The following is a 127379-nucleotide window of genomic DNA, read 5'->3' as shown; positions in this document are numbered from 1 at the left end:
AAAAATGCGTTCATGGAAAGCAAAATTCAATGTTAGGCATAAGCACGTGTTAAGAAAATAAGCAGCTTGTGGTTTATATAACGTGTTAGAAACGTTACTGTATACTGACATCCACCTACTCTTTCCTTATAGCAGGGAATCAAGGCAGTTATTCAGTTGCTAAGTCGTGCCCAACTCTGTGACCGCATGGACTGCAGCATGCCAGGTTTCCCTGTCCTCCGCCATCTCCTGGAATTTGCTCAGGCTCATGTATATTGAGTCGGTGATGCCATCCAACCATCTCATTTTCTCTTTTTGTCCCCCTCTTCTCTTTTTGCCCTCAGTCTTTCCAAGTATTGGAACCTCATTGGGTCTTTTCCAGTGAGTCAGTTCTTCGTATCAGGTGGCCAGAGTATTGGAGCTTCAGCATCTGTCCTTCCAATGAATATTCAGGAATCAAGGCAGTAGTTTTTCATAAATAAGGTTAACTTACATTAGAGCAAAAGAAATTCATCAGAAAGTTTGTTCTGGGTGTTGGATAACTTGGGTGAGAGCGTAGGGGAAGATGAACTTCTGATCTGAACCCATCACCCATTGTTTTCCTTTCTCTTTAAATGGCCTGGAAAGATGACCTCTAAGGTCCTTATGGTCTCTCAAAGTGAATGGTTCCAGTTCTGGTTTCTTTATCATTGATTCCTTATATAAATTAACAATTTTTAGGGAATACATCAAAATATCCTGGAGTTCCCTGGTTAAACTGTCAGATGATATAACTTTTTATTGTAGGAAGCTATATTGAGAGGCCCAGATACACTGTGTCATCTGCATAAGTCAGAAGGAAGACCAGACACGTAAGAAATGTCCTAATTTGACCAAGTAGTAATCTTATGAAAAGATAGAATCATTTTAATAGGATGAGTTCTATTTTGAATGGTTCTGACTGTGCTTTTAGAATCATTTTAAAAAATATTTTTATCTTTTTCTACAGACTTTCAGCCCACATGTTTCAGAATATCCTATTGATGGAGTTATTTCACTCAGTGTATATTTTAGAAAAAGAACAGAGTGGTCTCGTATGTCTTTCTGATAGTCATTTATGGATAACACTCCTGACCCCCACTCCCTACCAATACCCAAGTGCCATGTAGGAATTCTTCCATATGTTGTAAATATCTCAGCATTTTGCTGATTGGAAAAGCAGTATTTTTATACATAGCTTGCAGGTAAACCACGGAGCCTTGTGCATTTGATGCGTGTTAAAATTTATGGAGCATTAAGATAGAGCATGTGTAGCACATAAATAATGTTAATCGTGTCCCTTGAGAGTGAACAAGTCAAGATTAGATCTTGCCATTCACAGATTTTGAAAATACTCATGTTTAGCCAAAATCAGTTCGTTTAATTGGACACTGTTTTTCAATGAAATAGTACCTGTTCAATTTCCTTGTATGTCTCAGAGTCAGAAGAAATGAGGCTTTCTCTCAACTCTAGAACATTCAGACTTCCTTTTATTCCTTTGATCAGCCTTTTAAACAAGCATTACAATAAGTTACTTAATTCTCTTGTTGTGAGATACCTTGGAATATATATGTATTGATTGCAATTTAAGAAAATAAAGCTTGCAAGCAGACCTTTTTCTCTTTCGAAACACCATTGCTTTCTGGAGGCAGAAATTTTACTTTCGAACTGGAAGATTATAGATCCAGGCAGTTTTATACCCGCAGTGTATGCAAGTTACATATAGCTTGCCTCTACAGATAATCATGTTTTATTTTTGTGTGAATTTTAGAAACTGTTTTCAGGGTACAAAGATTGGCAAGGAAAATACAGTAAGTCTGATTTACATATATTATCTTTCAAAATCTTGTGGATTTTTTTGAGGCGTGAAGAACAGGCAGTGATGAGTTTTATTCTGAATGCCTTGATTCTAAACTCATTCTCAACTCAGATTTTACCAATTAGTTATTGCTCATTTGTCACCTAAAAAATAGAAGGTAATGACTTTTTGTTTGCTGCTGTCTCTGTAAGCTTCTTGAGGCAGGGACCATGTTTATTTTTCTTATATTCCCTTTAACACCTCTCCTGGTGCCTCACCATATAGAAAGTACCTGATAAATATTTATTGGTTGAGTGACTGGAGAACACTTCTTAAAACTCTAAATCTGTCCAGAACGTCAAAGATATAGGTGGGGTGGGGGAAAGTGTCCCTGCCAGGTGATCTCAGGTGTATTTAGGTATGTGGAGCTGATGCTGAGATTGGGTCTGCACCTTCCTTGGGAGAAATTTGGACCTCACCTGGAAGGTGACAACAGAATGCCCAAGGCAGCTCCCTCTTCTGTTGTCCATTTCCAATTTTGCCTTCTTTGAACCAGAGCAAACCATGTAGGGAAGTAGGTGGTCTCTATAAGTCCTGTTGTGTCCCTTTTGTCCCCCTAACTTCGTGAACACTAACCCAGTGGCCTCTGATGCCTTGATAGGGGACTCTCCAACCTGGAAGCTGACCCTGCCTTGACCAGCTTGGGCCCAGACTATGCACTACTCTTCCCCTGTGACCCTCAGATAGTCCTGCTCTCCCTGTCTTTTTTTCTCTCCTAAGAGGTAGGAAGCTTCCTCTAGTAGAACGTTGTCAGGAAAGGCATTCCTCTGGGGAGTATAGAGCAAAATCCCTCAGGATGCTCTTAGGGCTGTTTTTGTCTTGAAGATTTGATGCATTTATCTAAATGTTTATTCCAGCTTCTAGAAACAGTTGTGTTGTCTTGATTTGTAGCTGCCAGTCCATCAGGGCCCAGGAGGCTTGAGGTGTTGAGCTGAACAGCTTAATTGCTGTAGGCATAGAAGAGTCAACTAATTAGACTTAGGGTAGGGTATTTGTATTTAACAATCAAATGATTTTCAAATCATTAATAGAATTATCGAAGAGTAGTAAATTATGTGACTGAATTTATTCGACTAAGCCTCAAAATGATATTAAACCTATGTATTAGGTGAGAACTATTATGTCCTTTTCAATTATTAAAATATGATTCCTTTATGGTCAGTATAGCACAGAGGAAAGAACAAAATTTTGGCCTGGTCACAGGACATTTGTTGTCCGTTGAAACTTTAGGTAAGCTAATCTGAGTTGGTTTGTCATCTATGAAATGGGTATCATAGATCTGCCTACTTAAATAACACCTGATAAAATGTCAGACAGTAATAAGCATCCAAGAAATAACTGTTATTCACTGCTTGATTTCAATCTTCTTTCCATGTAATTCGGGCTTCCCTGGTGGCTCAGAGGGTTAATCGTCTGACTGTAATGTGAGAGACCTGGGTTCAATCCCTGGGTCGGGAAGATCCCCTGGAGAAGGAAATGGCAACCCACTCCAGTACTCTTGCCTGGAAAATTCCATGGGCAGAAGAGCCCAGTAGGCTACCATGTAATTCACAGTCTTGATAGCTTCTGAAATACCAGGTTTTTAGGCGAAATGAGGTTAAAAGGAACCTCAAGAGGAGCCCTAAAGAAGTTATACATAAAATACTACTTTCCTCAATAATTGAGTGCCTGCTTTGTGCCGGACAGTTCTAGGTGCTGACATTCAGCAGTGAACAGACAAAACCCTTTACCTGATGGAGTGGACATTACAGTTGAGAGAAACAATATAAGTAAAATACATAGAATATTTGTGATAACTACTGAGGAAAAACAGAGGAAGGGTAATGATTTGATGTTTTTCGGGTTAAAAGAGTGATACAGATTAATAGTACTATGCGTGTGCTAAGTTGCTTCAGTCGTGTCTATTGTGTGACCCTGTGAACTGTAGCCCACCAGGTTCCTCTGTCCATGAGATTCTCCAGGCAATAGTACTATAAAATATTACCATTAAAAGAACATCACAAATGAGCAATAGATGAACTAATAAAGATGCATAATGACAAAACTAATCATATTCTGCCATATCATTTCACTCTCTCCTCCCTTGTAGCAGCCTGATATATCTGTCTTTATCCTTTAATCACACAGATATGTATACCCAAATATTACAGGGTGTTGTCTTTTTCTGCAGCTTTCTAAAATGTGATGTGTATTGTGAGCCCCTTACAAGTCTGGACATATATACATCTCTTTTAAATTCCTTAATATACATACACAGTTTTATATAAATGAGATTTTTTAGTGTGTCACTTTGCTTTAAATGGGATTGTGTATATCCTCAGCATCTTTTCTCATTCAGTAATGGATGATGAAAATCCCTCCAGGTGTGTCTTTCAGCTCTTACTCTTTTTAATGCTGCGTAATACTGTATGATGATGAAGACATTATTAAACCTCTTCCACATTGATTGGCATTTACTTTGTGAGCAGATTTTAGCTGTTACGGTCATTGTGCCTGCGTGCATATTCATGACCGTGATATTTCACTTCTATGGAATAGATTCCCTGGAGTAGAATTGCTGGGCCAAGGGAATATGTAGATTTAAAATTTTAAAATAGATATTGACAGGTTGTTTCCCAAAATGCCTGGACAGTTTATATTTCCATAAGTAAATGTATGAAAATACTCTTACCCTTTATACCCATTAGCAATTTTTTTTAAAAAGGAAAAATAAAAGCCTGGTGGTGGGTATAGTGATTTCTCAGTGTTATTTTATTTGCATTTTCAATACTACTGTAAATCTGGACAATTTTCCATATGTTCTTTGGTCATTTGGATTTCACTCATAATTAAATGACCTATTATACTGCTGCATAACAAATTACCACAAATCTAGCAGCTTAAAACAGCACCCACTGATTATCTCACATTTCTGTGGGTTTGAACTTCTTTCAAAGCAGGCTTTGATTGGGCTCTCTATTTAGTTCTCAATAAGGCTGAAATAAAGGTTTGTGCCAGTCTGGGCTTCTAACTAAAGGCTCTGGGGGAGAATACATTTCCAAGCTCATTGATGTTGGCGGAATTCCATTCTTTGGAGTTGTAGTATGGTGTGGGATGGAGGTCAAGTGTTGTTATCAGCTCCTAGAAGCTTCCCTCCAGCCCTTGCACATAGTCCCCTCCGTCTTCAAAGCTTGCAGGCATTCATCAAATCCTCCTGCTTTGACTCTCTTTGTTTTCTGCTACCAGTCATAGAAGACACCTCTTTTAAAGGACTCATGTGACTAAGTTAGGTCCACCCAGAAAATGTATATTAAAAAATATATATATAATATATATTTAAAATCTATGTTAAAATGACCTTTCTGTATGTTAAGTTCAACTTGTTAGTATCCTTAGTTATATCTGCCAAGTCTCTTTGCCCTGTAAATGTAGCATTATCATAGGAGTAACACCAGGGGCAGAGATCATGGGGACCAGCTAAGAATTCTGCCTACCATAAGGATGTATATGTATATTTTATTTATAACTTTCTATTCATTTTAATTTTTATTCATATTTTTGCTTATGGTTCTATTGTGTTTAGCTTTTCATATATTAAACCTTCCTATTCTTGGTTGCAAACATTTTTTCCTAACTCTTATTAGCTGTCTGTTAACCACATTAAAAAGTACTTTTTCCATAGAAAATTTAGCCATTTGGATTTCATTCTTAAGGTGAATTGTGTATTTGTATTTTTAAATTCACATTTAAAATTTTAACTCATTTTTTTCATTTTTAGCATTTTGCCCATATTTTCATTGTCTTTTTTTAGAAAAATTGTAAGTGCTGTTTATTATATATAAACTCTTATTTGCAAATTTTCTCCAGATCTATAATTTTTCTGTTGACCATGTTTATAATATTTTTCCCATTCAAAATTTTATATTAGTATATATCCAAAATATTATTTTAGTTTTCAAAATATAAGCACTTGTGAATATATTTATAAACATTTTGAAGTATTCTGTATTGTTTAAGGTCTTCACCCCTGGATGGGTTGTGTAGTCTCCTGGAATGACTTGTGCATTTTATTTTTGGTTTTTGTTGTTAATGTTTTTTGTGTTTGTCTTTGCTCCATTTGGAATTTATTTCTGTATAGAATGCAAGCTATAAGTACAACTTTCTTCCAAGTGAGTTGCCAGTTGTCCCAGCACCTGTTATTAAACTATCTTTTCCCAATGAATTGAAACACTAATTTTGTCATATATTAAATTTTCACATATGATAAGATTTATTTCTCAATATGCCATTCTGTTTCACTTCTAGTTCTCTTTACATATAGCAATAGCATATGGATTCAGTCACAGTGGCTTCTATTCTATTTGTGAACAATGGTTTTATAAAATGATCAGGCAGAGCATTCTCCCATCCATGCTCTGCCTACTGTTCTTTGTCTACGTTTCTTGGCCATTTGAAGTTTGTGATCATTTTAAATGATTAGGAGTAAAATAACATTAAATTTTCAGATTAATTTTGGGAAATTTGACATATGATATTGTCTAAGAACTAATCATTTTCTGTTTGCTCAGATCTTGTCTATATCTGTAGTAAGATTTGAAGTTCTCTTCATTTAAATCTTGTGTCATTTTTATTAAATATTCTTGTTTGTTAGCGTTTTGGTCATTACTGTGAATGGTCATGTAAATGGATTTTTTACTCCATTTCCTTTCTAAAGGAGCATTATAAATAAAGAGGCTTGTTTTTTTTTTTTTTCCTGTGTACTTATCTGGTATATAACAAATTTATTATATATACTTAGGAAATTTTCTCATTAATTTCAGCAATTTTCACGAGAGTCTCTTGGATTTTTAGAAATATAATGACACTCACAAAAATAATACAACTTGTTTTTTGTGATGTTTGACAGATTATTTTCTAGAATCTTTATTGTCTAGAAATTCCATCATAATGTTGAGTGATACTGGTGACAGACAGACATCTCTGTCATTGTTTTTAGTTGAAATAGTTTGAGTCTTTAATTATTTAGAATATTTGTGTTGCTACTTATAATAAATAATCTTTATCTTATTTAAATATATTATTTCCTGTTTTATCAAGAGATTTTCTTAGGTATGACTGCTAAGTTTATCCAATGCCTTTTTAGCATCTTTTGATGTGATCATGTGTTACTTTCCTTCAGTCTGTTGACTAGATGGATTATGCGTGGAGTTGCTGATATTAAACCACTCTTGTCTCCTTGTAATAAAGCCTGCTTGGTCATAATGTGGTATTCTTTTCTTATAAATCACTATTCTAGTTGCTAATCTTGTATTTTAGAACTTTAGCATGAATATTCATAAGTGTGGTTGTCTATAGATTTCTTTAGTGGATTATTTTATTAGATGTAAAAAATTATACAGATTGACAAAATATGGGAGTAATCAGAAGGTTTACTCACTGCTGGTAAGAATTCAAATTTATTCAAATACAGTTTCCAATTAGAAAACCATTTGGCAGAATCTACTGAAGTGGAAATAATTCCTACCATGGAATCTAGTAATTGTGTTTCTAGGCATACACCCAATAAAATGCATATATGCAAAGGTATGTTTTAGAATGTTTATAGCAACGGTATTAGTAATAGCCTCAAACCTGAAACTACCTAAAAGATCATCCACCTGTAGAATGGGTAAATGCATTTTTGTGTATTCATACAATGGTATATGAGACAGTGAGAACAGTTTGTAACTATGTGCAACATATGGATGAATTTCAGAAGCAGCATGATCAGCCTAAAAAGCCAGATATAAAAGAATGCTATATGCTCTCCTTCATATAAAGTTCAAAAACAGGCAAAACTAATCTATGCTGTTAGAAGTCAGGAAAGTGGTTATCCTCAGTGGGAGGTAGGTAAGAGAGGAGACACTGTGAGAAGGGAAGTCTGAGGGTGACTTAGCATGCCAGAAATGTTTTGTTTCTGCTTCTGGATGCCTGTTTATGGTGGATTGTTTAGTTAATGAAAATTCATCTAACACGCTTACATGTACGTTTTTCTGTATGTGTGTGTTTTTTGTATATATACTTTAGAATAATACTATTTCATAAAATGAATTGGGGAGTTTTCACCTTTTTCTATAGTTTAGAATCATTTAAATAAGAGGTCACTAAAATTGCCTGTTAAAGATCAGATGGAACTTGACAGAAATCCCAAGGCCTTTTTTTTTATTGTGTAGGACTGTCTCATGTCTTTTGCCTCCCTAGCCCTTGGCTGTATACACAGATATTAAGGTTTATTGCTCACCCCTATTTCCTTCAGCTTTCTTTATTTCTCTTTAGATTGAAGTCTCTGTCCTAATTAGTATCTTGTTTAGTTTTTAGTCTTTTCCTCAGGTGGGGTAATTTAATCTCTGAATGTCTGATAAGCCACAAATCTTTTTTCATCCTAATAGGTAAGTGATGTCTTGATTAGGTGTAGTACTTGGGATTGTAGATCTCTTTGTCCAGTGGCCTAAAAAACATCGTATTCTTAGTGTTGCAGTTGAGACGTTTGATGCTAGCCAGGATCTTTTTGCTTCAGATGTCACTTGCTCTTTTTGTCTGGAAGTGATTTTTTTAAAGTTCTGGTTAAGGAATTATTTTTGACCTATGACTTGAGATATTTTTCCACTTTCAGGCCTCTAATTCACGTCTCACACATGCCCCTTTTCCTTTCCTTTTGTTTCTTAAGTTTTCAGAACTATCCTGTGTGTGTTTGCTGTCATTAAATCTACTTACATGGACCTCATTATTTTTTCAAGTTGCCCACAGTCCTATTTCATGGAAAACTTTCTCTGATTGTTCTGTTGGTTTTCTCACCATCTTTGATAATCTGGCTTCTTGTATGTTACTGTTTGTTCATAGGGGCCAGCTGCTAAAAATTGTGTGTTCCAGAACTGGTGGGATACATGGCAATCTCTGGTCTGAGGACTGGTTGTTTGGAAGCAGATGCGCTGTCAGTGTTCTCTGAAAGCTGGGGAAGTCTCTCTGTGCCTAAGTTTCCTCATAGCTCTTCGTGCTTTGGAGACATATAGAGGACTCACTTCATCTCTTAGCTTTTTCCCAGCCCTTTGGGGATTAGGATGATTAGTTATGCTTGGGCATAACTGGGCAATGTCAGTTGCCATGTGAATCACAAATTGTTAAGCTGCCCTACATATATATATATATAATATTAATATTATATATTAATATATGAAAGGCTGAGTTTCAGGTCAAGCAGAAGTTACAACAAAGATGATAGCCTGTTTGCTGTTGGGCTCTATGATTATAAATGGTGAACGGGTCAAACAAAAGAAGTACTCATTTTTCATACTGAATTCCCCATGGCAAGTTGAAGGATGAGGAAGAGAAACTTAAGGTGGGTCAAAAATTTTCTCAGACTCTCATCTGAAGACTCCTGAATCAGTAACTGAGGGGGTGCATTACGCTGTTTCTCCATTTCTCTTACTTTTGAAGAGTGAAGGACACCAGTTCTTTTACCCCCGCTTTCCTTGATTCTCATTGCCTTACCCAAACCTCTCCTTTCCATGCTGTATGGAAGAGTTTGCAAAGTATTGATACTTTGGTTTCTGATACTATAGTCAGTGGACAAGTTCTGAAGAAACCTTACCAAGAATTTGAAAACTCTTCTTAGGTACAAATATTTAAAACAAATGGCAAAGAGTAATCTGGAATGGTCATGGATACTAGCCACCTTGTCTGTCTTATTCCAAGAGTGTTTCATCATTATTACTGAACCATTTGTTTTCAATATTCAGACAAGGTGCATTTGTTTACTTTCAGTTTTGGCAAAGACCGGAATTAGCCTTGTCAACTAAAACAGATGCACAGCTTGAGAGTTGCAGGTTGAGTTTTATTTGGGGCAAAATGAGGACTGCAGCCCAGGAGACAGAACCTCAGATAGCTCTGAGACACTGCTCCAAAGAGGCAGTCAGGGAAGATCAATATATAAGACTTTGATGAAGGGGGAGTTCCATGCAATCAAGTGTTTACTTTACAAAAGGTTTTTTGCTAGTCATGAGGAGCTGATGTCAGCAAGAAGGGATTTAGTGATTTTTCTAGAAGAGATGTAAGGATTGGGATCTTGAAATCAGTTCCTGAAAATAACTAAAGACCAGGTCTACCAGATCCCCTGAAGCACAGAATGCCTCATTCCAACCTGAACTCCTTCAGAGGGTGTTGAAGGTCAACACCTGCAACAGCATAGGATTCAATCTTTGGAGTGGATTGCCATTCCTCCCAAAGGATCTTCATGACTTCAGGGATCAAACCTGTGTCTCCTGCATTGCAGGTGGATTCTTTGCCACTGAGCCGCCTGGAAAGCCCAACCTCCACAGAGGCAAATGCCCTTCTTGTTGCTGTTCAGTTGCTGGGAGATGCTTTTGGCAACTGGCAGTTTGTAGATGACAGCCTTCATGTTTAAGAAAACCAAATAACTAAAAATTAGAGGCTATTCCTCCTGTGTAATAAGTGTAGAGTAAGGAGGTTATTGGCATTGGTTATACCTGTTCACAATGTCGAGGAAGACCCAGGCTCTTTTTATGTCTTTAGTGTCATTCTTAGAGTTGATGTTCAGTTGCTTAGTTGTGTCTGACTCTTTGACACCCCACGGACTGCAGCACACCAGGCTTCCCTATTCTTCACTATTGCCGGAGTTTGTTCAAACTCAGGTCCGTTGAGTCGATGATGCCATCCAAACGTCTCATCCTCTGTCACCCCCTTCTCCTGCCTCAATCTTTCTCAGCATCAGGGTCTTTTCCCGTGTGTCAGTTCTTCGCATCAGGTGGCCAAAGTACTGGAGCTGCAGCTTCAGCATCAGTCCTTCCAGTGCATATTCAGGGTTGATTTCCTTTAGGATTGACTGTTTTTGTTTCGTTTTGTTTTGTTTTAGGATTGACTAGTTTGATCTCCTTGCAGTCCAAGGGACTCTCAAGTCTTCTCCAGCACCACAGTTTGAAAGCATCAATTCTTCAGCACTCAGCCTTTATGGTTCAGCTCTCACATCCTTAAAATTCTTAAAGTAATTTCATCTATTGTTTGGCTTCAGGCTCTCACAATGCCAGTCATGTTATCCAAGTTCAAGACAAGGAGAAGTTTGCTAAAAGAGGGAAAGGCAGTACTAATTGGGGCTTTGCTTATGATAGTAAAGAAGTCTTCCTAGAGGCAATCCCATTAGCAGATTTCCCCCATGTATCCACTGTTCAGAACATTGTCTCCCTACATTTAATGCATGTTGATTTTCAGCTTTGCTGGTAGGAGATGGCAACTGAGAAGTCAATTTCAAATTGCTGTTGGATTAAACAACAAACCTTTGTCTGGAAGATTATCTTTAGATAACCTTAGAAGGAAATCTCCTTGATCACTTATTTCTATTTTGCATTTTCCTTTATCTTTCCTCTCTTACCCTGATTATGAAAGGTGATGTATGTAATTTGTAGACACTGAGTCCTCATTTCCTGACTCTTGAAAACGGTGCCTCAAATCACTTCCCAGATTGGACATTTGTTTGCTCCAGGGGATGTGACAGAATGACATCCTATGACAGAATGACCTCTGTTCATTTCCAAGGCAAACCATTCAATATTGCAGTAATCCAAGTCCATGCCCCAACCAATAATGCTGAAGAAGCTGAAGTTGAATGGTTCTATGAAGACCTATAAGACTTCTAGAACTAAAACACACAAAAAGATGTCCTTTTCCTCATAGGGGACTGGGATGCGAAAATAGGAAGTCAAGAACTGGAGTATCTTTTACCAAGGCAAATTTGGCCTTGGAGTAAAAAATAAAACAGGGCAAAGGCTAACAGTTTTCCCTAGAGAACGCACTGGTGACAGCCAACACCCTATTTCAACAACACAGGAGAAGATGCTACACATGGACATCACCAGATGGTCAATATTGAAATCAGATTGATTATATTCTTTGCAGCCAAAGATGGAGAAGCTCTATACAGTCAGCAAAAACAAGACTGGGAGCTGACTGTGGCTCAGATCAAGAACTTGTTGCCAAATTCAGACTTAATTGAAGAAAGTGGGGAAAACCACTAGACTATCCAGGTATGACCTAAATCAAATTCCTTACAATTATACAGTGGAAGTGACAAAAAGATTCAAGGGATTAGATCTCACAGAGTGCCTGAAGAACTGTAGAGAGAGGTTTGTGACATTGTATAGAAGGCAGTGATCAAGACTACCCCCAAGAAAAATGAGAAGGCAAAATGGTTGTCCATAAGGCCTTACAAATAGCTGAGAAGAGAAGTGAAAGGCAAAGGAGAAGAGGAAAGATATACCCATTTGAATGCAGAGTTCCAAAGAACAGCAAGGAGAGAGAAGAAAGCCTTCCTCAGTAATCAGTGCAAAGAAATAGAGGAAAACTATAGGATGGGAAGGACTAGAGATCTCGTCAAGAAAATTAGAGATACCAAGGGATCATTTCATGCAAAGATAGGTACAGTAAAGGTCAGAAATGGTATGGACCTAACAGAAACAGAAGATATTAAGAAGAGGTGGCAAGAATACACACAAGAACTATACAAAAAGATCTTAATGACCCAGATAACCATGATGGTGTGATCACTCCCCTAGAGCCAGACATCCTGGAATGTGAAGTCAAGTGGGCCTTAGGAAGCGTCACTGTGAACAAAGCTAGTGGAGGTGATAGAATTCCAGTTGAGCTATTTCAAATCCTAAAAGATGATACTGTGAAAGTGCTGTGCTCAATATTCCAGCAAGTTTAGAAAACTCAACAGTGGCCACAGGACTGGAAAAGGTCAGTTTTCATTCCAGTCCCAAAGAAGGGCAATGCCAAAGAATCTTCAAACTTACCACACAATTACGTTCATCTCACATGCTAGTAAAGTAATGCTTAAAATTCTCCAAGCCAGGCTTCAATAGTATGTGAACCATGAACTTCCAGATGTTCAAGCTGGATTTAAAAAAGAGGAACCAGAGATCAAATTGCCAACATCTGTTGGATCATCAAAAAAGATAATTCCAGAAAAACATCAACTTCATTGACTACATTAAAGCCTTTAGCCCACAACAAACTGTGGAAAATTCTTCAAGAGATGGGAATACCAGAGTACCTTACCTGCCTCCTGAGAAATCTGTATACAGGTCATTAAGCAACAGTTAGAAGTGGCATGGAACAACAGACTGGTTCAAAATAGGGAAAGGAGTACGTCAAGGCTGTATATTGCTACCCTGCTTATTTATTTTTTATGCAGAGTACATCATGTGAAATGCCAGACTGGGATGAAGCACAAGCTGGAATCAAGATTGCTGGGAGAAATATCAATAACCTAAGATATACAGATGATACCACCATCATGAGAGAAAGTAAAGAGGGACTGAAGAGCCCCTTGGTGAAAGAAGATAGTGAAAAAGCTGGCTTAAAACTCAATATTCAGGAAACTAAGATCATGGCATCTGGTCCCATCACTTCATAGCAAATAGATGGGGAAACAATGGAAACAGACTCTTTTTTTGGGGGGGGGGCTCCAAAATCACTGCAGATGGTGACTGCTGCCATGAAATTAAAAGACACTTACTCCTTGGAAAAAAAGTTATGACCAACCTGGAAAGCATATTAAAAAGCAGAGACATTACTTTGCCGACAAAGGCCCATCTGGTCAAAACTGTGGTTTTTCCAGGAGTCATGTTTGGATGTGAGAGTTGGACCATAAAGAAAGCTGACTACCAAAGAATTGATGCTTTTGAATTGTGGTGCTGGGGAAGACTCTTGAGAATCCCTTAGACAGCAAGGAGCTCAACCCAGTCAGTCCTAAAGGAAATCAATCCTGAATATTCATTGGAAGGACTGATGCTGAAGCTGAAACTCCAATACTTTGGTCACCTGATGGAAAGACCTGACTCATTGGAAAAGACCCTGATGCTGGGAATAATTGAAGGCAGGAAGAGAAGGGGACAACAGAGGATGAGATGGTTGGATGGCATCACCAACTCGATGAACATGAGTTACATGAGCAACATCTGGGAGTTGGTGATGGACAGTGAAGCCTAGCGTGCTGCAGTCCAAGGGGTCACATAGAGTTGGACATGACTGAGTGACATTGTACAGGAGACAGAGATCAAGACCATCCCCATGGAAAAGAAATGCAAAAAACAAAATGGCTGTCTGGGGAGGCCTTACAAATAGCTGTGAAAAGAAGAGAAGCAAAAAGCAAAGGAGAAAAGGAAAGATATAAGCATCTGAATGCAGAGTTCCAAAGAACAGCAAGAAGAGATAAGAAAGCCTTCTTCAGCAATCAATGCAAAGAAATAGAGGAAAACAACAGAATGGGAAAGACTAGAGATCTCTTCAAGAAAATTAGAGAAACCAAGGGAACGTTTCAGGCAAAGATGGGCTTGATAAAGAACAGAAACGGTATGGACCTAACAGAAGCAGAAGATATTAAGAAGAAGTGGCAAGAATACACAGAAGAACTGTACAGAAAAGATCTTCACAACCAAGATAATCACGATGGTGTGATCACTCACCTAGAGCCAGACATCTTGGAATGTGAAGTCAAGTGGGCCTTAGAAAGCATCACTACGAACAAAGCTAGTGGAGGTGATGGAATTCCAGTTGAGCTATTTCAAATCCTGGAAGATGATGTTGTGAAAGCGCTGCACTCAATATGCCAGCACATTTGGAAAACTCAGCAGTGGCCCCAGGACAGGAAAAGGTCAGTTTTCATTCCAATCCCAAAGAAAGGCAATGCCAAAGAATGCTCAAACTACCGCACAATTGCACTCATCTCACACGTAATGCTCAAATTCTCCAAGCCAGACTTCAGCAATATGTGAACCGTGAACTTCCAGATGTTCAAGCTGGTTTTAGAAAAGGCAGAGGAACCAGAGATCAAATAGCCAAAATCCGCTGGATCATGGAAAAAGCAAGAGAGTTCCAGAAAAACACCTATTTCGGCTTTCTCGACTATGCCGAAGCCTTTGACTGTGTGGATCACAATAAACTGTGGAGAATTCTGAAAGAGATGGGAATACCTGACCACCTGACCTACCTCTTGAGAAACCTATATGCAGGTCAGGGAGCAAAAGTTAGAAGTGAACATGGAACAACAAACTGGTTCCAAATAGGAAAAGGAGTCCGTCAAGGCTGTATATTGTCACCCTGCTTATTTAACTTCTATGCAGAGTACATCATGAGAAACGCTGGACTGGACGCTGGACTGGAAGAAGCACAAGCTGGAATCAAGATTGCCGGGAGAAATATCAATAACCTCAGATATGCAGATGACACCACCCTTATGGCAGAAAGTGAAGAGGAACTAGAAAGCCTCTTGATGAAAGTGAAAGAGGAGAGTGAAAAAGTTGGCTTAAAGCTCAACATTCAGAAGACGAAGATCATGGCATCTGGTCCCATCACTGCATGGGAAATAGATGGGGAAACAGTGGAAACAGTGTCAGACTTTATTTTTTGGGGCTCCAAAATCACTGCAGATGGTGATTGCAGCCATGAAATTAAAAGACGCTTACTCCTTGGAAGAAAAGTTATGACCAACCTAGATAGTATATTCAAAAGCAGAGACATTACTTTGCCAACTAAGGTCTGTCTAGTCAAGGCTATGGTTTTTCCAGTGGTCATGTATGGATGTGAGAGTTGGACTGTGAAGATGGCTGAGTGCTTTAGATGCTTTTGAACTGTGGTGTTGGAGAAGACTCTTGAGAGTCCCTTGGACTGCAAGGAGATCCAACCAGTCCATTCTAAAGGAGATCAGCCCTGGGTGTTCTTTGGAAGGAATGATGCTGAAGCTGAAACTCCAGTACTTTGGCCACCTCATGCGAAGAGTTGACCCATTGGAAAAGACTCTGATGCTGGGAGAGATTAGGGATAGGAGGAAAAGGGGATGACAGAGGATGAGATGGCTGGATGGCATCAAGGACTCGATGGACGTGAGTCTGAGTGAACTCCAGGAGATGATGATGGACAGGGAGGCCTTGGGTGCTGCAGTCATGGGGTCTCAAAGAGTCGGATATGACTGAGCGACTGGACTGAGCAACTGAACTGAGCTAGGATGTCCCAATGATTCTAATCTTCCCTGATTTGAATTCATTCACTCCATGAAGAGTGATCAAGCATCAGAGCTTGGTAAGTAGGCTTCCTTTCACACAAATCCTAAAGAAATCTATCATAGATAGAGCCTTGAGGTTGTCCCTAAGGTTATGTTTAAGTTTGATGTGTGACTCTTCCATTTTATCTACCCCAAAGGATTATCTTTTATCCCTTAGAGGAGGTTGTTTTCCTGAAGATGGTAAAACAAACAAAAAGCACACCTTAAGAGATGCCTTAGAAAATAAACATCTTTACTCTTAAAATACTTTGGGCCAACCAATTTGAAAAATGCCTAAAACTTTATAACCTTCTGATATAAAAAGTGGACTTCCTTTGCTCTTTAAAATTAGACCAAATCATTCTCCTGACTAAGACAGAGCAACAGAGACCAGATTTTCACAACTTTTAAAAATAGAGAAAACAACACAACAGTCTTCTGGTATTGAACAGTAGCACAAGACAGCAATCCTTGAGAGAGAGGAAAACAGATTGTTGCCCCAGCTTACTGCCTAGACAGGGTGTCCATGATGCAGTTGGGCAGGCCCGGTAGAGCCTAGACGTCTCTGAGTTGAATAGACAGAGTTGAGAGTTCTGCAAGTCCAAGGCAGCTAGAGTTTGCAAGGTGAAGTACTGGAGATCTCAATGGGTCCTCGCCAAGTCTTCAGCCAAGTACTTGTAAGTATAAGCATGTGAGGAACATATCAGAGGCTGAGGAGTCACCCAAAAGATATAGACAGAATAATCCTCTTATGAGATTATTATCTGATGTTGGGAATAGGGTCAGGAATAGCACATGTTTCCACCTGGCATAGTGGAAATACAAAATTTGAGGCAGTAGGACTTCTGAAGGTTATTGTTGCTTCATTACTGTGAAAAAACAGCCCTAGGCTAAAAGTTGTTTTGTTTCTGCCTTAAAGCTCAAAAGTAAGACATGAAAGGATCAAATCATTTTCAAGTAACTGTGACTCAGAACAAAGTTCATACATGTGTATAAGTATATGTTTGTGTATATACATACTTGTGTACCTATTAATATTTAAATATATAAGACTACCTAACACTCAACAAAGTAATATTTATAATATTTGGGATCCAGTGATCAGGTATGCAAAGTAAGAAGAAAACACAACCCAAAATGAAGAGAAAATTTAATATATTGAAAATGACCCAGAATTAACACATAAGATAGAATTTGTAAACAAGGACAATTAAATGTTCTAACTATACTGATATGTCTGAACACAGTGGAACACCTTTAAAATACTGAAAAGAAAAAGATCCTGTCAACTTGAAATTCTATACCCAGTAAAATTATATTTCAAAAACAGACTTATAAAAGCCAAAAGTATTCATGACTATTTGGATATATTAAAGCAAGTACTCAGGCAGAAGGAAATTGATACCAGATGATAATAGAAAAAAAATTACTTCTTTTTAAATCATTTAAAATGATAATTGCAGTTTAAAACAAAAATTAATATACGGGGGTTGTAAAATAAATATATAAGTAAAATTTATGAGAACAATAACACACAAACTAGAAGAGGGTAAATACAAGTATACCCCCTTAAGGTTATGGTACTGTATGCGAAGTAGCATAATATTACTTGAAGATAGGCTGTGATAAATTATAGATGTATACTGTTGAACCTGAAGCAACCACTTTAAAAAGACATAGGTAATAAACTGATAAAGGAGGCAATAGACAATAAATATCCAGTTAATTCAAAAGAAGACAGAAGAAGGAAAAGGGGCACAAAGGACAGATATGACACATTGAAAACAAGTAACCAGATGGTAGATTTAATTCCACCTGTAGAACTAATCACTTTAAATGTAGACCATTAAATGTAAATGGTCTAAATGTCATAATTAAAGACAAGATTGACAGATACATGATATCTGTCATAGATGTCTGTCATCTGCTGCATACAAGATACCCACTTTAAATAAAAAGACTCAAATAGGTTAAAGGTAGCATAAAAGGATAGAAGAAGATATGCATTGCCAAAAAAAATCTTCAGTGACCAAGTCAGACAATAGATTTCGAGGAAAAGAATATTGTCAGGGATAAAAAGTTCATATCAAAATGATTAAGAGGTCATTCATCAAGAGAACACAATTCCTGAGAGTTTATATCCCTAGTAAAAAAGCTTCAAAATAAATGGAGCAAAATCTGATAGAAAGAAGGGAAGAATAGACAAATCAACAAGTTTGGTTGGTGATTTCAACACTCCTCTCTCAGTAATTGATAGAACAAGGAGTTGGAAAATCAAGATATAGAGGACAGGTAGCACTACCTACCACCTTGACCTAGTTGATACTTATAGAACATTCCATCCATCAAGAGCAGAATATACTTTTTCCCCAAGGGCCAAGAACATTTACCAAGATAGATCATATTCTGGACCATAAAACAAGTCTCAATAAATTTTAAAGGATTCAAATCACACAAAGTATGTTCATAGACCACAGTGAAATTAAATTAGCAGCCAATAAAAGAAAGATGTCTGGAAAATTCCCAAGTATTTGGAAACTGAATAACAAGTCTAAATAACCAAAGGGTAAAAGGAAAATTAAAAGTATTTAGACTGGCAAGGATGTGGAAAAACAGGAACATTCATTTACTGCTGGTGAGAATGTGAATGGTACAGCCACTTTGGAAGACAGTTTGGCAGTTTCTTATAAAACTAACACCATACACAAAAATAAACTCAAAATGGATTAAAGATCTAAACATAAGACCAGAAACTATAAAACTCCTAGAGGAGAACATAGGCAAAACACTCTCCGACATAAATCACAGCAGGATCCTCTATGATCCACCTCCCAGAATACTGGAAATAAAAGCAAAAATAAACAAATGGGATCTAATTAAAAGCTTCTGCACAACAAAGGAAACTATAAGCAAGTTGAAAAGACAGCCTTCTGAATGGGAGAAAATAATAGCAAATGAGGCAACTGACCACTAATCTCAAAAATATACAAGCAACTTATGCAGCTCAATTCCAGAAAAATAAATGACAATCAAAAAATGGGCCAAAGAGCTAAACAGACATTTCTCCAAAGAAGACATACAGATGGCTAACAAACACATGAAAAATTGTTCAACATCACTCATTATCAGAGAAATGCAAATCAAGACCACAATGAGGTACCATTTCACACCAGTCAGAATGGCTGCGATTCAAAAGTCTACAAGCAATAAATGCTGGAGAGGGTGTGGAGAAAAGGGAACCTTCTTACACTGTTGGTGGGAATGCAAACTAGTACAGCCACTATGGAGAACAGTGTGGAGATTCCTTAAAAAATTGCAAATAGAGCTGCCTTATGACCCAGCAATCCCACTGCTGGGCATACACACCAAGGAAACCAGAATTGAAAGAGACACGTGTCCCAATGTTCATCGCAGCACTGTTTATAATAGCCAGGACATGGAAACAACCTATATGTCCATCAGCAGATGAATGGATAAGAAAGCTGTGGTACATATACACAATGGAGTATTACTCAGCCATTAAAAAGAATACATTTGAATCCATTCTAATGAGGTGAATGAAACTGGAGCCTATTATACAGTGTGAAGTAAGCCAGAAAGAAAAACACCAATACAATATACTAACACATATATATGGAATTTAGAATGATGGTAATGATAACCCTGTATGCGAGACAGCAAAAGAGACACAGATGTACAGAACGGACTTTTGGACTCTGTGGGAGAGGGAGAGGCTGGGATGATTTGGGAGAATGACATTGAAACATGTATACTATCATATAAGAAACGAATCGCCAGTCTAGGTTCGATGCAGGATACAGGATGCTTGGGGCTGGTGCACGGGGATGACCCAGAGAGATGGTATGGGGTGGGAGGTGGGAGGGGGATTCAGGATTGGGAACTCATGTACACCCATGGCAGATTCATGTCAGTGTATGGCAAAACCAATACAGTATTGTAAAGCAAAATAAAGTAAAAATTAAAAAAAAAAACTAAACTTACTCTTAGCATATGATCCAGAAATCATGCTCCTTGGTATTTACCCAACTGAGCTGAAAGCTTATAACCACACAAAAACCTACACAAGGATGTTTGTAGAAACTTTATTCATAATTGCCAAAAACGTGGAAGCAACCAACATATGTGTTTCAGTAGGTAGATGTGGTTCCAGACAATGGAATATTATTCAGCACTAAAGAAATGAGCTGTCAAGTCATGAAAAGACCTGGTGGAAACTTAAATTCATATTACTAAGTGAAAGAAGCCAATCTGAAAAGACTCTATACTGTATGCTTTCAGAAACTCTAGAGACAGTAACAAGATCAGTGGTTTCTAGGCACTGGGGTGAAGGGAGGGATGAATAAGCACAGCACAGAGGATTTTTAGGACAGTGAAACTATTTGTGTGATATTGTAATGGTAGATACTTGTCATACATTTGTCAAAACCCACAGAATGTAGAATACCAAGAGTGAACCTATGTGTAAACTATGAACTTTGGGTAATAAGGATGTGTTAATGTAGGTGCATCTATTTTAATAAATGTACCACTCTGGTGGGGGATGTTGGTGGAGGGAGTCTGTGTTTGTGGAGGGGAGACTAGGGATATAGAGGAAATCTTTGTACTTTTTGTTCAGTTTTGTTGTGAACCTGAAACTTCTCTAAAAATGTCTTTTAAAATATTGGGGAAAAATTATTTTGAACTGAATGAAAATGAAAACCTACTAAAATTGGTAGGATGCAACTAAAGAGTGCTTAAAGGGAAGTTTTTATGGCACTGAACTCCTATATGTGAAAAGAAGAAAGCTCTCAATTTGATGAGCTCAGCTTTCACGTTAAGAAAGAAGACAAAGAAAGTGAAGTAAACCCAGAGAAGAACAAAGGGAAAGATAAAAATAAGAGCAGAAATCAATAAAATATAAAGCAGAAAAACACAAGAGAAAGCCAGTGGTGGAAACAGCTGATTTTCTTGAGAAGACGAATAAAAGGAACGTTTTTCTGGCTGATTCTCCAGACAAACTCCTGCCCAAATGGATCAAGGAACGGACTTGCAACACCACTTCTCACCCAGGAAAAATGACGAGAGAGCTCTCTGGGTAATGAGAAAATATCTGTACTCCTATGTGCTAATAATCAGTTTCCAAAATCCAGTAAGACCCAATGTGTTCTTCCGTGAGGAAAAAGCACAGGATTTCTTTGTTTCCCCAGAGAAGTTGTTTTGAACTGGTCATTTGAAAAGTTTACATATATACTGTATTTAAAGTTTCTAAAACAGTATTCTGTTTTAATTCTGTACTTGCAGCTTCACAATATACATATCCTTCTTCCATTTTCAACCCCCGTTATTCAGAATTTATAAATTTGAACCTTCTTCATAGGTTCACTTTTGGGGGGGGGGTTGGGGGGAAGGAATAGACCATTTACCATGTTTATTCTTGCTTGAACAGAGAATCTAAATTGATCATCAGTGAATAGGATAAACATTCAGGAACAAATATGTCTATTCTCTTAATCCTGACATTTGAAGAAAATTTATGAAGAACATTTATATAAAATAAGTTTCAGATGTTCAATAAAGGCAGTATAATTCAGGAATCTAAGGTCATGATGAATATCCCAAGCCAATGAAGTAATGTTTTTCAGTCAAATCAATATTTAATCATTTAGCTTCTAAAAACAGCACCATCAAGCAGATGATCCAAATTGTCACTGGAGAGTACTCGGAATGTAAAAAGACGAGTAAGTCATGGACTCTGTTCCATACAGTTTTCTATTTTTTTCCATACTCCTCTTTCCTTACATGAAAGGTAGCATGGTTTATTCTCTTTTGCACTTTGCTTGCTTCTTTAATTCATAGCTTCACTTAAATTTATTCCCTGGCTTATTTCTGTTTTCTTCTATGAGGAGCAAACCTTAAATGATTTGTTGTTTCCCCAAAAATATTGCTGCATGATTTTATTGCATTTACTGAAATCATACTCTATTTACTTAAATCTTTTTTTTTTTTCCTGAGAAAACTTGGATTTAAACCTGCCATTTATCCAGATGTGTAACTCTGGGACAAGTCACATCTCTGAGTCTATTTTTCCCTCTGAAAATGGTGCCTTTACATCTATTATTCCAATTAAGTCCTTCAGAGATAGTGCCAGGCACATGAACGACCCTCAGGAAAGCCAGCTTCTCCACTCCCTTCCTCATTCCCACCCTGCCAATCTCGGGCAACTGCAAATAGGGCCTGGCCCACAGGGAGAAACTTCACTGTGGAGAGTTCTGGACCTGTTAACCAAAAGCAACACATTACAAAGACCTCTTGTTTTTAGAAACCTTCATAATCTGAATGTTTCCAGGTGATTTATTTAGAAACCGCCTTAGAAAAGGAGTCAAACTAAAGTAAAACTAATTTTCCCCATTCCTAATTTTTTCCAGAAAATAGATTTACTGAAGAGAATTTATAGGCAAAGCTATATTCAGGAGGAAAAAAAAGTTAAGAAAGCTCCCTTTTAGTTCCCCAAGTATGCTTTGTCAAGGTGCAGCCTTGCTCCTTCAACCACAGAGAGGGGTGAACCCCAGCTGCTGTAGCCAACACCGCCCCATTTCTCTCCCATGACACACAGCAAGAATCAATTTCAGTATTGCTTTCTCTAATGGCCTTGACCTCAGGCTTTTTCTGCATAGGGTTCTTCAGGCAGTGACTCCTACCTGATCTGCCCAGGCAACACCTATGCACTACCCCTGCCCAAAGGATGCCAGGGCACCAGTACACGTGTGGCATAGGTCCAAAGAGGGAATTCTTTTTTCTGCTCTTTACTCCTTAATAAAGAGTTCCCCAATCACTGGCAGGTCATCTCAGCTGGGACAGGTGACAGGGTTAGGACTTGGCATTTCTGTGGATGTGTGGGATGAGGGGCATTCAGAAATCTCGTGGAGGTCAGTGCTATGGTATGGAGGGCTTCCCAGGGCATTGGGGAAAAGTAGATGCTGTAAAGTGGCCAGGCAGTCCCCAAGCAACAGGGGTCACTGCCATGATGAGGGGGCAATAAGTTTGGCAGGTAAGGACACAAAGGACCCAAGTGGATTAGGTTGGTTTACTCCACAGTCAGCCCCCTTGTCCCAAGGACAGCATCAGAGCAAAAGGGCCTGGATGACAGGCAACATGAGTCGTTGCAGGGGAACTCCTGGTGGCTCATGGATTTGATTCCTGGATCGGGAAGACTCGCTAGAGAAGGGAATGGCAACCCACTCCAGTATTCTTGCCTGGGCAGAATCCCATAGGCAGAGGAGCCTAGCAGGCTACAGTCCACAGAGTCGGGTCATAAGAGTCGGACGTGATTTAGCAACTAAACCACCACCACCAATTCCAGGGGGCAGTGAATTTACTTTATAGGCTGCAGCTGTACCCTAAGGTGGAAAGTCCTTGACTGAAAAGAATGTTTTCTGAACACCTCCTACATGATGGACAGGTGGACAGAGTGGCTGCGACAGCTCCTTACAAACTACCCACCTTGCTATATTCCTGAGGTGATCTCAGGGCATTGCAACCAGACATGGGGCAGCCTGACCCGAGCCTGGCCCGCGGTGCCTGTGTGGAGGTGTGCAAGGTCACCAGGGTGCCCGGCACAGCCCTTTTCCTACTGACTTTCACCTAAGGAGACTATCCCCAGATACAGAGTTTGGTTAGAGAAAATTTCTTACAGCCATTTGTTTCTTAAATACTTAGTTTTAATGAATGTCCAGAATCCCCTGGTATCCGGTCCCATCACTTCATGGGAAATAGATGGGGAAACAGTGTCAGACTTTATTTTTGGGGGCTCCAAAATCACTACAGATGGTGACTGCAGCCATGAAGTTAAAAGACGCTTACTCCTTGGAAGAAAAGTTACGACCAACTTAGATAGAAGCAGAAGATATTAAGAAGAGGTGGCAAGAATACACAGAACTGTGCAAAAAAGATCTTCACAACCTGGATAATCACGATGGTGTGATCACTCATCTAGAGCCAGACATCCTGGAATGTGAAGTCAAGTGGGCCTTAGAAAGCATCACTACGAACAGAGCTAGTAGAGGTGATGGAATTCCAGTTGCTCTATTTCAAATCCTGAAAGATGATGCTGTGAAAGTGCTGCACTCAATATGCCAGCACATTTGGAAAACTCAGCAGTGGCCACAGGACTGGAAAAGGTCAGTTTTCATTCCAATCCCAAAGAAAGGCAATGCCAAAGAATGCTCAAACTACCGCACAATTGCACTCATCTCACATGCTAGCAAAGTAATGCTCAAAATTCTCCAAGCCAGGCTTCAGCAATATGTGAACTGTGAACTTCCAGATGTTCAAGCTGGTTTTAGAAAAGGCAGAGGAACCAGAGGTCAAATTGCCAACATCCGCTGGATCATCGAAAAGGCAAGAGAGTTCCAGAAAAACATCTATTTCTGCTTTCTTGACTATGCCGAAACCTTTGACTGTGTGGATCACAATAAACTGTGGAAAATTCTGAAAGAGATGGGAATACCAGACCACCTGACCTGCCTCTTGAGAAATCTATATGCAGGTCAGGAAGCAACAGTTAGAAGTGGACATGGAACAACAGACTGGTTCCAAATAGGAAAAGGAGTCCGTCAAGGCTGTATATTGTCACCCTGCTTATTTAACTTCTATGCAGAGTACATCATGAGAAACGCTGGACTGGACACTGGACTGGAAGAAGCACAAGCTGGAATCAAGATTGCCGGGAGAAATATCAATAACCTCAGATATGCAGATGACACCACCCTTATGGCAGAAAGTGAAGAGGAACTAAAAAGCCTCTTGATGAAAGTGAAAGAGGAGAGTGAAAAAGTTGAGCTTAAAGCTCAACATTCAGAAAACGAAGATCATGGCATCTAGTCCCATCACTTCATGGGAAATAGATGGGGAAACAGTGGAAACAGTGTCAGACTTTATTTTTTGCGGTTCCAAAATCACTGCATATGGTGACTGCAGCCATGAAATTAAAAGAAGCTTACTCCTTGGAAGAAAAGTTATGACCAACCTAGATAGTATATTCAAAAGCAGAGACATTACTTTGCTGACTAAGGTCCGTCTAGTCAAGGCTATGGTTTTTCCTGTGGTCATGTATGGGTATGAGAGTTGGACTGTGAAGAAAGCTGAGCGCCGAAGAATTAATGCTTTTGAACTGTGGTGTTGGAGAAGACTCTTGAGAGTCCCTTGGACTGCAAGGAGATCCAACCAGTCCATTCTGAAGGAGATCAGCCCTGGGATTTCTTTGGAGGGAATGATGCTAAAGCTGAAACTCCAGTACTTTGGCCACCTCATGTGAAGAGTTGACTCATTGGAAAAGACTGTGATGCTGGGAGGGATTGGGGGCAGGAGGAGAAGGGGACGACAGAGGATGAGATGGCTGGATGGCATCACTGACTCAATGGATATGAGTCTGAGTGAACTCCAGGAGATGGTGATGCACAGGGAGGCCTGGCGTGTTGCGATTCATGGGGTTGCAAAGAGTCGGACACAACTGAGCCACTGAACTGAACTGAACTGAACTGAGAATCCCTTGAAATCAAAACAGTTCGTTAACCAAATACCTTCTCTTTAAAAGAAAAGTTTGAGGGAGGCTCCACACTGCCCACTCAGCTGCCTGGGGCATGTGTACTACCTGCCACTTAATCTGTGTTTAAGAGCCTGTGAGCAGATGGACTAACATCATCTGAGCTGGTGTGTAATTGCCTACATAATAATCAGAGAAATATGAAAAGGGACATGAAAGCAAAAGGCAACTTAGGACTTCAAGTAACAGTCCAGTCTCCCAAGATCTTGGATTTGAGGCTGCAGAGTAGAAAATAGAGTTTTGTGTGTTTTCAGTGACACACAAGAACTTCTAGCACCTTTCACGGAACATTGGGACTGCATAACTGATGTCTAGGATTGATTTTAACCTTGTCACTGAATTTCTCTAGGCCTCCTCTGCCTGAGTGCAAATGAAGCCCTGTGATGATAATTCCCTAGGGGTGTTGGCTGGTCCTTCCTGATAAAGTGTAGGACCAAGGGTCTGGGCAGAGACAGGGAAGGGTCTCTGTCGGATGCCCCAGATCTGCTCACAAACAAGCCTGTGGCCTTGCCAACACCTTGCCAGCTCCCCTGTGGGCAGCTCTCCACTGAGGCTGCCTAGCTCCACTGGTATTTTGTTTCCAGAGATCTCTGTTAACTGTCCAGGATTAGAATGACTCCAGGATGAAAGGGTTGGTTTTCCACTTCAGGAGAATGCCTTCTCTCTGTAGGTAAGAGCAGGCATGTGGGTGTTCCAGGCCTTGCATTTAGGTCAGAGGAGCTGGAAAGATCCCCTGGAGTTTCCACACTGCCTTGTCCCCTGTTCAATGAGGGTATTCTCTTAGGAGAAAACCAAATTACACTGCCACTTTGCCATTTAGAAAACTGTGTCTGCTCATTTATTTTGCTTGGTGCGTATCTTAGACAGTCATTTCCACAGCGGTTTGTAACCTTCAACTTGTCCCTGTTCCCTCTTTGGCTTTAAAATGCCACACAACCCCTCTACTGAGATTGAAAAGAAACTCCCTTTCACTATGATTTCAAGGAGAACTTGTAGAGTATTAGGATAATTGAAAAAAAATCGATATCATAATATCAAGATACAGGTTTACAGATGCCTTGGGAATGTCAGACCAACAACAATTAAATTGATTTTGGGTCTTGTTTTGATGTTTGCAGTTTCCATGGCTTCCAGAGCCTTGCAGTTTCTGTGCCCTGGGCAGTCATGTAAAGGCTCTTTGTTGAGAACCCAGATTCCGATTTGCCATTAACCTGAATACACCCTGCTCACCTCAACCAAGTGTGAAACTAGAGGAGTCTCAGAAAGGAGCTATTCAGCTGGAATTGTATTTTTTATATGAAAGTCTCAGCTTCCAAGCCAAGTATAGTATTTGCTTACTTGGGCAGCTTCTTGCCTGTGGGCCCAGTTAGTGTAAGAGGAATGGCAGGGATAAAGTTAAGCTCAGTATTTTTCAATTACAGAACATTAAAAAAACAAAAAAGAAAGAAAAGAAAAAAAGCAAAGCCTTCATCGAAATTGCAATCTTTCAGTCTTATTTGTTTGCCATGTAGATGGTTATTTAAAGAGTACTTTTCTCCTCAATTACATCTTCGTACTAAGAGTAGAGGTGGATCCCAGAGGCAGCAGTTCGGCTTCCCTGATGATCTGAACAGTTTTCAATGGCTAATGGCCTATAAACAAGTAATATCTTGTAGCCATTGAGGCCAAGAGACGTGAAAAGGAGTCTTTGACAGCTATAGGTTTTCTTGGATAAAACTTCTAAGCGAAACAGAGGGAGATTGCAGAACTGGAAGACTAATACTCAGCGTGCATTTGATTTTCCAAACTCGGGAACTCGTGGGCATTCATTTGTCAGCATTCAAGGCAATCAAGGAACCTTGAAAGTTTACTAACTGTAAGGTGGTCGGACAAAACGATGTCAATGCTCCTCCCCAGCCCGCTGTGTCAGCTTGGGGTGCTGGGGGGCCCTGCTGAAGGAGGCCGCGTCGAGAGGCCAGTCCTTAACGTGTGGACAGCGCCACTCAGTCCCCAACCTGCAGGGCTGTTCAACAATTTCCAGATGAAGCTCGTCCTAGAGGAGAGAGACAGGACTACCTGATTTTCCAGTCCTTCTCTTGTCCTCCCTCTCCTTTCTGAGACTCTGCTGTCTGCCTGACCTTGGAGTTCATGAGTTCTTCCATTTTCCTTCCCCAAATCCCCTCTTTGCTTAGGCTACTGTAAGTTGAGTTTCTGTTGCTTGCACCTGAGAGAACTTGAACCAGCACAGCCCCCTGCCTCTGACCTGGCCCCTGCTTCTCCCTCCAGCCCTTTTCCTGACACCCCTGCCTCAGCCTCAAGTTGCATGCTGTCACTCTGCATTTCACACTGTTCCAAGCCTCCTCGCCTCCCTAAGCATCTCAGGCAGGGACCAGGTCTTATTTATCTTTGTATCCCATTGGCTATCACAATGCCTGACACATAATAGGTGCTTAAAACACATTTACTGAATGAAACTCAGGAAGGTAAACAGAAAGTGGGATTTTCATTTCTGTGGGAAAAAATAACAGTGTAAGGTGAGGAATAGTTTCCCTGTGAGTAGATACCCTAGAAAGGCAGTGATTGTAACAGACAGTAATGAACCTAAGAAGGGTTCAAAAGAGTGCTGAGCCTGCGTGGAAGTAGATCCTTTCTCTTGCCACCATATCCCATTTCTTTCTGAAAAATCTCTGCCTCCTGTTCTACCAATGTTATTGTGTTAGGGGTTAGAACTCTCAGGTGACTTAGATTCAGAGTTCTCATCCCCTGTATTCCATGTCCTTGATGATGTATGTGTGAATTGTGTCCCTTAAGGAAAAGGGACAAGGAGGTCACTGGAAAATAGGTGGATCGGGACTGTATATCCAGAGAGCCCAGAGCAAGTCAGGGAAGGCTCCAAAGAGAAGATGGCATTTGGACTGAGACTTGAAGGATGGTTGGGAGTTTATCAAAGGATGGAGAGCCCAGTGTGTTCAGGGAGCTACAGGGACTATGAATATAATCACCTAGCTTAAGTGAAGGCAGGTAGCTATCCAGAGAAGCAGGAGGAGTGATGTGGGGAAAGTACAGTTTGCATTGGATGTTTAACAGACTCCTCACTTTGTACATTTAAGAGATCCTGAGCACACACTTAGCAGAATTATACATCAATTTTAAATTGTCAAGCTTACTAGAGAACCCGCTGTGCAGCCACTTGGGTTTAATTCCCAGATCTGCCTCTCCCAGCCCTATGACCTTGGGCAAGTTACTTGACATCTTCATACTTCAGCTACATGATCTGTAAAGTGAGAAGAATAATAGTACTTCTTGCCATAAATTGTAGGGATGGGTGAGTTAATACATGTGAACATAATACTGTTCTAAGGAGAACAGTGCCTGGCATGCAGCAAACACAAATTATTAAACACTTCACGATTATTTCTCTCATGAGGTTGTTTGCAATCACCACTTTGTGCATAATCCCATGATATTAATTTTATCATTTTACTTGTTCATTTCTGTGGGGTTTCTCACTGGACTGTGAATTCTTCAAAGCCATTAGTTGAATAAATATCTCTTTCTAAAGTAATTGAATTCATTTCAAGCATATTTCCTACTTACTACATTTACATATTGGTAACCAGGGGGAGAACTTTTCTTAGGATTGTTACTGAAAAATAACATTATTTGCTGGAAATTCCTCTTTCAGGCTGGAAAATCCTTGACCACAGAAGCATCATCTTCTTTATACAACCATGCCGGTCCCCCTGAGATTATGCTGGGAAACTTGCTTCATGGAGGTTTTGTCCTGATCAAAGGGATTAAAGAGCCCAGAGAAACAAAAAATATCTGAACCCTGTCAGTTTGTTTGAAATTTTTTAGCAGAGCCTTGTTGCAAAACGTATGACCAAGAAACCTCAAAGACCCTTAACTCCCAAGAGGTGGGCCAGTTGAGTGGAGTTTAGACAGCACTACATCCAGAGAGGCTGCCCGGACACTTCTACTTGTTTTGGTTGATTTGGAGGAGAAAGGGCACAGAAAAAGTTCTCTGCTGAGACCTCGGAATGAATGATTGAGTTGACTTAGGAGACTGGCTCATGTCTGCAGGACCCAGAGTGCTCCACAAAGGCTGGACCAGAGGCCCTGAGTGTGCAGAAGCAGGTGTGTTTCTGCAGGGATGGCACGGGAGAGGGGGTGGGGTTTTGAGCCCCCAGAAGGCAGTCAAGTGAATCAGGAATTTGGAAGACAAGAAATCTGAATTCTGGTTCTGTCGTTTTATATCTGCACAATCCTCTTAAGGCCTGGGTTTCCTTTTTTTATTTTTATTTTTTTTATCATTGAAGGATTTGATGTAGATTGTCTCCAAAGTTCTGTTTCTGGTGTTAAGATTTCAATGCTGGCCCAGTGGTGTCAGGCACAGTTTAGGTTGAGTAAAGAGGCTTTTAAATGCAAGTCTTCCATGGCACCCATCACCACCAGGACGCTTGTCTCCACCTGATCTGTGCAAACCCAGACCTGACCCAGCCCCAACCGTACCGCAGCCTCCCCACTCCTCTTGGCTGCCAAGAGGCCCCCAGGCCTTCTTGCCTGCTCTTACCTGAAGTCTGGTTCTCTTCCTCCACCTCCTGAGACAAGGCTGCTTGTGCTCTCTCACCCTACATGTCTCAGGCCTGGAGTCAGGACAGGTTTGCTCCCAGCCCCCTTGAATCTGGCTTCAGCCCTCCTGCCTTGTCACTGTGGTCCTCTCCCAACCTCCAGGGCTCCTCTGCCCTCCCTGGGCACATGTGAGCTTGGCTCACTGCTTCTCTCTCCATCTTGACACCGTCACATCTCTCGAGACTTGAATATCCACATGGGCAATTCTAACAACCCTGTGACCTCTGAGGGCCTCAACAACCTCATTTCTGGTGTTCCACACAGCATATACTCAAGTATGTGATAACATATCAACAATGGACATGTATGAAGAGATTTCATTTATCTTCAAAATTATGATACCTATAGCTAGGGTGACCGTATAACTTATTTTTCAAACTGGTACAGTAAATGAAAGAGAACAACAAAATAATTAAGTTATATCATTTTTGGAAATATTTACTTATTGATGACAAATTGGTTTTCATATTAAAGCCTCTAAAATAATTATATTCCAAAGCTGTTTTCCAAAATAAGACTTTTCTTAAAAAAATTAACTTGTGTACATTGAAGCAACATTGGAAAAAACTTTATATCAATTACCAGCACATTCAAAATAATAGGCAGAATAGTCACCCCTAGTACTTATGTCCTGTAATTAGTTTCCTAGCTAAATCTGTCACTAGTATCTTAATGAAGAATTTCCTTTTTGAAGCTAGTTGTCACATTTTGAAGTTTTTGAACAAATCTGTTTGCAATTGCTTTTGAAGTAAAATTTATGGTTAATAAATTTGAAATCATTGACACCTTTCTTAGTAGACCACAACATTTTTAATTGCCAATAACCCCTCAGGTATCGAGAGATTGGTAAATTCTACATAAATTCTACTAAATGGATACTATTTTTGATTGAAAATTTCTTACATAAATATTTTGCCCCAAGTATTAATACAGGTACTATCTTTTAGCCTATATTCAGAGTACCATTCTCCAAAATACATTTTTACAGAATATAACTTGTCAAGTAGGGTATAGCTATTTAGAATGCTTCTGAATGCTCCCTATCATGTATGTAATTTCATATCCTAATGAATAAGTCTTCAAAGTAAAAAGTGGGGTTCAATCAAACCCAGGCCAGCTTATTTGAATGGAATTATTAATAGTAGCATCTAGTTAACAAATGAAATATCCAAAATGGATATTAAACTAAATGGGACCCAGAACAGCAGGCATATAAACAGGGACTCTCCCAGGTAACAGCTCTAACACTGACCCTCCGAGGCAGCTCATAGTTCTCCATCCTGGCAGCACATCCTCAGTATCATCAGAGAGCTCGTTAGACCTGCCGATGATCCGGCGTCTGTCCCAAAGACTCAGCTTTCATAGATTGGGATGGGACCTGGAATGAGCATTTTACTCTAAAACGATTCTAACAAGCAGCTTGGGCTGAGAGCGGCTGTACCAGCCTGATGCACTGCTTCTAAAGCCAGGTCACTAGAAGGGTGGGAGGCTCAAGATGGAGGGCATTTATGTATACATATAGCAGATTCACTTAGTTGTACAGCAGAAACCAGCACAGCATTGTAAAGCAATTATACTCCAATAAAAACAAGAAGTCAGGTCAGTGTGGTCCTCGAGGGCCATTCCCCAGCTACCCCATAGACTGAAGGAACACAGTGATTCCCATTAGAGAGAAGATGAAGGTAAACCAGGAGCAGCCGTGCTGTGCCACACTGTCCCTGCACCCGTGTGGGTGTGCTGTCACCTTGAGCCAGGAGAGGGCACAGGGCAGGTGCTCTGGGGCATGAATAGAGGGGGCCCTGCCACAACCCTGTGACCACTCCCCAGAACACAGAGTGATTGCATGAAATCCTTTCAAACATTTAACTAACCAACTCCTATATTGTCGTGACAAAAATGAAACTTGTGGAGAGTTAACAGATTTCTGACTGGAGACAAAGATGTTAAAAATCTCACAAAAGCTCTAGGTAAGCCTGTTGTAAGTGCTTTGTTCTATTCTCAATATTTATTTTAAAAACAATTCTCAAAATATAAAATCCCCAGCATTCCCAAAGCAAGGTATCTTTTTGGCTCATCCTACAAATTAATGATCATCTTTCTAACTCCAAGTATGAAAAACCACCCTGGCAAAGAAAAATAACAAGACGTGGTTTGCAAGCCCTGCCTTCCTGGCTGTCCCACGTGTGCCGTAAAGTATTGGGGGTCATCCCAGTGCCAGTCGGGAGAGCAGCTTTTGCTGGTGCTCGGCCTGCTCTGAACTCAGTTCCGAGGCTGTGAGTTGAACTCTGTGCAGATGTTCTGAATGACCTTGGGGACCACTTTGTAGAGGTTGTCAAATTCGTCCACGAAGAAGGCGTGGTCCCTGGCAGGGTGAGTGGCGATGATGTCCAGCTCGTCCTGGGCAGCCCACGCCACACCTATGGCATAGGTGATCACGCCTGTGGGGACAAAGGGTGGATGAAGTGAATGTCCCCAAGGAAAAGTGCGGACATCCACCCTTGCCTTCCTGCCACTCTGTTGGCCATTGTGCTTGAATGCAACCAAATCCAGAATCAGAAATGTGCCCCAAGCATGAACATGTGCTGCGCGCCAGCAGCAGTGAAATTGATACAGTTGTTCTCTCGCAGGGATTTACCATCGTTTGGAGAAAAAAACAACAAAACAGAAGAATGGAGTCAACCCATGATAAGAATTTCATGAGGAGCAGCAAGGGAATGATATCTGGGACAAGCAAAACTTGGGTGCCCTGTAGATTATACCCCATGCCACACACCTGCTCTGTGTGTAAAGTCATGCAAAGCTGAGTCTTAACTGCCTCAAAAACCTGTTCAAGATCTTTTAAATGTAAGTGAAACGATGGGTAGTCAAATCCACCTGCCTTCACTAATCAAGATTGTTTTATGTCCTGCATAGTGGCTCGTAGCCTCAACAATAAGATGTTTGCTTGAGTTGTTCTCCAGAAACTTGGAGTCAGCTGAGCTGAGACTCAGCTGTGTCTAGTTCAGCTGAGCTGGTTAAGACTGGATAGGACCACTGACCCCCCAACCTGGCATGCGTGAATGCCCACTTAGTGGCCTTTAGAACACATGCAGAGGCCTGTAGCTTAGTTACGCCTGCACAGAGCAATTCCATATCTTTTCCTCCCCACAGCTCAGATGCTGCACTCCTTTGTTTGCTCTCCTGCAAAGCCCTGAGCCCCTTGCCTTTGGGGAGGTAGACTTGTGACTGGTTCTTCCGCCTGCCTTGTAGATAAGCCCTCTCTTTGCTGCAAACCTTGGCCAAAAAACAAAACAAAACAAAACCAGTGGAGCTGAATCACTTTTGGCTTGAGGGTGACTTTATAAGCCATAGGCTCCAACTGCGAGGATTTCCAGAGCAGGAAAACTTGTACAAGGACCTGGAGATCTGGCGACCCAGCATCTGCTCCATCCCACAGAAAAGTAAGTGTTTACAGATATAGGGAGGAGCTAACAGCACTGACTGCTGCAGGGGGATCATTGGAGATGAAAGGGAAAAGGTATCCACTGAATTCAGAAGAGACATAAACAAGATGCCGTAGCTTGTAGGGAGAAGTGTCCAGGAAGTCAAAGCCAAAGAAACCAAGTGAATTGCTGTGAGCTGAGATTGAAAGAGAAATGAAGATGCGAGGCAGTAGGCGTGTGGCTGTAAAGAGGAGGCAGGTGGTAACTGGAGCCAGAACATGGGGTCAAAGGGAATTATTTCCCTCTTTAGGAAGGGAGGGACTGGAGTATGTCTAGATACAAAGGGGAATATAGTAGGATTAAAGGATTTGGGCTGCAACCGTGGACTGAGATGCCTCAGGGAGAAGAGGAATTCAGAGAGCAGGCATCTGTCCTTAGTGGTGCGGCAGACTGCCCAGAGTGTGGTTCTTGACTGAGGCAGCTAGTGGGCAGGTGCTGACCTATTCCCATGCCCTCTCCAGGCTGACCAGGATGAGATAAGCAAGATGGCTATGAGATGGCGGGCAGAGTCTGGGGAGGGGCTTCTGCCCAGGCTCCATTCCCCCACCTCCCCACCATCCTCAGGGCCACGGCTTTCTCTAGCATCTTCTGGGTTCCTTTCCTGCTGATGGGAGCGCCGTCCACACCACAGGTGGTTCTGGGCTAAGCTGGTCTCCTACTGTGGCTCATTAAGCTGCCAGGTCCTTTTCTCACCTTTCCAGTGTCTTTTGTCTGAAAATTATCTACATTGGGAAAAGTCAGGGTTGGGCTTTAAAAATGCTGCCAAGTGGTCACAGGAAGAGTTTAGCTGCAGAACAGGGCTTAGACCCACTAAGATCTCCTTTCTGTTCAAAGATGGAAGGGCTGCCCTCTCCCACCCCTGGCCCAAGTAAAGACAACAAGACCAGTATTAGAGATCTAGCTTTTCACATCCTGCAGTCCAACCTTACTGCAGAGAACTTTCTACTGGCAATTCTGATAGATGGTCCCCTAGCCTTGGCTTGGATACCCTCAGGACACCCAGTGCTCATGGCTTACATGTCATCTGTTGGTCCTTGTTGTTTAAAGATACCCAGAGCATGATAGCCCTGATGGTGCCTGGGACATCATCCTAGGTCTTCACTTTCTCCTGACCAGTCAGTCAAGGACACCCTCTGGGGGAGGCTCAAGAAGAGGCATTGAGAAAAATGAGTAAGAGGAGCTGAATGCAAGCTGGGGACTGGCGATCTTGGGCTTGTCATCAAGAGTTGCCCCACCTGGCTCTGCTCACTCACTCTGGAACTTTGGGCAGTTTGCTTCTGAACCGTAAACCATTTTCACTCTGCTGACAGTCTAAGGGGCCTTGTGACTGCTGGCACGTGGGCCACCTGCCATCCCACCATTATGAGTGCTCCCTATGGGCTAAATCACTGGGAAGACTGTCTGAACCTGGTGTCTGGCTACTTTTCCAGAAGCCAGAAATATTGGTTCCTGAAAGCTTATTTTTATATCCCTCCTTGTTTCAGAAAGGATTAAAAGCAGCTTTAAAGATTATGGGAAATCGTGCAAACAAACCCAAATTAAATGGAGGCAGAGACTCAGTGCACGCACACATATGTGCATACACGTGTGCACACACACACACAGGAAAACTTCCCCCACAATAGGTAAGTCTTGTTCACTAGCACGTACTACAGGTTTTTGGTTCACTGATGACTCTCTTTACTTTTATTGTCATTACTAGTATTACTGTTACTAGGGGTTTTCTCAGGTTGTTTGTATTTTCCTTGTATTTTATGGCACTTTTCAAAACAAGGATTATATATATAGATTTTGTCCAAAAGGCATTACATATGACTGATTTTTTGAACATATACAAAAAAATGTTTTGCTCATTTTTCATGGTTTTAAACTTTCTGTTGTCCTCTTCCAAATTTCGTATGGAAACATCTCTTTAAACATTTTGAATGAAAATTTCTTTGAGGTCTCACCCTCAAACCTCCAATATCTGGTTAGCAATTGCTTATATAATATTATTATACTTCTGTTTTAAAACATCCATTTTCAAGTTTCTAACACAATTTTGTGGTCTTCAATGGAGATTAGAGTGAGGAGTCAAATTCCTCTTTAATGCATCATGAGTTGGTGTGTGCAGCCTCCGAGTGTGGGAAGTAAAGAAGAGGGGTAGCGTCCGCAGGCCTTGATGCTGTGGAAACTACCCTCGTGTCCTTGCCTGACCCTTCACTACCCAGAGGGCCCTGTGGTGTTGAACTACACCCTAATGCCCTAGGGTTGTGAACATTTTATTAGGTACTAGACAAAACTGGTGTCCAGAGAGACAACCCATCAAGACCCAGAGGTCTGCTCAGCCCCAGACTAGTCAGCAAGACCAGCTCACTCACCCTTGTGATGGGCAAGCATGGCTGGTATCCGGATATCATCATAGGACCTCCCGTCAGTGATGAGAATCATTAGCTTCCTCTTGTTGGGCTTGGACTTCTTGAAGAGCTGTTCCAGGGCATAGTTGATGGCAGCTCCCGTGCTGGTCCCTCCACTCCAGTAGCCCACCCTCTTGATGGCGCTGAGGACGTCAGATTTGGTGCTGTACTCATTGAACCCGAACTCCAGCCGCTGCTCGTAGGTGTACTGCATGGCCCCAATCCGCGTGTCCGTGTCTGAAATCTCAAACTCCCTGCTGAGGTTGGCCACAAACTGGAGGACCGTGCGGAAGTTGCTGGTCCCCACACTGCTGGAGCCATCGATGACGAAGCCGATGTCGGCCGAGTTTAAGCAGGTCTTGCTGCAGGCCAGTCGGTCGGTGTCACAAACCCGCTTCACCAGGGGCTGCACGGTCTTGTGGAGGCTGAACCAGTTCTGCACGGTGAGTGAGTAGAAGCCATTGGTTCTGCACACAGCCTGGAAGACAGGGGCAGGCCACCTGCCAGGTCAGGGGTCTCACCCTCCAATGGATCACCATGACCTGCCACCTAAGGCCTCTGTCCATCTCGGTTCATCCCTCCGGTTATCTCTGACATATTCCCCCACCCTCAGCCAGGTCTCTGCTTTCATGGAGAACCATCAGTCAAGCAAATCCACAGGGAGAGGGGAATTGCTGGTTTCAGCTTCATATTTATGCCCCTCCTGGCCCCTTGGTTTGTACTGGCAGCTAGTCATAAGGCTAGCATTGGTGGGCACCAACCCACGAGGATTAAAGAAAGCTTTTGTTCTGATTGGGAAAACAAAAGGCACACAGGAGACAAAGCTTAAGAGCTGGTTAGAGAGCAGGCCTGCCTGCAGCAAGAAGGCGTTCCACACCTGTGTCCGGCACCCAACTAGATGTTCTTAACATCATTTCACTACCCACCCCCTGCCCACCTTAACCCTACAGGGTGAAATTCTAACACACTTGTCATGAAGGAACAAACTGAGGGCCAGTTGTGAAGTGACATCCTTGAGGTCACAACTCAAATCTCTCTGCCCTCAGAACCCCAGCTCTGTCCCCTGGATAACCCTGCCTCCAGGCAGATGAATGTTTACTTGTGCCCAAGCATGTTCCAGAAAAAACTCAAGGTGCCTGCAAGTAAACATTGAGCAACCTGATTGGTGTGCTCCTGGAAGTGACCATTTCCCTTGCCACTGCCTCTCCAGAGGTCACAGAGAGAATCACAGACCTGCTGGCTGTGGATGAAGGTATATAATTAAAACATTATTTGAAAACAAGAAATGACTTAAAATGTCCTGGGAAATGTACTTTAATTGGTTTGTAAGAACCTAATGGGGTTCACAAAACTTTCCATGGCTTAGGCGCCATATGAGATGGGTGTCGAGGCTGAATTGAATTCTAGCCAATGGATGGGGGGCGGGGATCCCCACCAGGCAGTCTGAGTGAGTCACAACAGGAGAGAGTGTGGTGCTGGCATGGGCAGGACACTGGGTGGCTGGAGCTAGGAAGCTGGGTTAAGACCACCCTCCAGAAGACCTCAGGAGTAACAGCGAATGGAGAAGGATTCGGAGCAAGGACCCTGTGGGACTGGGAAAAAGCATGAGATGCATTGTGAAATCTAAACTGGGGAGATCCAGAAGGGAGACAGAAGAGATGTGTCAATACTCGCTTGAACCAGGGAGGTGGCACTGGGCATGGGAAAGACGGGGCAGATGTGAGCTACATGACTTGGGAGCTGACAAGTTGCTCCGAGGTAACTCCGGGTGTCTGGGACGGCTGTGGGGCCAATGCACAGTCCAGAGGAAGAAGGAATTTGAGTGAGAAAGATGAGGCACTTGGCATGTTGCATGTAGGATTTAAGGTTCTTCAGGTCATTGGGTGGAGACTAGTCAGTCAGCTTGAAACAGAGGGCTACTGAGAAAGCGGAGCGGGAGACACACAAGTGTGTCACTGCTTGTGAGTGAAAGCTGAAGCTGTGGCCCTGGGAGAGATTCTGGAGGGAGAAAAACTAGTGAGAACAGAGGAGAGAGCCAAGGAAGTCTGTGCTTCAGGTACAAGACGGAAAAGAGAAGGGAGCAAGTGAAATAAGAACACTACTGGGTCCTAGAAGTTAAGGGAGATGAGAATGATGATGAAGTGCAGGATCTGTGCAGGGAGCTGAGCCCCAGTATACCTGGAAACAGGCTGCTAACGCTGGGGGGCATCCCCCACCCTGTCCTCCTCCTTTCCTTTTTAAACCCAGGGTCCTATCTTTGGAGAAAGGTTTATGTGGGGTCTACCGTATAAAGCATACACAAAGTGAGCTGCACTGGGGGAATGGGTCTAGATTCCCATCTGTTCTGCCTCCATGTCCTGCTGGGCATCTCTGCAGAACTCAGGGGCAGCTGAGTTTGAAAGGCTGCACTCCCTGATGTGGTTTAGTACCTTTCCTTTTCTTGTCTATCAGATTAGTTGACTTGTGGTACATGTGCACCCATGTGTGTGCGTGTGTGAAGACTTGCTGGGCTACCTAGCTGAGGTCCCTTGGGGCTATGAGAGGCACTCAGGGGAGCCTCTGATGTGAGGCTTTGGGGACCCTGCTCCTCCCAAGGTGCTGATGCCAGACCTCAGTTCACCAGGTGCATGGTGGGTTGTTGGGCATTGCTTTGAGAGGGTAACTCCAGGTTCCAGACTCACTAGTCTCTCACTGGAGGCCCTTCTGCCTAGAAAAGAGCTTAACATCCATTTGAAAAACACAGGAGACACAGCCTGGATGGTTGTTACAGCTGTGCAAAGTGTAGGGCATTCTTATACTGGGTGGGTTTCCCACTTACATACCTTACGTAGAAGGCATACGTTGTTTGCAAACGTACCTTGTTTGCAAAGTTGGGCTCCAGCACGTACTGCTTCTCATTTTCAGAGGCACCTTCAATGGTGATGAAGAAAATGTTGATTCCTGACTCTCTCGCAAACCTTGAGGCCTCCTCCACCTTGTCTGTGGGCCAGCCATCCACCATCACCACGGCCACGTTGGGGGCACCACCTCTGTTTCCATTAAATTTGGAAAAGAAGTTCTTGGTCACAAAGGAGATGGCCCGGCCTGGAAGAAAAAGAAAACTGATGCTTGGAGTGATTATGGAACAGATCAGAGCAGCATAAAGAGGTGCAGAAAAATATCCATTCCCTCCCTTGTTGGTTTGTTTTCTTTTTTTAATCATGTTAACTAGTTTTGGGTGTACAGTTCAGTGGTATTAAGTACATTCACAATGTTATGGAACCTATAGCACTAGCCATTTCCCTCCCCAGCTTCATTTTGAGCTTCAACTTCTAGTTTTCTCTTGTTTTAAAAACATTTTATACCATTTGCAGCAACATGGATGGACTTAGAAATTATCATACTAAGTGAAGTAAGTCTGACAGAGAAAGACACATATTCTTTGATAACACTTCTGTGGAATCTGAAAATTAACAAAAGTGACCCTATATACAAAATAGAAATAGACTCACATAGAAAACAAACACATGGTTAACAAGGAAGAAATGGGGGGGAATAAATTAGGAGTATTCAATTAACAGATGCAAATTACTATACATAAAACAGATAACACCAAAGATTTACTGTAAAACACAGGGAACAATATTCAATATCTTGTAATAACCCATAATGGAAAATAATCTGGAAAAAAAAAAGAATCACTTTGCTGTACACCTGAACCTAACACAATACTGTAGATAAACAATACTTCAATTTTAAAAATTACATTAAAAATAATAAAAAATTTTTGAGACCAGCACACAGGTGAGAAAATCTTTTCATGGGGACAATAGTGTCCATTCTCTGCCTGGGTGCTGGAGCTGACCTTATTAAGCCCCTGAGCTGTTTCCAAAAGTGTGGGGTAGCCTTCTCCTTGGGCTTTGAGGGCTTGCTGTGAGCCCGATGCTCCAGGTGTGGAAGAGTGTATTCTGGATTCAATGGAATCTTGTGTCATTTCCACTAGAGATACACAGGTCTGGCCTGGAAGGCACCACACCCACTAAGGACCGAGAGATGTGTTCTACCTGGCTGTGCTTTCTACTGGCCATGTGGGCCTGGATAGGTCACTCCAGACTGCTGGGCCTAGGCTTCCATGACGACAGCCTGCCTCAACAGAGAGCAGCAGTTGTGAGGGATGACGTAGCTTCCCAGCATGCCTTTCTCAAGCGTATACTTAATACTTGTCTAGGGCCTCAGGAGATTTTTGGAATCAAGAAGGGTGAGAAACTATACCAGTTTTCTGGGACTTTCCCAGGTTTAGCACTGAAAGTCCCATATGCGCTTGGGAAACTGGGATGACTGATCACCCCAAAGGCAGGGCTCTTAACCTGGCCTCTGTGGACCCTTGGGCACTAGGGGTGAGTATCCACAAATCCCTGGAATTTATACACAGTATTTTGTGTATAAAGCCAAAGCAAAAATAACACCCAGTTGTGGATGTGACTGGTGATAGAAGCAAGGTTGGATGCTGTAAAGAGCAATATTGCATAGGAATCTGGAATGTTAGGTCCATGAATCAAGGCAAATTGGAAGTGGTCAAACAGGAGATGGTAAGAGTGAATGTTGACATTCTAGGAATCAGGAAACTAAAATGGACTGGAATGGGTGAATTTAACTCAGATGACCATTATATCTACTACTGTGGGCAGGAATACCCTAGAAGAAATGGAGTAGCCATCATAGTCAACAAGAGTCTGAAATGCAGTTCTTGGATGCAATCTCAAAAACGACAGAATAATCTCTGTTCGTTTCCAAGGTAAACCATTCAATATCGTGGTAATCCAAGTCTATGGCCCAACCAGTAATACTGAAGAAGCTGAAGTTGAATGGTTCTGTGAAGACCTACAGAACCTTTTAGAACTAATACCCCAAAAAGAAGTCCTTTTCATTATAGGGGACTGGAATGCAAAAGTAGGATGTCATGAAACATCTGGAGTAACAGGCAAATTTGGCCTTGAAGTACAGAATGAAGCAGGGCAAAGGTTAATAGAGTTTTGCCAAGAGAATGCACTGGTCATAGCAAATACCCTCTTCCAACAACACAAGAGAAGACTCTACATGTGGACATCACCAGATGGCCAACACTGAATTCAGACTGGTTACATTCTTTGCAGCCAAAGGTGGAGAAACTCCATACAGTCAGCAAAGACAAGACTGGGAGCTGACTGTGGCTCAGATCAGGAACTTCTTATTGCCAAATTCAGACTGAAATTGAAGAAAGTGGGAAAAACCACTACAGCATTCAGGTATGACATAAATCAAATCCCATATGATTATACAGTGGAAGTGAGAAATAGGTTTAAGGGACTTGCTCTGATAGACAGAGTGCCAGATGAACTATGGACAGAGGTTCATGACATTATACAGGAGAGAGGGAGCAAGACCATCCCCAAGAAAAAGAAATGCAGAAAAGCAAAATGGCTGTCTGGGAAGGCCTTACAAATAGCTGTGAAAAGAAGAGAAGCGAAAAGCAAAGGAGAAAAGGAAAAATATAATCATCTGAAAGCAGAGTTCCAAAGAATAGCAAGAAGAGATAAGAAAGCCTTCCTCAGTGATCAATGCAAAGAAATAGAGGAAAACAACAGAATGGGAAAGACTAGAGATCTCTTCAAGAAAACTAGAGATACCAAGGGAACATTTCATGCAAAGATGGGCTTGATAAAGGACAGAAACGGTATGGACCTAACAGAAGCAGAAGATATTAAGAAGAGGTGGCAACAATACACAGAAGAACTATACAAAAAAGATCTTCACGACCAAGATAATCACGATGGTGTGATCACTCCCCTAGAGCCAGACATCTTGGAATGTAAAGTCAAGTGGGCCTTAGAAAACATCACTATGAACAAAGCTAGTGGAGGTGATGGAATTCCAGTTGAGCTATTTCAAATCCTGAAAGATGATGCTGTGAAAATGCTGCACTCAATATGCCAGCAAATTTAGAAAACTCAGCAGTGGCCACAGGACTGGAAAAGGTCAGTTTTCATTCCAATCCCAAAGAAAGGCAATGCCAAAGAATGCTCAAACTACCGCACAATTGCACTCATCTCACATGCTAGTAAAGTAATGCTCAAAATTCTCTAAGCCAGGCTTCAGCAATATGTGAACTGTGAACTCCCTGATGTTCAAGCTGGTTTTAGAAAAGGCAGAGGAACCAGAGATCAAATTGCCAACATCCGCTGGATCATCGAAAAAGCAAGAGAGTTCCAGAAAAACATCTATTTCTGCTTTATTGACTATGCCAAAGCCTTTGACTGTGTAGATCACAATAAACTGTGGAAAATTCTTCAAGAGATGGGAGTACCATGCCACCTTCCTGCCTCTTGAGAAACCTGTATGCAGGTCAGGAAGCAACAGTTAGAACTGGACATGGAACAACAGACTAGTTCCAAATAGGAAAAGGAGTCCGTCAAGGCTGTATATTGTCACCCTACTTATTTAACTTATATGTAGAGTACATCATGAGAAACGCTGGACTGGAAGAAACACATGCTGGAATCAAGATTGCTGGGAGAAATATCAATAACTTCAGATATGCAGATGACACCACCCTTATGGCAGAAAGTGAAGAGGAACTAAAAAGCCTCTTGATGAAAGTGAAAGAGGAGAGTGAAAAAGTTGGCTTAAAGCTCAACATTCAGAAAACGAAGATCATGGCATCTGGTCCCATCACTTCATGGGAAATAGATGGGGAAACAGGAAATAGATGGGGAAACAGTGGAAACAGTGTCAGACTTTATTTTTGGGGGCTCCAAAATCACTGCAGATGGTGATTGCAGCCATGAAATTAAAAGACGCTTACTCCTTGGAAGAAAAGTTATGACCAACCTAGATAGCACATTGAAAAGCAGAGATATTACTTTGCCAACAAAGGTCCATCTAGTCAAGGCTATGGTTTTTCCAGTGGTCATGTATGGATGCGAGAGTTGGACTGTGAAGAAAGCTGAGTGCTGAAGAATTGATGCTTTTGAACTGTGGTGTTGGAGAAGACTCTTGAGAGTCCCTTGGACTGCAAGGAGATCCAACCAGTCCATTCTGAAGGAGATCAACCCTGGGATTTCTTTGGAGGGAATGATGCTGAAGCTGAAACTCCAGTACTTTGGCCACCTGATGTGAAGAGTTGACTCATTGGAAAAGACTTTGATGCTGGGAGAGATCGGGGGCAGGAGGAGAAGGGGATGACAGAGAATGAGATGGCTGGATGGCATCACTGACTTGATGGACGTGAGTCTGTGTGAACTCTGGGAGTTGGTGCTGGACAAGGAGGCCTGGCGTGTTGCAATACATGGGGTCGCAAAGAGTCGGACATGACTGAGCGACTGAACTGATCTGAAAAAACATATACTAATTTTATTAAGACCCCTCTCTAATCCCATCAAGGACATAGAATGTCTTCTGAAGTTTTAGAGTTTTACTCATGATACCTTACTGGAATTTCAGTGCTCTAAATATCAAATTGAAAACAAATCAGACATCAACTCTATCATATTTGTGAGGAGGCAATATCCAATTTGGTGTCTTGGATCCAAGTGACTTGAATGGTGTTTATTTAGAATTGTTCGGAGATCTAAGGCTCTTCATTTGCTAGATACTAATCTAATGTACTGGTCGAAATAGATGTATATTGAAGTGGGGAGGGAAGTAATAAATCAGGTGTACTGTAATTTTGAAGATGCTCCTCCGCAGATAGCTGTATTTCCTGTGCACATTCCATGCCAAGCAACGTGGCTCACATCTCCATTTCCCTGGATTGTGATGGTGCAGACAGGGTCCCCGCGGAGTGGGCAGTCCTCCCAGGGCCCCAAAGGCAGACTGTAGCCCACCAGGCTCCTCTGTCCATGGAATTCTCCAGGCAAGAATGCTGGAGTGGTTAGCCATTCCTTTCTCCAGGGAATCTTCCTCACCAGATATCACAGGAGACACAGCTGGAAACAAAGACCATGTCTCTGCACAGTTATCACTGTAACAGGAGCTGATTAGAGGAAGATTCCCAAGGAGCACTGTGAAGCTTCCTGAATGGAGCCAGTTACAAATGTTAGTTATTTTTAAATTTTACTTGTTTATTTATTATTTGGCTGTGCTGAGTCTTCGTTGCTGCATGGGCTATTCTCTAGTGGTGCTCAGGCTCCTCACTGTAGTGGGTTCTCTTGTTGCAGAGCGTGGGCTCTAGGCACAGGCTCAGCTGTCCCACAGCATGTGGACTCAACCCATGTCTCCTGCATTGGAAGGCACATTCTTTGCCACTGAGCCACCAGGGAAGCCCGAATTTTATTTTTATTAAAAATTTCTTTTTTACAAAACAAAAAAATTGTTGACGACTTGTAGACCTGTCATGGTAGTCGTCACAGGAGTCCTGCTTGTCCTAAAGAAAACTGCCATCCCGAGGAAACAGGCCTGCTAAGAACTCTCCAGCATGTGTGCAATAATGATCTTTGCCCCCAGTCCACAGTAATACTTTAGGAAAGATACAGATATTCTGTGAGTCATTTCCTAATGGATTGTTTGGATTTTTCCTTTTTCTATCTAGGATGCTAGCAGACAACCACATAGAAGGAGAACCATAGTAGCAAAATGATCTGAATCCGGATTAGACATTAGACAGACATTAGACATGTACCTGCATTAGACAACCCTCCTCTCTGAGAAATCTTCTCTATGGCTGCCTTCACATCCTGGGAATTCATGTGAGTCTTGAGATTAAATTGGGTAGCAGGATTGTCTCTGAAGATTCAGAACAAGAAGTAAAAATTAGCGGGAAAATTATTACCCTTGGAGCAAAGCAGAAATCAGAGTTGTTTTATATACAAATAGAATGGAAGCTGCTTCAAAACCTTAAGCTGGTGTTATACAATACCCCAAAGAACTGTTGGTGAGATGGGAGGACTGGGTCCTCGGCAGGGTGTGTAGAAAAAACTGATTCATTTCAGGGCTCATGAGGTGTGGGTTCTGGTTTTGACTGTGCTGTTGCCTAGTTTCGTGACCTTGAGAAGTCATCTGACTTCTCTGGGCCTCAATTTCCTCATCGAGATAAAAATAAAGATCATCACGTTCATGTTGCTAAAGAGCAGGACTGTTGTCAAGTGGGATTTTGTAAGTGTCAGGATGTACCCAGGCTGCCCCAGACCCTCCTATCCAGGAAGAGAGTCTCGGCTGATAGCCCCTTCCCCCTCACCCCACCCCGGTACCCAAGCACTGGAACTGCATGTTAACGGTTGTGTCAAGGAGAACCCATGGTTTTGTCTTTCTCATTCTGCGACTCCTGTGACTTAGTGAGAATATTCAAATCTTACATGGAAGGTCAACATCTATTTTACTAAAGCCTGAAAAAGGTTAGTTGGAGAGGAGTTAGAGTGAATTCAGTGGAGAAACAGAAGGAGAGCCCTTCTCTAGAAAGGAGTCTTTTTCCTTAGGTAACAGGCTTGGGAGCAGCTGAGCAGGGAGGGAGCATGGAATCTTTCATGATCACGCAGACTATGTGCCGGCAGGGACGCGGCCAGCCTCTGTGGGATGGATGTGTGTGGTCACACCCAGGATGAAGTGGGGATGCATGGTGTCACACCCAGGATGAAGTGGGGATGCATGATGAAATCACATCTCCCGAAGCACTGAGAGTCAGTCACTGGCAGGACCTCACAAAGGTGCGACCTTTAAGGTCACGCGGGGCCCTGAACTCCACATCCCACATCCCCTTCTGCAGTCCTTCTTCTGACTCATCAGCTCGTCCCCACAGTATGCATTGTTGATACCCTCGGATAATGTCCTCATCAAATACCAGGTCCTGCCAGATCAACCTCTCAAATATCTCTTGTGACTCTCGCATCCTTTCACTACCCCGCCCACTCAAGTTTGGACTTCGATCTTCTTTTTCCTGAACTATTCCTACAGCCTCTTACCTGGTCTTCCTCTGCCACAGTGGACTGTCCAGAGGATGTCTCACCCCACAGGTGCTAAGAGCCTGTCAGAGGTGGATTAACCTGCATGCTAATGATACCTCTTCATATTTGTAATATTGGGTTCTTTTTCCAAAAAGAATCCCCAAACTATATAAGCTTCAGAGTCCCCAAAGCCTGGATCTACCCTTGGTAACCAAAGAATATGAACTTTTCAGGGGCTGGAAAAAAAAAAAATAAAACAACAACAAAGTATTATTAGCTACAAAACCGAAAACTGCAAAATTGATATTGACAATAATAACTATGTATTTGTCTACCAAACATAATGTTCTAGATACCCCATTAACTATAAAAATTTTAACTCATAGAACTCTAATTACATACAAAAATGATTGGGGGACTAGATTTTTCTCATTTTGAAAGATTTCCTGAGTGTGTCTGACAATTGTGAAGAAATCATAGCTGACCATAAATTCTGTTGCTCATAGACAAATAATTTCGAAAGCAAAAATATAGATTGTTCTTAAGTTTTCACAGAAAAAAGATTAAATGTAGAAGCTAATCACCTAGTCATATCTATAGTGATCCCCCAGAACCCTGTTCATAAGGCTGAATGTTGATAATTTTGTAGAGTGATTGATCACCCATTTCCCATACTACGTCTACTGTCAAGCCTTGTTATCTACAGTTGTTATGTTCTATAAAGTTGTTGCAAACATCACATTAGTAGGTCTCTGAGCCATTGTTCCTAGGGAAAATAGGGGGTTGGATTCCTGTGGTCCTCTGGTCATATTTTCATCAATAGGTCAGGATATAAACTTGTTTTATGTATGTTTCTGTTTCAAGGTACCCAATTTAATATATGTTTCTTACAATAATTAATTATATGCACATTTTCTGTATCATGAAACACTAGCTGAAAGGGTTTAACGTTTTAAACCTGACCCTGGGTCTTGCTGTGTAGATTTGTTTTAGCTCTCAGCTTCATAATGGCTATCCACCGTACTTAAAAAAAAAAAGTAGTCATCATTTCATGAATTCGTAAGTTCAGCCACTTTTCCATTAGTTATTTTAGCAGTTTCTGGAGCAGATTCACATACAGATACATGAATTTCCTTTTTCTTTTTTTCCCTGAATATATTGGATCATCAACTCATTAACATTGAACTCATGACCGACAGCATAGGTTGCCTGAAGGAAATTTATCTAACACTTGCGGTTTCTCCTTAAGCACGTCACAGCCTTCTTGTGCTTAGAACACTGGATAGCACTTCAGTGCTACACTTGGGGCCATTAAAATTGTGAAATCATCAATGAATAGCTGGAAAATGTGCTGCTAAGTAGACTGTGAAAAGGACACTTGTTTACAGCACGAATTGAAACAAGGCAGAGCATTGCCTTGTTTGACCTCAGCTGGGGCTGTTGTATGTCTCCTTCCTTCTCAATGCACATCCACAAACGACTGTGAAAGTACCAGGAATATAGATTTTGGAGATACAGGTACATTTTAGCAAGTAGGTGAATTTGCAGATATGGAACACACAGATCATGAAGGTTGACTATAACCTATTTGAGAACAAGCGCTATGTTCCAATATTTCCTCTCCCTGGTGCTTAGCATACAGGGGGTAATAGAGAATTATGGAAAGGAGGGAAGGAGGGAGGAATCTCAAATGTCCTTTCCTCTCTTAGACCATCCTGGGTAGAAGTGAACACCCGCCTCTGAGCCCCACACTCATCACTCTCTCCCCCTGTTACATCATGGAGGTAGATGAATCTATCTTCAGAAGCAGACAGATGAGCTATTCATATACCCAATGAATAGATGCTTTTCATTTTATTTAATGTTGTTTCTGTTAAAAATATCACCTCCCTCACTAGCTGGTAAAGTCCCAAAGAACAGAATCTCTATCACGGTTATTTATTTATTTTTAATGAATTGAAAGGTTGGATCAGAGGACTGCTGAAACTCTTTCCAATTGCTAAAATTACCATTAGGAGCAAAACCACAGAGCTTATCCACCAAGGGACTAACAGGAAAATGCAATCAAACCACTTAGATGAATTTTACATTAGTATGCCCTGCAAATGGCATAGTGCTTAGAGTGTGGTAAACACTCAATAAATCTTTGTTAAAATGTAATGTAATTAAATTATAGTAATGAATGATAAGTCTCTAACCTGCAGACTCTGACCACTCTCAGTATCAGAATGCATGGGTGTATATGTCCTTTTTTGGGACTGGTGGCCCTACACCTTTACCTGGTTCCTTTTTCAGAGCTGAAGATTATTTAAAAAGTTCAAAGAGATATGCCACTATATTTTTATGTAAGCAATATTTTAATTTGTAATTTTGTTAGAAGATCTCATCAAGGGAAAACACAATTGTTTCCCTCAGTGGGTATTAAGGATTTCCTTTGAAAGTAAGAGAAGAAAATAAACAAAGAGGTTTATAGAGCAAGAAGAAAACATCAAATTGTTTTATGTTTGAAAGGGGAGTTAAGACTAATAAAGAGAAATGACAGGGAGCCAGCATTTGACTGTTCATAGAAAGGACTAATTCATGCAATAGGAAAGGACTATCTTGCAAGTGTGTGAGGTGAATGAATGCCTATTGGGGAGCTCTGGATTTTAGAGGACTTCTGAGGCCCTTTCAGTCCTAAGGTTCCCGTTAGGTTCAAGTCCTAGTCTATTGATTCACCCCAGTCACATGGAGTGAGCCTCTCAAATGAATTTTGATGCAGTAGAAACACATTTGCTAATCATATTCCATTTAGAAAGAACCTTTCAAAACTGTTTCCTCCAAGGCATCATTACTTTAAGGTTACAATAGAGTAACCTGATTATCTTTCAGTTCAATTGCTCAGTCATGTCTGACTCCTTGCAACCCCATGGACTGCAGAATGCCAGGCTTCCCTGTCACCAACTCCCAGAGCTTGCTCAAACTCATGTCCATTGAGTCACTGATGCCATCCAGCCATCTCATCCTCTGTCGTCTCCTTCTGCCGTCAATCTTTCCCAGCATCAGGGTCTTTTCTAATGAGTCAGTTCTAATGGCCACATCAGGTGGCCAAAGTATTGGAGCTTCAGCATCAGTCCTGCCAATGAATATTCAGGACTGATTTCCTTTAGGATGGACTGGTTTGATTTCCTTGCAGTCCAAGGGACTCTCAAGAGTCTTCTTCAACACCACAGTTCAAAAGCATCAATTCTTCAGCGCTCAGCTTTCTTTATGGTCCGTCTCTCACATCCATATATGACTACTGGAAAAACCATAGCTTTGACTAGATGGACCTTTGTCGGCAAAGTAATGTCTCTGCTTTTTAATATGCTGTCTAGGTTGGTCATAACTTTTCTTCCAAGGAGCAAACATCTTTTAATTTCATAGTTGCAGTCACCATCTGCAGTGATTTTGGAGCCTCCCAAAGTAAAGTCTCTTACGGTTTCCATTGTTTCCCCATCTATTTGCCAATGAAGTTATGGGACTGGATGCCATGATCTTTGTTCTCTGAATGTTGAGTTTTAAGCCAGCTTTTCACTCTCCTCTTTCACTTTCATCAAGAGGCTCTTTAGTTCCTCTTCACTTTCTGCAATAAGGATGGTGTCATCTTCATATCTGAGGTTATTGATATTTCTCCTGGCAATGTTGATTTCAGGTTGTGCTTCATCCAACCTGGCATTTCACATGATGTACTCTGCATATAAGTTAAATAAGTAGGGTGACAATATATAGCCTTGACATACTTCTTTCCCAACTGTCTTCAGTTTGTTGTTCAATGTCCAGTTCTAAATGTTGTTTCTTGACCAGCATACAGATTTCTCAGGAGGCAGGTAAGGTGGTCTGGTATTCCTATCTCTTTAAGATTTTTGGCAGTTGATTGTGATCCACATAGTCAAAGGCTTTAGTGTAGTCAATGAAGCAGAAGTAGATGTTTTTCTGGAATTCTCTTGCTTTTACGATGATCCAACAGATGTTGACAATTTGATTTCTGGTTCCTCTGCCTTTTCTAAATCCAGCTTGAACATCTAGAATTTCTCAGTTCACATACTGTTGGAGTCATTCTATTGACTATCCTTAGCCTTTTAATTTTCATAATGCTAAACTGTGATGACTTATGGAGTTAGTCACTGAGTTGAACCATGCCTGTGAGCTCAGGAGGATGTTCTGGGGTAACCCTGGTTGCCTAAGGTGGCAGCAGATTGGGTGATGGACTTGTCCCTTGAGGGCATTACTCAGCTCAGAGTGAAATGATTCTGTCCCTCTCCTTAAAGGACTGAGCAGCTATGGTCAGTGCAGGGACCCAGGCCAACCTGCTGAGGGACTTAGCACAACTGGCCCCTTTTGAAAGGACGCTGGCCTTTCTCACATTTCCTAGGATCAGAGATTTGGAGCAGAGTCTTATAATCAAATTTTGTGTTTAGAGGAGTATTTGTGTGTGTGTGTGTAATTAGCAACAATAATTCCACCCACCACCAAAAAAATACAAAGTTAACCTGCAAGCATCTTCCTGCTGGAGGAAATATGGGCATGTACTCTGCTGATCTGAGGATTACTCTGGAGCCAGAGGGCTCTCCAGCTTGCTGCCTGTTACGCTGCAGGGCTTGATAAGTGCAGGGACATAGAATGTCTTGACAACAGTCTTTGGTGCCTCCCAAACTCAGTTGTGCATCTGGTCACCTGGGATTTTTTTTAAAATATAGATTCTGTGGATTGGATGTGAAGTCTGAGGTTCTGCCTTTCTTATAGCCTCATGAGAAGCTATGTCTCATACACATGACACTGTGTATCATGTTTGAATGGCAGTGTCTTCAAAGGGGGAGAATGGCTTTGAGATGATTCAAGCACATTACATTTATTGTGTACTTTATTTCGAATCTGATGTCACCGCTGATCTGACAGGAAGTACTGGTCCATGGCCCAGAGGTTGGGACCTCTGTCTTAGAGAATGTTGTAAGAATCAAGAACATAAGCAGTGGGGTTGCCAGTGATATGGGGAAGGGGGGAGAATAAATAAATATGCAGAAGGTGTGAGAAAGGCAGAGAGGAAGGAGAATGGGGCTCCTGGAACCCTAGGCTGGTGACCTGGGGGGAGACAGGAGGGGCACAGGGGTCACCAGATAACAGCACACCCCAGTTTTTGGGCGTTGGGATTTTTAAATGTTCCCCAAGTAGTTCCTATGTGCACAAGAGTGGCCGTCTGCTTCTCTAGCAGAATGGTCCAAGGATCTAGGGAGAATAATCTCAGGATGGCATGGATGGGGCCCCCAGAGAAGCCCTGGCGATGTGCAATGCAGGGTCAAGGAGAACCCATCCAAGAAGAAAAGGCAGGAGACAAGGGCAGGCTTTGTTTCTTCTGTCCCCCTGGGAGAACTGTGTGGTGGGAACAGAAAAGCATCAGATCCTTGTGTAAACTATTCCCAGTTCACTCAGCTAGAGTCTGTGTCCCTGAGGCGTGGGCTCAGGGGTTCACCTGCCTTGAAATAAGAGGGGCCGAGAGGTCTTTGCAAGTACCCCTAGGCCCTGGAGACAGGGAGCTGTTCTGGGTCCTGTCACTTCCTCTACAGGCAGTGTAGACGGAGGGCTTGAGGAGTGGATGGGGCAGGGGTTGGAGAGACCCGAGCTCTGCCAGGTGCCGCCCTCTTTCCAGGGAAGCCAAGCTGTCCCTTCCCCTCCCTGGGGGTTAGTGATTCTCACCTTGGCTACAGATTAACATACTAGCTTCTGGGTATTTGCCAAATTCTGGATTAATAGGTCTGGGATAGCACCCAGGCATCAGCATTTCTAAAAGTCCCCCTGGTGACCGCAACCTGATGTCAGGACCAGGCAGCCCCTTCCTGCTCTGGGGTCCTGTGGTGCCAAGCACCTCCCAGGCCCCCTCCTGCGGGGGCTTGTGCCCCAAACCCTCTCACTGTTTCACGTGCTGCAGACTCAAGAAAACGTGACAGAAGGGTCCTCCTTGCTAGGTGTAGCAGTTGCCGATTTCTGTTGCAAACTTAGCGGCCGAACCAACACACTTATCAGCTTACAGCTCTGGAGGTCAGCAGCCCGTGGGGGCTCTCCCCAGCAGAGCCACGCTCCCTGTCAAAGGCTCTCAGAGACCATCATTGCCTGATCTCTTCCAGCACGTGTTTCTTGGTTTCCCTTTCCTCCACCTTCAGAGCCAGCCATTGTATCTCTCTGAGCCTCTTCCATAGTCACGTCTCCCTCAACGGGTAATAGCTGGGAAGGGTTCTCTGCTTTTAAGCACTCAAGTGATTAGACTGAGACACCTGGGCATCCAGGACAGTCTCCTGTCTCAGGGTCCTTGACTTTAATCACAGCTCCAGGCCCCTCTGGCTCTGATGGAATATCTTGGTGGGGGCTCCGTGCTGGACCTAGTAAGTATAACATCGGGTTTTGAACATGCAGCAGCCATCTGCTCAGTCGGTCTTGTTTGTGAGGCTCATTCTGTTTACATTTCTGTTTCCCTCTCAAGTTGCATGAAAAAAGGGCCAAAATGTTTCTTATAATAGGGATTTCTGCTTCTGATACATTGCGGAAATGATAGGTCTCCTTATGAAGCCAGTTTTTGCTGTTTCATGGGAAACCAGTGAATTGATTCCATACAGCCAGGAAGGTTGTTGCCTCAGTAAGTTATCACAGCCGTGGATTCCAGGGAGTCAGACATGGGCAGCTTCTCAGCCATTATTCCGCCCATCGCACCACACCCAACACCTGGTTTCTTCCCCCAAGTCTGGTTGCCCCACACTGGACGGCTCACTTGGTCCACGGTAGCCTCTGAGCATCCTTCCTGCTTTGGGGGGCAGGAAGGGAGGCTCAACTGAATGTGACTGAGGGTGTTCAGTCTGGGCTGAGTTGGGTGGGCTGAGAAGTAAAGTAAGGAAATGCAGCCCAACTTTGAGCTAAAACACAGGACACCTATCAGAGAACCGTGAGCAAAGGAAAGGATTTCATTTTGAAATGAAGAACAACCAATATTTTGCTCTATTCTATAGCTTGTTTTCCAGTGTTGGTACCCTTGGATAGGTTACAAAGTTCAGAAGAACATGTACAATTCTGTTCCATTTGTACTGAAACTGGGGATGAAGACAACATCATATGGAAGGTCCAGAGGGTATTCAGTGCCCGTGGATCCAGGCAGCAGCTAAAATGTAACCTGCTCGGCTTCACTGTTCTGTTTGCTCCAGTTCACCGCATAGCTACTTGTCTGGCCATTCCTTCATCTAGCCTCTTAGTGTTCACATTGGTCTTAAGCGCAACCACAAGCCTGTTGGCTGCTTAATTCTAAAATGAGACCACGTGTGCAAAATGAGGGCTTGGTCCTTGGCCTTTTCTTCAACAGGGTCTCAGCCCTCAGTCTGGTGGAAAACTTCAATAATCAGGAGTTTTCTTGGCAGAGAAGCAAAATTTTTGAAGTCAATTTGGTTTCACATTTTAGAGATTAACCCAAGATTTAATATCTATCCTCTCCCTAGTGGTCAAGCATTAGCTGTGCATTCTTAGGGAAGTCACTCAGCCTCTCTGGGTCTGTATCAGATGTGGACTCTCTTACTGGAGGTGCGTGATGACTGTGGAAGGAACGCTGTGGTTGCTGAAATGTTAACCCAGTCTTGGGTTCCAAGCCTCTGCCTGTGAGAGGATGTGGGAGACGGAGAAGGTTGGCACCACATGGGCTGAAGAGCTCCCCCTGGCCTGGACCAGAAGTAGGAGCCCAGCCAGTGAAAGGAGAAGTTACAGAAAGGGGCAGAAGCCACGGGCCTGGCAGGGGATGATGCTGGGCCACTGGGGAGAAGGACAGAGAGGACAAGCGGAGAGCAGAGGGGATGCAGGGAAGGAGGAGGGAGGGGACCAGGGACCCGCCAATCCCCTGACATCACTCTCCTTCCACCTGCCTGTCTGGGTTGGTTTCTGTTTCTTGTACCGGAAGTATCTCTGTGTCGGATGCTTAGGGACCAGCAGGCGGAACAAGCTCTGCATTTTGTCCATCAGGCCATTGTTCTGGTTCTCATATTTTTATTTCTTATTTGCCTTCTGTTTCCTGTTCATTGTATGAGGCTTCTAAATCCCAAATTCAAAAGTCTAAGTTCTGCCTCAGCTCTAGGAAAGCCAAGCAAAAGAATGTTCTGGGGGAATCTTTCACATGGACCCAGGGCGGTGCTGATGGGGGTGAGAGGCCCGAGGGGAGGAATAGGGAGCTCCGATTCCTCCCACCTCTGCCAGCTCCTTCCCAGCCTACGCCTCGCCTTGGGAGCTTGTTCCTGGCGAGGTGGGGATTCCTTTTAGAGCCCGTTTCCTTACTGTAACAGGAGGAAGTGGAAGCATGAGCTTTCTAGGGCCCACACTGCGCTGCGATTCTGAGAGAAGGGGGCTGATCCCCAGTGGCGGGTCGTGACGTGAGTACTAGAATCTAGTGAGAACCCAATGGGCCAGAAAGGGGACCAGTTTCCCAGCCAGCCAAACACTGGTGAGGCCTCTTCCAGAAACACTGGCTTCAGATCTGCGTTGACCGCTGCCCCTCACCATTCCCTGCTCCACACCCTCCCCTCTGCACACTAAGACCATTTTCTGGAGAAAGAATGGACGGGAGAGCTGGGGCAGATATAAGAGCATTTTCAGCTTTTACTTCTGGGTGCGTGGATTTCCCCTTCAGCCTCATCACACCCTCCTAGTGCTTTTCTCCAACTGATTTTGTTCCCTCGACGGACGTATAACCTCTGTGCCGCCATTGTTTCCTTGCTCATCACTCACCCACCTATTCAGAACTCGAGGCTGGAAAGGAGAAGAAGCGCTTCCAATGGGTTCGCCCAACGTTCATTGATTGGCTGTCTTCTTAGTACAGAGCCAGTCACTGAATTATAAACATCGGGGCTGGCAGAGCCCTATAAATCAGCCTCTCCGCCTGCCTCGGACTTCACCGATGGCAGCTCTTACATGGAGAGGCTAAGTGACTTGCCTAAGGTCACCCAGTGGAGCAAAGGCTAGAATTCAAGATGTCCTGTCACTGGTTCCTTGTGCTTTCCACCCCACCCTAAGGCTGAAGATGATGGATTGGCTTGAGCAGAAAGTGAAGGAAAATAGACACGTTTCCCTTAAGGGCTTTAAGTTAATAAGGACCTGGGATGGGAAAAAAGGACAAACAGCAAAGGTATTTTTAGAAAGTGACATTGGAAAGCATGGAGGTAGACTCTTCCCTGTAAATGGTGATGACGTTAAGAACACAGTGGGAGAAAATGTTATTTTGAGAGGAAGAAGCCTTTATTGAATTGTTTTTCCTACCCTGCTACATTTATTCTTTAATCCGTGTTCCCATCAGCACACCAAACAGTCTGCCTGCCATTTTTCTTTTCCTTGACTTATTTATCGCCTTATTTTCATATTATCCTATAAACTCTGGTATACACAGCTTTTAAAGCAGCTATTTTTTAATGCAAGATGACACACCAAGCTTTAAATCCCTCAATAAACTGACCAGGGACATCTGCACTAAAACACTTACATTTCCTCCCCAGAGAAGCCTGCTATTCATTTGCTATCTTTAAAAAGAAAAACAGGAATGAAAACAGGTTGGCGTGTTGAAATACAAGAAAACAATGGCCCAAACCACGTTATTTTCCTACTTCAAGATAAAAGGCTCCAGAACATCTGACACTGAGAATTAACATTTGTAGCAAGTGTTTATTTTTATATATTTGACTCAGATTGTATGCAAGTGCTACTTAACTCAGCGATTTTTCTTCACCAAAATAGAAGGTGGTGCTACATATGTTATTGGAATTTAATTCTAAAAATACAAATGTTATAGGCCCTTGTGAAAACAAAGCATTCTTATTCCTTTGGAGATCTCAGAACTAAATGTCCTAATGTCTTTGACATAACAACATTGGTTAAAATGCTGCTCTAAATGTTTGAAGGGTCTGGAGACATCCTGGCTATTGTCGGGTTTGTTTTTTTTTTTTTTAACTTGTCACGAAGCACAAATAAGCTGTGACTGCTGCTTCTGAGCAAGAGGTACCAAGGCCTAAGTTAGTTTCCAAGGCCAAGGCTGAGCTACAGATCTGGGGGATGAAGGGGGAAGGTTGTGTCTGAGATCCTTTGTGAAAAGTGAGACAGTTATCCTACCCTTACTGGTTCTTGATCAAAAGGCCACCTATTATTTGAGATTTGAGCTTGTTTGCTCTTTTGATTACTTATTCCCAGTTGATCTCTGTAAATCTGCTTTAAAGAGAAATCTATTGCATGTGAAATAAGATTGATTTATTATCCACAATAAGAGAAAAGTTGAGGGTGGACATCAGTATGAGCCCTCAATTTCTATCCTGTGTAGAACAGTAGAATGAATTGGAGATAGTCAGCTAGGTGACTCCTGAGGGCCATCACCAACCCCCCCCCCCCACCTCCTACAGTGCTTCCCATTGCCAGGTGAGCTTCCCCTCAACCAGTGCAGAGGCCTCAGGTTATCGGGAGAAAGGAGAAAGTTCAACCCAGAGGACCATGATTTCTGGTCATCTCACCTATAAGTGAGACCTCTGCTACAGAGTTTTTGGTCTTCCCAGCTAGTGATAAAGAACCCACTTGCCAATGAAGGAGATACAAGAGACCTGGATTCAATCTCTGGGTTGGGAACATCCCCTGGAGGAGGGCATGGCTACCCACTCCAGTCTCCTTGCCTGGAGAATCCAATGGACTGTAGGCGGGCTATAGTCCATGGGGTCACAGAGAGTTGGACACGACTAAAATGACTTGGCACACACACACCTATAAGGTAGCACAGGAGCCCCTCAAACTAATACTTGAGGAGTCAGGGTTGAAAGGGAAATTGCCTGAGAGAGAGGTGAAGGCCTTAGCCAAAGGCCACACAGCCTGCTATTGGCTAAGCGAAAACTTGAACCCAGCTCTCTTAATCTCCAAACAAATATTCTCTCTACCAATCAGGAGTGCAAATGCCATTTTCTTTCAAGTGTTGATTAACCTGTCCCTCCTTCTGGAGGCCTCAGATTTCTTCATTGGCATCTGGATTGCTTCAGTTTCTCTCATTTACGTCTGTATCAGGGAAAAGAATGAATCTGCTGTGCTCTAGATGTATGGATATTTTTCTTTTCTGGCACAAAATGAAACGAGGGTCATGCCCTGGTTTTCTAATTCAGAGCCACACTTACCCGTACTGAACAACACCCATTAGTGGACCGGCAGGGCCGATGTCAAGAGTCTGGGCGATGTCAGTCAGAAACTGCTTCTGGATTCGGAATCGACGTTTGCCGATGCTCGAGCTCCCATCAATTAAAAACGACAAGTCAACTTTGCAGCCTGAGAAGCGGAAAAAGACTCTGTTATTCTGCTCCTCTCATTGCGTTCACGGCCCACTCCCTGCTTCCTCAACCAGAGCTGCCTGAGATTGCAATGAAAAGAAAGTTAAAAAAAAAAAAAGTAGCAAGATGCAAGATAAAGTTATTTATTTATATTCACAGCAGATTTTCACTGGGCACCAAGATCACAGATACTTGGGTTGGTACTTATTTCTGTGGTTGTTGTAGAATTCTCTGTATTAGCTACAGTTACAGACTTCAAAAGCCAGACCTCCAGGTCAAGTCTAAGAAGGCCCTCAGAATGGTTTCCTAGCTTAGACCATGTCAGCTGTTGTGTTCAGTTGCTAAGTTGTATTGATCACTTTGTGACCCCTTTGGAGCCTGCCAGGTTCCTCTGTCCATGGGATTCTCCAGGCAAGAATACTAGAGTGGGTTGTCACTTCCTACCACTAGCGCCACCTGCAAGCCCTAATATATATGTATATGTATGTATGTATATGAAAATGTGTGGGCTCAGACTGTAAACAATCTGCCTGAAATGCAGGAGACCCAGGTTTGATCCCTGGGTCAGGAAGATCCCTTGGAGAAGGGAATGACTACCTTCTCCAGTATTCCTGCCTGGAGAATTCCATGGACAGAGGAGCCTGGCGGGCTACAGTCCATGGGGTTTCAGAAGAGTCAGACGTGACTGAGCACATCGCACATATATACATTAATGAAAGCAAGAAATGGATGTGAGTTGATACAGTTTTAAACAGAATTGTTGAGGAATACTTAGTAAAGAGTCATACTACAGAACTGGACACGAAGGGAAAAGGTTCTGAGAAAACGCCTTGTTTTCTTGCTGTGGTGCATGACAATCAAAACCAGAGGAGAAGTAGGTAATGACAGGGACCTCTCTGGGTCTGGCTGACTTCACTCCGTCTGGAATCAGTGCCTGGGCTCACTGGAGACCTCATAAGTTTTTAGGCCCTATCTGCCTGGATGTTTGGGGCCTGCCAACTCTTCTCATTTGCTGGCTACCCCTGTCCTTTGCTGCCTCCAAACTGCCTATGCCCAAGCATGATCCTTGAGATGAAGATTGGAAGAAGCAAATGAAATCAAGAAGTGAAGTTTAAAGATGCCACTAAAGTCAAGAATGTTCCCTTGGTATCTCTAGTTTTCTTGAAGAGATCTCCAGTCTTTCCTATTCTATTGTTTTCCTCTATTTCTTTGCATTGATCACTGAGGAAGGCTTTCTTTTCTCTCCTTGCTGTTCTTTGGAATTCTGCATTCAGATGGGTATAGCTTTACTTTTCTCCTTTGCCTTTCACTTTTCTTTTCTCAGCTATTTGTAAGGCCTCCTCAGAAACCATTTTGCCTTTTTGCATTTCTTTTTCTTGGGGATGGTCTTGAGCCCTGCCTCCTGTACAATGTCGTGAACCTCCATCCACAGTTCTTCAGGCATTCTGTCTATAAGATCTAATCCCTTGAATTTGTTTCTCACTTCCACTGTATAATCATAAGGGATTTGATTTAGGTCATACCTGAATAGTTTAGTGGTTTTCCCTATTTCCTTTAAGTCTGAATTTGGCAATAAGGAGTTTATAATCTGAGCCACAGTCAGCTCCCAGTCTTGTTTTTGCTGACTGTATAGAGCTTCTCTATCTTTGGCTGCAAAGAATATAATCAACCTGATTTCCTTATTGACCATCTGGTGATGTCCATGTGTGGAGTCTTCTCTTCTGTTGTTGGAAGAGGGTATTTGCTATCACCATATGACTTATAACATGACTTACAGAGAAGCAGAAGATATTAAGAAGACATGGCAACAATTCACAGAAGAACTATACAAAAAAGATCCTGATGACCCAGATAACCACAACAGTGTGATCACTCACCTAGAGCCAGACATCCTGGAATAAGAAGTCAAGTGGACCTTGGGAAGCATCACTATGAACAAAGCTAGTGGAAGTGATGGAATTCCAGTTGAGCTATTTCAAATCCTAAAAGGTGATGCTGTGAAAGTGCTGCACTCAATATGCCAGCAAATTTGGAAAACTAAACAGTGGCCACAGGATTGGAAAAAGTCAGTTTTCATTCCAATCCCAAAGAAAGGTAATGCCAAAGAATGTTCAAACTACCGCACAATTGCGCTCATCTCACATGCTAGCAAAGTAATTCTCAAAATCCTCCAAGCAAGGCTTCAACAGTATGTGAACCAAGAACTTCCAGATGTTCAAGCTGGATTTAGAAAATGCAGAGGAACCAGGGATCAAATTGCCAACATCTGCTGGGTCATGGAAAAAGCAAGAGAGTTCCAGAAAAACATCTATTTCTGCTTTCTTGACTATGCCAAAGCCTTTGACTGTGTGGATCACAATAAACTGTGGAAAATTCTGAAAGAGATGGGAGTACCAGACCACCTGACCTGCCTCTTGAGAAATCTGTACGCAGGCCAGGAAGCAACAGTTAGAACTGGACATGGAACAACAGACTGGTTCCAAATAGGAAAAGGAGTCCGTCAAGGCTGTATATTGTCACCCTGTTTATTTAACTTCTATGCAGAGTACATCATGAGAAACGCTGGACTGGAAGAAACACAAGCTGGAATCAAGATTGCCGGGAGAAATATCAATAACCTCAGATATGCAGATGACACCACCCTTATGGCAGAAAGTGAAGAGGAACTAAAGAGCCTCTTGATGAAAGTAAAAGAGGAGAGTGAAAAAGTTGAGCTTAAAGCTCAACATTCAGAAAACGAAGATCATGGCATCCGGTCCCATCTTTTCATGGGAAATAGATGGGGAAACAGTGTCAGACTTTATTTTTTGGGCTCCAAAATCACTGCAGATGGTGATTGCAGCCATGAAATTAAAAGACGCTTACTCTTTGGAAGGAAAGTTATGACCAACCTAGATAGCATATTCAAAAGCAGAGACATTACTTTGCCAACAAAGGTCCATCTAGTCAAGGCTATGGTTTTTCCTGTGGTCATGTATGGATGTGAGAGTTGGACTGTGAAGAAGGCTGAGTGCTGAAGAACTGATGCTTTTGAACTGTGGAGTTGGAGAAGACTCTTGAGAGTCCCTTGGACTGCAAGGAGATCCAACCAGTCCATTCTGAAGGAGATCAGCCCTGGGATTTCTTTGGAAGGAATGATGCTGAAGCTGAAACTCCAGTACTTTGGCCACCTCATGTGAAGAGTTGACTCATTGGAAAAGACTTTGATGCTGGGAGGGATTGAGGGCAGGGGAAGGGGACGACAGAGGATGAGATGGCTGGATGGCATCACTGACTTGATGGATGCGAGTCTGAGTGAACTCTGGGAGTTGGTGATGGACAGGGAGGCCTGGCGTGCTGCGATTCATGGGGTTGCAAAGAGTCGGACACGACTGAGCGACTGAACTGAACTGATGGTTTTTTCCAGTAGTCAAGTATGGATGTGAGAGTTGGACTATAAAGAAAGCTGAGAGCTCAAGAACTGATGCTTTTGAACTGTGGTGTTGGAGAAGACTCTTGAGAGTCCCTTGGACTTCAACGAGATCCAACCAGTCCATCGTAAAGGAGATCAGTCCTGAATATTCATTGGAAGGACTGATGCTGAAGCTCTAATACTTTGGCCTTCTGAAGTGAAGAACTGACTCATTGGAAAAGACCCTGATGCTGGGAAAGATGGAAGGCAAGAGGAGAAGGGGTTGACAGAGGATGAGATGGTTGGATGGCATCACTGACTTAATGAACAGTAGTTTGAGTAAGCTCCAGGAGTTGGTGATGGATAGGAAAGTCTGGTGTGCTGCAGTCCATTGCGTCGCAGTGAGTCGGACATGACTTAGCGACTGAACTGAACTGAGTGAAAGTCAAGAATCAAGTAAAAGAACAGTGGAACTACTCTATGGCTTGGCATATTTCCCAAACAGGGCTATTCCCACTCTTTCCTAGGTCCAGGCTTGTGATGTGAATTGCCGCCAGCAGGTGGCAGTGGTGTTCTTTAGGGCTTGCCGCCCACCAGCACCAACAGTTTGCTGGAATGTGAACGCCCAGGCTCCACCTGGATATACAGAATCAGATTCCAGTTTAGCAAGATCCCCAGGTGATTGATGTGCACATTAAAGTTTGAGAAGCACGCCTGAAGAGAACTTTTTCTTTCAGATGTCAGCAGCGTAGTTCAATATGCCTTTTAAATGAAAAGCCTTTTTTTTTTTTATTTAGAGAAAAGAATAACTTAATTAGAGTAAGGGCCAAACAAGAGTACATGGATTTTGTAGCATCTATTTTGGTTCTTCCTAGACCATTTTTTTCTCCTTATTTCTTACGTCTTGAGCTATGTTCAGGATTGAGACATTGATTTCATAGGTTTTAAGAAGCAAAGTGTTTATTTACTTCATTCTCTTTACTTAGCCTAATGGCTGAAACTGGGGTTAACTTTGCTCCTCTTTTCCAAGAAATTTTTAAAATTCATTTTTTTGGGGGTACAGTTGCTTTACAATGTTGTGTTTCTGCTGTACAGCAAAGTGAATCAGCAATATATTTGCCTATGTCCCCTCTTTTTTTGGATTTCCTTCCCATTTAGGTCACCACAAAGCAGTGAGTTCCCTGTACTATACAGCAGATTCTCATTAGTTATCAATTTAATACATAGTATCAATAATCTGTATATGTCAATTCCAAACTCCCAACTCATCCCACCCCGAGCTTTCCTCCTTGATATCCCCATTTTCTCTATGTCTGTGTCTCTATTTCTGCTTTGCAAATAAGATGATCTATACCATTTTTCTAGATTCCGTATATATGCAATAATATACAATATTAGTTTTTCTGATTTCTCTCTGTATGAGTCTCTGTGTCCATCTATATCTCTGCAAATGGCAGAGTTTCATTCCTTTTTATGGCTGAGTAATATTCCATTACATATATCTATATCTTCTTTATCCATTCCTTTGTTGATGGAGATTTAGGTTGCTTCCATGTATAGCACTGCACTGGACACTGGGGTGCATGTATCTGTTTCAATTATGGTTTTCTCTGGATATATGCCCAGGAGTAGGATTGCTTGGTCATATGGTGGTCCTCTGTTTAGTGTTTTAAGGCGCTTCCCTAGTCTTTTCCATAGTGGCTGTATCAGTTTACATTCCCACCAGTGCAGGAGGGTTCCCTTTTTTCTACACCCTCTCCAGTATTTATTGCTTGTAGACTTTTTGATGATGGCCATTCTGGTGAGTGTAAGATGACACCTCACTGTAGTTTTGATTTGCATCCAAGAATGTTTGAGTGACAGTGGCTCACGCTCAGGGCATGTGCTCACTGAGACCCTAGTGGCTTTCTCCCATTAAGATGAAAACATGCTGATGTGAAGATGACAGTGTCAATACCAAGGGACAGAACTGGGTTATGAAGTGTTCAGCATGAGCAATTTATTATGCTCACTGAGGATGGAAGAGGAGGAAGGAAAGGTAAGACAAAGTGTCTGCAGGAATCAATCTACCAATTTTCTTAATTGCTTTGGTATTCTTCAACATGGTACAATTTTATAGATGAATGCTTTGTGTTAATATATTAGGCCAGTGTTTTTTAACCCCGGATAAATATCTGAGTTCCTTATGCAGCTTCAACAAATAAAGATGCCTGGGAATCACTCTAGGCGATGCTTCTCAAGGGTTAATCTGCAAAGGAATTGCTTGATTCAGTGGGTCTGGGGTGGACCCTGAGAGTTTGCATCTCTGACAAGCTCCCAGGTGATGCCTGATGCTGCTGGTCCTCAGACCACACTTTGAGTGGCAAAATCAAGGGAGAGTCAGGTTCAGTAGGTATGAGGCAAGAATTGGCATTTTTCATTTTTTAAGATATCTGCAGGTGATTCTCACGTATAGGTGAGTTGAGACTGGCACCCCATTGGTGGCTGACTTGTCACGGCTTTCTGGGGGAATTTGCAGATGCTTGCAACACACAGCTCCCTCCTGGTTTCCCTCTTTTTCTCTGCTCTCTTTCTTGTATCCTTGGGTGGCTTCTCTTCCACCCAGTCAGTATCAAAGATCTTCAGGTTTAAGTCCCCTGGTTCTTACTGTAACCTATCTCCCTGGGTCATACTTTCTGTTCTCTTTCGGTTCTCAAAACCTTGGTTTTGCCCTCATCATCTTCCAACTCTAAGCTTCCAGCTGGACTGTTGTTTCTGAATGTCAGGGTGGCCAGCTCTCTGCTAGACTGAATATCTTACAGAAGGTGATAGATATAAACACCTTCCTGCCCCAACCTGTTCCAACTCCAGTGGTCCTGATGGCAGCTCCAGATGTTCGAATCATCTTTAATTGCTCCCTGTCTTCACCTCCACCCCTCTAGCTTCTTCTTTCTCTATCTCTTGGATTTGCCCATTTCTCTTCATTTATGCTTCCCACCCTGAGCTCTGTGTACCATCATCTCTGCAGACCTTCATCCTCACTGGCAAGCCAGTCTCCTCCTTTCATCCACTCTTGTCCCCCGACTCCACCCCAGCCTGTTGCCATAGTGACATTTTAAACATCTGATCCTCTCCCACTCTTGCACACAGATAGTTTAAATCCTTCAGAAGCTTCCCTTTTCCTTTAGAACAAAGTGACGGAAGAGAGATAAATAGACCCAGGGTAGGAGAGAGGCGGGTGTGGGTGGGAGTGAGTGGGCAGAGGGGAGAGAGAGCAGATCAGATGTCAAAGCCACTAGGGGTTTCTAGTTGTCAATTAACTTACTTGGATCTCCATGGGATGCTGGCTCCAAAGACTGTGTGCTTAATTCTTCTTTTGGAACAAATCCTGGAAAGAGCAGTAAAACTTTTGGTGACTTACAAGAACAGGAAGCATCTGGCCTCACCCCAGGGATGGGGACAAAATGGATATTCACACTCAGCTCCAGGGGCTGGGCTTACTGCTAACTGTGCTCTTCTCCATACCACCCCCATCTGAGGAGATAAGAATGGATGAATATTTACAGACAGTGCAATAGAGACACAGCACTCCTCTGGGTGCTTACGGGCATTTGAAGTCAAGTGTGTTCAGATCTGTCTTCTACAGCCCCTTAGCTTAGTCTATCCTTAGCCTTCTTGTCTGAAAGCATTAAGCACTTTGCCAGTGTAAATTATCCCTCTGTACAATTCTGAAAATCTTGAGGTCAGGGATGAGTCTCACCCATCACATAAACCTTCCCTGTGGTCTTCAGTCAATATTCAGTGACTGAGTTGATGAACAAAGATGAGTGAGTCCAGGGACGGGGTTGGGTGTAGACCGGAGGAGAAGAGATGAGATACTAGCAGCTCAGACAAACAAGAGGGTCTACGCTGCAGCCTGTCCTCTCCTGCAGGCTGAGACCAGATGCAGAAACAAAAGGATTAGTGCTTTGAGAGGGCGTGTGTGTATGTGAACTGAATTTCAGCTTCAGGGTTTTCTTTAGAGCTGTTTACCTGGGAGCCACATTCATAAATGTTTCATATAAGGAAATAAAAACAATAGTCTTTTAAGGCTTAGAAAGGCCAATGAGTTTCTCGGCAGAGTGTAATTGCAGCACCGGAAGTGAGTCTCCTGTTTTTGGGATGCTGGGGAATGCCCGCCAAGAATCCCCCACCTCCATGGAAGAAGGTGCTCAGGACTCCACTCTTGGGTGGGGTGAGCTTTCTCTTGGCTTTGTTAGTTTTTCCAATTTGCAAAGCACATGATTTCATCTTCCCATTAAAGGTCAGCTTGCTCATCCCACTTCCTCAAATCATTAAAAAAATTCACTAATGGCATTTCTCAGCCAGGAGTCCTGGGAGGGGAAGAAATACACGTCCAGAGGCTCAAGTCCTCTCCTCCATATCCCTCTGCCTGCCCCCAAACCAGCAAAATCTGCCCTTGTACCAAGAGTCTGAAAACTGTGTTTGCTGTTGGAGTTTTGAACGCTTAATGTAGTAAATAGGGAACAACATTCATTCATGTGAGGAAAAAACCTGAATCCCATTTGCAAAGAAGGAAGAAGAAATAGAAGGAAATTAAGGTGTGTGCCCAGATGGAGTGAGGGTCTAACCCATTTTGGGGGCTGGGAACTCACTGCCTTCTGTCTTCATATTTCTTTCCCTCTCTGTGAATCTAGTCTTGTCCCTGACTCGGTCCTCCCTGTGGGGGTTTCAGTGGGCCGTTTGCCTGGCCACCAGACACCTAACGCTGGAGGTGACACTGGAGGAATCTTCTGTAGCAGATTTGACCTCTGTGCTATTTGCTGTTATCCTAAGAATCTTGATCTAGTCATGGCCAGAAGGATGGGCTGTATAATTACCTGCATCGAGAAGGACTGATTCAGGTTTCCACAAAGCAGGTTCCCCTGATTTTCAGGATTAAAGGAAAAAACGAACTCATTAGTTAGATGAAACCAGCAGAAGCCCTCAAGTGAACTGCCAGGAGGATAATATTTTCTAATTATGGCAGAAACCTCAGTAAAGAAACCCAAGACCAGATATGGGATGAAGCAACCTGAAATCTGTGATTTTCTTATTTAAAGTTCTTAAAGTCAGAGACAAAAACATCGTTACTCTTTTCTTCCTTTCACTATGCACCAATAAGCATGGAATGATAGCAGTCCTGAAGTTCAAGGGGAACTAAAAGCTCATGCAATTCGAAGAACCACCATTGTTGCTGTTCAGTCACTCAGTTGTGTCCGACTCTTTGTGACCCCGTGGGCTGCAGCACACCAGGCTTCCCTGTCCTTCACCATCTCCTGGAGCTTGCTCAAACTCATGTCCATTGAGTCAATGAAGCCATCCAACCATCTCATCCTTTGTCGTCCCCTTCTCCTCCTGCCATTGATCTTTTCCAGCATCAGGGCCTTTTTCCAATAGGTCGACTCTTCGCATCAGGTGACCAAAGTATTGAAGCTTCAGCATCAGCCCCTCCAATGAATATTCAGGACTGATTTCCTTTAGGATTGACTGGTTGGATCTCCTTGCAGTCCAAGGGACTCTCAAGAGTCTTCTCCAACATCACAGTTCAAATGCATCAATTCTTTGGCTCTCAGCCTTCTTTATGGTCCACCTCTCACATCCATACATGACTGCTGGAAAAACCATAGCTTTGACTAGATGGACTTTTGTTGGCAAAGTTAATCTCTGCTTCTTCATATGCTGTGTAGGTTTGTTATAGCTTTTCATCCAAGGAGCAATCAGCTTTTAATTTCATGGCTGCAGTCACCATCTGCAGTGATTTTGGAGCCCAAGAAAATAAACTCTCTCACTGTTTCCATTGTTTCCCCATCTATTTTGAAGTGATGGGACTGGATGCCATAATCTTTGTTTTTTGAATGTTGAGTTTTAAGCCAGCTTTTTCACTCTCTTCTTTCACCTTCATTAACAGGCTCTTTATTTCCTCTTTGCTTTCTGCCGTAAGGGTGTGCATATCTGAGGTGGTTGATATTTCTCCTGGCAATCTTGATTCCAGCTTGTGCTTCATCCAGCCTGGCATTTCTCATGATGTACTCTGCATATAAGTTAAATAAGCAGGGTGCCAATATACAGCTTTGATGTACTCCTTTCCCAATTTTGAACCAGTCCATTGTTCCAATGCAACCCACTAACCTGCTTCAATAACATCTCTACCAAGTGAGTGGCTGGCAGGTGCTTGAATACCTCCAGAGACAGGGAACTCATTACTTTAGCAACAACAAAAATAGAGCATTTCTTCTTGGACTATTGAGACTTTGAGAAAACTTTTCTTTATGCCAGTCTGAAACCTTCATCCGCCATCCATCCATCTGTTCTTCATCACACTTAATCACGTGTGTGCATCAGTCGTGTCCAATTCTTTGTGACCCTATGGACTATAGACTGCCAGGATCCTCTGTCTGTGGAATTTTCCAGGCAAGAATACTGAAGTGGGTTGCCATGTCCTCCTGCAGGAGATCTTCCTGACCCAGGGATCGAACTCGCATCTCCTGCGTTGCAGGCAGTTTCTTTACTGCTGAGCCATCAGGGAAGCCCCATCACACTTAATATGCACCCAAAATACGCCCATTGTCATTCCGGGTACATTTGCCTCATCCATCTATTTGTGTTTCTTCCCTTGGAACCACACAGAACAAATCTGGCCCCTTCAGGGAGTAGACAGTCCCCTCATTTCCTGAGGCTCTGCTTCTCCCCACGTGCCTGAAGCAGAATGGACCAAAGCAGCAAACGCCCTTCACCGCACCCCAGTGCTGATGCAGTGGCAGGGGTGGTCAGGAAGTGAACATTCTTATGCAATAGTCCCTGATCTTTTGCGGGGAGTATGTCTGGAAGGGACTTAAGGGGCAGCAAAACATGTTAGGAAGCCTCATGAGGACACCCACGTGGCTATTTTTCTCCTCCTTCCCACCCCCTTCTTCCACCTTCAGCTCACAAGGCTAAGAGCATAACCAACTGTTTCATTTCTTAAAGGCCATCCAGCACACTTCAATTAGCACGCTCAGATGAAGTGATATTCTCCTTTACATGATTCAGTGATGCCAGGCTATTGTGAAAGGCAAGTCTGCTCTTGTAGATTCTGGGTTCATGGTGAAAAGTGAGTTTAATTTGACTCAGCCATTAACCAGGTGTAGGACCTTGAGCAAGTCACATACCCTCCATGAACTGCAATTTCTTTTTGAGTAATATTAGTTTGGGTAGGATGATCTCCAAGTTCAAAATATTTATGATCTATATGTTTTAAGTATTCAGCTTCTTTAGCCTCATTATTCTATCGCCACCTACCGGCAAAACTATGCACTTTGCCCTTTTCCTTAAAAAAAAGAAAAAGAAAAAAGTTCTGGTGACACCTCAGTTTTTGTCTAAGGCTTTCAGCACCCTTGGGTGTGAGGAAAGATTAGAATGCTGGGTGCTCTGTTACTTTAGTAGGAGATGAACAATTTTCTGACATGAAGTAATGAAGCGGTGGGACCAGATGCTATGATCTTCGTTTTTTGAATGTTGAGTTTTAAGTCAGCTTTTTCACTCTCCTCTTTCACCTGACATGAAGGATTTTTCCAAGTCTGTTACTCTGTCCTGGAGGCCTGTCCTCTATCTGTGTCACTTTAATTTGTTTGGGAAAAGTTTGAACCAAATCACTTTCACCCAAAAGCTGAACAATATTTAGACAGCTCAGACTTGGTGCTTTGAGCTTGGTGGTGATGAGAAGTAGATTTGTGAGAACGTTTGTGTTCTGGTGTCGAGGGCATGGTGTGGGGCCAACAGAAGACTATCCCGAGTCTACCAAAGACTAGCTGGGGGCTGAGGGGCTTGCCTGCCTTCTCTGACCTTCAGTTTTCTCCTGTGTAAACTGAGGGCACGAGGACTTGTTCTGCCCTGCTCACATGAAGACTGCTGCTGTTTAGTTGCTAGGTCGTGTCCACCTGTTTGCGACCCCATAGCCCGTAGCCTGCCAGGCTCCTCTGTTTACGAGATTTCCCAAGCAAGAATACTGGAATGGGTTGCCATTTCCTCCTCCAGGGTATCTTCTTGATGCAGGGATCGAACCCATGTCTTCTGCTTGACAGTTGGATTCTCTGCCACTGACCCACCTGGGAAGCCCTCATATGAAGGTAAATGTCTATAAAATCAATCTAAAACTGGTGAAAGGCACTTGTAAAGAAACAGCTAATAATTCTGTGACAGTGCTGGCTCCGTCATCTTATAGATACCGTCAGTGTCTATGGGAGGTATTGGTCTTGAACACGCACTGACCAAGCCCCATGTGAGCATTACACTAGAGTGACCCTGCAGGTCAGGGACAGCCGTGATCCCACTTTACAGGTGGGAAAACTGACACACGGGGAAGGGCAGCGGAGAGTATTAGACCCAGGCAGGTAGGCTCTCCCTGTGGTACTCACTGCCTGTTTATGACGGGCGGCATCATTGTTGCTTCCGAATCTCAGGGTTCTGGGGGTGGGGGTGCACCACGGAGAAGCCAGGCCTGGAATGTCACATGAAGAACGAGGGCCCAGAGCATCCCTGGTTTAAAATCCATGGCGAACTTTGCCCTGGTTACGGCTCCTACTGTTCCCTGAACATCTGGAGTTCACCAGCCTGGGATCCAATGGGAGTCATGGCAATGGCCCTTAGGGCTCTCAAGTTTTATGGGACAGACCCACAGCTGGCCCCTCAGCCGTGGCTTCTCCCCAGGGACTTCCGCTGCAGTTTTTAGCAGGAGGCGTCAGTCTGAGGGGCAGCAGCCTCTGGAGCCAGGGGACTCCACACACCTCCCTTCCAGGGCCTCGCCTCGTGCCAGCTGCTCCACATTTGAGGGTGACTGGAGAAGGCTGGGGACACTCAGAGGTCCTGGGCATGGGCATCAGGCCAGCAAAACATCCGCAGCCCTGCGTTTACAGATGGGTTCCCCTCCAAAGCTCTGCGTGGGACATTTGTTTGGGAGCTGGCAACCTCTTCTCATGGAAACGACATCAATTCTGTGGTTAGGTTTCCAGGCCAGTGAAGCTTATCTGATCAAACAGAGCTCAGGGTACCGTGAAGCTACCTCTGATGGTTCCAAGGAAAAGTCCCTGAGTTCTAGCCTCAATCTTCCTGAGTGTTCCACCCATCCCTCCCCTGGGGGCACAGCAGGAGCAGCCAGGTCAGCCAGAGTGGACTTAGAGGGTCCTGGTCAGGGGGTAAGGGTATGCCTGTGGGGGCAGGGGTAGGCGGTGGCATCACTGATGAGTCTGGAGGTGGGGAGTATGGGACCCGCCAAGGCAGAAGTTTCAGCCCCAGAATATTAGAATCTGAAAATATTTGAGTCATCTTTTAGTTCTAACACACAGCACAGTGTCTCAGTACATTAAAAAAAAAAAATTAACAGTTCCCCTGCCATGGAGATGATGACTTAAACTGGGGACATGTTAAGTTACATCTGTGAGCAGAAGGCATAGCGGGAGGAGGAAGCAGGACTCACTCAGGGTCCTAAGTTCGGTGTCCTGTGCAGGAGAGGGTGAAATATTAAGGCTGATGGCCATACTATTAGGTCTGTACATAGCTGCTTGTGTCTGTTAATGCATTGCCCTCAACATGGATAGGGTATTTAGTGGGGCTCAGGAGATTCCATCCCATGTGATATAATTTTATCAGTGACTGGAGAGGAGACGGCTGGCGTATTAATCAATTTGGTGGATGACAGAGAAGGAAGGCCAGCTGATGATGATGGAAGGCTAGTTAATACATTCAGTGACAGAATTAAGATTCAGGAAGGCTGCAGCACACTAAACTAAGGGAGGGTTTAATAGAGTAAAGTGTGATATTCTAACCAGGGGCAAAAACTCAGCTGCATCAGGACAGCGTTGGGGTGACCTGCTTCTCTAGAAATACGTGAGAAAAAGCCCTGGGAACCTGAGCAATTGCCAGTTCAGTAGGAGATGAGCTGATGAGGAGACAAAGCCTCCCCCACATGGAACTTGGGATGTTTTCAAGGAACCAGAGTATTTAGAGCGAGAGAGGCAGTTCCCTGGCACAGCCCTCTAGGCAGCGTGTCCTGCTCTGAGTGCCTGCTCTGAGTCACCACCAATAGACTGAGGTTTAGCCGGAGGGTGTGCTGCTGTGTCACGTAAGGACCTGTTGGAAGTCTAAGAGAAATTTGTCCCAGAAAAGACGAGATGCAAAGGAGGACGTGAAGGCTACTTTCATATACGTGAAGGACTCTCAAATTTGTTATTTTAACAAATACCGAAGATCCCCATAGAGCCTCTGTGTTGGTTACATCTATTATTGCTTTTTCTCATATTAGAAATTAAAACTGTGTATCCTCTCATTTAAAACAGACTACCTATCCATTTATTTTACTATTCATTCACTTAAAAGTAACAACAAACCTATTCATTCTATTTTAACATTTTATAATGGAAATAACTGCTTCCTAAAACAAAAGAATTCAATGGGAAGAGTGGCAGACATCTCCACTGTCTGATGTAATAGAAGACAGCTCAAATCTGATGTCAGTTCCTTCAGTCCATCTGTGGCGATGTCATTTTTGTTGAAGAGTTTGAAGAAAATCTGGCCTCAGTTATAGAGGGAGCGAAGAGAGGGCCTCACAGAAGCCCTGAAAGCAAAGTTCTTGGACCACAAGGTGAGAAGTAGTAGTTTAGACACATTAGGAGCAACCAGGCTTAAGTTCTAGATAGCACGTCCAACAGCGGGCCTGGGAAGCTCTGGGCCCCTCACATAATTATCCTACATGGGGCAAAGGCTTCCCTGCTGGCTCAGTGGTAAAGAATCTGCCTGCCAGTGTGGGGGATGTGGGTTTGATTCTTGGATTGGGAAGATCCCCTGGAGAAGGAAATGGGAACTCACTCCAGTATCCTTGCCTGGGAAGTCCCACGAATAGACAAGACTGGCGGGCCATGGGTTCGAAAAGAGTCAGACACGACTAAACAACAAAAAGCACAGGGCAGGGCCTCTGTCCGCCACATCACAAGGGATTCAGTTGTTTGGTGGGAAATCAGACCAGATCCACTTTGCTTTATTTTTTCAATGTGGCATTAAGTAAATATTTTAATGGGCTGCGATTACAGGACAGAAATCACTAAAGTACATAGAAGGTTAAAAACAAGACTTCTGAACTGATCTGAAACGCCAACACATAAAAGTATGAAAATGGGTAGGATGGGGAAACCGGAGCGAGTTACAGCCCCTTACCTAGCTGCCTTGCACTTCAAAGCAGAGTCATTGCCGTGCTGCTCATTACAAACATACAGACCAGAAGTGTTTATACAGTTCTTCCCAATTCTATGATCTGAGGATCTTCTAGCTGAGACGTTGGCTGACTATTTGATATGCAGGATTTTATCGGAAGTGAGAGCCAGGTGAAGATCCCATGTGCCAGTGGCTCCCCTATCTGCAGAAGCTAGCTCTGGGCTTTGAGATTTGTGCAGGCCTGAACACCAGAGCCTCTTGATGAAAGTGAAAGAGGAGAGTGAGAAAGTTGGCTTAAAACTGAACATTCAGAAAACTAAGATCATGGCATCTGGTCCCATCACTTCATGGCAAATAGATGGGGAAACAGTGACAGATTTTATCCTTTTGGGCTCCAAAATCACTGCAGATGGTGACTGCAGCCTTGAAATTAAAAGATGCTTGCTCCTTGGAAGAAAAGCTATGACCAACCTAGGCAGCATATTAAAAAGCAGACATTACTTTGCCAACAAAGGTCCATCTAGTCAAAGCTATGGTCTTTCCAGTGGTCATGTATGGATGTGAGAGTTGGACTATAAAGAAAGCTGAGCACCGAAGAATTGATGCTTTTGAACTGTGGTGTTGGAAAAGACTCTTGAGAGTCCCTTGGACTGCAAGGAGATCCAACCAGTCCATCCTAAAGGAATCAGTCCGAATATTCATTCAAAGGACTGATGTTGAAGCTGAAACTCCAATACTTTGGCCACCCGATGTGAAGAACTGACTCATTGGAAAAGACCCTGATGGTGGGAAAGATTGAAGGCGGGAGGAGAAGGGGATAACAGAGGATGAGATGGTTGGATGATATCACTGACTCAATGGACATGAGTTTGAGTAAATTCTGGGAGTTGGTGATGGACAGGGAGGCCTGGCGTGTTGTAGTCCACGGGGTTGCAAAGAACTGGACACGGCTGAGTAACTGAACTGAGTACCTAGGGCGAGCAGAAGTCCCAAGAGCACCCTGCCTTGGGGAGGGTCTGACTGCCCAGAGCCAAGTTGCAGAGGTGATAGTGGAGTGGGAAGAGCAGTGGAAAAGAGTAGGATTTGAGGGGAAAGGAGCTGGGACCATCAGTGTGGTCAGTGAGATGGAGTCTTAGTTACTAGGAGCACAAAGAGAGTGGATGAGAAAGGGAGACTCAGGACTGGAGACCCAGGCAGTAAGTCTATAAAAGATTATGAAAAGGGAATGGGATCAAATGCTAAAAAACAGTCTTGGGTTGTTGGGCAGGAAGAAACAGGAGCCAGAGGTCAAATAAGTACCTTGTTGCCATCACCCCCCAAGCCAAGTCTGATTCTCATGGGGTGTCTGGGCATTTGCACTGTGTCCCAGAGGCAGGTCCTGGGATGGCAGGATGGGGCCTAGGCTGCCCAAATGAGGGACATCTCCAGCAGTCCCCAGCCCCTGGGAGCCCCAGGGCATCTTGACTGGTAGAGACATACCTCTGACACTAGAAGGGACACTGAGATCGGACAGAGCAAAGAGATGGTTATTGGAGGTTAAACGCTGGGCCTGACCTGGAGGTGAGCTGCAGGGGCCAGCACTGTGCGGGAGACAGTGTTTGTAGACACAGCAGAACAAGGGCGGTAAGCAGCCGGCAGCCTTGCCAGGCTTCTGGCTTCAGAGACTCCTGCCGTTGGATACCCCAGGGGGTGGGATTAGACAGGATCAGCTGATTAACATGCAATCAGCAATCTGTTTTCTCCTCTTATTTTGCCCCCTGATGAAAGTGCCCCTCATTCAGATTTTCCTTGGAAGTCAGACTTCCTCTCTGTGGTTGGTTCTACTTTGGGGGTTGCAGAGAAGGCCAACAGCATTAAAGGAAACTGTGCCCATGCTTGACTGCCTGAAAGACTAATTCCCCGGGCCTGTTAAGGTCTAAAGTGGCCTCGGAGTCCTTGGCCTGCCCAGAGACCTGATTCTTGAGCATTTTGTCCTGAACATCAGCGTGTACGTTGGCAAAGAGGCAATTGGGAAGCCATAGAAGCTCTCAGTCCTGTCCAGGGGACTCCTTGGAGCCCCTGCTCCTATCTGGCATCAAAGCAAAACAGAATCTGCAGTCTCAAGGAATCTTTTAACATGTGGAGGACAGGTACCTCTAGCAAGAGAAAGGCCTGGACTCTTCTCCTTCCTTGTGTGCCGAGGCTATAAAGGAAACTGGAAAGTCTGTCAGCTCATGGCCCAGGCCCCAGGCAGAGTTTGTGGAAAGCATCTAACCGAGCTAGATTCTCCTTTCTCATCTCTGCAGGCCTCAGCAGCCTCTCAGAGAAGAGAACTTGTTTCGTGTGTCTGCATCCCCAGTTCCTGGGCCGAACCTTGAAGGGGTGCACACAGAAGTGGAAATAAGGGAGCCAGGGAGTGTCATGATTCCCGGGAGAATGGCTGGAGGAGAAAGGATGATTTCTGTCCCCTGTGTCACAGAAGCACTCGAGCAAAATTGGCTCTGCCCTTTCCTGGGAAATGTTAAAGGCTTCTTTGACCCAAGTTCCTCAAGGATAAACCCCAGAGAGTATCCCTTTTCAAGTTTATAAGAGCCTAGTCACCGAATCCTTAGGAATTTCTATTACAACCTCCAAAAAAATTGCCTCAAGGGAGTGGTGCTTCGCTTATTTAATGGCTTCCTTACAAGTTGGGCCCTTGAACAGTATCTTTTGTTGACATATCTGGTTTAATGATTTCTGTTCAAATCTGAGTCAAATGACAAGGATTTGGAAAGACAACCTCCATGTAAACAAGCCTAACTTCCTCCAGTAGCTAGAAAGGTGAGTTCAGGTTCTCACCTGGGTTAGCTTGGGGGCTATTTTGGCTGTTAATACAGGTAGTGGCTCAGATGGTAGAGTCTGCCTGCAATGCAGGAGACCTGGGTTTGATCCCTGGCTTGGAAAGATCCCTGAGAGAAGGAAATGGCAACCCACTCCAGTATTTTTGCCTGGAGAATTCCAGGGACAGAAGAGCCTGATGGGCTACAGTCCACGGGATCAAAAAGAGTCAGACAAGACTGAGTGAAAAGACTTTTTGATTTGTAGGTGGTGGTGGACCAGAGATCTGTAGTAGCATTTGACTGTCCAGAGCATGAATTTTAATTTAACTCTCCTCATTCTTTCCATGATTCATCCTAGCAAGATATCACCAAGGTGAGAACCGAGGTAAAGCTTTGTCCTTGTGTGGCCTGAATCTGCTCTGGAGGGGGCATTGAAATGAGGGGAAGAAGGATTTAACTCAAAACACTGACTGAAAATTCCAGGTAACAGTAGCCCTTGTACTCCACAACTGTCAAAGCATCTTTTACTAAAGTGCCATATTTCTTTATACTTCATTATTCTTATAATAATTCAGCTGTGCCTCTCCTGAGGGAGTTACAGTAATTCCTCAATAGAAATGTCACTTAACATTTAGCAGTTTGCTTAAACTGCATTAACATGGTATTGATGCAAAGAGCATTAGCTTTCAGTCATTTTTAAGGGTACACAATGGGTTATCCTTAATTACTCCGTGGGAGAATTAAATACATTTCAGCATTCATTATTCACTGGGCAATTTTTCTAAAGCAAGGTTTTTAAAAGGGCAGAGAGAGATGGGAGATTCTGTGAAGAGAGCTGTAAAGTTTGTTTTAGGCGGGAGAGGGACCACATAAAAACTGGCTGAGGGAAAGAACCAAGTTTCATGGAAGGGGAGAGATAACAGGTCATGGGAAAACATCAGTTTTTCTTAGAATCAAATTTATCCACCTTAACTTTTCATTCCTTTTGTCTTTGTTCCAATTGTTGTTGTTGTTGTTCAGTCGCTAAGTTGTGTCTGACACTTTGTGACCCCCATGGACGGCAGCACGCCAGCCTTGTTCCCTGTCCTTCACTAGCTCCCAGAGTTTGCTCAAACTCCTATCCATTGAGTTGGTGATGCCATCCAACCATCTCATCCTCTGTCGCCCCCTTCTCCTCTTACCCTCAATCTTTCACAGCATCAGGGGCTTTTCCAGCGAGTCAGTTCTTCGCATCAGGTGGCCAAAGTGTTGGAGTTTCAGCTTCAGCATCAGTCCTTCCAATGAATATTCAGGACTGATTTCCTTTAGGATGGACTGGTTTGATCTCCTTGCTGTCCAAGGGACTCTTAAAAGTCTTCTCCAGCGCCACAGCTCAATGGTGTCAATTCTTCAGTGCGCAGCCTTCTTTATGGTCCAACTCTCACATCCATACGTGGCCACTGCTGCTGCTGAGTCGCTTCAGTCATGACCGACTCTGTGCGACCCCATAGACGGCAGCCCACCACGTTCCCCCGTCCCTGGGACTATCCAGGCAAGAACACTGGAGTGGGTTGCCATTTCCTTCTCCAATGCATGAAAGTGAAAAGTGAAAGTGAAGTTGTGCAGTCGTGTCTGACTCTTAGCAACCCCATGGACTGCAGCTCACCGGGCTCTTCCATCCATGGGATTTTCCAGGCAAGAGTACTGGAGTGGGGTGCCATTGCCTTCTCCATATGGCTACTAGAAAAACCATAGCTTGGGCTATATGGACCTTTGTTGGCAAAGTGATGTCTCTGCTTTCTTGTTCCAGTTATTTGGACACAAACTCAAAATAGCTCTGTTTTCTAATTATAAAGTGGGCACATGCTCACTATCAGCATATCCACTGTGGGTAGTAAAGAATCATCTGTAACCACGCTATGCAGCAGTGGCTTGTTTACAATTTTGGTATACAGTGTTCTACTCCTTTTTCTATGCACAACACATGAGATTGGTAGCCATCCTGTTTTGTAGCCTGCTTCTTTGACTTAACAACCTGTCACAGACCAATCTTCTCTTGTCAGGAAGTATGCATATTTTAATAGCTGCATAGTGACTTTTTAACCATTCTGACAATGAACAATTAAATTGTCTCCACTTATTTTTCTATCATGAACAACACCTATGTCCAGGCTTCTTTTGACTTTGGCTGATAATTACCTTGGGATATATTCCTGGAAGTGCAAATGCTGGGTCATTTCTCCACACTGTTGCCCAAACCGTGTTTTTATCAGTTCCTAATGTGAATTGGTGAAAGCTGACCCCTTGCTGTTTACTTTGAGTGTGTTTGATTCCTGGTGAACATCTGTTATACTTATTGGCTGTTTGTAGTTCTTCCTCCATCGCCTGCCTGGTCATAACGTTCACCCATCTTTCTTGGAATGTTCGTCTTACTGTTTCTTAAGACTGGATTTTAAGGAAAATCTCCTCCTGATACCTTAAGGAAGATAAACATTCAGAGATGAGATGCATGTTGGTGAGAAGGGAAAGTGCACGTGGAAGGGTCGGGCTTTTTATGGATACTGGTTCCTTCCTGTCCCAGGTTTCACCACTTCTTCCTTAGCGGACCTTGGTCAGGGGGTGGCTTGGAGTAGAAACGTGTGTCACCAGCCCTTCCACCAGGTGGCGCTCCGCTCCTCTCTGGGGTTTACCCTTTAGTGTGGACACATCTGATGATGTGTTAGATTAGCTGAGGCATCCCGGGCACTTCTTGAGATAAACCTGACCAGAAAACAATGCTGGGCCAAGCCACACTCTACCTTCCAAGCCACAGTAGATTCAGCGGACCCTGCAGCTGGACCTACGGCATCGTCCATTGTTTCCAGAGCGCTTTCCTCAGCGTAACGCGGGACCTGGTTCTCCCGGCTGCCGGCTCTGGTCCTGGGAAGCAGCACTCTGCCTGCCTGGCTCCACTAGGTGCCGACATTCCTACCCCACCGGCCTCTCGCGTGAACGGTCTCGCCTCTCTGAGTCACCACCACTCTAGGTCTTGGCCCCCCCAAGGAGCCCCAGCCTTCTCTTGTTCTGTACTCCTCTCTGTCTTGTTAGGTTTGCACAATTGCGGGTCAGTTAAGAGGCTGAGGTGTGACCTTGGTGTCCAGCCCCATCTTCCTGGGAGTCCCACTACCTGCATCAGCTTCTCGTCATGAGCTGAGAGAACCCCTTTTCCTTGCTGCAGTTTCGACTCTCCTGAACTCCCTCCCCTGCCTGTGTCCGCTCTGAAAGGCAGCTCTTGAGCTCATTGGAGAGCCAAGATGACTCCAAGACCCCTGAAAGCAGGCTGCTCCTGCTCTGCCTCACACTTCTTAGGTGTCCTGCTGCAGGGGTCTTGGGGGGGATCTTGGTAGGATATCTTCACCGACATGGCCCGAGACCCTGGAACGGCGCCTGACACACAATGGGCACTCAAGAAATGCTTTTGAATGAATAGGTGAATTAGGTTTTGCTTCAGTGCCCCACCTACAGTCACTTCTAGAATCTTTTGACTACAGTCACATACATGAAAGGAAAAAAAAATTCACAAATGCATCAATAGCGACTTACTTGTCCATCAGCAGGAGAGTTGCTCTCATAATTTCATAGAATATTTTCAGCTATTTGAAGAAATAAGTTATCTATATATTAAATATTATTTAGTACAGTTGGGCTAAAATATCACAGCGAATATCTACAGCCAAGCATTAGGATAGGCATTCACGAGAGTAGATTGGTGGTTATCTAGGGCCAGTGGGGGAGGCCTTTAGGGGGACGTGGTGAGGGACTGTCAGTGAGTGTGGGGTTTCTTTTTGAGGTGATGAAAATGTTTTAGAACTGACTGTGGTGATGGTCACACTACTTTGAGTACACTGAAAATCATTGACCTGAATATTTTAAATGAGTGAATTGTACGGTAGGCAAAAAGTATCTCAAGAAGGCTGTTATTTGAGAAAAAAAAAAAAAAAGACATAGGCATTCAAACATGAGTCTTCACTCTTCTTCATTCCTACGGAAAATCCTTTGAGTAAACCATTCATGTTTTAAAAAGTCCTCTCTTCCTGCCTCCCTCCCCAGTTTGGCTCCTCTCGTAGCAATTAGGGCTCAGGCTACACAGAGCGCTTACCCTGGATATTTGTCTAGGAGTCTGTGGGGCAGCACAGACGTGGGTGCTGGACCGGGATGAAGCGCAAACTGATGGGCTGCGAGGCTGCTGCCCAAAGCTTGTGTCCCCAAGCCAGGAATAAGGAAGATTTGCCAGGCTGGGAGCCACTGCTTCAAGTTGCTTGAGGTTTTCCACAAGCAAAGGCCCAACTTGTAACAGGATTTCCAAGCTCCCAGTGTAGCAAAGTAAATACACCCCAGGCTTAATTATATGTGTTATGTAAAAATTGCCATCCTCTAAGGAGACACCAGGAGCAAGCAACTCACTCAGCTACTCACAAGTCTTTAAAAGAATCAAGATGATGGGGTAGTGTGTTAATGTATTTCAGAAATGATTTTTGTGGTATTTTATTTGGGGACTTTATGTTATAGCTTCTTCCATGAGCCATGCATCGGATGGAATAATAGTAATTCCTATTTTATAGAACAGTTGGGAAGATTAAAATAATGTGTGCAGGGCTCCTGGCACAGGGAGAGAATGGACTGTGCATTCTGTGATTGTTTATTACTAATCAGAGCAGGAGTTGGCTGTGTCTAGACCCTCTAGTCTTGTCACCCTGTCCACGTCCAGGCAGGTCAAGGCCTCAGCTTCTGTGCCACATCGTTAGTGCCTTGGGTGTTTGTTCACGGTGGAGATGCCTCCTGTCGCCGGGGCTGGGGGGTGGGGGGAGTGTCACGGGAGAGCTGGCTGCTGGTCATGGAGCCCGGCTCTGCTGCTTCCCATCAGTGTGATTAGGGGCCAGTTTCTTCCCCAATACGACGAATTAAGCAAATTAGAAGCACTGTATCTGCCTTATAGGGTTGTTTTGAGGATTTAGTAGGCTAATATTTCTCAGGGGCTTAGAAGAGTGTCTAGCACACTGAAAGTGTTTGGATTTGTTGAATAGAAAGATGGCTAGAGAGCTGGGCTCTGACAGGGAAGAGGGAAGGGCCATGCTATGTGGCAGTGATGTTTGGAAGCTGGATGTAAGGCTGAAAAGACCCAGTCCTGGCCACTTCCTCCTAGAAGCGAAAAAGGTGGGAGATATTTAGAAGTAGCCAAGACACAGCGACACCTGCTCCGTGGAATTTCCTCCCCTCTTGCCAGAGGACCTTTAGAAATGAGATAGATGCTCACTGCCCAGGGTGCCTAACATAGAAGACTGTGTTTAAAGCTGTTGTTTGGATTATCCACTGGGCTCCCAAGGTTGTGTTTGATGTAATACCAAGATTAATTCCATAAACTGGACTTTGGTAAAACCTAAAACATGATTTAAGAAATGGATACAAGTGGTAAGACAAAAGGCAGTTAGAAAAGAAAGAAAAACCTGAGCTATCTGACTTTTGCTAAAGGAATTCTTTTTTTGTTGTTGCCTGCTTCTAATATTTGAAGACTTCCAGGAGTATTCAGTTTGTCCCTTAAAACCCAACAGTGTTTACACAAGAATCTATTAGCCCTCCAACTGAGCTTTTGGAGAAATGGAGATTTTGCAATGGGAAAGTTTCACATAATATCCTACCTTCTAAAGTATGATTAACAGCAGTCCTATTTTCAAATCTGTACTAAGTTCTTCTGCATAGTTTGCTTAGGTTTTAGTTCAGTTTTGAATTATCATGAGCTCAATTTACCCCTTCATATGGGAAGACACGGCACACACCCCCGGCCCAGCTCAAAACTCCATACACAGGCATTCAGAGAGTCTGTTGACCCTAAGAACCCAGCCGCCCACTTTTCTAGCACACGGCAGCATACAGTCCACCTACTGACCCAGGTCCTTGCTTCTCTGGCCTGCGGGCTGTGGTTGGAGGCCGCTGGCGGTAGAGTCTGCAGATGGGGAGGGCTTTGGCAAGGTGGTGTGGGTGGCCTCGACGGCAGTGGTCCCCGGTACCTGCGTCACAGTGATTGGCTGTGCTGCTGTCTCTGGACCTGATGGGCTCTGATCTGCTCTTGCGGTCTCACCTGTAAGAAAGTGGAATTACATTGGGGCTTACAGAATAGCTGGTAGGCTCTTCAGGACAGAAATAAGTAGTTCTTGGACACTAGCTATGAGCAAAGTCCTATGCTAGCTGCTGTGGAGGCATGTACAATCTGGATGGAGGAATAAATCGATAAATGAACCAAAGATGAAATAATGATAAAATATTTAAAAGACAGCTCAAAATAATAGCCACATAAACAAGGCTGACATGATTAATCACCAAATTAATTTGCCGTACACCAGAAGCAATGGTTCGTGGATATATATGCTGTTTCAGTTAGTGTTGGCCTAGAAGTAAGGGGTGCTTTCAGGGCTCTCATTGTTTTAGAGAATGTGTCTTAGATGCTTCGGTTTTGGTTCATGACTAGCCAACTAACTCCTCTAGGTCCCAGTTTCCTCATCTATGAGACGGGGTAACAGAACTAATCAGCTGGTAAAGACTATCTCGTTTCTTCTTCTAAACATTACTCCTCACCCACACGTGATGATTTAAATTGCTTCCACAATTTTAAATAATCTGAATTTATTACAAATTATTTATGAATTTATTATGAATTTATAATTTATTATGAATTATTTATGTTGAGGGCATGGGGGCAAATGGCCCACTGGACCTTGGGATTGTATAGAGAACCATGTGTCTGCATCAGAAGGAAACACCACATAGTCCCCAAAGTGAACAGCACCCCAGTCCTGGGAGGGAACAGCAGCCACCCTCACCCGTGCCTCTTGGACCCCATGGCAGGTGTGCCATCCTAGATCTGTGCGTCTGTGTTAGTTTCCTGGGGATGCTATAACTAATTACCTTAAGCTCAGTGGCCTAAAACGACAGGAATGTAGTTCCTCAGAGTTCTGGAGGCAGAAAGCTGGAATCAGCATCACTGGGCTGACCTCCGTCCAGAAGCTCTAAGGTAGAATCTGCTTCTTGCCTCTTCTGTTTCCTGGCGGCAGTGGCATTCCTTGACTTGACACCACGCCAGTCTTCAAGGCCGGCATCCTCAATTCGCCGTCTGCTCTACTTTTATGCGGCCTTCTCTTCTGTGTGTTAAATCTCCCTCTCCCTCCTCTAACGAGGGTGCGTGCGATTGCGTTGAGTCTCCCTGACAACCCTGCTCTCAGCCTAGGATCACCGCCACGCCCCGCCCCTGCCATCTAAAGATCCTTAACTTAATCACATCAGCACAGCCTCCCAGCCTTTTTGCCCCTACCCCTTTCTTGCCATGTAAGAAGACCTCTGCAGATTCCAGGATTAGGATACGGATATCTTTTCAGAGGTTGCTTTTTCAGCCTATGACAGCATCCCAGCTCTAGCCGAAACTCTGCTTAAGGATGAAGCATCTTTGGTACACAGGACAGCAGGCCAAGGGGGTAGCATGAGATAGAGAGCTCTACACTCTGTGGGGACCCCCCAGCCTCCTCTTGGGCATGGCGCTGCATGCTGGGCCATGTCAGACTGCAGCCCTGTCCAGACGTGCAGACAAACATGAGGTGGGGTCGGGTGTTCAGACCCACTGCCCAGCACTGTACTCGCCAGTTGCCTCCCCCACCACCCCCCAACACTGTCACCTCCTGTGGGAGTCAGAGCATTGACCTGGGAGCACAGGTCAGCACAGAACGCCCTGGAACTGGGCTGGAGTTTGGCCATCCTGTCTGCTCTTGCAGGCGCTAGGCTGGCAGGGCAGGAAGCGGATCCTGCATTTACCCTGATGCTTGCTAGCAGTTGGTCATCTTTAAATCCTCCTGGAGACTGTGCCAGACTAATTGCTAAAGAGCTGGCAGAGGCCTCAGGGGTTCAGCCAGTCTTCACGCCATCCTTGGGCAAAACTAAACTTGAGTGATTTATGATGTTTCCATGACTCTAAAGGAACTGAGCTTTCATAACAAGTCCTAGGGAAGTTTCTAATTTCTCCAAAGTACTCCTCTGTTATACCCTCTGGTAAACGCTACCAGGCATTAATGCCTCTTTAGGGAGACGCAGGCTCAGGTTCATACGGGGAAAAGCCATTTAACAGAATCACTCGTATATTTTATGAAATAGGATATATTACTAATTTGGAGAGAAAGCTATAAATAAACTGACAGTACATTGTACTTGCAAATTATTAATTAAAGCACAATTAATTAAATTAAAAACTTACTTGAAAATAGTGAATATTTTTGCCACTTTAAACTCATTAGATACTAAGGATCTGGATTATCTTTTTCTCCTACCATTGGCTAATCCTGAGGTTGCCAACCTGCTTCCCTGCCAGTCTGCTTTTGCTGATATTGATTTGCTAGATAGCAAATAAAATATCCTGTGGACAGCCATTTATGTTACTTGCTTAGAACACAGATAGTTTCAAGCATAAATAAATTCAACCAACAGAGCCATCTCCTTGGTCTTCCACATTCTACCATGGAAGACCTAGTCATTTTTGCCTGCTCTCCTTCAAGGAATAGAACTGTCTCTAAGAGGGAGATAGAGAAAATACCCCAAATGATTCCAGTTGCTTATTGAATATAATGCCTGGTGTGACACCAAGTGAATTCTTCAGGAGACCAGGTTCCTTTTGAGCAATTTGAAATAAAACTACCAAAAAATAGTTTCTTTGTACAACTTCAGGTATGTGGAAGCTTAGGTTGTTTTCAAAGATTTTCATGGGAAAACATTTCAAAACTTCCCTCAGACTCTTGACATGTTATTCTTTGGATAAGGTCAAGAATAGCTTGAGACTCAACCACACCAAGGGGTCCCCCAGCTGCCTGTACCTGGACATCACTAGGATTGCAATGGGGGTGATCCAGGGCTCTATTCAGAGATTCTGATCCACTGAGCTAGGGTGGGCCCAGGAAATCTGATTGGAGAAGCATGGCCAGCTCCAGGCGCCTGGACTTTTGGCCCCAGCCCTCGCCAGCCTGGCCACGAGGCTTTCTCCAGTCTTCTGAGCCTGGCTCCCTCTGCTGTAAAGTGGGGATGGTCAGACCTACCTGGGGGGCTGCTGTCACAGTTAGAGGTCGTGTCTATAAGGGGGCTGCACAGTGCTTGTCACACGGCAGACTTCTGATAAATGCCAGCAGCTGACACCATCGTGATACACCTGCCCCTCCCCCAGGGGAGGGTTGCGATGCTTGAGGGGATCATCCTCACCTGACTTATCTGTTCACTCCCATTCTAGGAGAGATCAGGAAGCATCTTGTTAGGGGCAGGTTGGGACCTGAGCGGCTGCTGGTCTGTGCATCTCCAGTTCTCCCTCTTCCTTCCGTTTCTAAAGGAATTTTATCACCAAAGAAACAGTGGCAATCAAGGGGCCACCCTTTTTACTGTTCTCACTGGATTTTTCATTTGAATTGTTGAGACGCACTGCATGGTGGGACTGTCACTTGAAAGAGGTTCATCTAATTTTGAGGCTGGATAAGACCCCAGTATCTCTTCTATGCTGGAATCCTTACAGCTGAGCTCAGAGTCTGCCACCAAATGTGCTCGACACATGGTTACTGAATGACTGAATTTAATTTTTCAGACTCAGACAACTCTGGATGGTCTTGTGATAAGAGGCTGATCGTGAGAAATGGAGATGGTGTCACGGGAGATGCGGTGATGGGAGATATGGCTTTCGCTAGTTTTAAACGTGCATGGCATTGGAATTCCCTGCTTGTCCAGTGGTTAGGACTCGGTGCTTTTACTGCCAAGGATCCAGGTTCAATCCCTAGTTGGAGAACTAAGATCCCACAAGCAGGATGGTATGGCCAAAAAATATATGTACATAGCAGCACGGTGTGAGAAGGCACCAGCTCCTCCACATTCCTCCTGGCGGTCAGTGAGTCAGGTCTGCTGGGTGGGTGGTGCCTAGCTGGCCACAGTGCAGGGTCAGAGAGAGAAGTTTTGGAACTAGTCTCTGCTATGCAGGACCTAGAAACCAACTGATCTGGCCATCTAAGTCACCATTGGTTGTGATTGGTTTCTCTCCCCTCACCCTGACCCACTTCAGGGGGATGCCAGTAGAGTTCTAGTGTCGTCAAGGCCCATTAGAGTGGCACCCTTGGGGTATCTGAAATGGGGCTGTCCTGGCGCTCTGCCTCAGGGGTGGGACAGGTGTCTGGCAAAGTCACAGGAGGGGGTGTGGGAATCTGTCCAGATTCTGGCCATGGTCCAGCGCAGAAGCCAGAAGGCCCCAGTCCCCGCTTTCTGTCCCCGCTTTCTGCATGAGGAGAGGTGTCACTGAACTTCCCACGGGTGGGGCCGTGCTGGAAGAACTGTGCTGTCTGTGGCCCCACCTGACCCAGGCCCCTCAGCAGAAGGACTCGAAGAAGGGGAGGGGTCCAAGGCCAGCTCTGGGGGAGAGCAGTGTGCAGGGTAAGAGGATGTTCCCTCCCTCCCTTCATGCTTCGTCCTCTCCCCGGGCCCACAGCAGAAGGGGACATGGGACATCTCAGAAACGGTCCATGGGGCGCCACCCTCTGCTTGTGGGAGGCATTAAGGAAGAGTTGATTCTGTGCAGTTAAACAAGCAAAAACAGGTCTAGATTACTGGAATAATTTAGAAGTCATTAAAGACATTATTGGAGAGTAATTGGGGCGGGGAATGAAAAACAGCTTCTATCTGAATAATAAGTGCCTCGAGTCAGGATTCTTTATATACACTATAATTGGCAGAAAAAAATACAGGGTAACAGTGTAGAGAGGGCTTTTGGAGCCAGACTGACCGGATTTGATTCTCAGCTCTGCTACTTACTTGCTGTGTGGCAAAGGGCAAGTTACTAAATTTCTCTGGTGCTGTGATTTCTTTAGGGCTAAGAATAGTGTTAATACATATCCGTGGTGTTGCTGGGGTGATCAAATACAAAGATCAGGTGAATGTTCCAATGATCTTGGAACAATGCCTGGCACACAGCGGAAGCTCAATAAATGCTAGCTAGCTTATATTGCCCATTTTAAAGCCATATTCACTTTATGGACAGGAACAAAGTCAGCTAGCCTGGGGGTTGCTGTTCAGGCGCTCAGTAGTATCCAGCCCCTGCAGCACACCAGGCTTTCCTATTCTTCACCATTTCTGTTCCTTCATTATTTCAAGTTTCTGGAAGTAATGTTCAGTCCCACCATAAAACAACTCACAGCTTCTCTTTGATGAGAAATCAAAGTATTACCCCACCACCCCCACGCCCCCCACCCCTGGTGAAAGGACAGGAATGCATAGCATAGTTACTGCTTTTACACAGAAACCCAGAAAAAGGTATTTTCCTAGCCTGAGTTCTCTTTGTACCCCCTTAGTGGTTCACAGGAAACTGGGGTTGGCACAACCTCACAGATAGTGTAGTTTTGGCTGGTGTCGTTGAGATTAGTGGCTTGCTATTGTCACAGAAGCCACATCACCTTCTTTGCTTCCCTTCATTTCATACCTAAGTAGAGACAGTCTTTTCCCTTTTAGCCACTAGGGAACATTTCCACACAGAATGTCATGTCATCTTCTAAAGTAGCAATGCAATAAAATTCAAGGCAACAGTCATTCTGAACAAAAATGACAGAAACACAGAGATAATCTCAGAATTGCAAAAACAAAAATAAAGCCTCAGTCTTCAGCCCACTGATTTCTGTGCCTGCGTTCCTGGCATCTGTTAAAATATTACTGGAGTCAGTGGAGCTTGACAGGTTAAGATGCTAATTTCCACCCTATCTTCTAAAACACAGAATTGCCTGATTACAAAATCAGAAGATTTAGATGAAATCACACGTGGACACTTGCCTGCTTTGGCAGCTGGGCTTTTAGATGATGAATATGTAAGAGACGATGGGTAGGTTACACCCTTTTGGGGTTTACCTTCTGTAAAAAAAAAAAAAAACTATTTATTTCTGGAGCTAGAGATTTTAGATGGTTGCATCCTGATAAGTTGATTCCCTCCTTCTGATTTGTTTCTCTCAAGTTTAAGGAAATCAGTCAGTCTCCACCCGCCTCCCATCCTTTGCTGAATTGTTGATTACAGTGAGAAAGTCAAGTGGCATTATGTTTTTCTGTATTGCCTGCGTTTTATTAATATTAGAAAGGAAACCATAACATCTTCATGACTCAGAATTAACATGAGCAACCCTTATTTGCTCGCGAAGATGTGACCTGGGGGTGAAGTTTTCATACGTGTGACTCTGAATGTTAAACCGGGTCAGTAGATGAAAATCCTCCCTATACTCTCCTGGACACGAGAGCTCCGGCGGCTGACTGGCTGTGCATGAACAACTACCTCTCACTTTCATGGACCCTGTGGGACCCATCTGAATTCCACAGCGCTAGAGAAACTTGAAAGTAGGTAAATAGAGATCAGCCTTGGAAACAGCCATTTGTTGCCCACCCAGGGAGTGAAAGTTCAGAGAAGGAATGCTAATGTGTATCAGGAAAACGGTGGAGGCATAAACAAGAAAAATGACTGGGGTTGGGTAGGCAAATCTCAAGCCTGGTGTGACTGAACAAGCCTGTGAAGACTGCTGCCCACGGTGGTCCTCTGCCAGAGAGTTAGCCTGCAGTTCCACCAGGGAGCCTCATTCCAAGGAAATGGAAACTGTCAGTAGAACACAAGCCCCCCTGAGGCAGGTAATTGGTCTCACTTGGTGGCTGTCAAGTCCCAGGGCCTGGAGAGTGTCTGGAATGTAGGAGATGCTCAGTAAGTATAACTGAGGAATTACCTTAGTGCTTAGATCTCTGTTTCCTGGTAGCTCACACAGTAAAAAAGCTGTCCTGAATGCAGGAGACCCAGGTTTAACCCTTGGCTTGAGAAGATCCTCTGGAGAAGGGGATGGCAACCCACTCCAGTATTCTTGCCTGGAGGATTCCATGGACAGAGGAGCCTTGGTAGGCTGCAGTTCATGGGGGTCACAAAGAGTTGGACATGATTGAGTGACTAACTTTCACTTAGATCTCTGTTAAAATTTAAATACACTCGGAAGGGGTCTCACCTGTTATGTGATATTTCCACCTGATAATGAAAGCATTTTTAACTCTCAACCCAAGGGAATATTTGTATAGGATGGGCTTGGAGAGGAGACAGTGTAGAGTGTCAAATAGGAGATGGGCAGTGGAGCGGAATCTAGTGCCTGGGTTCACCAAAGGTCCTTCTGGAACAAGGAACAGCAAGAGTCATGAGGCAGAATGGGTAACAGGGTCTCAGGAAGGGTTTGGGATTGAGAGCAAGAAAATCTGTTTCGGTTTCTATTTCACCAATGATTGACTGCCTCAACCTCTAAGACTCTTGGTGTTTCTTTTTTTAATTCAGAAAATATGCATAATGGTATGGACCGGCTTACTATGCAATGCTGTAGGGATCTGAAGGGAAAAACATAGTTAAGATGTTTTAGAACCATGTATCACCATAGAGATGCGAAGAAGTTCTGGTGTTGGCCATGAATGTCACTCAAAGTGAGAAAGAGGCACATGTTTGGGCTCAGGGGAGTTACTTCCTCTCATGAAAGCCCACCTGGAGCAGGATGGGCACCCTGGTTTGGCCCTGCTCCAGGTGGACAGTGTGTGCTGTGCTAAGTCACCGTTTTGTCTTTGCGACCCCATGAACTGTAGCCCACGAGGCTCCTCTATCCATGGGATTCTCCAGGCAGGAATACTGGAGTGGGTTGCCATGCTCTCCTCCAGGGGATCTTTCTGACCCAGGGATCAAACCTGCATCTCTTGCGTCTCTTACTTTTTCCATATTGACAGGCGGGTGCTTTACCACTAGCATGAACTGTGAAGCCCAGGTGGACAGTGAGTGGGGCTATTTCAGACCCGAAGGAGGGTGCCTTGGTGAGGCCTCACTTTATCCATAGCAAACGCCACAGGGACACCGGCTCTTCAGTTTCCTATTCTTCTCACATCTAAAACCCTGTGATTCTCTCTGTTTCTATTCAGAAGGAAAAGGAGCCTGAGCTCAGCTTTCTGAAATGTGGATCAGAGGACAAACAGGCAGTATTAGGAAGTCCCTCTCTGACCTTTCCCATCTCTGAACTGTGGAAGGACTATGCTGAACAAAAAGACAACCCCTCTTCTGCCCCCTCCCAGCCTGCCAACGTGAATTAATTAAAGGCGCATAGCAACATGTGACAATCGGAAAGAAAAGCCTCGAGAAAGGTCATGAAGGCATCTGAACCTTCAGGAGAGGACTCTGACATGATCCAGCAAAACTCGCTGGCTGTGAGCCACTGGACAGTGGATGAGCAAGCTCTGGCCGCTGTCAGCTGAGACCCTTATGTGGCATTGGGCTCTCCAAACTCATTCACTGGTAGTCATTGCAGAGCACATATGCTTATTATCAATGGCAAAAAGGGTTTCTGGTTAAATGTCACTAGGTGGAATGAGATGACACAGCAGTTGAGACATATAGGGAATAACACAGCAGACTGATTTTCATTTAAAAAATCCAAAACATCTCTACTCTTATGGAATTAATTTTTCTTTTAAACCTCTATTAGGATTCTTGGACTGCAGGCTAAGCACCGAAGACTGAAACCCTCTTATTCCCCCAGGAGCTACTTGGTAAACACCAACGTGGAAATTATACTTCTAAGTTTGGCAAATTTGTATTCTAGACCTTAGTATTTTCATATGGCCCCTGTTTTGTTATGAGGCAAAGCTTACAGCACTATGATTAATGACCTCCCACTACTGGACATAGAAACTGGTATAGTTTGAACCCTGGATGTGCAGAATTCCACGTGTAAGAGGACACAGAGATTGCTCAAGTTAGAAGATCTGATTGTAGTCCTACTAAAATTATGATCAAAGGATGGTAGAGGTTGGGACATGGGGCATCTAAAGGTGCAAAAATCCCACCCGGATTGGAAGGCCTGCTATATTATGAGACATTTCTCTCTTCCTTGCTTTAGCTGGCCTTCCACAGGTGGTGCCTTCTCAGGAGAGTCACATGGCTCCTGATTTTGTGGGGAATGCCAGAAAAGTTTGCTAGAATGTATTTAAAATCCTGCAGTGCCTCTTTGGAGAAAATGAGAGATTCAAGGCCCAGTGCAGAGTGAGCAGTACAAGGTGAAGACATAACACTGTCTTGTGCTCAAACGCTGGAAGGGCTCCCAGTGGCCAAACCTGGAAATTTTGAGCATCAAAAAGAATGATGATGATAATAGTCTATAACATGTTGTATTTTAAAAAATAATCTGTATGTCCACCATGGTACTTGGAAAAATAGTTGTGTGGGGGGAGGAGGGCTCATTTCTTTATGTAAGAACACTAGCTAATAAATGTGGAAGAATAAGGATAATTTTTCAATTTCTGACTTTACTCTTGTTACGGTAAGGATCACTGATGGATATTAAAACCATTGGGTGAATTTTGGGTTAGGGGGACAAGCTGTTTTGAAGTATCATCCTATAGATTGCTATTAATTATAAAGTATCTTTTACCATGGAGAGATATTATAAAGTATCCAAGTTATCAAATTAAGCCTCACCAACAAATGGACAAAATGACATTCTGTGTCTCCTTGTGACCATTTATGATACTACACAATGGACATGCTATGGTACTATCTATGTAGTATCTTTGCCAAAATATTTAACCTGAACCCGAGCATGAGGCAATAGCCAGACCTGTTTATGGTCCAGATTGTGGAACATAGTACTAGATGACTGGCTGAGACTTCAAAAATATCATCGCAGGACTTCTCTGGTGGGCCAGTGGTTAAGAACCCGCCCGCCAATACACGGGACAGGGGTTCGATCCCTGGTCTGGGGACATGTCATAGACCAACTAGGCCTGTGTGCCACAACTATTGTGCCCACATGCCCTCAAGCCTGTGCTCCGCCACAAGAGAAGCAACCGCAAGGAGAATCCCATGCACTGCAACAAAGACCCAGCACAGCCGAAAAAAAAAAAAAAAATGTCATCGCTACTCATGACCAAAAATGGAAGTGTGATGGTAGACGGGTCTAGATTAAAGGGAACCAAATAGACATGACAAGTAAATACAATGGGTGATCTTTGATTGTAAATCCACCCCCTAACAGAAGAAGAAATTATTGTGAAGAATATTTTGGGTATAGTTGGATATAATTGAATCAGACTATTTCTTATTTTTCATATTTATTAATATTCATTAACATTATTGTAGCAATGCTAATATTTTTAAGGCATTGTACTGTGGTTATTTAGGAAAATGCTTTTGTTCTTACCAGATGTGTGCTGAAGTATTAAGGGATAATTGTCATCATGCCGGTGGCTTACTTTCACACAGTTTAAGCAAAATATAAATAGATAGATAAGGCAAGTATAGCAAAATATTACCAATTGGTGTATCTGGGTGAAGGGAATATGGGTATTCGTGGTATTACATTTTCATTTTCCCATAAACTTAAAAGCTTTCAAAACAAAAGGTTAGGTTAGGGAAATTCACAAAAATAAAAGGAGGGGAACAGGCAGGTCATGATAATACAGAGATACTTGGTTATCTTTTTACTGTGAAGTCACACTGGCCATTAGGTCATTGACAGTACCTCTTTGGAAGAGGGCAAAAAAAAAAAAAAAAAAGTGAAAATGATTATCTATAAAATCCTATGGAGCCAGATAGTGAGCACTGATTAACAGTGAAACAATTAGTCTTAAAAAAGAAATCTCAAATACAGTTGTAGCTCAGTTCTCTAAAAGCCTGTCCCTATCTATTCATTTACCAGACTTCTCAAGGAATAAGCTAGATATGGGGAACATTTGGCATAACTAAAGGAGTAACTCAAAAACCCAAGTTATTAAATGTAATTCACTTAATTAAAAGTTTGATTGGACTTACTGATAGCTGCTGTGTGTTTAAAATGAGTAATTGGAGCCTTTTTATATTTCCAGACTTGGTAGTGATTTATCACTGTAATTAGAATTCATTGTTTCATGATCCTAATTACCAGAAGAATTAATGCTTTAGATTTTTATGTAATGAGGTGGGCCATGAAAAAAAGCTAACAGCACGCTGAGAAGAGCACATTTCATCCCCTGAGGTCACTTAACCCAGGTGTCGGTTATAGGGCAGCACGTCTCCAGGGCGTACGCGTACCTGAGACGACAAAGGATTCTCTCCATCGTGGAAGGGATAATGACCGGACACCGTTGGAGTAACTCCCTTTATAGCCAGACTGTCCAGCCACTTTCCGAACAAGTATTTTCCCTCCTGAATTATCAAGCACACCACTGTGAAGAGAGAAAAAACTTTTTGAAGAAAGAGGAGAAGAATATTGTTTGACATATAATAGACTATGAAACCAGTCACCATCTTAATTTTTTTCTTATTCTACATGTTATACATTAAAACCTTTTTTTAATTGAAGCATTGTTGATTTACAATGTTGTGGTGGTTTCAGCTGTGTAGCATAGTCATTCAGTCATTCATATACGTGTATTTATTCTTTTTCACATTCTTTTCCTACACAGGTTATTACAGAGTATAGACTTCCCTGTGCCATACAGGGGGCTTCCCTGGTGGTGGCTCAGATGGTAAAGAATTCGCCCGCAATATGGGAGGCCTGGGTTCGATTCCTGGATTCAGAGGATCCCCTGGAGGAGGGCATGGCAACCCCCTCCAGTATTCTTGCCTGGAGAATCCCCAAGGACAGAGGAACGTGGCGAGCTGCAGCCCACGGGGTCACAAGGAGTCAGACACAACTATGATTGTGTGCGCCTGAGTGCTTAGTTGCTTCAGTTATGTCCAGCTCTTTGTGGCCCACGGCCCACCAGGCTTTTCTGACCATGGGACTTTCCAGGCAACAGTACTGGAGTGGGTTGCCATGCCCTCCTCCAGGGGCTTTTCCTGACTCAGGGATGAACCCATGTCTCTTACATCTTCTACACTGGCAGGCAGGATCTTTACCACTAGCACCACCTGGGAAGCCCACAGTAGGTTCCTGCTGGTTATCTATTTTATATACAGCAGTGTGTATATTAAACCCAAGTTCCTAATTTATACACCCCCGCACCCATGTTTTCCCCTTGATAACCGTAAGTTTGTTTTTGAAATCTGCGACTTGTTTCTGTGAGTTGTTCTTTTTTTTTTTTTAATAAATAAGTTCATTTGTATAATTTCTTTTTAGATTTTGCTTATAAGGGATATCTTACAATATTTCTCTTTTTCTGACTTCACTCAATATAAGTCCTGTAAGTCTAATATAAGCGAATATATGTCCATTCACTCTAAGTCCATCCATGTTGCTGCAAATGGTATTATTTCATTCTTTTTAATGACTAAGATTCATTGTATATGGGCGCCATATCTTCTTTATCCATTCTTCGGTTAGTGGACATCTAGGTTGCTTCCATATCCTGGCTGTAGTGCATAGTGCTGCAATGAACACTAGAATGCATGTGTCTTCTTGAATTATGGTTTTCTCCAGATACATGCCCAGAAGTGAGATTGCTGGATCACATTATAGTTCATTTTTACTTTTTTAAGGAACCTCCAAACTGTTCTCAATAGTGGTTGTATCAATTTACATTCCCATCAACAGTGTGGGAGTGTTTCCTTTTCTCCACACCCTCTCCAGTGTTCATGGTTTGCAGACTTTTTGATGATGGCCATTCTGACCAGTGTGAGGTGATACCTTGTTATTGTTTGGATTTGCATTTTTCTGATAATTAGTGATTTAAATATCTTTTCAGGTACTTTTTGGCCATCTGCATGTCTTCTTTGGAGAAATGTCTATTTAGATCTTCTACTCATTTTTGGATTGAGTTGTTTCTTTGACATAGAGATACATGAGTCATTTTTATATTTTGGAGATTAATACCTTGTCAGTAGCTTTGTTTGCAAATATTTTCTCCCATTCTATGGGTTGTCTTTTCATTTTGTTTATGGTTTCCTTTGCTGTGCAAAATCTTTTAAATTTAGTTAGCCCTTGTATGTTTATTTTTGCTTTTGTTTTTATACTCTAGGAGGTGGATTCAAAAAATATATTGCTGCAATTTATGTCAAAGAGTGTTCTGTCTATGGTTTCCTTTAAAAATTTTATAGTGTCTAGCCTTACTTTTAGCTCTTTGAACCACTTTGAGTTTACTTTTGTGTTAAAGAATATGTTCTAACTTCATTACTTTATACATAGCTATTTAGTTTTCCCAGCTCTTATTGAAGAGACTGTCTTTTCTCCATTGTATATTCTTGCCTCCTAAATTAACTGACCATAAATGCATGGGTCTATTTCTGGGTTTTCTATCCTATTCTATTGATCTATATTTCTGTTTTTGCTCCAGTACCATACTTTTCTGATTACTGTCATTTTGTAGTACAGTCAGAACTTGGAGAGCCTAATCCCTCCAGCTGTTTTTCTTTTTCTATATAAGGTTAGTTCTTAACTTTATTTTCACATGCTATTCTTTTAGTTTTATAAATATTTAACCATTTTTTCCCATTGACTTAAAAATTTTTTTTAATTGGAAGATAATTATACTATTGTCTTGGTTTCTGCCATACATCAACATGAATCAGCTACAAATTTATTTTTTTAAGTCTTTATTGATTTTGTTATATTATTATTTCTGTTTTATTATGTTTTGATCTTTTGGCCACAAGGCCTGTGGGATCCTACCTCCCTGATCAGGGATAGAACCTGCATCCCTTGCATTGGAAGGTGAAGTCTTAACCACTGGACTACCAGGGAAGTCCCCCCAAATATTTTCTATTTGGAGGAAAATAGCTGTATAATGTTGTATTGGTTTCTGCCATACAAAATGAAAATCAGTCATAATTATATATGTGTATATGTATATATATGTGTGTGTGTGTGTGTGTATACCTTCCCTCTTGAGCCTCCCTCCCCACTCTCCCCCCATCACACCCCTCTAGGACATCACAGAGCACCAGGCTTGGCCCCCTGTGCTATAAAGCAACTTCCCACCAGCTATCTTACAGATGATAGTGTGTGTGTATATATATATATCAGTGCTACTTTTTCAATTCATCCCACCCTTTCACCGCTACTGTTTTTCTTTCTCTTTGCGGCCCTATGAACTATATAGTCCATGGAATTCTCCAGGCCAGAATACTGGAGTGGGTAGCCTTTCCCTTCTCCAAGGGATCTTCCCAACCCAGGGATCAAACCCAGGTCTCCCTCATTGCAGGCGGATTGAGCCAGAAATGTTGAGGTAAGTTCCTTCTTTTCCCACTCTCTGGAGAGTTTTTATCATAAATATGTGTTGAATTTTGTCAAAAGCTTTTTTTGCATCTATTGAGATAATCATATTGATTTTTATTATTTAGTTTGTTACTGTGGTGCATCATACCAGTTGATTTGAGGATACTGAAGAATCTTTGCACCCCTGGGATAAATCCCACTTGATCATGGTGGATGGTCTTTTTAATGTATTGTTTGATTTAGTTTGCTAGTGTTTTGTTGAGTATTTTTGCATCTATGTGCATTAATGATATTCAGCCACCATCTTTATTTAGAGATATGAAAGCAGGAAGAGCAAGAAAACCTTCACCTTGCAGCCCAGCCGCATGTACGGTGCTTCCATCACATGGCCTGGCCGCTGACCTCCCAGGTCTGATGTCCTTCTCTTTCATATTACAGGACCTGATCATGCTTCAGATTTCTTTTTAGTTTCTTATATACATATGTATAAGTACATATATATGTATGCATATGTGTATATATATAAATGATTATTTAATTTAATCCTCATTTCTTTTTCCTTCACAAGTTTCTCTTTGATGTCTTAATTGTGACTAGTTCTCCCTGATGTAAAACCTCTTTCCTGACAATTTCCAGTTTGGTTTTGTGACATCACAGAATTATTTCAACTATCTCAAAGGGTGGTACAATATTTTTAAAAGCACATTATTCCTTTTATTTTGGGCCAGGGAAGGTGTGTAAGCTAAACTAAACTCATTTAAGAGTTCCCAAAGGTTGGAAATTGTTTCTTTAATATCTAGGATTTTGAAGGTTTTAGATTCTGATATGACAGTAACTGATGTATCTACCTCTTTGCTTCCATTGAAGCAGGGGCTCCGGTAAGTCATTTCCCTGGCCCAGAGCCTGAGGTGGCTCCCTTGGGCATCTGTAATTGACAGCATGGGGGACTGGAAAAGTCCTTAGATTTGCTCCCATTAACACCCTTCCTTCTATACAGAAATGAGTGCTGCTATTTCTTTCCTTCCCACCTCCATGGTGAGTCAACAACTTTCAACGCTCAACTTCCTAACAGCTCAAAAGGAAAGAAGGTGATAATAATACTTGACATATAAAACCCTTAATTGCTTTTGACTCAGTCCCACTCATGGTATCTCACTGAGTTCTCCCAGCAAACCTACTGGCTCTGGAGCGAAGGGAAGACTGTCATTCCCACTTTACAGAGAAAGGCTTAGGAAGGTCGAAGGATCCTGTGACTCCAGATTTTGTAACTTTTAAATTGCAAGGGAGGGATGTGGACCCAGATCTAAGTGACCTGGAATCTTGGGTTTGCCCCACATGGTCACAGTTGCCTCTCAAAGTTCAAAAGCTGCAGGCTTCTCTGCACATCAAGTCCCCATCTCTCCTTCACAGCATTGCAACCCTGCCCGCCCTTCTCTGGGGCGCTCTTAGTCAGGGCCTCCCACTCTCCCAGCTGCAGCAAGGCTGGTCCCAGCTTTGCTGACAAGCCACAGATTCCCCTCCCATGTTTCTGTTCATGCCATTCTCTGTGCTGGAAAACCTGGCAGTCTCCCCAGTACCTCCTTCTCCATGATGTTGCCACACTACTTCCACGGCTCAGATGGTGAGGAATCTGCCTGCAATTCAGGAGACGCCTGAGAGACGAGTTTGATCCCTGTTTTTGGGAAGATCCCCTGGAGGAGGGCATGGCAACCCACTCTAGTTTTCTTGCCTAGAGAATTCCATAGACAGAGGATGCTTGCGGGTTACAGTTCAAGGGGTAGCAAAGAGTCAGACACTACTGAGCAACTTTCACTCACTTCACTTCCTAACAATGCCTTTGGATCTTGTCTTTCCATGATAACTCTGATTTTATTTTATAAAAATTCCTTGAGTTAACTTTGTCTCTCAACTGGAACAGGAATCTTCTTATGGGACGACACTAGTTTTGCTTCTGTGTTTGAAGGCCTGTCTCTGTGTGGATGCCCCTCATGCTGACTTGTGAAAGCTGGTTGTTAGGTTCGGGATGGTGCCAAGGGATTCATTTCACAATGGTAGCTTGAAATCAGCCACAGTGGGAGGATTTATACTACAGACGTTGACAAATCAGCATCTACCCCCTCCTCTTTTTAAAAGGGTTAATTGGTAAACACTGACCAGCACACCACTGGCATGGGCTGACAATTGAAATTATTAAAAAAAAAAAATTATCCCAGTTATCCCATGGTCCCTTATTCATAACTAGTAAATAGAAATCGCTCTTATCTTTTTATTTTCTCCTGGGGGAAATTTTTCTGTCTCTGGATTTATATTCTGAGGAATATTTACAATTTACAATATTTTCCTCAGTACAATAGACAGTTTATATTGTACTGAGGAAATGTGCAAGCAGTCATTCTTGTTTTAAAAGTCAGAAGCACTGTAGCTGCCACTCAGAGTGAGGAAGAGGTGCTGAATTTCACTTTGCTCAGGCTTTTAAAAAGGGAATGGGGGAAGGCCTGGGGGTTCTTAGGCTGGACTGCGAGGTGGAGATCCCTTGTGATGGTTATAGAAGACTCCAAACCCAGACTTTGGGGAAGGCATGGACAAAGAACTCTTGTCTTCTCATGAGATTTTCCTGTTGCCTTAAGAGAGAGATCTTGTGAGTGGACTTCACTGCAGGACGTGCGTATTTCCAGATATCCTTCTGGAGGAGGCATGGGGTGGGGAGTGGTCTGTCAGCTCGAGGAGGTGACAGCTGTCCCAGGGGAGGCGTGCACGGGATGCCAGACCACCACAGGGGATACCAGAGGAGGGAGAGAGCCTGAAGGCCTGTGGTTGCACTTGGGATACACTTAGGGGCTCAGAACCAAGGTAGTTCAGAGAATTTATGTAAATAAAACCTCACCTGTATCCTCACTGAGGCGGAGACGCTTCATACATATTCTCTGAAAGAGCAAAACCAGTTCCACTCCTTTGCATTCCTCAGACATCCTGCATGATGCTGAACATGGCCTTGAGGGTCACCTCCTCCCTGGCCCTCAGGACACTACGCTAAGCTGAGGGTCAGCATCGTGGCCTGGAGGAAAGTGGCTGTCCACCACGAGGCCAGGTTTTGCTGGCTGCCATCCTCAAGATGGGCATCTGGTCAGAAATCCATGCTCAGCAGAAAGATGGGCTCTTTATTGTCCCATCTCAGAACTCTTCCCCTCTCCCAGGCTTTGGTCCCACTTTAAACACAGAAGTTAGTTCAGGCCAGGACTGAGCCTGAATGTAATGCCTCAAATACGTTCATTATCTCTTTGGTTTGAAAGATCAAGGGGATCATTCATAATAAGGCATCTGATTATACATTATATGAAAATTAAACCCTTTAAGCTAAATCTGAATTTCTAAACCGAAGTATGCTTTCTCCAGTTTCCCAGTTCTGACTGCATGGGCCTCTGGCAGGACAGTGACGGACGGTCCCTTCTGCATGTCCCACTCTTATCCTCTGTCTTCAGTCCTTCCTTCTGAAAAGAGATTTGTTCTGTTTGTAAAAAACGGAACTGATATAATCCAAAATTCCTATCTCTTTTCCCTTAAGACTTCTATACATCCTCCTCATGGGTAGTGATTCCTTCTTTCCAGTTTCTTACTATTGGTTCAAGAAGTCACGAGGCATTCAGTTGCTCTAGCAGCAAATCTTTTTTGAAACAGTCAAGCTCTTCTCTGCAGTCCCTCTACCCTCATCTATAGTCTTCTCAGCAAGTTCCTAGGCTCCACCCCAAATGCTGATATTGCTGAGTCCTGGTCCTTGTCAATGCCATTCCTATTTTCTTCCTAGAGGTGCGTTCATCTATTATAAAGCCTTTTCCAACTCTAACTGCTCCAAAGTCTATAACCTCATCATGTCCTCATGTTATACATTAAGCAATGCTGGGACCCCTCAGTTCTTACCTAAATGTATCACCTGGGCTCTGGGCTGGAAGCCAGGGGATACAAATTCTAATCCTGGAAGTAACTAGCAATTTAATTAACCTCTCTATGTCTCCCTACAGGCTTCCCTGGTAGCTCAGATGGTAAAGAATCTACTTGCAATGCAGGAGGCCCTGTTTTGATCCCTGGGTAGGGATAATCCCCTGGAGAAGAGAATGGCAACCCACTCCAATATTCTTGCCTGGATAATCCCATGGATGGAGGAGCCTGGTGGGCTACACAGTCCATGGGGTTGCAGAGTCAGACACTTTTGACTTCCTCTTCTGAGCAGCCTCATAGGGCTGAGGTGATGCTAGGGAGAGGATCTGTGTAAGGGGTTACTGTCATTATGAAGACATCTTGTGAGCCCATATGAACTCGTGTGGCTCTGTACTGCACAGGAAACAAGGAAAGGCAAGCGATAGACAGCAAATGCCAGAGGAAGCAAGTGTCAACCTGGAAAAATACAAGCAGGCCTAGGATGGGCTCAGCCTCTACAGAAGATATCAGTGTCTACACAAACACAAACCAGAGTGTGCTGATGGTGCTGGTGGAGCTGTGAGGGCACACACACATGTCAGGGTGTGTGTGAGCACACACATGTGTGTTCAAACACAGGTAGGAGGCATGAGTGTTTGAACAAGTGATCCTGTGGGGGCAAGCATAAGTGTGTGTGTATTCCCGTGTAGATTTGCATATTGCCTTGCTGCACAAAATTGATTTCAAGGCGAAAGCAAAATATTTTTATCTCATAGTTTGGAGTTAAGGAGTAGAATTTGGTGTTTGTTTCTTTAATGTTCCTCTATTTATCCTTAGTAGAACTTTTATATCCCCCCTCCCATTGAAAAACCAGGTAGCTCTTCATCTCTCTGTGCTGATGGGAAAAAGAGTATGGCTGACAAAGTCAATTAGTAACTCTTAAGTCTTATTTTAGGCAGAGAATTTTTTCATTGCTTCTGCAAATTTCAGAGAGACTACTGCCTAGACACCTCGAAAGGGAATGAATTTTAGTCTCCCCTCTCTCTGGCAGAGATACAACTGAACAATCAAGTGACTGGCCTGCAAATAAAGAAAAGGCCTGAATAAGTAAGAAACTTCAGCTAGCATCTGGCGGCCAAGCCCAAACTTTAGAGCCGCATCTCAAAGCAGTGCTGGGTAGTGAATAGAAGCGGGAGTACTGACTTGAGTTTGAATCCCCACTCTGATATTTTTCAATGGTGTGGCTTTAGAAAGGCTATTCAACCTCTCTTCACCTTTAAGAGGTGGATGGCAGTGCTAGATAGCATGCAGGCGAGTTGTGGGAGCTGAATTAGACAGCACAGGTAGAGAGCTGGACATCCCCCCATCAGCCTTATCATCGAACGTATTCAGTAAACATTCCTTCCCCTGTGTTTTGACTCCAAGCCTAAGTGAAAGAGGTGTGAGGCTTCTGCAAAGGTCACGCCTGCCTCATTTAGGCAGCGACATCGTCATGCTTCCTTCTTCCTGGATCCCAAACCAACAGCTGACCAGTCAGGACCACCTGTCACCCTCCTTTTCACTGTTTCCTGTTCCCCTTTGTCTCCAGCCATCAACCAGACCTGTGACATGTCTTCTCTAAACCTCTGGGCCTTCCTTAGTCACATCCCTATTATTTCCTTGCCCAGCACAGGCAGGTAGAAAATATTTTTTTACATCATCAAGAACTTTTGTGTTCTTCGTGAACACAAAAGAGTAGGATTCTCCTCCCCTCTCATTCATGTGTAAGGAGAAGTCAGTTCTCCTTTCTAGAGAGATTTTCAAGGAGAGCCAGGGCCATGCACAGATTCTGGGTCATCCTCTGGGATAGGGCTGCTAGATAAAACACAGAATGCTCATTTAAAGTTGTCTAGTTTTGCTTGCTAATCAGGCGACCCTGCGCCCGGCGATCCCCGCGCACACCCTGACGCCCGGCTCTTAAGTAACTCAGTGTTGCCCACCTGTGAACTGCAGCGCCGCACACGCTAGAATAGGAAGCGTAGACGTCAGTGCCGTAAACGTGGTACCTGGGGTCTTGGCATCCTGGCGGACACTTCACGATGAACTCGACATTCGTTATCTTCCCAGCTCTCACATCACAACTGATCTGAGGCACAGCTGGGAATGCAAAATGAAGTCAAGATTACACCTTGTGGCAGCAGCTTATATATGGGGTGACTGTTAGGTTATAACTATTCATTTACTTGATCTCTAAAAGCCAGAGCCTGAGCTGACCCTGGATCCCCTCTGTATAATGAAAGCAGAGAGGTAATTAGGACATTCCTCAGGCCAAAAGAGCAATCACTGTCCGTTGCATTTAACCTGCTGAGAGCAAGAACAAGAGGCTCATTCCTGTGCTTAATCGAACAATTAATTAATTGGAGTAGAGAACTCTGGGAAAAGACCCACCTCCAGTGGCCAGAAATGTCAGTGTGAGTACACAGCTGGAGAATACTGCTTTTTCAGATGCTCTGGAGCTAGCCCAGGAAAAGAGGAAATGCTCAGAAAACCTCGCAGGAGGAAGGAAAGGTGTTCGGGAAGGGCGAGTTAGAGAGCATGGGCTTTGGGTCAGGACTGGCTAGGAAAAGGTGGGCCTACTGCAGCCAAGACCCTAGCTGGGGGAGCACAGGGATGGGCAGGGCCAGGCCAGGAGGAGGCAGCTTGAGTGCTTGTGTTCTGTGAATGAGGTGGGACTCGGAGAGTTTTTGAACTGGGGAGATAGATACTGAAAGCGATCTTTTGTCTTGGTTCTTGAGGCTGGGTCCTACCTCCAGGGACAAGGTAGGAGTCATCTTTCCTCCTCTTCCTCAAGGCTCAGTGGAAAGCTGGGGACTGCCCTGTTGGGCATCCTGGAGAAGCCCATTCATTCAGCCTCCCCCTTCTTGGGCCTTGTGACACCATAGCCAGCCTAGCAGTAGTCAGTTGGCAAGGCTGCTGGAGCCCCAGACTTGCTCAGGGTTAAGATGATGTAGAGGCTCTAGTGGCAGTACCTAAAAGGGGGGTGTGGCTGCATCTTCCCTGAAAAAATTTCCCTCCAAAACTCCTGAATGAAAAGGCCTCCTAGAAGATCCTATACTGATGCCTGGGAGCTAGGAATGTATTCTCTAGAAGAGACTCTGAAACACAAACAACCATTCAAGAGGAAGCAGGAGGGAACTGGAAACCACCAGATGCGACAGCTGCCTGGCAGAGAGGGGGTGTTTGGACATAAGGCGAACATTTGGAGGCAAGTCACAAGTAGGACTGAGCAAAAACTGAAGGGGAGGTTTCTATGGAGTCTTTTCTTTTTTTGGCTAAAAAGAACTTTCTAGTAAATGAAGTTGCCCTTGAAGGAAGGGGCAGGCAGGGACTGAAGAGTTGAAGATGGGATGTCTCCATTGGGTGGGAGGTGGAAAGAAAGCCCCGCCCAGTGCTGAGAGTCAGTGATTACAAACATAGGTTCCGGATCTCTGCCAGGCCACCCATCCTCTAACTGGGTTACTGAGATGCTCTCAGACTTGTTAATGGTTTCCAGCTGTATCCAAAATGTACTTTTTTTTTTTTTTTTAACTCTTTTATACCTGAATGGATCAGAGCTGTGTTTCCTTCAGACTGGAGAGAGGACTGAAGTTAGAGCTCCTGCTCTTTTCCTAAACACCCCTCCCAGACAGTCCTGGCCACACAGGGCTGGGCCAGCATGCAAGTCCTCCTGGGAACCCCGGGGGCTGAGTGTGATCGCAGGCTAAAACAATTTGTGGTCCCCATGGAAGAGGGGAGTGCCACGCTTAAAACAGTTTTGTGGTTTCATTCTCCCCACCACAGGCTGCTTCCTCTCCAGTTATTTTCTTTTTATCTTCCATTCCTTTAAACCCCGATACTCAAGGCTGCATGGACTATTTTGAGTCTGGGAGCACTGTTTTAAAGAGACAATTTAAGGATGGAAGATTCCTGTGTAGCTTCTCCTTAAACTGGTTAATTGTCGGATCACTGGGTGTATAACTAAATGCGTTCAACTCTCCTCCCTTCCGCAGATCACTGCCCCATTCTTGAATGCAGCTCCTCCCTTGGATGCAAAGAAAATGAAAGCATTCCCTCTAGGCTCTTAGTTGTGTGAAATAGGAAGTGACAGCTCTGCGCCCTGGGATTCCGTGTGGGTGTGACTTTGGCATCTTGAGGTTTTGGACCTCCTGGTAGGCCAACCTGACTCTTCTGGAGTTGTGAATGGGTGCTATGGAGAAGCTTGTTGCCTGAGTGCCATACAGTGATCGAACCTACAGCAAGACAGGTGCCCAGGCAGGAGAATTTTCCATGGAATAGTTGGCTTAGAATGACAAGGGGAAAAGTGTCACATGGGAATATTTTGCTTCCTGCTCATCAATTCCCACCCTCAACTAGCCCCTTCCTTTGGGGGGATTTGTTTGCTTGTTTGTCTTGCTTTCACAAAGGCTGGGGGCAGTCCCTTCAATAAGGTCTGTTTTATCTGCATCCAGTTGGATTAGCAACTGGTGAATTAACTCACCTCACGATAGGGGGAGGGGGGATAAAATGAAATCAAGCATGTACACTCGTGTACTTTGGAAGATGTACTGTTCACTGTCCCCTGAGCCTTAGTTGCCAAATCAGTGCCTCCTTGCTCCCTTCAGACCTGAGACAGATACTTCTTAAGCTGCCTTAATGTTGACTTCTCCTCTGCAGGAAAGATTATTTCCACGCTTGTGAGAGGAAACACAAAGATAGATGAACATGAACCTAACCCACAGAGGAGGAAGAGAGAAAAGGCAAACTTCCGGGAAGGCATGTGGGATCTTGCCAGACTAGGGATCAAACCTGTGTGCCCTCCATGAGCCACCAGGGAAGCCCCCATCCTATTCTTAGTAGTTTGCATCTGTTAACTATCAGCTGTAACGTGGGATAGTTCAAAAGTATGCAGAGGAAATCCAGAGATAAATCATTTTATTTGGGCCTTAAGTGGATGGATGGAAGATTCTTAGAAGGTTGCAAGAAAACAGACTACTTCACAAATAACTGGGAAAATACTGTAAAGGAATAAACTGTGATTCCCATATACTCAAAAAGATGCAAATGACTGCTTCTTGTTGGCTGGATTTAGATATTACATTTTCCAATGATTTTGGCCATCACTCTGAAATTTTAATTAGCTTACTCTCTCCAGCTTAATTTTCTGTACAAATTGAACAAATATTTGACCTTTAAACATGCTTTGTCATTGCAACCTGTTCTTCCAACGTGCTTGACTATATATGCTTGATTTCATTCCTTCCTGAGTGTACTTTTGTGAGTGGAAGTGGGAGAACCCTGGGCTGAAGTTACAGACCTCCTGGGGAAGCCCAGAACTACTCGAGGGGAAGCTGCTCAGAGACCTGTTTTCTGGCCATTTGCTCTGCTCCCACCTCATATGATTCCTTAAGGTTACCTTGCCTTTTCAGGGCTGTTATCATTTTCTCGAGGGAACTCACATCAGGGCATCTCAGAATCTGTTCTTCCCAGAGGACCTTGGCACTAGACACAGGGAAAAGAGAACCATTTGCAACCCAGATGGCAAGAACTGAAGATAACTTTTAGATGTTGTTCTCTGAGGCAATGGGTCTGCTGTACTGATCTCAGAAGCAAAACAGGTACTGTCTGAGCCTCTACTTTCATGCAACTTTGGGATCTTAGAGGCACAGCTGCAGATATTTCTGCTGTAAGTTGGGTTTTCTGCCTGACCTAATAATAGAGTGATTATTGGATGATGTCACATACAATAAGCCAATGATGTAGAGGCCAAATCAAACTCTATAATCTCCTGCTTATTTTCCATTCATCTTTTCAGTGAATGTGGTTTTCCAGGCAAACCACATCGCTTCGGGAAAACAAATTTCATCAATTAGAGAAGGCTGTTATAGGCTTGCCTCCTGGCTGTTAATGAGAAAGAATTATTATAACATAAAAGCACTTATGCATAAGCAGTTTTGATCTGAAACTTAATTTTGTTGGATTGTGAAATTCAACTAGAGTAAAATTCCATTTTTAAGAAAATCATGCAAAAACGTTAAAGAGACAAAATGACCACCAAAAAAAATTTTAAGATGAAAGCTTCCTTCTCCTTGATCCTGACACCAGTGACCAGATCATGTTAATTCTTCCTTGGCAGCAAATTCTTTTGCAAAAATTCTTTTCCGTTTTGCTTAAACAGTCTTTGATCATGTTGAATCTTTTTAAAAAAATCTATGCTACTGAAGTATAGCTGATTTTAAATGTCATATTAATTTCTGTTGTACAGCAAAGCGATTCAGTTATACATGTATGTATTCTTTTCAATTATCATTTATCACAGGATATTGAGTATAGTTCCCTGTGCTATATGGGAGGAACTTACTGTTTATCCATCCTATACATAATCATTTTTTAAAATTTTTATTTATTTATTCAGGCTGCACTGGGCCTCTGTTACTGCCTGGGCCTTTCCCCAGTTGCTGTGAGTGAGGGCTACTCCCCAGTTGTGGTCCTCAGGCTTCTTGTTGGGTGCCTTCTCTTGTGGAGCACATGCTTAGTTGCTCTGAGGCATGTGGGACCTTCCCGGACTAGGGATCAAACCCACGTCTCCTGCACTGGCACGTGGACTCTTCCAGTGAGCCACCAGGGAAGCCGCCATCCCATACATAATAGTTTGCACCTGCCAACCCCAGATGCCCAGTCCTTCCCTCACTCACCTCCTCCCCCTCTTGGCAAGTACAAGTCTGCTCTCCATCTCTGTGAGTCTGTTTCTGTTTCACTGATAAGTTCATTTGCATCATATTTGAGATTCTGCATATGGGTGATATCTATGGTATCTGTCTTTCTCTGTCTGACTCACTTCACTTAGGATGATAATCTCTACATCCATCTATGTTGCTGCAAATAGCATTATTTAACTCTTTTTATGGCTGAGTAGTATTCCATTATATATATAGGGACACACCACATTTTCTCTATCCATTCATCTATTGGTGGACATTTAGGTTGTTTGCATATTTTGGCTATTGTAAATGGCGCTGCTATGAATGTAAGGATGCATGTATCTTTCTGAATTACAGTTTTGTCCAGATATATACTCAGGAGTGTGATAGTTAGATGACCATGTTGCATCTTTGGTCAAAAGCTATTAGTACCTTTTTGCTGCCTTGAGGAAAAATTCCAAAATCTTTAGGGCCTTTCCATAGTCCCCTCCATGGGGAGTATTGGGGGTTAAATAAGTATTTTCCCCTTTGTATAAAAGATTTCTCTGGATGCAACAGTTGAGGGAAACCTAGGATGTTTGTTGAAAAGGGTTTATAAAGACAAAGCTAGTCACAGACACTTGCCTCAATAAATAAACCCAAGCTGCAGCTCTAAGCATGTCAAAAAGCCTATAAAGATTGGTCCCAGAAGCTAGTGTTTTTGTCAGCCTTGAGAAAACACCTTCATCCATACACCACAGATAAAAGAGTGGTTGAATGACAGAGGTTAATATGCCTGTGGTGACACAGCTTTTGGGCAATTGCAGAAATTTATATGTCTAAAAATAACCTACTCTTTAAAATTTTTTTTGGCTGCACCACAAGGCATATAAGAACTTAGTTCCCTGACCAGGGGGATAGAACCTGTTGCTGCAGTGTGGTGTATGGAGTCTGGAGTGTGGAGTGTTAACCACCGGGCCGCCAGGGATGTCCCTAAAAGTAACCCACTTTTAATTTAGAAAGGACTGTAATACATAATTTTCACTTGATTCTTACAAACCCTGAGAGGCATATTGTCCTTATTTTCCAGAGAGAGAAGTTTGCTTGTTCAAGCTCAGGTGCCAAGTAACAGAGCCAGGCCCTGAACTTGCACGCTGGGGCTCCAGGCACGTAGCTTTGCCAGCTCCACTTGGTTGCTTCTCCCACCACTGAAGAGAAGGAGCTAAATTGTTGCCTCCCTTCTCTAATCCTGCAAGGCTTTTCTGAACCTAAAGATCATTGACAACCACTAGTGGGTGAATCGGAGAAGGCAATGGCACCCCACTCCAGTACTCTTGACTGGAAAACCCCATGGACTGAGAAGCCTGGTGGGCTGCAGTCCATGGGGTCACTAAGAGTCAGACACAACTGAGCGACTTCACTTTCACTTTTCACTTTCATACATTGGAGAAGGAAATGGCAACCCACTCCAGTGTTCTTGCCTGGAGAATCCCAGGGATGGTGGAGCCTGGTGGGCTGCCGTCTATGGGGTCGCATAGAGTTGGACACGACTGAGGCGACTTAGCAGCAGCAGCAGCAGCAGTGGGTGAACACAGGAAATGTCTTGTAAATAGGTTGTCTGTGTGGGTGTGTTAGTGTGCATTTGTGTGTATCTGTACACATCTGTGCATTTATCCCTAATACTTGCAAGGCAACTCTTCTACTGCAATTTTCCTTGCATTCTTTGCCTATTATTTCTGAGGATTGCCATGGTAGAATTTATTCAAGTAAAAGTCTGTAGCAGAGAGTCGGCTTTCTTTCTCACCTACACACCAGAAGGAGGACTAGAAGTTAATCCACTTCCTTTTTCATGGTTTGAGAGAGGGCACATGCACCAATCTGTGTGAAGACACTTGTGTTGGAACCAAGTGTGTTCTTGGTACCAACACCTGAAGAGCAAGAAAACATTGTGGGTTACTTACCAGTTGCTATGGCTGAAAACATATGAGCTCAGTGAGGAAGCTGTGTGTGTGCTATACCAAATCCTACACGCACAGGGCCATATGTTGTCAATAGCGCCGATACAATCAATAACCAAGTCCCAGAACAGTTACAGGAGAAGGCAATGGCACCCCACTCCAGTACTCTTGCTGGAAAATCCCATGGACTGAGATAGCCTGGTAGGCTGCAGTCCATGGGGTTGCTAAGGGTCAAACACAACTGAGTGGCTTCACTTTCACTTTTCACTTTCATGCCTTGGAGAGGAAATAGCAACCCACTCCAGTGTTCTTGCCTGGAGAATCCCAGGGATGGCAGAGCCTGGTGGGCTGCCGTCTATGGGGTCGCACAGAGTCAGACACGACTGAAGAGACTTAGCAGCAGCAGCAGCAGCAGCAGAACAGTTACCTCCTCATACTGAGGCAGTACCTCTGGGAATTAGCCACCCTTTCAAGGTCGATTGCAAAAATATTTCCATGCTTTACATGATATTAAGGTTAATTTACTGGAGGTAACTAAGCGAATAAAAGGTAATACATTTCACCCCAAGCTAAGACTATTTCAACAGACTCCAATATAATGGAAATATTTCAGAATGTGGTTTCACTGCCTGCAGGGAATATCTTGCTGTTGTTTATCTTGCTGACTGTTGGCTTCCTCATGTAGATTTCCTGCTCAGAACACTCTCCGTGTCTCCACCCGTTGAAGAATGGCAAAAAACAAAGCTTCTCAGACTGACGTTACCTAGTCCTAACCCATCTTCCAGCTGCATCTCCTGTGAGGTCCCAACAGTTAAGCCAAATCATGCCACTCACTATTTCCCAATGCCATCTCACTCATGATATATGGAAAGCCTGAAAAGCCTTGAAAGCCTTCCCATCTATCTCTGCCTGTAAAATTCCACTGATTTTTCATGTCCTATCTCAAATATTCCTTCAAGAAACCAGTATGAATCCTATTGTATGTGCATGCTAAGTCTTTTCAGTCATGTCTGACTCTCTGTGACCCCATGAACTGGCCCACCAAGCTCCTCTGTCCATGGGATTCTCCAGGCAAGAATACTGGGGTGAATTGCCATGCCCTGCTCCAGGAGATCTTCCTGACCCAGGGATCGAACCCAAGTCTTTGATGTCTTCTGCATTGGCAGGTGAGTTCTTTACCACTGGTGTCACCCGGGAGGCCCTTTGAATCCTATTGTAGTCCCCTTGTTATTCTTTTGTAGCATTTACCACATTTTGCTTTATTTTATAGTGTTTTGTTTCACTGCTGTTGTTCTATTTCATTCTGCTGTTTGTCCATTCATCCAGCAAATACCTAATGAGCACTAATTATGTGTTCATGGTGATTTTGATCTAGTTGAAAAGACAGATTACACATATATATATATATATATATATATATATATATTTAAAGCTCTTATAATAATGTGCAGTAAGTCAACAGTAGGGGAAGTGTAGCGTACCCTGGAGCCATGTAAACTGGTTTTTGGTATGTTGGTAGTGGCTGTTGGGTCCAGGAAGGCTTTCCTGTGCACAATTTTATTTTACCCTATGTGAGACCAGGTGCTCAGTGAAGTCAGAGACTTTGCAGAATGGGCAGGCAATAATGTGTTGGAGTTAGTCACCACATCTCTCACCTGGTAACACTATCTCATCTGACCCCACTTTAGACTAAGTCCATTGCTTCTGGACTTCATGAAATTAAAAGACGCTTACTCCTTGGAAGGAAAGTTATGACCAACCTAGATAGTATATTGAAAAGCAGAGATATTACTTTACCAACAAAGGTCTGTCTAGTCAAGGCTATGGTTTTTCCAGTGGTCATGTATGGATGTGAGAGTTGGACTGTGAAGAGAGCTGAGCACCAAAGAATTGATGCTTTTGAACTGTGGTGCTGGAGAAGACTCTTGAGAGTCCCTTGGACTGCAAGGAGATCCAACCAGTCCATTCTGAAGGAGATCAGTCCTGGGTGTTCTTTGGAAGGACTGATGCTAAAGCTGAAACTCCAATACTATGGCCACCTCATGCGAAGAGTTGACTCATTGGAAAAGACTCTGATGCTGGGAGGGATTGGGGGCAGGAGGAGAAGGGGACAACAGAGGATGAGATGGCATCACCGACCCAATGGACATGAGTTTGGGTAAACTCCGGGAGTTGGTGATGGACAGGGAGGCCTGGCGTGCTGTGATTCACAGGGTTGCAAAGAGTCAGACACGACTGAGTGACTGAACAGAACTGAACTGATTGCTTCTGGAGCTCTCCTGGGGCTTCCTTACATGTAGAAATGCTATGGAAGAGATTTTACAACTTAAAAGCTTTTCTCTTTCTAGCATAGGAACTCTGCCAGTCAGGGACTTTGCTAGAGTTATTCCCCATAACTTACGGGGAAAAGAATGATGTGTTTATTACAGTATGGGCTAAAAAGCTCATGAGTTGAAGAGAAAGCCTTTTTTGAAGGTGGAATCTACACATAAATGAAGTTAATCCTTAAAATCCACAAGGTATCTTGACTACTGTAGGAGAAGAGTTTCATGAACACAACTAAATCCTTCAACCTTTATTTGTTGTCTTCAATGGTCAAGAAAAATGCAACCGCATTTTGGCCATTTGTTAGAAACCGTGTGAATAGGTTTATGCTGATTAAATATATCAGTGACGTGCCTGTGGGTAAGGTTGAATCTATGGCTCCAAAACATAGCAGGAAAATGAGAGCCTTGAAAAAGTCACCTGTGTAAAAAAACTTGATAAAGCTCTCATTTTGTACAGTATGGAAAGCTTTACTCGGCACCATACAGCAGGGTAATTCACTAAGACATTTGTGTGTGTGCTCAGTCATGTCTGACTCTGCGACCTCATGGACTGTAGCCTGCCAGGCTCCTTTGTCCATGGGATTTCCCAGGCAAGACTACTGGAGTGAGTTGCCATTTCCTTTTTCATACTAACTTATGCTTATTTTTATTGTATTTTCCCCTCTTACTGTTCCAAGAAGGTAGTCAGATTTTTGTGTTCTCCTATTTGGGGCTCATGGTTGCAAGGGAGAGGGCAGGGGTTACCTGGCAACCCTCCCTCAAGGCTTTGGGAATTAGGTACTCTAAATACTCCTTGTTTGAGGGGATTGGGCTTGGCCAGTCCAAAGAGTGATGGAGAGAAAAATGACCTTCCATGACTGGAAGATGGGAGTGAGCGGGTAGGTCCCAGTAAGGGAAAGGCCTCTGTTCCCTAACAGTTGTCTTGGGTGAGCATCACTTTGGGACAATACTTGGGGTGGTGCCCCTCTGGGTAGAACCTTAGGCATGAGGCTTCCCCACATTTCCAAGGTCCCACAATTTATGAAACAGGGGAGCTATTCAGCTTCTAGAAATAACATGGGTTTGAACACTGAACAGTGCAGAGGCTCTCCCTGAATGTTGTAGATTGTACAAGGCTTCCAAGGACTGGAGCTGGGCGGGAGGAAGCCCACTAATGAGGGAACTTTAATATCTCACCCCTTGGCAATTGGAGTCAGACTTGATTTGATTTATAAAGTAAGGTCATGTGATAAGCCAAGTGACAGAAGAAAACTGTACCCAACACAGCTCTGTGCATGACAGCGAAATACCGGCCTGGAATGAATGGTCACACTTGAGTGGGAGGAGCAGAGCTGTAAGCACTAGTTCCGCGGTTTTTATCTCCGCTTTCCCTTTTGTAAAACCCTCATGTGAGATTATTTTCAACATGTACTACCTTCTTGGTCCAAAGGTCTGCCAGTGAAGCTGGGCAACATCCAAAAGGGCCCCTGGGAGGAGACGGGTAGACCAAAGAAATAGAAGGAAAAAGAATTGAGAAGAAAAAGAAATGAGAAAGCGGAGGAAGTAAGGAGGAGAGAAAGTGCCAGTTACCTACAGTAACAGTAACCCTCTGCAGAGACAGATGTGGCCCAAGGTCTCAGGCCAAGTCAAAGGAAGAAACTCCGTTTCCCGAATTTCCTCTATTGCCCCACATCTCTTCTCTTTTATTTCCTATTTGCTCAGCACTTGATTATCTTAGCAGCTCATCTGCTTCTAGACAACAGATACTGGGTTAACCAAAAAAACGTCATTCGAGTTTTTCCATAAGATGGTCCAGAAAAACCCAAATTAAATTTTTGGTCAACCAGATACTTCATTCCTAAATTCTGGCTAGTCTGGGACAAGGCACTGGAAAGGCATCTGGGCTTGAGCCTCACAGAGACCTGAATTTCAGATCCAGCTGTGCCAACTCATGGCACCATGTCTGATCACTAGATCTTCAGGAGCTGAAAGGAGTTCTACATGCAAATTAGTGTCAGTAAACTGTTCCCTGAGCAAAACTCTCAAATGACCTCCCCCTTGTTATCTTACCTTGAGCCCTCTGGCTGGTGAAGACTTTTAGTCCTGAATAAACACTGGGGAAAATTGAAGGTGGGCCAGGAAAGACACAGAGTGCACTGAAAGAACCCACGGTTTCACATTTATGTCTGTAAGCAGCCCTGACCTTATGGGCATCTAATCTAGCGGCTCTCAAATTTCACCAGGCTTCAGAGTGCAAGGTCTCCAGACTTCTGATCCTTAGATACTTACCTCCAGAAGGAGCTTAGGGCTCTCTGGGTATACAAAAGACACTCAGCAGGTACATTGATTTATCTTTCCAGGAATTAGGAGAAGTTGTAATTGTTCTGTCTTCCAGTTCACTGTTGGTGTGAAATTCTGTCGAGACTTGGTAGCTACTTTCATCCTATCTGTAGGCACGTGTCTGTGTGTAATACTAACTCACTAATATATTGTGTTCTCTCTCTTCTCTCTTCATATATTTGGACGAAGGGATTTTGTTGCTTTTTGCTGGCAGGATTGTTTTACTTCCCTAACACAACCCTAATCATTCTACTCTTCTTTGAAAACTACCCTCCCAGCCTACGCTGCTGCAGTTAGAGTTTCTCTCCCAGGGATTTGAAATCAGGACTGAGAGACATGGTCTGCATGAAGCAGAGTTGGTGGGGGGTGGGGTGGGCGGGTAGGGGCTTGGGCAGTGAGTCAGATATATAGAGAGGAGTAGGGGCACCAATTTTGGGGGTCTTTCTGCCTAGGGTACAGTCCAGTGAGTTCCATCTGCCCTTCCAGCCTTGGGTTCTGTGAGATACTTCCTGTCCTGCCAAAATCTCCTTAAATTGCCCTTGGATTTCTGCTAATTGAGCCTAAATAACCTGCACTGAAATGCTCCCCATTGCCCTCATGCTGAACTGCAGATTGCTGGATGCAGCAACAAAGCTCTTTGTGATCTGGTGCCTGCTTCCCCCTCCATCTCTCATCTCAACAAAACCTCGGTCATACTAAACTAATTTTTTAGCTCTTTCTATTCTTTAGGCCTTGGAGATGCTTTTTTTCTTTCTGTTTATAACACTCTTTTCTCTTCATGTTTGCCTGATCAATCCCTATTTGGCCTTCAGATATCAGTGTTGGTGTGTCACTTCCTCTGGGAAAACCTCCCAGATACATAACTTTTTTTCTCTATATTCTTGGAGTACCTTTAGCTCCCAAGGCCTAGCATTTATATAAGACATCATAGTTGCCTGGTGACTTGTCTTTCTTCCTCTCTAGATTTTGAAGCTCTGTGAGGGTAAAGTCTGAGTCTCAATCACTGTTGTGTCTGAGTGTTTAACAGTACCTGGTACTTGGCTGGCACCAAATCAGTACTTGTCAGATGAATGAATGATGTGCCTCCCTTGCTATCAGTCACCTGCCCCGGTGGCAGATTAAAAACGTTGAATAGAAAAAAATGAAAATTACTTTGGCCTCAAGCTATAGACTACAATTTGGAAATACTCCTGAGGTAAAGAATCAGATATCACCATACTTTGGGAATATCCTATTACCTCATTGCATCTATCTTCCCCACCCCTTCTTAATGACTGTGACAGAGTTTCTAATTAGAGAAAAAACATCATGCATATATTGACTCAAAAGGGAGATTTTGTGAATAAGGTTAGAATTTAGCATATCAGAAATTCAATCCATTTGAGATCTCTCTAAGAGGTTTCCCCTTGGGTCATTTAGCACAGAATTTCATAGTCACTGAAAACTGTTGTCATGGTAATCATGGAATCTTTCATGATTTTTGTATATGAGTCAATGAAGATACTGGAAACAATCCAAAGGAATTCATACTTGGGGGTGCATTTGTCTCCATATTAGCTCAATCACTGTTTTGAACACACATCTGCCCCTGGGCCAATTCTCTTGGCTCTCAGCCTTGACAGGAATAAATAAACAACTAATTCCTTTTTAGTATTTCAGGCTAGGAGGCTGTGGATGGCTGCCCTTCTGGTCTCATTTCAACAGGAAGTTGTGCACAAATGGCTTAAAGGAACAGAAAAAAAAATGCTGTGTGAAACATCTCTTTTTCTATTTCAAAATTTTAATGTTGCTGATTTCAAGGCACCTAAATCTAATGCCTAAACAGAAGTTTCTGTTGTAGAGAGCACAGAACACTGAATGTACCTAAAGTCTTTCTTTTATGGTCCTTCTTAAATATACCTTAATCCAAGCCTCCATCAAGTCTACAAATTCACATCCAGGTAGTTCAGTGTGCTGAGAATATTTAAGTGTGAGATTTTCCATTTATGTTCCATTCTGCTAGTCCCCCCCGCCACACATCTATTTTCTCTTCTTTCCTAATAATAGAACACCTTGCGTTTAGGAGGCATGTAGATTCTTGAAATCAAGACATTTCTGTTCTCCCTGAATGCTGGTCAATGGTATTTAAGTCGAAGTGGTGTATTTGACTTCCTGGACTTATCTTTAAAGGGAGTAAATATGTAACCTTCTTCATCCCTTCCTACTGACTGGAATGTGGACATGCTGGATGGAGCTGGGGTAGCTATTTTGGACAATGAGTTGAAAGCCATGTTGGGAAAAGCAGAACGGCAAGATAGAAGGAGCGTGGGTCCCTGAAGACTGTGAAATGTCCATAAAAGCCTAGACTATGTTCACAGGAGAGAGAAAGGAATTTCAGTCTTATTTAATCTGTGGTTATTTTGGATTTTCTGTTGTCTAATCTTAACTAGAAGCCAAAAATGAAATTAATTATTTGTCTTATCACTGATGGGGTGTGAAATTTTTCGTGAGATTACCTACTGATCCCAGGGCATGCTGGAGGGTGGGCAGCTTTGCTGGATTTTTGCATTAGCCAGACTGAATTTTCTGGTATGGGGAATTGAGACAGCATTTCCATGGCAGAAAAATGCCTATTTCAGATTAGTCATAGAGACACAGTGTTGTCTGGCTTTGTATGTACATTTTGAATATAGTGAAACATATCTACCCTAAAATAAGAACTTGTATTTCAAATGCTTTTTGGAATAAAATAGACAACAAATAATGGACTTCTCTGATGGCTCAGTGGGTAAAGAATCCGCCTGCCAATGCAGGAGACACAGGAGACATGGGTTCAATCCCTGGGTCAGGAAGAACCTCTGGAGAAGGAAATGGCAACCCACTCCAGCATTCTTGCCCGAAAAATCCAATGGACAGAGGAGCCTGGTGGGCTACAGTCAAAAGGATACTAAGAATCCTAACTAATTAGTCTGAGTGCAAAGTAATTGAGACAAGAAAATAAAACTCAACCCCAAAACAAACAAAAAACCCCCTAAACTTTCCAAATTAACTGAGACAAGTGTGACAGTCTTGCACATGGAAGACACAAGTTTTGTACTCATGAGGAATTGCAGCTTTACTTACTGAATTTGGGCCTTTTCATTTTCTTCGTCATTTCTTCATTAGATTGTATTCCAGTCACCAGCAAAACTACATGAAGAAAATGCAAAAAATCTAATAAGTATCATTTCACTAAATACTTGCTCTCTTTCGACCTTTATACTTGCTTCAATCACATGGTGAAGTATTCTCATTAGTAAAATGAATTTCCCCTTATTTTATGGTTGAGGAAATAAGATGTATCATTTGTGCTCTTCTTAGCCTCTGCTGAAAGGGCCTTTCAAAAATCTCTCTTGGCTATCTGTCCTTTGTTTTGCTGTCTCTAAATTTCACCACACCAACTCCACCGTCTTTACTTTCCAAAGACAGGAACATAGGTCTAGAGAAGTCCAGTGCTCTGCTTGGGCCCAGGAATGAGTGATAGAGGCGAGATGGGCACCCAGGCCCTTCCTGTGCTCTTTCTTCTGTTCCACACTAAGTTTCCTTTGAGCCTTGTGTTCTTAAAATATAACATAGACCGTTTTTTTCTTATTACTGAAATAATAGATATTGCTGGCAGAAGTGTATAAAAAACACACAAAAACAGTACTACAGAAAATATAGATGAAAGCAAAAGCGTAACATTTTCAGGCTTTTTCTGTATGTGTGTATTCATATGGGTACTTTTAAACAAACTTTTGATAATACTTATACTGTTAACAAGGTGTCATAAACATATCAGTTTGGCCAAAGAGTTCACTGGCATTCTTGATACCATCTTATGGAAAAATCCACACGAACTTTTTGGCCAACCCAGTATTTCTACTTAAAGGTATGTAGAGACCTTTTTTTTTTTTTTCAGTCATTCAAAGTTCCTCCCATAATAATCTGTTAACTGCTTGCAAAATATTGCAGTGCATGGATGTATCATAATTTAGCCAACCCCTTATTTAATATAAATAGCTTCCTCTCTGCATGGATTTCTTATTATTTCCTTAAGATAACATTCCAAATACAATTTCTTGTCTGAAAGATATGCCCACTTAAATTTTTGACATATATTGTGAAAATTTCTCAGAGCAATTTTTTATTAATAATGTCTGAAAATTCTCAGTCCTCTGTATCTACACTAATTGTACTAGTAAACAGAAAAGCACATTTTCCCTTTCAAAGGGCTACTCAGTCTCTATTCTTATTCCTTCCTCTCCAGGAATTCTTCTACCTACCTACCCAAAGATGGTACTGCTCTAATTTACTTCCATTTTAGCCACTCTTTTGAGAAACCCATTTTCTGGATGGAGTTGGGATTCTGGAGGTGAACATGAGGCAGTGGAATAATTAAAACAGGCATTTTACTTCCTACTTTATGTGCTTTTAAAAATTTTTATCTAACAGAACATAGATGCTTGATTAAGGCAAAAATCAGGACTTAGGAATTCTTTAATTAGCAACTATCTTTGAAGGAAAAAGTGGCAATGTCACCAAGTGTTGATTGAGAAAAATTTTTGTATATCTTATGATTCTCTAGCTGGGCTGTGCCAGTGATGTACCTCCTGAATTATCCCCAGCTCTGACTAGCACTCGTTGAGGCCTGGACAGTTGACATACCATGTCCTGCAAGAACAGAACCATAAAAGAGAACTGAGTGAAAACCAAAAGTCTAGCCAAGCAGAATCAAGGCAGACATTTTTTAGGTGTTATTTACTTCTGGGGTTTGGGTGGGTGTGAGTGTCCTGGAGGTCTGATTTTTATAGTAGTCTCTGTGTCATTTAAGTCTATCCAAAGACCGCATCTTCATTTTATACACAAAAATAAATAGCTAAAATTCTAGAATTTTTAAAAAAAAACAAGGATAATAAATATATAGAAAAAATGATGCAAGTTAAGTAGAAAGAGCTAAATACTAATAAATTTGGTTATCAGTTCTCGGTGGAAAACCAAGTTCTGTCCTTCTGGGGCTGTGTGCCTGCGGCGAGTGGTTTATAAGTCTCAGTATCATTAGGACTATAAATATTTCAGTAAGACCACCCCATCACTCACTTTTGCTCACCCAAGACCCTCCAGGCTGAAAACATGCAGAGCTGGGTTCAGTTTTACAGCAGTGGTTAATAAAGTCATTATTTTCAGTGGTAGACAGAGGCCCTCCCCTCAGCTTAGATTCTTGTTAATTAAAGCTGGCAAGAAACCATTCCTCAAGGGGAGGGCTGGTCATTAAGGCTGCAAAAGTGCTTGTGCCCTGAAGCAAGTCTTCATTCCTCATCATTAGGGCCCTTCTTGGTACTTTGGAATTGCAATGGAATTCTATTGCGTGTAGAACTGGGGTGAGAGGAAAATCTGTCTTGTATTCCTGTTCGTAGGAACAGACAGAGCACAGAGATGGATGACTGATGCTCACTTCAAAGTCAAAGCAGGACACAGGTCTGAAAGCACTTGCATGGGAATAGTTAGTTATCTGGCCACTGAGGCCATTAGCATCTAGAGACTTTGAGGAGATCAAGTCTAGAGTCTGAAGTTCCGGGGCAATCATGATTTACCAACTCTGCAACAATACTTCTCAGTTTAAAAAAATTCAGTGTTCCAATTTCGATTAACATGAAAAGTTCTCACCTTTCGCTAGTCATGCTTGACATTTCAAATCAAAGTAAATATTAAAATTATTTTTTCAAATAAAATTTTTCCTATACTTCTCTTTCTCTCTCATCTCTCATCAGGATGGTTAAGATGGCTGAGGTGCAATAGCTTAAAACTTCAACAGTTTAAATACATTATCATCTAGATAATTTATAGAGAAAATACAAATGAGTTAGCTTGAAAAAATGTTAAATCTCATTAATGATTAAAAAAGTGCAGGCTAAAGCAAAATGACATTATATTTTCTCATATTGTGTACTGAATATTGAACTCAGGATTATAGTTATTCCTGGCATGAATTTGGGATTAAGGTAGTCTAGTACACAGTTAGTAAATTCTGAGGAGGTAGAATCATTCTGGAAAGCCATGGGCAATACAGTTCAGTAGCCTTAAAAAGCATTTCTATTCCTTGTCCTAGAAAAAATATATACCTAGTAATGTATCCCAACTTATGATCAGAAATATCCAACTAGGATCCAACTTGTCCATCCTAAAGGAAATCAGTCCCGAATATTCACTGGAAGGACTGATGTTGAAGCTGAAACTTCCAATGCTTGGCCACCTGATGCAAAGAGCTGACTCATTGGAAAAGACCCTGATGCTGGGAAAGATTGAAGGTGGGAGGAGAAGGGGATGACAGAGTATGAGATGGTTGGATGGCATCACCAACTCAATGGACATGACTTTGAGTAAACTCTGGGAGTTGGTGATGAACAAGGAGGCCTGATGTGCTGCAGTCTGTGCGGTTGCACAGAGTCTGACACAACTGAGCAACTGAACTGAATCAAAAATATACACAAAGATTTAGATTTATGTAAAAGATGTTCATTGCAGCATTATTTCTTTTCCTTTCTATCTTTTTTCTTTCTCAACTGCACAGCACTGCACTCAGGATCGTGGTTCTCCTACCAGGGATAGAACCTGCGCCTCCTACGGGGAAGCACTGAGTCTGGACCACCAAGGAGGTACCAGAGCATTATTTCTGATAGCAATCTGGAAGTAATGAAAGGTTGAACATGTCCCAGAGTTCCAGAAAAACATCTATTTCTGCTTTATTGACTATGCCAAAGCCTTTGACTGTGTGGATCACAATACACTGTGGAAAATCTTGAAAGAGATGGGAATACCAGATCACCTGACCTGCCTCTTGAGAAACCTATATGCAGGTCAGGAAGCAACAGTCAGAACTGGCCATGGAACAACAGACTGTCTCCAAATAGGAAAAGGAGTACGTCAAGGCTGTATATTGTCACCCTGCTTATTTAACTTGTATGCAGAGTACATCATGTGAAACTCTGGGTTGGAAGAAGCACAAGCTGGAATCAAGATTGCTGGGAGAAATATCAATAACCTCAGATATGCAGATGACACCACCCTTATGGCAGAAAGTGAAGAGGAACTAAAAAGCCTCTTGATGAAAGTGAAAGTGGAGAGTGAAAAAGTTGGCTTAAAGCTCAATCGTCAGAAAACGAAGATCATGGCATCTGGTCCCATCACTTCATGGGAAATAGATGGGGAAACAGTGGAAATAGTGTCAGACTTTATTTTTGGGGCTCCAAAATCACTGCAGATGGTAACTGCAGCCATGAAATTAAAAGACGCTTACTCCTTGGAAGGAAAGTTATGACCAACCTAGATAGCATATTCAAAAGCAGAGACATTACTTTGCTGACTAAGGCTATAGTTTTTCCAGTGGTCATGTATGGATGTGAGAGTTGGACTGTGAAGAAAGCTGAGTGCTGAAGAATTAATGCTTTTGAACTGTGGTGTTGGAGAAGACTCCTGAGAGTCCCTTAGACTGCAAGGAGATCCAACCAGTCCATTCTGAAGGAGATCAGCCCTGGGATTTCTTTGGAAGGAATGATGCTAAAGGTGAAACTCAGTACTTTGGCCACCTCATGTGAAGAGTTGACTCATTGGAAAAGATTCTGATGCTGGGAGGGACTGGGGGCAGGAGGAAAAGGGGACGACCGAGGATGAGATGGCTGGATGGCATCACTGACCCGATGGATGTGAGTTTGAGTGAACTCCAGGAGATGGTGATGGACAGGGAGGCCTGGCGTGCTGCGATTCATGGGGTCGCAAAGAGTTGGACACGACTGAGCAACTGAACTGAACTGAAGCATTTATTAGGGCTTCACCGGTGGTTCAGTGGTAAAGATTCCGCCCGCCAAGCAGGAGAAGCAGTTTGATCTCTGAGTTGGGAAGTTTCTCTGGAGATGGAAATAGCAACCTGCTTCAGTATTCTTGGCCGGGAAATCCATGGGCAGAGGAGCCTGCTGGGCTCCGTGGACTCCATACAGTCCATGGAGTCACAAAGAATCTGACATGCCTTAGCGACTACAACAACAAACAAAGCATTTATTACAAATGATGTGTAGCAGAAGATTAAATGACCTGGAAAGCTCTAATCATAATCTTGACTCTGACAAAATTAGAACATATACAGAGAGAACTACCTGGAACAAAAAAATCCCAAAATTTTAATAATGGTGGAATTATAATTCCTATTTTATATTTTCTGTGTTTTTCCCATTTCAAAGTATATTTCTTATATATATATACACATACACACATATATATATTCTGTATTTTTTATAGACTGTTTCTTTTCTTGTTAGAAAAAGACAATTGTTCTTTAATTTGTTCATATTGATATCATATTATGTAATAATGAAAAATGCTTTCTTAAATCATTGGCCTGGTTAATAGGTACCTGTGTTCACTTTTCCTGTTGATAATAAATTACAATCAGAATCTATTACATTCAAGGAAAGACATGAAGTGCCAGAACATCTAGCCAGTGATCAAATTAGGAAATACTTACTGAATGCTTAATATGTGTCTAGAACTTTTATAGGAATGCCTCATTCTAGCACATCAACTTCCTGTTCGATCCCTTAGTGCCACTCAGGATACTAACTCAGGTGGTGTTAACAAGGACTCTTTCCTTGACCAACTCTAGTCAGGCTCCTCTAAGCCCTCTTCTCAACGAGGCTTTGACCTTGGGCTTGTGTGTCTGTCCTTGTAGGGCTGCCATCATGTGGTTTTAGCAAGAATCTTGTTTAGAGAGAAATCTTCCGCTCTTGATGTCTGATCATTCTGGTCTGCCTTTAGCAAGAACACTGTCTAGTCAGTTTTGCAAGGATCTCCCGATTCCCTTGCTATCCTCTCAGTCTTCTCCATTCCCTGACCTCTGCAACCTGCGCCTTGGCTACAGATCCCCACTTTTTCTTGTTGTATTCAGAGTTGAGCCCAGTAGAACCCTGGCCTCTCCTTTCCCCTCTTGCAGTGGTTTCTGATTAGCATCTGTTTTTACTGCTTTAAATACTGTCCAGCTCTGGTTCTCTTTAACAGTATTCACAGTGCCTTCCTAGAAACTGATACATAATGCAGATCATTTTAAATCAGCTCAAATTGCCCCTATACTTCGATTTGGAGTTGCATATTCAATGAAACATTTACCATCAAATACATCAGAGCTCCACGGCAGAAACAGGACAGCTTATTCTCTATGATCACATAAATCAATGAGTTATGCTTCAGATCACCGAATATTGAAGCTGGGAGGAGCTTTGGAGGTCACCTTTTTGTTTTATAGAAAAGAAACCAAGGTCAAGGTTGATATCTCAGCTAAATCTGCTGTTTTGGAGGGGGTGGGGACGGAAGTTGGAGCCAGAATGCATGTTTCTGGTGCAGCTTTAGGCTTTTTAGGCTCCTTTCTCCCCGTAAGTGCAGCTGTTGATTTACGTGGTGGTCTGATGACAGTGGGCAGCATAAAACCTTGCTACATCATAAATTTACACATATTTAGAGCAACCATGCTAGCTCCAATATGTATTGATTAAATACTTAATTGACATTTAGAGGGCTTTTGGGGGATCACTGGCTGGTTCTGTGTGATATGGAGATTTATGATAAATACACATTTTGGCCTTTTGGCCAAGTTCTGGCTACCAGCTTCCTAAACCCCTGGAATATCCTCAGTGATAAGAGCAATGGGAGCATCTTTTGTTATAATATTTGATTTCTTGTCCTCAGTTCCTGAAATCAGAGTCATAAAGGTGAAATGGATGTCTTGTTACTCATAACAAGCCCCTTTCAGTTACAACAGTTTATGTTAATGAGATGGCTTTTGAAAACCCCTGAAGATGACAGAGCTGGTTGCCAGGGGAACCAACCCAGAATAGAGAGTTGGAATTTATTCCCATCTCCTGATTTCCCAGGAGGAAAGAGGGGCTGGAGGTTGAATCAGTCACCGATGGCCAGTGAGTTAATCAATCATGTCTATATAATGAAGCCTCCATGAAAATCCCAGAAGAAGGGGTTCAAAGGGTTTCCATGTTGAGAAACCAGAGCTCTTCTGGGTGCCACTGTGCTGGGCCCAAATTCCATGGGGACAGAAGCTCCTCTGTTCAGTCCCTTGCCCTGTGTGTCTCTTTTATCTGGCTGTTGATATGTATCCTCTAATATCCTTTGTAATAAATTGGCAATCTAGTGAATAAAGTAGTTTCCTGAGGTCTGTGAGCTGCTCCAGAAAATTAATCAAACCCAAGGAGAGGGTCATGGGAACCTCTAATTTGTGGCCAATCTGTCAGAAGAGCAAGTGACAACTTAACTCGGTTGGCATCTGGAGTGTGTGTGTGTGTGTGTGTGTGTGTGTGTGTGCACGTGCGTGTGTGTGCGTGTGACTGAGACTTTACCTGTGGAATCTGATGCTGTCTCCAGGTAGATGGTGTCAGAATTGAACTGAGTTGTAGGACACCCAGCTGGTGTTGAGGAATCACTTGGTGTGGGGGAAAAAACTCACATAGAGGAATTGTGGTGTGCAGAATCAGACTCAGACTCTGAAACCTGAAATATCCAACATCCCTGAGAGAATACTTTAGCAATGTTTTTTGAGTGGCTGTAAGATGTGCTGAGGACTTAAAATGCAACGATGTGCAAGACACAGCTCCTGCACGTGGTGATGCACAGTGTCAGGGTAGCAGACTCCTGATGAGATGAATACAATATGACAAGGTTATAATCAATACAGGGCTCCAGAGAAGCTCACAGGAAGATGATCTGATCAATTGGAGGGCAGAGGAAACTTCCTGGAGGACTGTTAGGATGTGTGGGGGTGAGAGGAAAAATATTCTAGGAAACAGAATCACATAGTCAAAGTCCGGGAAGTAATTGACTCGACTTTCAGGGGAATGAAAGGATCAGCACTTTCCAGGTCCCTGGAAGCCAGGATTGGGCTCTGTGATTGAGAAGAGAGCAGGAAAGGATGGAAAGAGCCGTATCAGAGAGGCCTCGTCAGCAAGCAAAGCACTTTAAAGAGGCCTGGGCTCCACCGTGAAGACAAAAGGAAAACGTTGAGTGTTAAATCAGGAGAGTGGAATCAGCTATGGGCTTTAGGGAGATTAATCGGGGTGTAGTGGAGAATGAGTTGGATAAGGATGTAGGACAGGGAGGCTGTCACAGAGCTGAAGAGGGTTATGGGGAACGTGAGAGAAATGGTCCTGGGATGGAGACAAGCAGATGCATAAAGAGATGTCAGGGAGGGGGGCGTATAAGGACATAGAGAAAGAACTTTGTAATAGGAATCTCCTTTTTCTACTTTGATTTGTTACTTTTGGGATGAGCCAACCCTGAGGAGAAATGGATTTTGCCGGAGGGCAGGTTAAGAGGGGCAGGTCAAAAAAGACAGTCAAGTTCTTCTTGGTTCCACAATGTGGCGGACATGGCAAATGGGAACTGGCCTCAGGGTTTCTGTGTTTTGTTCTGATTGTTTTACTGTGGCTAAATCCTTCCTATTCCTGACCTCCTGCCCCACATCTATTCCACTGTGTCCACCTCTGCTAACCTATAGGTTAGTAGACAGACAGCCTCTCAGAAGGGCAAAGTGGGAATGAAGGACCCTGTGCTCTTCACATGAATATTCCTTGCTAAGTTAGTGGTAGAGTCAGAACAAGATTCCCCTAGCCTCCTAGCCCAGCTTCCTGCCAGCGTGCCAGGAATCCCCTTGCCTTTCCAGCTATGTCACCTCTTTCTCCTCCAGTCCTCAGCTCTCCTGTGTAGACTCCTTCTGCACAGACCTTGTGCATTCTGAGTATATTATGGATTGCATTGTGTCCCTTCCCTCCTTCCTAAACCCATAGGACTTCACGTTGGACTTCATGTTGAAGTCTTAGCCCCCACATCCTCAGAAGATGACCTTGATTGTAAATAGAGTGGTTGCAGATGTAATTAGTTAAGTAAGGATGAAGTCATGTGTGGGCTCAGTCATGTCTGACTCTTTGTGACCCCATGGACAACATATAGCCTGCCAGGCTCCTCTGTCCATGGAATTTTCTGGGGAGGAAAATGGAGTGTGTTGCTCTTTTCTTCTCCAGGGGATCTTCCTAACCCAGGGACTGAACCCCTGACACGAGCATTGGCAGGTGGATTCTTTACCACTGAGTCACAGGGAAGCCCAAAGGTGAGGTCATCAGTTCAGTTCAGTTCAGTCGCTCAGTCATGTCTGATTCTTTGTGACCCCATGAATTGCAGCACGCCAGGCCTCCCCGTCCATCACCAACTCCTGGAGTTCACCCAAGCTCATGTCTATTGAGTCCGTGATGCCATCCAGCCATCTCATCCTCTGTCGTCCCCTTCTCCTCCTGCCCCCAATCCCTCCCAGCATCACAGTCTTTTCCAATGAGTCAACTCTTCGCATGAGGTGGCCAAAGTACTGGAGCTTCAGCTTCAGCATCAGTCCTTCATACTGGGGTTATAAATAAGGAAATCCTTCAAATAAGACTGGGGTTATAAAAGGGGAAATTTGGATATAGACACACGCAGAGGGAAAACACCATGTGAAGGTGAAGGCATAGATTGGGGTGAGGCCAAGGAATGCCAAAGATTGCCAGCAAACTACCAGCAGCTAGAAGAGACGCATAGACCATATTTCCCTCTAAAGGAAGGAAAGGAAGGAAATCTGTTGGCCCTGCTGACCCCTTGATTTTGGACTTCTAGCCTCTAGAATTGTGAAAGAATAAAATTTCGTTGTTCTAAGCCCACCGAGTTTGTGGTATTTTGTTATGGCAGCTCTAGCAAACTAATACTGTCTAAAAGGCCTTTGTACCCTTCCCTGCTAATAGCTTCCCTGCTAATAGTGACCTATAAGATCACTCTGCCTGACACAGAGTGGCCACAGCCCTATAGGGTCAAGATTAATAGAAGATTACTCTTGGGCTTAGCGCCAAAGCCATCATCACTTTCCTTTCTTTCAGCAGGTTTACCTGCTGCTCCTTAAGGGCCTACCCCAAATTGTGTTCTCTGGTGATAAGCTTCAAGGATTTCATCTCTAAAAGAATGAGTTGCCAATGGTACACCTAGATAGCAAATTGCAAAGCGGAGACATTACTTTTTCGACAGAGGTAGGTATAGTCAAAGCTATGCTCTTTCTAGTAGTCATATATGGATGTGAGAGTTGGACCATAAAGAAGGCTGAGCACTGAAGAATTGATGCTTTTGAACTGTGGTGTTGGAAAACACTCTTGAGAGTCCCTTGGACAGCAAGGAGATCAAATCAGTCAATCCTAAAGGAAATCAGTCCTGGATATTCACTGGAAGGACTGATGCTGAAGCTGAAGCTCCAATGCTTTGGCCACCTCATGCGAAGAGCTGACTCATTGAAAAAGACCCTGTGTGTGTGTATAACTTGTTCAGTCGTGTCTGACTCTTTGTACAGTCCATGGAATTCTCCAGGCCAGAATACTGGAGTGGGTAGCCTTTCCCTTCTCCAGGAGATCTTCCCAACCCAGGTATCGAACTCAGGTCTCCCACATTGCAGGCAGGTTTTTTTTTTTTTTTTTTTTTTCACCAGCTGAGCCATAAGGGAAAAGACCCTGATGATGGGAAAAATTGAAGGCAAGAGAAGGGGATGACAGAGAATATGATGATTGGAAAGCATTACCAACTCAATGGACATGAATTTGAGCACATTCTGGGAGATAGTGAAGGACAGGGAACCCTGGCATGGTGCAGTCCATGGGTTCACAGAAAGTCGGACTCAGAAACTAAACAACAACAAGGTCACGTCAGAGATATGAATTTTTTTTTTTGAGAAATTAAGAAATAAGGTTCCTAAATCCAGAATCTGTCAATATGCTTTATCTGAAATATTTGCCAGTTGCTGAGTAATACACACACACAAATATGTGTTTATATGCTTAATATGTACTATGCAGACATCTGTAATATATACTTGCTTTATATAAAAAAAAGTATATAGACATACATCCTGAATGTGATCTACATTTAACATTCTGTTAAACATCTCTCCAAAATGTTTATACTAAAAAGATACACTGAACTGTTTATATGCTCTGTCTTGGATTAAACCTCTTGGCAAGATTCTTTGGACATTAGGAGAATGTTAAAAGCGTATCCAGATACACATATAAAAGTACTTACCAAGGAACATTTCAATAACAGATGCCTTCATAGTGAGGACAACAATCCCCATAAATATCAAAATGGCACCCTAGAGAGGAAGAAACAATAACATCATCATGTTTCAGCCAAGAGTTCTGAATTGCGTGCACAGAGTGTAGGGAGGGGCAGCCTCATTTTGCATTGCCCTCTAGAGTCTTAAGATTTCAAGCTGTGGCTCTCTGTAAATAACAGTTGGAGATGGCGGAGGTCAGCTGTAGTGGTACCTAGAGAGGCTATTCTCAAAAAACCCATTCTAGCCGCCAGCCTCCTCCTCTTCAGAGATGTGGTCTTAGACTAAAGAGGAAATAATTCCACAATTTCCTGAATATGTTCAACCAGTCTTCAAATTAGGACAAAAGTCACACTTATGGTATTTACAGAATATTTTTAGATTACAAACTGTTCTAGATTACAGAAGAGATTCATTCACTATTTCTTCAATAAACATTTACCAAACTCCTATTGTATGCCTAGGGATGAGTTTATAAAAATTGAATTAAAAAATAGTTCTGCTCTTAAAAGACACAGTTTGATAGAAGTGAGAAAATATACGTGGACAGAAATGACCCTAACATTAGAGAGTGTGCAGGCCCCAAAAGGGAGAATAAGGGGAGTTTATGGACAAGTGGTTCTCAAACTTAGCCACATATTAGTATCATCTGGGAGTTTTGAAAGGCCCTGATGCCCGGGCTGCACCTCAGACTAATTGAATCAGAATTTCTTGAGAGTGGGGTCTATCTAGGCATTAGGCATTTTCAAAACTCCACAGGTAATTCCAATGTACAGCCAAGTTTGAGTGATTTAGAACAAGGCTTCCTAAACTTAATGTACATATTTGGGGATCTTGTTAAAATTCAGATTCTAATCCAGAGAGTTGCCAAGAAGTCCCTAAGAATTTTAGAGAAAAGCAAGATTATGTCAGCTGTGGGAATAAGAGACAGTCTCGTGAAGGTGGCAGCAATTGGGTTAACTCCAAGAGATGAAAATAGGAGACGAAGTGGCTCCAAGTTGAGGTGAACAGCATTTAAAGATGCTCAGAGGTTGGAAAGCACAGTGGATACAAAGATGCTATTGATCCGTAGGGGTTCCAACTTCTCTTAAGGCTGTGAGGAAACCTTAGGTTTATTCATACCACCATTAATTGAATGAATACTGTGCACACTATATTGTCTAGAATCTGCACAGTAAGCAAAGTAGCAGATTTTATGAT

General features: G+C 43.2%; 1 protein-coding gene across 2 annotated transcripts; it reads right to left on the bottom strand.

Moving 5' to 3' along the window:
* Positions 30548-126214, bottom strand: VIT (vitrin). 2 transcript variants are annotated; one of them, XM_013967552.2, is made up of 13 exons: positions 126149-126214; positions 115118-115183; positions 100696-100852; positions 91741-91874; positions 86457-86534; positions 80524-80715; positions 65481-65525; positions 63926-63988; positions 57081-57228; positions 44649-44752; positions 38871-39097; positions 35978-36491; positions 30548-32573 (listed from the first exon to the last, which is right to left on the bottom strand). In XM_013967552.2, the coding sequence occupies exons 1-13, from the start codon at positions 126198-126200 to the stop codon at positions 32395-32397; spliced, it is 1959 nt and encodes a 652-aa protein (XP_013823006.2). In that variant the 5' UTR covers positions 126201-126214; the 3' UTR covers positions 30548-32394. The 2 variants fall into 2 exon arrangements, with proteins under 2 accessions (XP_013823006.2, XP_017910607.1); XM_018055118.1 differs by lacking the exon at positions 86457-86534.

The sequence above is a fragment of the Capra hircus genome, chromosome 11 (genome assembly GCF_001704415.2).
Source record: "Capra hircus breed San Clemente chromosome 11, ASM170441v1, whole genome shotgun sequence".
NCBI classification, from domain to species: domain Eukaryota; kingdom Metazoa; phylum Chordata; class Mammalia; order Artiodactyla; family Bovidae; genus Capra; species Capra hircus.
This window is presented reverse-complemented; position numbering and strand designations above follow the sequence as displayed.

Excerpts from the sequence above, each read along its gene's own strand:
- VIT (XM_013967552.2), bottom strand. The coding sequence starts at position 126,200 with ATGGGGATTGTTGTCCTCACTATGAAGGCATCTGTTATTGAAATGTTC. Across the intron at positions 80,716-86,456 it reads AAGCCCAGCTGCCAAAGCAG|GTGAGACCGCAAGAGCAGAT; the intron begins GCAAGTGTCCAC and ends ACTTTCTTACAG. Across the intron at positions 57,229-63,925 it reads AGCATCCCATGGAGATCCAA|GCTGCAAAGTTGACTTGTCG; the intron begins GTAAGTTAATTG and ends TCCGCTTCTCAG.